At 41.3% G+C, this 140,120-nt stretch overlaps 1 protein-coding gene across 1 annotated transcript; it reads left to right on the forward strand.

Annotated features, from left to right (window-relative positions):
• Positions 1-55,316: 55,316 nt before the first annotated feature.
• Positions 55,317-101,398, forward strand: ZNF438 (zinc finger protein 438). Its single transcript, XM_088533957.1, has 4 exons — positions 55,317-55,437; positions 92,996-93,100; positions 97,393-99,238; positions 100,682-101,398. The coding sequence occupies exons 1-4, from the start codon at positions 55,317-55,319 to the stop codon at positions 101,292-101,294; spliced, it is 2,685 nt and encodes an 894-aa protein (XP_088390083.1). The 3' UTR covers positions 101,295-101,398.
• Positions 101,399-140,120: the final 38,722 nt, after the last annotated feature.

Below are 140,120 nucleotides of genomic sequence, written 5' to 3' on the forward strand. Positions count from 1 at the left end.
GTATTCCCTAGATGGAGAAATTACAAGAGCTGTTTAAAAATCACTCCGTGTCAGGGCAATGTTTGAAGATGGCAACAGAGAGCTTATGAAAGGAAGACATGGTGCAAAGGGGCAATGTGGGTCATGGTGAGAGTTACAACAACAGGACTGCAGAGCTCACATGCTTACAGTGAAGATCTTGATGTCTGGATCTGCTTAGTCCTCTGCATTTACCATTGGCTTTTCTGTCTGCAATCACACATTCCAGCTAAATCCTGGACTTTCCAGTTCCCTGAAAACATTCCGCTCCGTGCTTAAACTGCGAGATAAAAACGATCTTCTTCACATACAAAGTATGGCATTATACTAATGGAGTGCCTTAGAAAGGAAAGAATTAAGCATGGTGGCTGGCAGTGCTGGTATTGATGTTGTCAATGCCCAGAAATACCACTCTGGTACTAGGAAGAGATCTATGTCTCAACCCAAATGACTCTGAGGATGTATATTATCTGGGATACCTTCTGTTACAGTGAATGAGGTTCACTGAAGAGACTGCCAGTCTCCTGCTGCAAGCTCCATGTCCATCTTCATTCACTGCAGCAGTCGAGGTCAGTGCTCAGCAAATGAGAACCTCTTCTTGCCTGTTCCCAATCCAACATTTTTATAGTTCAAGGTATTTCTATGCTCTCATTTATTACACTATAATTTTCTTGACATTCAAACAAACGTGTTCATGAGAGAGAAACAGAATGAGGAATATGTCTTTTCTGACAACACTGACATGCAGTTTCCATCACAAAAAAAGGGAAAACACTTGATGTATATAAGCCATTGATATTGTAAATAGTCTACTTTATGTACTGTATACAAAAATCTTGGATGAAGATAGCTCAGTAATAAAATTCCTACTAAATTCAAAGATGCAGAATCATACTCCAAAGAGCAGAATATGAATATCATGCAGGTTTTTGTGAATAAGTGAAAAGAACAACATTGTTCAGGATAATACTCTAACATGCATTGGAAAAATAACAACCTTCAGAGAATCACTTCAATAATTTGAGGATTAGCATTTGGACCAGCTGCTGATGTTCAGAGAATCCCTCTTTAGTATGAGGGGACTCTGCACTGGTGGAAAAAGCATGATGATCCTGCAGGGACAAGACAAACAGATGTTCAGCCACAGCGATGACTGTACCCACTTCAGAGAGATTTGCTCCAAGTGACTCTCAAAACTCCCAGTGAATTGTGCTTTTCAAATCCTACCAGACTCTTCAGCAGCTTTAATTTCAACAGCAGTTTCTTAAAGGATTTTGTAAAATATTTCAAGATGCAGCAAACTTCAGGGAACAGATATTTTCAGTGAGTTATACAGCAGCAACACTCTGGAAAATCTCCTAGAAATATGGTTACACTGAAGAGTATCACTGTAACTGTCAAGGACATATGGCCCTCATACTCAGTAGAGAATTAACTGAAGCCCAAGGAGAAGTTACATGCTGTTCCATAAAGCCTGATTATCCTGAACACAAACCAGACATTTGTTGCATTAAGAGATACCTGTAACTGCATCTAAAGTACGTAGCTTTGGCTCAAATAATCCTTGAAAACAGATGGAGCTGAGTTCAGCTGTGGGGCACAGGGAGGTGTTACGATAGAATCAAGAAAAAACAGTTTAGATGGCCCCAGTTCAGGCAATTCTATAAAATAAGGTGTTTGGGACTGGGAAAATGATGCAGAAGTGGGAGCTAGGTACCTACCTTGCCAGCTTAAACATACAGAGAATGTGCGGGAGGGTTAGGTCCTCAGAAAATCATGGATCTTGCTAAAGGAACAATTCAGAACAGAGCAAGAGGAAATGGCCACTGCTCTCCAGAGGTCATGCCTAAATAGAGTGCTTCCTACACATCAGGAGTCTCTGCCCAAGCACAGCCCGGAGGCTGGAGTATTCTCCTGAGATTCGGCGTCCAGCTGGGCAGAGCTTGAGTTTCAGATGGTTGGGTTGCCCTGTGACACCTGGTTTTACCTGATGTTTTAGTGGCTGGAAGCCCTGCCAGAAAGGATAAATCAATTTTCAGATGCTGTCTTTGTCTGAAGGGGATCATCTGATTTGGACCCTACCTTGTTGCCTAATGCAGGATGGCAGGTGACGGAGAGTGAGGAGCTGTGGGTTGCTGAGCACGGTGATAACAATGCTCCATTGTGGATCTACATATATGGATCTACTCTACAGGGATCAGAGCATCACTTTGGTGAAGGAAGATTTTGAAAATATTGCCAGGTGAAGCCTGTTAGAAGTTAGTGGAGTTAGTTGTCTACTTGTCTTGGTTTGAACAATGTGGGAATCTAGCCTTCTGGCAGTGAGAGATTGTTGCCTGCAGGATGTGTTTTGGAACCAATGCAATTTTCCTGCATGTTTGAAAGACACACTATTAATATGTATTGACTGCTCACTTAGCAATGATTGTATCTACTTCATTGCTAGAGACAGTAATGCTGCCATTTAGAAATTTTATTAAAAATTTGCAGCTGAGAGGGGATCTTGACTTAAAGATTAGATGCCTGGTAAGAGAGCTTAGATCAGAGATAGCCGCTTGAATGGTCCTTGAATGCAATGAAGGAACTTGGATGCTCACAAATCATTAAAATTAACATTTCAAAATCCCATCCACCACTCTGCTTTAATGATTCATCCAATAATTAAAACAGCTAAATTAAAAGTGAAACCCTATTTGGAATCCTGTATTGGCTTGGCTGTTCCACAGAGCTCCATCTAAACTGCAGGATCAAGGGCATTTCTTATTTCCCGTGCCTAGCTACAGCCTGTTGCCATCCTGATCCCCAGTCCCAGGGGTGAGACCTGCATATACACAAGTCCTCTTGGCCTTGGTTTCCAAGGAAAGAAGTGACAAAAGAGCACGGTGGCTCTGAGCACTCTGGGCGGTAGATCATGAGTGCATCAAGGAGTGCATCTGCCTTCTCTAGGTGTAGCTGACCAACCTGCAACCAATGAGGCCTGCAGGTGAGGGCCCAGACTAACTAATGAGTAAAAGATCAAGCTCTCCTAATGCCTCTTTTCTTATCTTCTCCAGAGATCTATGGTCTGATATGGTCTGGGCTGCTCTGGTCTGAGTTGTCCTGACTCTGATAAATAGAAGTAAAGCAGAAAAAAAAAACCCTAAAATCCTGGAAGACTATTATTTGGGAATCATGATATCTTCTCTTATTTGTTTCATTCCTTCTTTGCCAAACTTAACTCCAGGATCTCTCTGCCACAGATGCAGGAAGGTGCTGCCAGCTGCCCGCTTAGCCCTTCCCACAAAGAGTGGCCAGTCCCACCTGAGCCTTCCACCGTCCAAAAACCATCCCCGGCCCATCTAATGCAGCCTTCCTCTACAAGAAGGAAAGAGCCTCACAGTATGCTCTGAACTTTTAACTAACATCTCACATGCCTATTAATCTCTTGACAAATCAAATAAATTAATGGTGAAATGAAATCTTGTGCCATAAGTGGATGAGTCTTGAAAGGCTTAACTCAGCAGAAGTGCATTGAGATGTCACTCAGGAAAGCATTGCCAGGATAATAGGAGACTTTCTAACAGGATTTCTCTCCCTCTTCAGAGTTTCCTCCAGCACTGGTGTAAGCATTTTATTGTTTTTGCTGACTCACACCTTTAATTAGGAAAGAGCAATGTTTTCTGTTCTCTGAATAATATACTTAAATAAAATGTTACAAGTACTCAAATGTATTAAAATATTAAACAAAATATTCCATAATTTAATGTCATATATATTTCTTGGCAGCAGTGAATTCCAAGAGCCTGAAGCTGTAATTGAACAATAAATTTAAACTGTGATTTCAGCCCATGTATTATAGATGTGTTTGGGGTCTTTACCAAGCTCCTTGCTGATACCATGTCATCAAAATTCCTCTTCTTCAGACAAACTCTCACTGTGCATTTTTCATAGACAGGTCTTGATATTGCAGCAGTAATGCCTGTGAAGTCATATGTGACTGTAATTTTAACATCTTAAAATGCAGACATTGGATAGAGCTATGATGCCCTTTCCTTCAAAGCAGAAAAAATATCCACTATATTTATTTTCTGACCTGAGAAATTTTTGGTGGGTTATTTTCTGACTTTTTGCAAATCCCTTAATAGTTTATTCATGTACAGAGCTGGGCCTATAGACGCCTTGCCAGGACTTGATATTTATGGTGTTTATCTTTTTAATCCTTCAGATGTCTTTATCCACTACTTATTGATCCAGATTTACTCAATAAAGATGCTCTATAAGGATTATTTAGAATACCCTCCAGTGGCTATTAGCAAGTAAAAGTGAGGTTTTTCCTCTACTCTGCTCTATGCAAAGGCCAAAATTCTGGCTATTCCAAACTGCCTCCATTCCGTTTATGAAAAGTATCTCTAGCTCTGGAAAAAGCGTTTGTAATTTTGCAAACACATTTGCTTATATTTGGATTGAAAGACTTGCCTTGGTGGAGGCAAGTCTATATGTCAACAGAACAAATTCAGAACCTGCTTCTACCTGAGTTCTGGTTAATGCTCCTCCCTGAGCCTCTGCAGGGCCAGAGAAACTGCTCTGCAAAGTATCATGTGTGCCCATGCCCTCCATGGCACATTAAAACTGGCAAAAACAAAGTGCCAAGCAAAGGAGGTTGCTCTGTCCACTTTAGGGAAAAAAATAACTGCTGATATTTCCTACTGAGATATTTGGGAGAACTCTTATCCGAAACCTGTTCCTTGAGGCTGACTATCTGCTAGGTTACTGAACCTTTTCCAACCCCTCTCTTCCCTGGCAATAAGTGTTGAGAAATCTGCAGCAAGACAGTACTTGTGATACCCAACACACTCAGGTCTCTCGCGAGCCCTCACTGGCTGCTCCCTAGCCTGTGAGGGAACAAGATTATCCTATTTTGGTCCTCGCAGTCGATGGCTGTTCCCCCACTAGCACATGCAGCTCCAGCGTCTGTACTGCTCCTTCCTTCAGCTGCCTTGGACACAGTGATCCACAGGGGGCTTTTATGAAACCACTTGACAACAGGAGATGCCAAGAGATCATGGAAGGCTCTGCTGCTGCCAAGACGCCTGTTTGCCCAGGAACACAGGGCCACATGTTCTCTCTTGTTGCCTTGCCTGTACATCATGAACACGAGGGCCTGGGAAAAGGACTGGCTTGTGCTGTCAGTCTGCTTGTTGCTCCATACATTTATGAGTATTTCAGAGACTCCATCCTGGTCATATCAATCAGAATTAGGTGAGTCTTGTGCTAGAATGTCATGACTGACCAAGCACCTCCATTTAAGTCTAGCATTCAGTCTGTATGAAGATGTTTTGAGGAGCTGGATCTCAAGAGCATGACCTCATTATTGGTGCAATAGGATTTCATCCCTTCAGTCCCTGGGTTATTCACTTCCTTTTGGTATGGCATTCTACTATTCCTCTGTATTCATGATATTCCCTCATATTAGGTCACTAGCTAATTTATTAGCACAGTTCTTATGGTTTTGACAAGGTCATTATCAAAATATTAAGGCCTTGGAGTCTTGCCTGGCAACCTCCCTCCAGCCACATACTTCTTGCAGGATTACTCATTGCCTCCTTTTCCTTCCACATGCCTATCTCTAAGCCAGCTTCTTACTCACCTTTTACTTTCCCTATTGACCCCAGCTTTTCCAGTTCCATATGATCTATAGTTAAATATCCTACTAAAGACTAGAAAGTTTGACTGGAACATTTTCTTTGTTAGGTAAATTTGGTGTCTTGTCAAAGGCAATCTGGCAGACACTACCTTAAAAACACTCCTGTTGTGCTTTATCACATTTTCCCTTCACATTCACATCTTTAATTATAATATTCTTCAGAATCTGTTTTAAACCCTGAATACCACTGAGACAGACTAATGAGTCTAGACTCGATCTGAGCACTTTGTTTTCCTGCTGAAGCACCCGTCTTGCCATTTTTTGTGCCAGTTTTTTTTTCATAATGCGGGAATGAGATCATCCAGTTTCTCCAAACCAAGTATATTGAACTCGAGTTTTGTTTCCACCATGATCTCCAGCTCTTGCTCCCATCAACTCTCTTCTTGCTGTTATAGCTGAAATTATCACTCTTGTGGGAAACTGAGGCAAAGCCTGAATCAGTTTAGCACTGAGCCAAAGTATGGTTGCCCAAAGCTCCATCTGCAGTCCATAGTGCCTCACTTTTATTTTCCCTGTTGTTTGCTTCTGTCTTTAGTCTAATACTCTGTGAGATCAATCTTAGTTTGTCTTTGGTAGTACCTAGGTTATCTCTATTCCTCTTTATTTGCATATCTGTCCTCTTTCCATTCTTCGTGCAGTCTTGTTATCTTTCTTAAGGATCTTCCTCCCATCTAGTCTCTCCTCTTGGATTTTACCCTGATCCCGATACAGATTTCCGATCTATATAGTCGTTTAACATTTTTACCCTGAAGGTTCCTGTATATGCAAACCTCCACCTTTCGGTGTAGGGAAGCAGACTGCTGGAGGATGTGGGATGCAGCTGCAGGAGATGGTGGTGAGTGTTTCCACTGTGGCTGTTGAGCACTCGGGTTTCTCAGGCAGGACTCCCACTGCAGCCCTGAAGATCATGGGCAGTTGCTGGAGAATTAGGCAGTTGCTGCCACTGGGAACACATTCTGCCATTTGCCCCTGGTCGAAACACGTGATGGGTTTCCAGGGACACTGTTCCAGGTGCTGAGCTTTGCAGATACCCCCTGCAGTGCATTTGAAAACAGAAGCAGACTGTGGTGTCAATTTATTAAACATAGGTTCACACAAAAAGCCCCTCCACATTGAATCACACCAACAGCCTAGGGACCTGAAAGTGCTGGATTTTACAGATGTCTAACTGTGGTGTGGACACGAGGCACAACACAGTAATGCAACAAGCTTTTATGCCATCCTGGGCGCAGAGATTATTGCAGATGATCCTCTTGGGTTTCCTACCAGAGAAGACAACAGGAGTTCTTGCCAAACCGGTATCCCCCAGCTGCAGACTACAGCTCAGTGGTGGCCAAGGTGCTCCTTGTGTAGCTCAGAATGAGGAAGAAAATAGTACGTGTGTCCATTTTAGAGCTTGGTGCCCTTCTTGTTGCATGTGAAGTAGTCCTGAGCCTGTCTTCCTGCAGCTTTGAATGCCCCAAGGCCGGTGGTGAGGACAGACATTGAAGGGATTGTAAATACATTCTCATGACCTCCTTTTCTTGATCATGTCTCTTCTTTTGGGACTGGGAGTAGAGGCTGTAAATAAATGTTTTTTTTACTACTAAACAACTCTTCTGTGGAAGGGTGTAGTGGGGAGACTTAAGGAAAGGACTAGGGGGGAAAGTTTCCGCAGTAAAGCAGCATGAACTGTCCTCGTAGAGTGAAGGATCGGAGCCTTTGCTGGATTTTTCCTCCAGCATTTGAGTCATTCGTGCTGCAGCTGAGGGCTGGGATTCACGGTAAGTGACGGCTGGTGGAGTGGAGGCGGAGAGGGGAGGCAGGCGCTGCGCGGCGGAGGCCGCAGATGCGGCGGCTGCGGCGTGCTCAGACGCTGCGCCCAGCACCTGTCACTGCCCTCAATGGGGCCCTTGTTAGCCTGGCAATGAGAAATAGTTTCCCATTGAAGCAGTGACACTTGAGCACGCGGGAGCTTTTGCAGAATCGCTGCTTGCGTCGCTTGGCATAAATACCCAGTTTTACTGCGTCTTACACATGTTGCCGGGTCATTCTGGTGCCACAGATGGGGTTGCTGTGCCATATCCCCTGTTGATCCAGGGTGGTGCGAGGCCAGGACCGCTCGGGCCCCAGACAGGAGAAGGGGGATTGGGCACTGCTGGAAAACTGACTTTCATGAAAGGAAACCTGCCATACCCAGCAGCTTGCAGTGAGTCACTGTGTTGGCCAAATGGGGGTAGCATCTGCTCTGTAGACACCACACTTGTGTCTCAAGGTCAGGTACTTGGGAGACACAAAAAATGCTTTTAATCTGTAACTGATTGCATGGTATTTATGGAGACTTCATTAAAGCATAGCAAGCTCATGTGCCAGTTGATATGTCCTGGGGCTGAAGCTGGTGAGGCCACCTGACCTACAGCGGGCAAGAGCCTGGCCCTGGAGCCTCTAAAACAGGGTCTATGGCTCGGAGCTGTGCGGTGGTTTGTGCTTCTTTCCATGTACCTAATTTTTTGTAAAAAGGTATCTTTCTATCAATCAATCAACCCTGTTTTGGCATAAGGAGTAAATGAAGTACAACATGACATTCTTAACAAGAAAAGTCTTACATTAAGCCCTTAGATGTTTACAAATCTTTTGTGATCTTTGGATGCATATTTACTGATAGGGTAATTCCCAGATTATTGTTGAGAATCTTTTGATGGAAAGTGGAAACCTTTTATTAGTTTGTTTGTGTTTCTATTTCAGCTTCGTATGTGTTGTTGGTATGTTTTGATCACAAGATCATTTTTGTAGTTTTTTAAGTGAAAAAATATCTGAAAGAAAAAATTAATGATAAAATGATAAAATGTACTTTATATAAGGCACACAAAATCCACATCAGTACATTTAGTGGATGAAGTAGCAACAGGAAATTCCAGAATAGCTTCCTTGGGATAAAGGCGTGAATATAATCCAGTTGCATAAAACTGTTTTGCTGTTTATTACGTTGTTATTTCTTTGTCTAGTGCAATATCGGGTCCCATTTTATAACTAACACGAACTGAGGGCTGTGAAGATGACAGAGTTGAAATTCTCTAAAGTAGAAACCAAATAGGATTCTTTAGTTATTCTGAGCCATTGGACTAGAACATCACAGTACAGAATATTCCATTTTATCACAATTTATCCACCTTTTAAGCAAATTTATTGTTCTGTTTATTAAAAAAAAATAGTCCTCTGCTTGTCATACTTGATCATACACTGTATTCTTTAATGCCAAGTGCATTGCTGTGAGTGCCTGTAATTTGCCATCATCCCTGAAGATGTTCTTGAAAATGAGATGTTTCATCTCAGTGGTCATATCCTGCTGACATTTTAAAATAAATAAATTATCAGTTCTGTAGCATTGTTGTCAGGGTTTAAGAGGAATTTACATAGAATGCTGTGCTTCTGAGGGAATTGTCAAATCTTAATCTTCCAGCAAGCTACAAAACTATTATTAACATATCTCTAGGTAATGTTGTTTAGTGTTAATACTCAGTAGAATATACTTTTCATTAAAATATGAAAGAGGTCCAAATATGTTTTACCCTCAGGCATAATATTAGATATGCTGTTTCCTGGAATGACTGCAATATAAAAATTAATCTAGGCTTACTTTAAATGACTTTTGTGTCACTATATAATCTCTGTATTCTTTTCTGTGAGACAAGATGAGTGGAGGCTGGAGAAAAATCTGGCAAGTGAAGTCAATGAAAATGTATATGAAAGGCAAAAGTTTCAAATCGCTGAGTTCTTACTAACAATGTGCAATGCAGCTCCTTTGCTTTCCCAAACACATTTGATGGCATCTAGCGTTGCTCTCCAACACATTATTGTTGGTGACTGCTTATCTCAGCCTCATCACATGAAGGAGCTACACCAATACTTGTATGAAAGTAAAGCTGGCCCTCGGGTAGGGCAGCAGGCTCTGGATTTGGTGGTGTTTAACCAAGCAGGGCAGTGCTGGGGCCCTGCACCTCCCTCTGCCAGGTGGCTAAGCGGAAACAGTGGAGGGATTCTTGAGCCAGCCAGGTATTCTTGAGAAAATGGAAAACTCCCCTGCCAGAATTTGCAAGAAGGAGTCACACTGGGCCAGACAAAAAAAAAAAAAAAAAAAAAAAAACAGTAAATATGAAACGATTCTACGGACCTTTGGCAGCATTTGTAGCCCTGGAAATAAAACAAGCAAACAAACGAAAAGGAACAGCCTGCCTTCAAGAGAATCGGTGAATCTACTGAACAGGTTAACTTACTCCCATGTGGGTAGGGGAGGCAGAAATTCCTGTATCAGACACTTTAATGTCAGTATAAAGAGGTCCGCACAGGGGCTTCTGCTCAAATGCCTGTACCTGTGAAAAGACTTTCTAACCAACAGATATATCAGTGCAAAATTGCTATGTCTGAATTCAGCAAGTTGAAAATAATAAATGGGAGGAAATGGGTGATAATCAGCCTGTCAAAAGTTTAACTGTTGGGATTAGTGAAGATATAGAGGTAGAAAAAGGGCTGTTTAAATTGTGTTTTAATGATGTGACCAGGGAGATGGCAGAATTAAAAAGCAGACAAGGTTTAGATGAGATTGCAAGGAGGTTGGAATAATGCAAGATAGCTAATGGGCAGCTCAACCACAGAGATGAGCTATTGCTGATAAAACCAGGGTGAAGCAGTGTTGACAAGAAGTGCTCCTGGCTAGGTTCTTGGTGCACTATAATCAGCCAGAAGATAAAACCCAGGGGTGGGGAAAAACTGTGAAATCTTTATGGAATGAGGAAATTTGCAGGGAACTGTGGTTTTGAATGTCTTGAAACTATTTACATGTTCAGCCTAAAGCATCCAAGTGGTTTCACCTTGGTTCTTTCTTTTTAGGCAGAAGGAAGGAAGCTACCATGGGGGATGTGGTGATTTCATTCTCCTTTCTCCTCTATCTCACCTTGGCCATGGTCTCTCCATCTGAAAGGACCTGAATTTCACAGAACTGCCCAAAGAGATGGCCATAAAGTACTGCAGGGAGCAAGAGTTTCCCTGTTAAAAGATAAACGAGGTCTCAGGAAGTGTTTGACCAGAGGGCTTGTCAGTTCTTCTTACATTGTTTCAGTGACAATTAAAGTATTTTGCACCAAGCAGAACCATTCCAGCAGCAGAGTACCCCTGGGCAGGGCTATAGCCCACAAGGTAGGAGACCTTGTTCATGTTCCTCCTCTAGATAAGGTCAGGAGCGAACCCAATGCAGGGCTTCCTCCTCCTCTGTGCCCGGGAGATGGCAGGGGAGGCTGCTGTCACCCCACCAGGTTATTCTGTACAAGATATACAAACAACCATGTCTCCTGGTGGAGGACACAGCACAGCCTATCATGTTCTCTTGAAACTTCACTTATGCATGGTGGGAGATGGTGCAAATGGCATTACTCTTCTTTTGTAAGCTGCATGTGAAGTTTATAGGACTAAATAATAGATATAGCCCTGGGGCAGCTCCAGAAAGAGAACCAGAATGGCCATGATACTACGTGACAATTCTGAGGAAAGTCTAACCAGAAGTGACAGGAAATGGCCTGGAGTGGGTAGCTGAGGCTCAAGATTCCTGATAGCTCCGGGTTCTCTGTATGATTTGCACTGTCCAGAGCCAAGTGAGGTGCAGAGAGATTCCTGAATTTCTGACACGTGAGTGCTGCTGGGCATCTCTCTGGGGACTGGGGACTCATATCCCGGGCAGAGTACCTGACTGCTCAGCACCTGCCACGGGCACTGCCTGACTGCAGCATAACCTGGGGCGCTGAGGAATCGGTTTGTGCTATGTGGGATAAAAGTGGGAGAGGGAAAGGAGTCCACTTCAGTGGAGGGGTGGAAACTATGTCTGAGCACTAACTTAGTGGAAGGGGCAGTTCCCTGAACAGACTGGATTTCATCATAGTCTTCAGGAAAGAGTCAGATGTTGATCAAAATCTTTGCAAAACTAACCTAGAAGACAAACTAGCTATCTGACAGAAGAAAATATCAGATCTCCTTTCTCCTTATTTTTCCCCTACTGCGCTCAGTGAATGCTTTCAACTTTTCTTTTTAAATCTCACAGCCTACAGCAAGCAGTAATAGCTCATTCATTATTTAAGTTACTGTTTCTGTAACTGGGTTAATAATAGTCCTCATAGCTAAGTACAGTACACTCTAGACGATATAGTTAAAGTTCCCACAGAGCTTTTGTTTTTCTCAGTTTGCAGTAATGTTCTCTTTATAGCTAGTTTATGAAAATGACTGTGCCACAATAGCCTGTGCATAACACCCAGTGAATTAGTGTAATAAGATTTAACACCATGGAGAACATTTGTAGTAAAAGAGTTATCTGTAAATGATCTTCTAAAAAAATATTGAAAGGTCTCATTATGAGATATGTCACTTTCCCTGCCAGAGTGAATTCCAAGTGTTGACCAGATCATTGTAGGCAGTTCGTGATTAAAAAGCTGAGATATTTTTCTCCTACACTAAGTAGAAGCTAAGGCACTAATAAAAGTGGAAGAAACACTCAATGCAGAGCTCATATTTAAAAGAGAATCGAAGGATAATTCTGTGATTCAGGTACTTCAGTGCATTTTCAGAAGACTGAAAAGCATATTAGAGTAATAAAATGCAAGAATCCTTATAATTCGATAAGGATATATCAGCATGGCATACATAAAAGTAAATTATGCTTCTCTAAATGTCTAGAATTCCTTGAGTACATTAAGGTGAGATGATGGATATAATTTATTTAGAACGTTGAAGAGCTTTTGATAGAATTCTGCCCTTGAGACTCCAAAAGAAGTCTGCTAACAAGAAGGTGAGGTAAAATCTTGTCCTGGTTTAACAACCAGGCATTGGGAATAAGTGCCTGAATCTTGAGATTAAAAAAAAAAAAAAAGAAGAGTGAAGTGCCCTAAGGATGTCTATAAGAACTATCTTATATCTATCCATGGGTGGGTGCCCATGTTGTACACATATGCAAAACAGTGATTTTCTTAAGTTGCTGTGAGGATCTTGACACAACAAAGAGGTGACATAGAGCTTTTCAGAAAAGGAACATACATACTGTCTCTTTTTAGACATTTTTAGAGTTATTTGCTATGTCTTAAAACTGTGGTCATAGTTTCTATGGATTCACTTAGAAGTATTGCATTTACCGATAACTCTAAGAATTAGATGAACAATGAAATGTCAAATTATGTTGCTGAGAAAAGCTTGATCAGAAAACGAAAGGCTGGAAAGGATTGTTTGAAACACCAGACAACTCTAATACCTCAAGTGGTTGTCCTAACATGATGGCAGATGAACTTGAAATAAAAGGTAATGCATTTGAAAGAAATAATTTAAACTACTGTGACACAGTGATGGCTTCTGAATTAACTGTAATCTCTGGGGGAAAGAACTAAGCATTATTGTGAACAGCTCAGTGAAGATAGTAAGCAGCAGTAGCAAAAAATGTGCCTGAGTTTCTGAAGTGGGGGATGTGTTAAGAAGAGAATAAGAATTTATCTGCCTTCGCACATAGATTTGGCTGCACGTGTAGCCACATGTGCACATATAGTCATGGCTCTTCAGCTTCCTTATTGCATGTGCCTTTGGATAATGCATGAAAAGTGTGAGCTTGTCAAAAGAATATCTGAATTATTCACCTTTCCCAAGGGAGTAAATGGTCTGAGGATGTTGAAGTTGCATCTATCTAGGAGACTGTCAGTCTCTCTGGCAAAGAGCCACAAGTCAGGAGCCTGGAAAGACCTGGGTTAGCATAAGGGATACCTGAGCGCTCAGACTTAGCATTAGTATTGGACCTGCTTCTCCTTTTCAGATTATTTCCTATCACTTCAGCCAAAATTCTCCCCTTTGTCATTTTCCAGCCAGAATAATGGCCTATCTTCCCTCTCATATTTACTAATTAATATCATATTTGTGGTCTCGGTTAATAAACCCCTATGGGAATGCAAAACTGTCAGGCAGAGCTAGTGAAGAAACCCAGCAAGAGATGGCCAAAGGTGAAGGCAGAGGAGAGCGGTGCCAGCGCAGAGCGCAGAGCAGAGAGGAGGCAGCCAGTGCAGCCGAACGTGGGGCTGCGGCCAGGCTGGCCAAGCTCTCAGTCAGCCTCTCTTCAGCCAGGAAGTTGTTCTCTGTCTGCAGGTCTGTGGTCCCTGACACGTTGCTTTACAGTTAGCTTGCTCTTAAGATCAATAGAGGAAGCTCATAACTCAGTGGTTTTGTTGCAGTTTCTCTGGCTTTGACACAGCAAGATAACCTCCACAAAATGTGAACTGAAGCATGGTTATCTTTGCAACCAGAAGGACTAAATACTTCATTAGCTTTTTAAATGAAAGCTTAGGTTCTGGAGAAAGCCGTCAAATCTGCAGGAAGGACCTAATTCCTCCCACATTTTCATGAGCACAGAGGATCAGCATCTTTGCCAGTCAGACAGTGTTCATCCTGTCCTAGAAAACAAGGAAAAGGGGACAATCACATTTAAAAGGTAATGCATTTAATGCAAAGAAAGCGAATCATTATGAAGCAAGCAATAACAAACCTATGAAATTCACTGGTGAAAGTTATCACAGGGACAAAGACTTCTGCAAGATTAGAAAAGAACTAGCCATTTACACAAATAATGTTTGCAGCTGCCCTTGGTAACAGTGTCTGCAAATGATGGTAAGAAAAAAATGCTTCCCCTTGAGGACATGGTCCTGGTTCTGGTCTGGCCTAACAGGTTGGGTTCTGTTCAAGACAGGAAAGCAGCAGGAGCTATGCTTTGCTATAAGACTTTCCTCATTTTATTACGAAAGTCATCCCCCTGACTTTTGTTGTGGTCTGTACTGGAGGTGATAATACTGTTTGAGAAATAAAGTTCTCATTAAGAGAGGGAAATAAAATTCTAGCTTTCATACCTGTGGAAGAAAGCTTGAAAATATAACTCCAGAATTCTCATGAAAAGAAGAGAGAAAAATCTATCAAAATCTACACGTGTTTGATTTTGATAGGTCATGGTTTGTAAAAAGTTGGTGTTGGACATGCTGAGAATAGCTCCTGAAGCTGACAGGAGTTGCAAGGAGTGTTTTCATGACATGAGGAGATACAAAGAGCCAAAAGGGCCAAAGAGAGACTTATAAGGAGGGAAGAGCTAGGAAAGACAGAGTAGCTCTATAACTCCCTGTTCTCAAACTCTTTAAGGAAGGCAGAAGAAAGACTCAAGAAAAAAAGCTCAGATATCCTGCTAGAAAACAAGGGAGACTCACCAGAGAGGATATCACTTTGTGCCAGAGAATAATAGCCAGGTCCCTAAAGGACATCTGAGGAACAGTGACAGAACAGAGAAATCAATATTAGCTCAATTTTCAGGCCAAATACATGTCTCCCCCCACTTCTCATATGCCAAAACTGGACCTCGGAGGATTGCTGCCTGACAGGAGCAAAGATCAACAGCTCCAAGAAGGAGAGCTCGGCCCTGCAGAAGAACAGGTGAAGGCTTTAGCACCCTGGATTAAATCATTTTTTGAACTCATGTTCACTTGAAGGTTATGGAGTTTCCTTGGGGCAGCTGAAATAACTGATGAGCAAGAAGAAAATAGTGGCCAAGTTACCATGATGAGAATATCCTTTTCTAAAGTCTATGATCTCTGTTTCAGAACTGCCACAGAGAAACCAGCAATATTTGGTTCTTCATTACTTATTAATATAAACACTAAGGGACTGCTGAAGAGTGTGTGAGGTTAGAGGGACATTATGTCCCTACATCAGCATCAAGAATATCGACAAGACCTTTTGGAAATCTGAAGCATCATAACTGGATGTGTCCTTTCCCAGCCCAAGAGAGAGCTGAGGGGAAACTGTATGCTTTTCCCTTCAAGTTCCTCAGAAAAAAAAAGAAAAAAAAAAAAAGGAATTGAAATAGAAGCCCATTCTGAGGTGTAACACAGATAAAACCCTGTAATTGAAACTGAGTCAATGGGAAATGTCCTGCTGGCTTTCATAATGAAAACCATGCACCTGTCTCTATAATGCCATATCCCATCAGAAGATACTGTGTTGGAGTCTGATAATGAGCCAGCACCACACAGCCACGTTGCTGCTGGATGCACTGCACAAGGTGTCAGCATTCTGCCAGCGTTATTCCCTGAATAGGCATGGCTGATGTTTTCAGGAGCTGTAAGACAACTAGGAGACTCGCCAAAGGGAAGCAAACCCAATGCTGCCAGTAGCAGGATGGGATAATGCCAAATTAGTACAGAAGTTCCTGTGTGTGCCAAATAGCTTTCTAATTGCATTGCGATCAGCAAGACAAAATTGTGTCTCTTTAAAAACATATGTCTGTATTCACAGCAGGGCTAGAATGCAGAAGGGATTCCCTTCTTGCAGAGACAAGAAAGGGTTGCTTGTTTTTAGCTATATCTGGCTTTCCAGGACCCTGATCCATTGGACTGATCCCCTCCACTCCAAGGAGAGGAAAAAGAGAACTAGGGGTCAAGCAGATCAGAGTATGGCACACAGTCAGTGTATGAGCATACGCTGAAACATATGTAACTCTGGTAGACACCTTCTGCCTTTAGACAAAACAAAAACATTTAGGATTCTGTTCTGCTGCTTTTAGAATGAATAGCATCTTACTCCAAAAATGGCACTAGACCTTTGGGCCCATAATTTCTTTCTGTACTTGTGATTGCTGTGCCATTTTCTCCCCAAATGAATTTAGAGCACATTTCTAAGAGCTGGGTTGCAGCAGCTCACACTTGAATGAACTAGTCCAGATTTCAGGGATGCATCTGATATTCATTAAAAAGAGGATGCTGAAGTTTTTGGAACAGATAGTGGACTCCTAGGAGTACATCATGAAGGAATTTACGAGGAATGAAAAGTGAATCATGTTGCTGTACAAATAATTGTTCAAATATGCTGTAAGTAAAATTTCATCTGACTCCTTTGCACTTTCAGACCTTTCTTCAACTTGTCTAACTGGAAATGTAGCTGCCATTCAACAGAGCAATGATGGGATTGAAGTGTACCTGGGCATAAGCATCTACCTCTCTCCAGGCCATTACCATTGAGCCATTTGCATTTTGTATCTAGCAGAAAAATTAACAAGAGGAGAAAATGTGAATGTGTTGAATACATTGCTGATCTGATGTACGACCGTACTGCTTTGGGGAGTTTAAAGCACAGGGAGCTATGCTGCAGATCGACATACAGGAGCTATTCTACACTTACTTCCTTTCCAACTCCTCGGATGTCACACCAAGACAGAGCAGCTTTCTCCATTTTCAGTGCCCTATAAACTCACAAGTCCAAATAGAGCTGAGATCTCTTTGAGGATACAGAGTTGGGTAGCTTCTCCTGTCCATGTGCCCCTGTGTGTTTCTGGACAGTGCTAACCAGTGGGGTTACAGCACATGGGCTCATCCCTGAGATTATCACACAGCTTCTCTCTGTGACTGTCCTTTGAGCCAGCGCTAATTGACTGTGCTGGAACTTCAGCCCTGTCCCAGCTATCCCCACATCCCTGCTTGAAATGCTCTGGCTCCCCTTGTCATGTAAAATCCTTATTCTTTGCTCTCCCCAAATCTCATCGAAGCAGGGTTGTGTTCACCCCAAGTTACAGAGACACAGTCCTTAGGGGCAGAAATGTCAAACATGCAGGTGTGCATCACACATCAGTGGGTTGGTTAAGAAAAGGCAAGTGAGGATTTAGAATTAATAGTAAAGAGTGCCTTGTGCATGACCTTTGCAGAGACTTTTTGTAGGACTGCTTAGAGGCTGGTGTCATTTACCATACCCAAAGCAACAGCTCCCTGATTCCCAGCCTGCCCTTTGTTCTGCAGGAGGTCTATGCTGCACCTTGCAGCAGATCCATATGTACAAAATAGCTGACAATTAATTTTATTCTATTTGCCTTCTATGGGTTTTGTTGGACTCAGCCCTAACAGTCTGTGTGCACCTGCAGTACAAAGTTCTGGGTTCTCCATAACTAGCAAGGAGCAGACCAGCAGGCTACCCCTCTCCAGACCCAACACACAGTGCCCTGATAACCTGTTTTCTTTGAAATTTCAGGCATTTCAATATCTCTGATAATTTATCATAAAAGCCCTCTGGCTTCTGTTTGAGAGAAAAAAAAAAGAAGAAAAGAAAACACACTCAATTTACTTCAACAGGAGGTAGTCCCTTATGTGATACATCCAGCTGGCCACAGCGGGGACCAGCCTTGTGGTCTTTGCAAGCAGAGTATGTTCACATGCCAAAGTTAGCAGAAACAAAATAGATGACACATCCACAGTATGAAGGTTTGTATTCTCAACAAACCCAAGCAGAAATAAGACAGGATGGGGAGCCAGGTCCAAATCAAGCATTTAGTTCAAACATTTACATGCCTGAGATCAAACTCTTGGATTATGGATTATATCCATAAAATGTGTAGGAAGGCAGGAGGTGCCTGCGAATCATCCCTTAGACCTGTCTGGGGACATTTTGTGACATCTGTTGTACAAGCTCGGGGTTATAAAACCTGCATGTGAAACAGTGGGTTTAGACCAAACTGCTGATAAGTGAAATTTTCACTCTGCTTGATACAATGTACTGCCAAATCTTTAGCAGTATCTGCATCTGAGACTGTTTTTTTCTCCCATCTCACACACCTCGAGCTGACTGTTGATCCTCTGGGAGCTACTTATTGAAGAGAGACTTGCCTGAGAGAACAGGGATTTTGTCTGTTCCTTGACCCTCAATGAAGTTTTCAGCTTGGGGTGATTTCACTTTTTCTGTTCAAAAAATTTGGCATCAGTTGTGCCTTCTTCATATGAGGTTTCTGAAGGTTTACAGCGTTATTTGGTGTGTGTGTGCTCATTCATTTTGGGGTAGTTTTGTTCAGATGAGTGTTTACTGCTGTGATTTAGGGATGCCTTTGGCTCATTCATGTTCTTGGGATTTGCCTCTCTCCATGCAGAAGGAAGAAGAGCCCTGTAGTGAAGACATGGTCCCAGGGAGATTGATACAGAGCCTCAAGGACTTCCCTGTCTTCCCGTGAATATTTCTGATTATGAATATCCAGACGCTTCCTCCCACCCCACTGCAGACGGAGAGGAACAGCCCTGAGAGCACTGCCCTGCACAGCACCCAGAGGAGCAGGCTGCTCTGGGCTGCACCTCTGGCACTTCAGCTCCAAAATTCAGTGGGAGACAATTCTGGGCTTCTACACACTTAGCAAAATAACGTGCAGCAAAAGAAAAGATGGTCAAACCAAGGCAATTTCAAGGGTCAGTCCTATTTTTAAATTGTCTTGCAGTGAGTTTATATCTTTCAGAGCAGTTATGCACCTTTGGGTAATTCTATGTGATATAAAAATCCACAGGGGACAAAGTATTAAACCGTTATCGTTGGGGGACTGGAGTAAGGCTGCTTGTGACAACCACTAAAGATATCTCTGTGCTGTACAGATCGAAACAGCTCCCTAACCACACAAACTCACTGAGAACAAGGTGAGCTGAGGCAAGGAGGTGCAGAGCTCCTGAACGTGGTTTTATTCCTCAGAAATAAAAAGACTCTTGATTAAAGAAACCTATTTTATATGTTTTTGAAAGGTTGAGCTCCTCTTTCTTTTCTGTGATTGCTGATTTCTCCTCTTCACCACAAACACTTCAAGCATTTCTTTGGATTAGTTATCAAGAAAGTCTGTTCATCAGATTGTCCCAGAAATATATGGAGTTGCAATATTCCTTGGCTTGATAGGTCTCCAAGACATCATCCCACAGATAACTTGCAACATGTGTCTGTGTGTGCATGTATATATACAGATCTGTAGTGTATAAAATGTCTATAAAGGCAAAACTGTGTAAATTAGAGCTGTTGAGCATCAACGTAAAGTTGGGCAACAGATGTTATTTTTCATTGCATTTTCTCCCACCCCTCCTCACCAGAAGGGGACTAAGTACCAATTGCTCATCTGAGAAAGTTTCATCCCTGTTGAATCAATTCTTTCCTCTGTTCTGGAACTGCACATGAGAGCTCAGGCCTGAGTTTACTGCATCTGTGTAAACTAGGCAGGTGTGCAGGGCAGCCCAAAGACCAGGCCAGCAGGACAGGCTGGTGGTCTGCAGCAGAAGCCTAGAAAGTTGCCCGAGACTGAACTGCCTCCAACAGGGAGCTGCAGGCAAGACCCAAGCAGAAGTGACATCTCTGTGCCCCCACTCTGCCAGTGTTGGGAAGAGGTGTCAGGCGCGCAGCTCCTGTCTCTGGGCCCCAGCACTGAGACATCAGACCGAATAGTCCCCTCAAGAGGTGAAGGTCTGAAATACCCCTCTGCTCCTCCAGGCCTGGGCACTCACGAGCACAGAGAGCAGTTTGCAGCAGAGATCTTTGTCTTCCAGTTAAAAAAAGGGCAGCCAATCCTCAGCGAAGCCAGCGAATTCTTGCACACACATCTCGGCTCTAGCTGTTTTTCCAAGACTTACAATTGTTCCTTGCGCACAGCCCTGCAGCTGCCTCTGCTGCCTTCCCTCCCGCTTCCCGCCTCGCCGAAGGTTTCTCTCACCTTCGCAGCAGGGCCAGGCACATCCAGCATTTGCATAGTGGCCACCCAGAGACAACCCTGGCTCAGGCACGGCCTGACCGCTCCATGCGCTGCACTGAGAGCCCTGCTTGGCTGAGCTGCACAGAGCCAGCTCGGGTGGCCTGGGATGCGGCTTATCTGCCAGCAGAGAAGCCACCCATGGCTAATGGAAAGTGAATGTAGCAATGGGATGTGTTGTAAAAGTCCTCCTGACTTCGTGGGAGCAGCCCGGCAGCAATCACAACGCACTTCCACTAGGGAAGTAATCTGGGACACTAAATTAATCTCAGCAGCCTCAGCTTCAGGCGCTCCTGGAGCTATTTTGTGCAGTTCTCTATGGATTTGTTCCTTATTAAAATCATAAGCATGGAGCCAAACTTGTCTCCAACAGCTGAATTATGTTTTGTTTGGGGGTATTGAATAAAAAAAAAGAAAAAAAAGACGGGCTTTTGTCTGACTCCCACCTGGAAGCAGAAGTTGGCCCAGGTCTTCTGAAAGGCTTGTGACTTGCTACAGATTTCAGCCAAACTTGGCCCGGGCTCCAAACTTGTGTTCACTGGGCTTTGTGTCTCCTTATAAAAGACTGACCCAGCTGTAGCTCAGGGCCTGAGCAAATCAGGCGTCATGCGTGGGCTGGACCACCCATGGTAATGGTTGAGCCAAAATAGGAAAATCATAGCCACAATCATAACAAACAGCAAAAATCTGATATTTACCCCTTAAAAAAAAAGAGATCTGTGAAATTCAGGAGGACAAGGGTAGCATGTCTGTGTCCTGCAGGGAAGACATATTTATTCACTTTACTTTTCACAGCTAAAAACGGGCCCAGCACAGGCATCTCTAGGGAAGATCAGATTCATGCCCAGACCCATCTTGGTGAATCCATCTTCAGACACGAGCAGAACTGAAGACCAGGCCCTTGTTCTCCTGCCCTGCTTGCAGCTGTGGGGCTGTGGAAGCGGCGCGGTGGCGAGGGAGCGGGGTGAGAGGAGGTTCTTCCGTGTGGTGCGGGAGGGAGCGGGTGAATGTCCCCCTGTGAGGGTGCCTGTCGCTGCTCTGTGCTGCAGCGCTGGCTGGCCTTTCCTTGAGAGCTGCCTCTCATCTGCTCCCTGCCTGCACACACCAGCCTCTCAGCCCAGGGAACCCCCAGCCCAGCAGATTGGCAAAAATTGCTGCTTTCTCCCCAAACCACTTGCTTGCCAGCAGGAGCTTGTCCAAGCCAGGGCTGCTTGGAGCACCCACCAGTGAGAGCTCCAGAGCCCCCTCTTCACAACTGCCCATGGGAGCACCCAGCGCATGGACGCTGCATGGTCCTCAGCGCATGGACACACCATGGTGCCCAGCGCGTGGACGCCTTGTGGTCCCTGACACGTGGACACCGTGTGGTCTCAGCCCTCTGCCCAGCAGCACCAGCCACCGATGACAGCCCCAGCTCTGCTAAGAGCCCCCTCCATACCTGCACTGTCAGGAATGCAGCTGCTTAGTGATCTGAAAGAAACAACAAATTTGTGACACCTGTTTTGTCTTTTTATTGGCACCAGGAGTTCTGTGTCAGGAGTAAGGGAAGGCTATATTTTTTAAGAGACTGTGGGGGCATACTCATATATCATCACTGCCAGCCACAGGTGACAGCCCCAAGAAGGGTCCTCTCTTGTTGCACCACAGTCCTGCGGCCACAGAGGAGGCAAAATGTGCCCTGTGGGAAATCCCACCGGCTTTCACTGGGGCACCAGCAGCAAGGCAAAGATCACACTCTGTCAGGTGTGCTTTTGCTTCTGGCTTTATTGCTTGTAGAATTAAATAAAGGTTTCTGATTACTTTTCCTAAAGTAACCTTTTCCCTTGCTACTCTCCTAGTTGCTTTCAGATGGGGCCGTGTGTATTACTGCATGTGGAGCTGCTTGCTCACCGGATTAGCAGCCCGGAATATCCAGAGCTGGCCTGTTCTACAGGCACGAAGGTCTGCAACCTTCTGTGCGCCAAGAGACTCTCCTTCCCCTTCAAAACTTCCCACACGCGCTTTCCCATGGCTTCCCCACTGTATTCCCATTCCAGTGAGTCACTTCCCTGTCTACCTCCAGCCCAGGTGCTGACAGCCCCACCGGGTTGTTAAGCACATTACCCAAGTGATTTGCTGAATCGAGACTGTGTTAAAGTATTTCCTTTTTGTTGTCTTTTTCAAAGATTTCCTGTCTCTTTTTCTTTTCCTGTCTCTCTTTTTTTTTTTTTTTAATGATTCATCACATCTCCAAATTAGCTTGGTCTGCGGACTCTGATGCTGTCTTCCAGTGCTGGCCAAGCCAGGGAGAGGTGCTTGCAAATAGATTTTTTTTTTTTCCAGCTCTGCAGTGGAAAAGATGTTAGTTCCCTCCAGGGGATATAGATATGGTCCAGTATCTATATAATACGGTCCAGGATGGCTGTATGGAAATCACTGTGGGGCAGAAACTCAAAAGCCTGTGTTTGGAAACAGAGTGTTGTGAAGTAAGGTCCAAACTTGAACACTTCTGGTGCTTCAGCTAGTGCATTAGTCTATTGGGAGGCTGAAGAGAGCATGGAATTTTAGGCTTTTAACAATAGGAAAACAAACTTTCAGCATGAACTAACAACTTCTGTTGCAGCACTTGCATCGTACAGAGGAAACCTAACAGGATTTGGTAATGGCAACACCTACGGTCAGTAAGTGTGTTAAGAACAAAAGCTTGTGAGGTGACATGTCACTCCTATGAGAGAGGTACCAGTACAGAAATCTCTGAAAAATGCTGTGGATGTTGTATATGGAGCCCTTCTGCACAGTTCAGAACCCCTTTAGTCTCCCTGTATGTATGAATATATGTGCGTATATGCACATATTTACATATGTACATACATATATAAATAAATACCTAATATTATGCCTTTTAACATATATATATATAAGAATTTCCCTATATATGCTGTGAATTTCAACATAGTCGATCTATTCTTTACTCATGTTTGCATTTGTAAAGGTAATACATGGATTCTTTGACATGCTGTTTTGGTTCTGGTCCTTCCTTTGTATATAGGAACTCTAAAATTACAAATGTATAACCTGAAAGCAAATAAATATTAATACTTGCAACATAAACCCTGCTGCTCCTGCTGCATCCTGCTTTACAGGATACAAGGACCATGAAAAGCAGTTAAAGCAATGAGAGCTTAATTATTCTTTACTAATTATTGGCTGATATAAATTAAATGGCAAGGGTGTCTGTAATAAAAATGACATCATGTATGATATAATTAAATACACAGAACTATGTTTAAATAGCTGAAGTACCTAGCTAAACCAAATCAACAAAAAATTCAAAGACAATATTGACACTTTGCCCCTTACATCACACTGTTGTGAATAAAAGTTTGTCACAGAAATCGTATTAGGTTTAATTGCAAGTATCTGTCACCTTTAGATTTATTTTGGATTTTTATGATTATTTATTTTAATTTCCATCCTGGTAAAAGTCCATGAGAATGTTTGCCTGGGGAGTTGGCATATTTGGCAGGGGGTCTGAAACACAAATTAGTTGATCAATGTGTAAAATCACCTTTTAATATTTCTGGATTTTTTTAAGAGCTGTCTAAATCTCATGTGACTGCTACATGTTTTGTCTTCAGCATTTTTATCTCGATGTGATCATGACAAATTATCTTAAACTAGTGATGCCATCACAACTTCAAAATGACCGGGTGGTGTGAGCGCCGCTCTGCTGCAGGACACACATTTGCATCGGCTCCGAGGATGAATCGGATCATCAGCCGGGACTTTCCATTCCTACAGGTGCAACGAATTTCAGCATTGTTCTTGCTGATACCTTTTCTGCTGGGCTGTGGCACAAAACAGATGTTCTGGCATTAAAAGAGGAACTTATATAGCCTAAATGCTGACAGAGACCAAATGGGAGCAGCGTGAGCGGTAACTAATGAAAACACTTCCAAAGCTGTACAGCTATGCTGTATTATTTAATAACATGGAACTTACTTAGCTTTTCCTTGCTGCTGATAAATTCCCTTTTTATCATAATCGTTGGACCACGGCGGCAGTGCCTGATGCGGGGACCGTGGACTTGCTTGCCGCCACCTCTGCTCCTGTTACCACTTGTCCCAGTTCCCCATCCAGCGACGTCCACGGAGCCCTGTCACTGCTTCTCTTTTTTTCTTTTCTTTTTTTTTTCCTGCTCACCTGCAGTAGTCTTCGTTCACATTGTTTTATGGTACTTTAGACATCAAGTTTTAACAGCTAAACATAAAAGCCACTGAAAGCATAAACAGGAAACTTGTGTTTAGGTGGGAGTGCCTAGGAATTTTATACTGCTGACCACAGAGGCCATGGGAGAAAGGAAATAGGAAAAACACTGTAAATACCTGGGTGACTAATGACTTGGTCTGCTCATCTGGCTTTTCAGAACATGAAAAGTTCAGTGTCTTACAGGCAAAATACGGCAAGGAAGGCAAGAGGATTTCTGCCTGTGCCCCTCTGCAGCCGGTCCCCTGCTGCAGCATGACGTTCCCAGCTCGTTTTACAAAAAGAGCAGCTCGTTTCTATACAGCCAGGGCGTGAAATGGCCAAATAAACCTACCATAAATTGTCACCCCGCCCGCGAGACTAACCGCATTGATGGCCGAATGAGACGGCGAGAAGCGAGAGGGTGAACACCCGCTCTCTGCATTCACAGCGCCTAAGAGGATTTAGGGGAAAGTCGCCCGGTTTGCCCTGCCTCGTGTGTGCAGAGGCGGCAGCTGGGCTCGGGGCCGCGCGCGCTTTGTCCCGCATCCCCGCTGCCTCCCTCAGGGATTCCCATTGTGGCGGAGGGGCCCTCGGCGGGGCCGCGGGCGCCTGTGCTCCCTTTTATTGCCGGGCGCGCGACTTGGAAGGATTTTGTCCCTGGTGGAAGGCATAGGCTTTGCTCACAGGCACCTCCTGCACCACGGAGGCAGGTGGGATTCCCAGGGTGGCCTCTGCGCTAGGGAGATGGCAGCGTGGGGCACTGGGGGTCCCTGTGTCTCACGTTGCAACGCCAGCGCTGCCTGTCACAGCCACAACATCTGCTCACGTTATTAGAGCATGGGCTCCAGTTTCGCTCCAGAGCCCCAGCAGCCTTCTCACATTAAAGCTCTATTTTGGCAGGAGGGTAAGAGCAAATGACAACTCTCTGAGTTTGCACTAGGCTCCATCTTTGATGTCTGTGTCTCCCATAGCTTTTCCTTGGGTTTCAATACAAAACCAAGAATCTACAAGTTGTGCTGATGTGCCCAGACTGCTTCAGAGGAAGACCAGGATAGGATGGGGGTCCTGCTTCAGCCACTGAGGCCTGTGGATCCCGAATGTGTTACTAAGTGGGGATGGAAGTTACACATGGAGAGACAAGCACACCTCTGAATCCAGGGTAGGGTTTCATCCCTTATGAACTCGTAGTCTGATTGCTGAAGCAATGAGAGGAACTATAGCAATTTTTGACAGAGAACCTGGGAGGAAATCTTTATTAACACCCAGGCATGTTCATTTCTAGACTACATAAATACCAAAGTTGCCATTAATATAGATATGCATATGCATATACATATCTATGTTTTGCATATATATATATATATTAGAGATAGAAATAATTATAATTTGACTCAGTCTTCATAATAATTTAGTTACCTTTTCCTATGCATTTAAAAAATGCAAAGGAAAGGTTACTGTGAACATAGAACAAGATGCCAAACTGCTGCAATTGTATTTCTTTCTTCTTCCACTAACACTATAGTGATAAAAGACGCTGGGTCACCTGAAGTATCCTCTTCTCTGAGCAACAGATACAATCCAAGAAACAGCAATAGAAGTTGGCCAACATTATGTTACCGTGCTGATCTGAGAGGACCCGTGTCTGCTAAGCAAGCACTGCGGTACCTGAGGCAAGCAGGGAGACTCACGGATGTCCAAGGAAATTGCTAAACACCTGGCACATAGAGGCAAAACTGCCTTGCGAAGTGTCTGCCCCAAATTGAAAGCCACAGAGGAAGGTAATTGTTGCAGGGTCGCAGTTTTGAAGCCTTTGCTCTACTTGTGAAATGCAGAGCCCTGAGCGAGGGCCAAGCATTCCTTTTGTATTGGCTGCAGAGAAACACCGTGCTCAGACGTTGACAAAGCAACCAAGGAACTGCATAAGTGAGCTGACAGGAGACACGCATCGGGCACCTAATTCTGGGTGGGAAGGATATCCCTCCTTCCACTCAGCCCATGACTATGCCAGCTCAATGCATTAGCTCACATAGCTGTAATGAAGTGGTGTCCAGGAGTGTTCAATGCACAAAACGCTCTCTAGGATTTTGCTTCTAAATCCCTTCCTGTGCGTAACACTGAGAAGGGGCTCCAGCCCTTGGGTAAACACCCAAGCTGCTGAGCTACAAATTGAGGGATTCCTTTTGCAACCCTTCCACTTTGTGTGAAGGGATTAAATATTCATTGGCGCGGGGACTAGACGCAGGCCTCCCGGATGAGCACCCCCACCCCAGGCTGCAGAGCCCTTTTCACTCGGAGCCACTGAATATTTAAATAGCTCATACAAAGCAGAGCCCTTGCAGCGGGGAAGCCGGAGAGAGATCCAGACAGGCAGAGCTGCTGCTTAAGCTACAACACTGAGGGACCTGATCCCAGGCCCCCGCTCCAAAGCAGGCAGAGGAAGGATTTAAACACTCATCTCAGCAGGGCTGCTAGTGTTTTAGTTATTCACAAGGGAGGATGTGACACTTCCTTTCTGTTCTCTCCGCCACTCAGTCTTTTACACTGCTTAGATGTGGTTTAGGCACCGCAGAGTCCAGCAGGAAGGCAGAATGAGGAATGCTTCATTTGTGCCCTGAAAACTGTACAAAATGAATGGATGAAAATTTGATGAGAAGTTTTTCAGCCATTCAAGCACCTCTCTTAATAATTCAGATGTTTGATTTTTTTTTCTTCAGCATGCAGTATGGATTAGCACACTTTTGAGACGATACAGAAACTTTGGTTTTCAGAAAACAAAAGAACTCTGAAGATTATAAAACAAAAACAGCCTGTAAGTGTATTCCACTATTATGTGAGCTTCTATTCTCCTGATTCTCTTAACTGGTGGCTGGCACAGGCTTTGCACTGAAAATTCAGCATATAGGGAATTTTTGCAGCCAACCTCTAATAAACAAAGTTCATGACGGAAATGCTGACAGGCAGTGATCAAAGCAGTACCCTCAGGTGTTGCTGTGATATACTACTTGCTTACTAAAACACAGCAGTTCAAAAAGCCGGGCTGTACTTAATTGGAATATACAGTATTTCCACCTTGTAAAGCTCAGCACTAAAGAGGGGTTTTCTTAGATCTTTCCCTCTGCCACTGCTCTGCTATTTGCTCAGAAAAAAAGACATTTAGGACACCAAGTTTTGGTGTTTCACCTGGAACAAAGATCCTAGGACTATCCACAGTATGTACTTCAGCTTTATAGCGAGCCTGCTCTATGGACATTCATCCTCTTTTCACACTCTGACCATCCTCTCCTCCTCACAGCTGCATGGAGCAGCTCTTCCCCGGCTGAACACAGCGTCTGGACTCCAGCAACGTCACTTGCCTATACAAAGAAGTGACACTAATGATAGACGTATAGATAGATGTAATGGTAGATGTAGTTTGGCAGCTTTAAAGCAATATGACATCCAGCCAGTGAATTTTTGCATTTACCAATGCAGGCTCTACCAATCACCATTTATGATCTACTCATGTAGAGCTTCAAGCATTGTTTGTGTCAATACTTAAAGTCCACAGCTCGTTCTCTGAAACTGAGATGTGCCTAGAATTCTAGTCTGGGTTTTGCCTGGCCATTAAGGATATAAGTCATGTATCAAGCAACAGACATACCATGAGAGGACACACTACTGTGCCTCTTCATTTTTAAGTCACTGCTACAAAGCAGTGACCAGGAAATGAGACCTTTTGAAAAGTAGCTTGCTAGAATTTTTCCAAATGTTTTCTAAAATGTTTTCTAAATTCACATTCTCAGAGTCAGCTAAGTTGTTTTGACAAAAAATAAAATAAAATAAATAAATAAAAATTAAAAACTCAGCCTTAGGCATACGCCTGGAGTATAAAATATCAGGTTAAAGTTTGGCAAAGTCTGAAAATGTGGTTTTATAACAGAAAATACTGGGCAAATTTCATATTACGCAGCACTACTAGCCCTGCCTATAAAAAATATTTCCTTATGTGTACCAAAGAGCTTTAAACAAGTACTGCAGATGTAGTCAGTATTTCCTAGTGTGAAACAGAGCAGTAATTTTGACTCTTTGAAAATTACCAAGTGCAACTAGACAACATTAATGGAATAATCCCTTGATGAATTTACTTTTTAAATAGAAGTTTGCTTTGAATTATGCTGAAGGAAAATGAATCTTTAAATCAACTCATTTCCATTTAATTACATGGATATTAGTTAAAAACAGCTGAACCGATTTTTTGTTTTTAATTGTGAAAATTCTCTTCCAGGCTGAACTTTTCTATGCCAAGTTTCAGTGCTGAGCACATTTTTACGGTCTAGTTATAAACCTTAGAAAAACAACATTTATAGGAAATGTTGACACAACCTTAACTAAAGTGGTGCTAGCTGACACCTCTATATTTTCAATTTGGGGATTTCTACTGGGAAAATATAAATGCTAATGCAGTAAAGGAAGCCAACTATAATAAAACCCTCATAGTCTTCCTGTTCACCCCATGAAGACCTACTTCAAAAAGCACCAACTCAGACTAGGGATGAGTTGAAGTTAACTGCATTCCTCTGAGGGTATTAAAAATTACCTGCAGGTAGTTCAGTCTTACAGTTACTTGCAAGACTCCAGTTCAGTCAAAGTCTTGTGAATATTCATTAGAAAAACCTGAAAAGAAAAAGCGAATGTGCATATGATTAAAAAGGGTGCCAGTCATTTATATCCCTCCCAGTACAACATGGAAAGAGGAAAATAGTTTTTATAGATGCTAGTGAAATAAATGTAAGTACACACAGGGGACAAATACGACGACAGAAAGTAAAAATGAAGTTAACTTTGTCACCTGAATCTCACCTAAAATAAATTTATAAAGGAAGGGCTGTGGCCTCTCGGCTTAGCCTTCCTTCAGCATTACAGTGTTAATATGGATTCATGAGCTAAGAGCAGAATGACTCTGTCTGGACAGTTTCTGAGTCTTAAAGAGAGAGATCAGAATGTCTTTGGTAACTAATCCAGTCTCAGAAATGAAAGTCAATCACATTGGTGTTATAGAAAATAGGCTGCTCTGGGGGCTGCATTGAATTCTGTCCAGGTCTTATAGTTTGATAATTAAACAACAACAGCACTGTGATGCTGAGCATATGTGCTTAGAGAATACCACTCTATAGGTGGACTAAATGTTGGGGGGAGGATGCTGAAAAAGATGGTAGAATAAACTCAGAATTTGAAGATGAAATTCAGAAAAATAGACTATATTGTTTAAGCGCAAATTGTGCTACATCAGCCTGATTGCCTTCTATGATGACACTGACACTGCAGTTGAGGGGAGCCCAACAGATGTCATTTTCCTTGGTTTTAGCAAGACTTTCAGCCTGGTCTCCCATTGCATCTTTGTAGGCAAACTGAGGAGATATGGACTGGATGTGTGGCAAGCAGGCTGCATCACCAAGATCAGAGGACAGATGTTCAAAGTCTATCAGGCAACCAGCTGAGTAGTCTTCTAGATTAGGAGTGGGGCCAATGTTGTTTAACACCCTCCTTAGTTGTTTGGATGTCGATCTGGAATGCATACTCAGCAAATTTGCCAGTGGGTAATATGCTGTAGGGAAAAGCTTCAATTCAGCATGACCTTGAGAAGCTGAGTAAATGTCTATGAGAAATCTCAAGAAGATCAACAAAGGGATAAATATCACAGTACAGCAGTGCAGTCTGGAGCCCAAGTGGTTGAGCAGCAGTTCAGCAGCAAAGGAGCTGGCCCAGAGCAGGTTGAACATGAGTCAGCAACAGGCCCTGGGGCAATGATGGCCAGCTGCACACTAAGCTCTATTGGCAAGACCGAAGTCAGCAGGTCAGGAGAAGTGACTATTCCCTTCTACTTGGCACCTGTGAGGCCTCATGAAATACGGTGCCCAGTCTGGTCCCCCTGATACGAGAGAGATGTTGATAAATTGGAGATGCTCCAGCAGAAGCCTGCCAAGATGGTCAGGGGCCAGAGCACGCTCTGAGGAGAAGGGGCTGAGAGAGCTGGCTCTGTGGAGCCTGGAGAAAAGCGTAAGGGGAAATCCTATTGCTGTCTTCAACTGCCTAATGAGTGATTGCAGAGAAGAAAAAGCTGACTCCTCTTGAAGGTGCACAGCAGAAGAATAAGATGCAAGACAAGCATCTAAAAGGGAAATTCCAACTGGAAAAAAAAATGTAGTGAGAACAGTTAAACCCTGGAACAGGCTGCCCAGAGACATTGAGATAACTGTTCTCCAAGATATTCAAAACTTGGCTGAATGTATTGGCCCTGGTTTTGAGAGTAGGTTGGAAAAGATTTCTCCAGAAGTCCTTTTTAACCTGAATGATTCTATCTTTCTAACTATTTGCCGTTTAAAAATCACTCAGACTTGCCAGTTCAAGAACTGGGTGGGGGAATCAAGATAGGTTTCCAGTTGTCACATCTGTCATTTATTTGCACTGTGAAATGGGACTACAGGCTGGTCCTCTAAGCAGCATTTTGGTGACTTTCAGGCGCCATTCAAACTCCTCCTTTGGATAGAGCAGCTGTTGGTGAGGACGGATACTTGCCTGCCTCTGGCAGCCAAGCTCTTTTGCTTTTAAAGGAAGGCACGCTGAAGGCACTACTGACATTAGCAAGTACTGGCCTCACTTTTTCTTTCGTTAATATTGTACGTAACCTTCACCTCTTTGGAAGTGAACACTGAAAAGCTATATGCAAAGCCAAAATTACAGTAAATAAATGCAAAACATTTTGACCAAGTCTCATATCTCTAATGACCTCTCCTTACAAAGCTGTAACCTGCTCTATTTCATGCAGTTAATAAAATGTAGTGTTTTAATTCAGTGAGACACTTCCTGCTTTTATCGTTACTTTTGTATTGTCTAATTGTCTGTTTCGAAGGCAATTTGGATTACACCCCGATTAGAGTCAGCTGTACCTGACCTTCTGTAGCTCATACGTGACCTTTACTAAGGTATCTCTACATGCACAAAGAGCTTTGGATGATTGTTTTTTTTAAAAATTTGCTAACTTTTTAGCCTTGCTGGCAGCAATTTATATTGTTTCTGCCCCCGACTCCTTCTTATTCTGTTTCCTCAAAAGGTTTCACAAGATATCACAGTAACCTTGGCAAAAATGTGCAGTCTACCTTAAGGTTAATGCTAAACTTCTGTAGTACATTATTTTGAGGTTTAAAAGAAAGATAGTAAGTTTCAGTATGTACCTGTCAGTACTAAATGATTGTTCATTTCCTGTGAATTGGGAATAAAGTAATAACATACATCTGGTGAGCTAAGACACGTTGCTTATTTCTTTTTCTTCTCTGAGCTGTATCCTTTACCAGCTGTGAGACATCACCATGCAGAACCTCCAAATACCTTTAAGGAAAATTAAAACAAAGGAGCACGGGGTGGAAGGGACCCCCCGGGTCTCCAAGCCCAGTCCCCTGCTGGCTCCCATGCTGCGTCACACAGTGCCTTTCACCAGCTGCTCGCACTCCATCTCACGGCCCTGTCCGTGCCCCTGGGCTTACACTGGAAGCCAACTCTTCCCAACGTTGATTGCTCAACTGGCTAGAAAACTTCCTTAGGTTTCCAGGTAAAATGTATTCATGGAGTGTTTATGCCCATTTGTTCTTATGCCAACACTGTACTTCATCTTCAAAAGATCTTTTTCTTTCATGATGCTTAACCTCTTGGTGTATTTGTGAAGAGCCATGACATACCATATCGGCTTTTGTACTGCTACAATGAACAAGTCAAACCTTTCAGGGCTTCTTGTGCAAAATAGGCTTTCCATGCACCACTAGCTACCTCTTCCTGCATTGTCCCCAGGTCATGTTTGACCCCGAAGGCTGTTGCCTGTATTTCAGACCAGGTCTCACCAACTGATTGTGTTAGTTGCATTTTCTCACGTGAATCAGCCAGGAAGATGTGCTAAAAGGATATACATCATCAAATGTACTGACTACATTGAGAAAAATCCAATCACAGATGTCCTTCCCTTCTCTAATATAGTATTTTTAAGTGTTAGAAGCTTGTGAGTTTTGCAAAACAGTGGGGTTCTGATGCTGGGTTCAGAAGCACTCACTATAGCCTGGCACAACAGCTCAGCGAAGGAGGCTGAATTACGGAAACGACAGCCCTGGAAACTCAGTTACCAGAATGAGAATTGTCCAAGGGAGAAGTGAAGCAGGATTTTTCTATTGGACTGCAAGAGATAATGAAGGAAGAGATTAGATTGACCAGCAAGCTCAAATCGTTATATTCTCTCAGCTTGAAAAACACTTGAAACATAATGACACATATTTACAAGAAGACAGATTTCAGTTTGTAGTGTTTTCATAGCATCTTGCATTTGCAAACACAAAGTATGGCAAGTGGAATTTGTTTTACACTATAAATACTGTTTACTTCCTGCATATCCCTAAGTCAGAACAACGGAAAAATATAACCAAACTGATCAAGGAGAGAAAAGATCCACATGCACTGAGGCTGTTCAATCCCTGTGCAATTTAATGTAGAAGTTTAAATTTTATGTTCTCATTGTTCATTTCTGAGGTGTGACTTGAATAAAATGCTTTGGGGATAAAAAAACAAAAGGTCTTATTGACTGAATGCCAGTAGGCAACCTTTAAAGGAACAAAATTTAAATATTTATATTTCTTATTATGATACCAGAATGAGAAATTTCTTCAGAGTTTCACAGGGGGTTCCAAAAATCAAGACTCTCTTTTCATGATTCTTGCCAGCTATTGGGCTATGCCCAGTAGAGTAATTTTCTTTAGTGCCATGCACAGCATAAATATCATAGCTTTATCTGATAGTAATGAATCTCGCAGACAAATCGTTCTTTTCCAGCCCTTTCATATTATATTCATAAAGTGCAGCTTGAATCATTAAACTAACATTAGGCTTACAACAGCATTCAGAAGAGAGCTGAATGGGGATCTCCCTGTTGGATTAAATGTAATGCTCCCACTGCAGAAAATGGCTGGCTCAGACACATGCAGGGGGCTGGCTCAACGGCACTACTCGTTCCCAGACAGGAAAAAAAAAAAAAAAAAAAGTGTTTTGTTCAATTTTTCTTTATTTAAGAAACACATTCACAGTCATTGTTCAAATGCACTTGTATTAGGCAAACTCTTTCTACCTTTTCTGCCCTTGTAGTTCTGTAGACATGAGTGCTGTCTTTCTGCATGTAAATCTATGTGTATTTTGAAGATATTTTTCCTCCGTGACCTGCTTATTGGGCTGGCTAAGGCTCAGATTACGGTGGTTTTCAATGGACATTAAGCACATGCTGGTACTTTCTCAGGCAGGAATGACCTCTTGAAGTCAGAGCTGTAAAGTGCAGCTACTGTGTTTACTCAGTTGAGAGACAAATCCTACTCCACTGGTCTCATATTCTCAGGCTGGTCGTAAACTTTTTTGTTTTGCTTATACTATGTTCTGCTCCAACTTCTCATCCTCCTGTGGCATTGCCTGTACAAGACTCTCTTGAAAAATGACTGATTCAGGACTAGGTCTGTGTCAGACACACACCCAGATCCACATGTCGGTTTAACCATAATGTCCCATAAATGAGAAATCAGCCACACCGAAATACTGCTACGCTGGGTAGTTTTTTTTATTCTCATATCTACAAATGAGGCTATTTCAGGAATTGAGAGTAATTTGCTATGAGCAACAAAGTTTATATAGCCAACATAAACAAACCTATGCATGCTTCATGCCAGGGAAGGAGGGAGGAGGGTGATATTTCTTTTGCTACCAACATAGGCTCTTTTGCTTGAACAATATTTTTGGCAGATGCTACCATATTTAACTTCCCACAATGTCACTGTTTATTTAAGACCAATATAAAACACCCCTAGCCTTACTCTTAGATTTTTCAGTCCCTCAGTTGACTTTCAGGTATCCTTTTAAGCACATTTTTTGTGGTGCTGTTGGAATCACCAGCTTTGTTCCTTTAAAGTAAATACTTCCTGGCAATGACAACACCATCTTATGAGGGCAAGGAAATGTGCTATATTTCACTACCTTCTGTGCACCCTATTCTCATCACCAAAAGTCTACCTGGCTAAGTATCTTGTCACCAACAAAGATCAGTTGTGATTACTTAGAGAAAAGTGCCGAGTAAGTGTAGCTTATACTTTGCCTAATGTGTACTTTAGCTCCTGGCAATAATTTTGTCTGAAGCCGGATTGCTTCGTTTTATTAGATGGACCTATGAAAAATGTACTTCTGAATTTTGCTCTGCACATTTTTTTGCGGTATAGAAAATGTATTTGTAACTATAAATCATCTGCAGCTTTCCGTTTGATTTTAAATCAGATAGTCGTAGCAGTAAAAATAAGCTCTAAATCCTTATAGATGGTTTACTAAATAATTTCAGATAATGGTGTATGGCCAACCAACACGGCCTCAGCTTTCTATCAAATATAGTTATTTTTCACCCCTGACTTGAAGCCTCCTCCCCTGTGTGAGAGTGATGACACTGTTTCTATTGGGACCCGCTGCGTGCAAGTTGCTGGGCTCCAGTTCTGCATATGCTGGAGCAGGACTGTGCTCCAACCAAAGCCACTTCCTAATCACATCTCGTTGCTCGGCCAGCGGTCCGGCTGCGAAGGAGCTGCCAGCACGCGCCTCTAGTGAGTCACTGCATCCGCAGCCTGGGGACGGCTCCGGTGGGAGCATCCCGAGGGTCCGGGCGACAGCTGGAGCAGGCAGCCCGGCCCCGGCCTCCGGGCCTAGCCTTTCTTGTCCTTCAGGCCGGTCCCTGCCTTTCTTGTCTGCTGAGGTGTTTGTGCTGGGGGTGGCCTTGCTGCGACCTACCTGCACCCTGCCTAATGTTTCTCCCAGATGTTCTGTTTGTTTGAACAGAATTTCCCTTTTTTTTCCTTTCTTTCTTTTTTAGGTAAAGCCCAGAAGCACTAGCACTGGAAGCTCAGAGCTTCCGGTCAGGATTTTATTCTGTTTTTCAGGTAAAAATATTATCTCTGACTTTACTACTTTCACCACCATCACTGTTTTTTATTTCCCTGTCTTTTCCTATGAAATACTGTGGGAGCCAAACACAGCCCAAAGAGCCATCCTCAGAAGCAGTGTCTCCCAAAGGAGGTGCAGAACATGCACAAACATGTGCTCTGTATTCCTAAGGACACCTGCCAGAATCCTGCTCATGCATCAAGCATTGGAAAATATTTGGCATATGCCATGCCTCCCAAAACTTCTCCAATTGTAGATAGTGGAAAGTGTTCCCCTTTTTACATATTTATTTCATTTATTTTTCATTCTTTCTGCCTAAATAAATGTTTCTGCCTTTCCTGCTGCAGTGTGCAATAATCACAGCCACTTCTGGTTTCTCAGATCCCACAGAGCACTTATCCATTCCTATTTTAGCTCTTGCCTCAAGATGAGTGGTGTGAACTGCTGTCATGCTGTTCTCTCTCTGTTCTGCCCTGTGCTTCTGGGAGCTTCCTTATCCCCCAGAAAACATCCTCTAGGTCTTTCTCAGTGTCCCAAGTCCTCGGTCTTTCCAACAAGTGCGTCTTCTTAATGGCACTAGGAAAATTTGTAACTAGTAAAAGGCTCTGTTTTCACTGGTATACTCACAAATTGTGCTGAGCTGGGAGCACAACTAGAGTGCTAATAAATAAAGCATTGGCTTGCTCGGGGAATGGACAGAATGAGACATGCTGCATTCAAGATACATAAGCTTGCCGCAAGATCCTGAATGCAGAGGAAGTAACAGAAGAAGGTAGAAAGGGACATGAATATGACCTCTCTCATGGTGGGCATTGCTAGATATGAAACAAGGGTGTTCTGAGGCTCTTTGTGCACAGCTAGCAGAATCGGCCAAAGGACTAGATTTTTTAAGGATGGGGGGAAGGGGTTCTTAATCTAAGTACTGACTGATAACAGAATGCAGGCTGTCCAGCAACTTCTTGGAATTACTGGAAATGTTTTTTTATAAAAGAAGAGGAAGGAATCCAAAAGAGGAAAGTTCTAGATTTTAGGCTAAGCCGTGAAAGAGAATTGCTTGAGAGTGTGAAGGTGAAAGACATGATGCGTAAGAGGAATCTTGGAATCATGAACTATATGATCCTTGCAAGGACATTAAGGGGGAAAGAAGTAATGGACTAAAGCGCAGAGATTTCAACAAACTTAGATAACTAGCAGCTAAGTAGACATGAGCAATTATGAGTGGACATCTGGCAATTTCACAAAGAAAAGTTTTCAAGGACAGAGGTATTTATTGTTTCACTTCAAGTGTAAAAAGAGACTGAACTGTTTACACCATGGTCATTGATAACGGATGCCAAAAGAAAGAAAAAGAAAAACAAGTCAGATCACTTAGAAAAAGTAGCTCTTCATGCAGGAAACAGAATCTGTGCAGAATTCTGGGTTTTCTTCCCTTTCCCTTATTCAAAATTAGACACAAAAGTCAGGAGACATAAGGGTGAAAATTTAATTAGTAATGAGAGAAAATCCAAAAAAGTAAGGGGAAAAGGAGGAAAGCTGTAAAGCTTAAAAGGCTAGGCATGACTTTTTTTTTTTTTTTTTTCACCAGGCTTCACTCAGAAGATCAGATGCAATCCCTTGTTTATCTCAATTAACACTAATGCTCACAAGGTGTTATTTCAGCTTATACTTCCAAATAGGTTAAGGAATAGTTAGAAAGGCCAGGTGTTCTCACATCACCTTGGCCTGATAAACTTCACTTGTTATATAAACTGTTTCAGGAGGGCACAAAACTTTGGTTGGACAACTGCATCCAGATGCAAATTCATTGGTAGTCCTTTGTTGCAATGCAGGTATCTTCTGGAGGGATTCCACAGGAACCTGTTCTGTTTCTCTTTCTGCTTGATGATTTTACTGAGGAGCTGAATAAAGAAACATATTTATTAAGCCTGCAGATGATGTGAAAATGGAGGGACTGCAGATGAATTGTGTGACAGGTTTAGAATCAAAAATGATCTTGCCAAATGGAGAAATGGTCTGGGAAAAAAAAAATATAGGGACAAGTGCAAAGAATTATGCCTAAGCAGGGTGGATCACCTGAACAAACACAGGCTGAAGAGGTTGCTGGCTGTTTCTTACTTTACCTGTTGCCTCTTCAGAAAGGAGTCTGCAGTTGTAGCAGAGCAGGAGTCAGTGAAGTTGCACTCCAGCAAAAAAGGAAACACAACACAGGACTGTGTAAGCAGGAGGGTAGGCTGGAAGGCACACAAGGATTTCCATCTGCTCTGTTCAGCACTGCAAGGGTCTCAGCTGGAGTTTTGCATTCAGTTATAGTCAACGTTCTGTAAAAAAGCATGTGAATTAATTGTGATGATCTGAAGGAGAGCAACAGGAATGATTATAGGGGTGAGGGGAACTCTTTCCTCCTTTTCCTGGGAGGAAAGACTGAAAGAAACAGCTTTGCCCGGCCCCAAGGGAAGATAAACGATAGAGGGAAAAGGAATGTAACTCTTTTCAAATACACAGAAGACCATGTAAAAATGAAATACTCTTTTCTTCAAAACCACTTGTTTAAATCATAGCAAATTTTCCCTTTTTCAGCAATAGGGAAAACTTCCCAGTAGCAGAAATAGTGGGGTAGCCAGGTTAGGTTCTTTGGGATGGGGAAATCATTTCCATCACTGGAGGTTTTTAGGAATGAGGGAGGCAAAGAGCTACTGAAATTCATCTAGAAATAGTTGCTCTGTTAGTGGGTAATCTTAACCACCTTTCTAGTCTATAATTCAATTTTATGGAATTGTGCCTCATTTATTATTCACTTATATATTTTGTTCATATGTTTCCTTTTGGGGCAGCTCATTATTAAGAGCCCTAAATTTTATCCATTATCTCTTCATGCCTGTGGCCTTTTTTTTTTTTTTTTTTTTGAGATGAAAATCATTATGCCACTGCGTTGGCAAGTAACCTTTGTCCTCCTTATAACTTTTGACTATCCCATTTGCTTCCCAGTTTATGTTCCAGGCATTTCCCATTACATTTTCCACTTGTCCTACTAAAAATTCCTCTGAATTAGTCATATTATTATTATATTTATACTTACACAACTCTTACACAAAAATGTGACCTTTTTTTAGCTCTTACACCTTGTATCAATATTATCTTCCTTATGTCATCTGTCCATAACACAGCGCTAAATACTGTTTTGGGGGACACAAATTCTTAGCATCTGTCTGAGTATGTAACTCCTTTAGCACGGTCAAATCTGTTCCAACTGGAATAAAGGAAGATGGGAAGGACCAAGCAATTCATTGCTTGTGTCCATTATAAGGGAAAGAGTGTAGTACCTAGATAGATGATACAAAGTTGATATTTGAGGGGGAAAAAAAAAAAGCATTGGTAGACTGGATTAATGGTGTGAATATTCAAAATTATGAGATGACAGGTGTTTCCCCTTTAAAAGTAAGAAAGAAAATGATTAGAAGAAAGAAGGGTGGGGGTAGGAGCACATGGCTTGGACATAAATGCTACAGTGGTGGATTTCATTCATATTTAACATTTTCACTGGTGTAAGTTGCAAGGTAAGAAAGAGGCTCAGAGGAAGGTGGCAGTTGCAGCCAGTTCCTCCTCTTTTCCACAACCCCGCTCTTCCTAGCAATTCATTCTTAGAGAGTTTGACTTATGCTCAATTTCCCTCACAGCAGCATTCATATGTACTTGATTACTTACACAGGAGACAATTTAACCATGAAAACCTCATGTGTGAGGGATTAGCTGAGGGCAAAGCAGGGCTCTTAAACTCTTAATGTAAGTATAGTCATGACAGCATAGTTTGATTAAATTGGAACATTTCACTTAGCAAAGTATAGGCTTAATTCTAATAATTTTAAAGGTACCAGAAAAGGACAGGATACCTCATTTCGCTCCATGCAAACTGCCCAAGTCTGTCTCCCTGAGGGAATCAACAAACAAACTATGCAGGGAAAAAAAAAAAAAAAGCTTTGCTGTACATCATTCATCTTTTAGTTCTTAAAAGTGCTATGGGCACATACACACGATCTCTACAAACCCTCCCACACAGAAATGAGCTTAGAGATACATAGTTTTATTTGAGAGGCAGAACAGCCTTCTTCAGCATCAAGATAAAATAAAAAGAGTGTTACAAATTGTCTCTCCATTACTCCCTGCAGATATAAAAAGCTGTTTGCTATTTGTAGGGTCAAGCAAATGTTCCTGGAGATACTAGGGCCATCCTTTCACACTGTAACAGTTTCTACACTGACCGGGGTTTCATACTTAATTTTGGTGTTTATCATCATCACGGAATTCCAGCTGACAGATGATTTGATTTTTCTGTTGCATAAACCAATTTTACACCAGTGTAGTTCCAGTAAATGGGGCTGCTTGTGCCAGAAGAAGAGCACCAAGCTCTTAATTTCCTTTAGTTTTCTTTCCTAAAGTTCCTGGGCCATATTCTTACTTTCTTTTTCTCTGTCGTCTTCAGTGCAATTCTGTTGACTTACTGCCTTTGTAAGTTTGCCCTTCATCTTTATAAGTTAACATTAAAATGAGCCATTTGATATTTCTGTTGTTCTGTTTTACCTAAATCTTTCCTCTGCCTTGAACATTTCAAGCTCTCTTCCTGTCCTCATGGGCCCCCCTGTGATTTGCTAAAGTAATTTGCGTGAAATTATGGGGCCGACTTTCCAGATAGCTGTTCAGAAATAACCGTCTTGAAATCAATGGCTCTTTTATGAAACCTGGTTTATAGATTTTATGTGATGTGATAGATTACTGTTGTACTGCAGTGAGAGTTTATACCGAGAGTGACTCAGATGGATACTACGAACTGCTCTATCAGCCCGTTAGAAATTCGTCCTCTCATGCCCCACTTCTGCTTCGTGGAGGGGGGAAAAAGCAGAATAGTTTTCTGAGCAGTTCAGGCTTCCGTAACATCGCTAACAGCCTGCAGGTGTGTGAGGAGACTGGTAAAGTGTGCAACTGTCACCATTTTACAATTGCTCACAATTTAAGTTAGTCAGCAGCAAAAACAGGAAGAGGAAAGGTCACAAAAGGACAGCATCCACTGCCAGCATCAGGTTTCACAGGAGGAACCCAAAGAGAGAAAATGAAAAACATTTGGATTTAATTAAGGCACTAATCTGGAAAATGAAGAACAGTTGAAAGCTGCAGAGTTGGGGCATTGCACAAACTTTTCTTGGTCACAAAGAAACATTGCAGTAGCTCCTACTCCTACTCTTTCCTACTGAGAATAAGGAAGAAAGGAAGAGTTTGGTGGAAACTGTGGCTCCCAGATCCATCGTAAAGCATTATGTTTTTATAGTGTATAGCATCAATAAAGGTAGAGGAGGGAGTATAATAGGAAAGCAGAGTGAAAGGACATGATTTGCTTTGCTGCTCAATGGATAGTGTTTTCACATCTCTAAAAATGCGTATTTCTCCTAGAAGTAACCTTTCAGTTGTCATATTAAGTTTTCTGCTGAAAAGTTGTCCTTGTATTTATATATAGTATACAAATAGCATGTAATTCTTGCTATCGAAGATATATGAATATGTGGATATGCACATATTTTTGCTCACATTTATCTCAGGGGAAAAAAGGAAAGAAAAAAAAAAGAAAAGAAAAAGTCTGGTGAGGACTTAACTCAATGCACAAAATGATATGAAAGAAGACGAGATACCAGAGTCCATTCTATGGTTTCAAGGCCTATCTACAGCACAGACCTAGCCAGGTGCAGGTGCAGGTATCTGACTTGGTTACAGACCTCTGTGTTTTGCAACTAGGGAATACAACAGATCTGAAGAACAAAATTAGGGGACTTTGCTAAACTCAGTGGCCTGTCCATGCTTCCAACATGGAATGCACATTAGGAAAGCTATGGACCTCAGCAAGCCCGACAAGCAGATGCTGAAAATACTAGACTTCAAAGGCAATCCTTTCAGCTGGCATGGATTGGCATAGCTACAGATTTGAGTAATATGGTGCTGCTCAATATGACTGGGTTATAAATCCGCCCATTGGAAGTTCTATGCCATGTATTCGGTTACTGAATAAACAGGGCTCCTGTTGGATGAGGAACAAAATGGGACTTTGCATATCCAGACACATCATTTTTTTTTCCCTTTATGACCAAAACAAAGAGTGAGAAGCAGATTTTGTCACACACGTGCAGAGACAAGGGTTGATTTTCTACAAGACTCTTCAAGCATCACGTAGGAAATGAACAGAGGCTTCAGGACAGGTAAAAAGGGACCTAGCAATTACAATTTTAGCTGACATCTAATTCTTGGAATCATATGTAATGGACACAACTAATTTTCAGCATAATCAAATGAAGAGTTGGTCCCTCACGATGGCCCAAAATGATTATCCTTTTTTTCTTTCCCATTTCAGCTCCCATTTTCAAATTCTCAGGTGTACTGCTTTGATGAACCCCATGATCTCAATAGGTCTTCACCTGTCGGGAGCTGGGTCTATTAAGAATAGATGATGCTGACTTTTGTCAGCTAAGAGCATGCCCCAGTCTATGTATGTTAATGGTCAAGCATTGATGTCCTGGGTCTACCGTGCATTGCTTCATCTGTAGCTATTTAGGGCAAAGTAGTTGCAAATCACACACTGAAAGCTGCTCAATTGACCTGATAGTAGCCTACATCTATTTTGCATGAGGAATACAAAACATAAAGAAGAGTATGGAATCAAGGCAATCTATTGCTCCCTCCCTCGATGGACAGCAAAAAAAAATGAAGCTTTGATGTTTATTAAGGAAAAGAATTAGGCAATAACTTGACTTTATTAAATGAGGAAAAAAAAAGAAATATAGCTTAATATTTGACAGCAACTATGTAGTTGTCAGTAAGCAGATCTAGAAGTTCATGATTCACACATGAAAGTTCTTTTAAAATTACATGTTGTGGTAACTCTTTCTAAAAATGTCTGTGGCATGCAGTAAACAGTATGGTTGTTGCTTTGAAAAAGTCTGTGCCTGACAGCGGCATGAAAACAAAATCCCACATCAAAGAGTACAGTACAAGTTAGCTCTGACCCACAGGCAAAGGGAATTTATGTGATTTTTTTCTCTAAGTAATGTTTTTCCATTTTGTTCTTTTGAATTGTGAATGCTTTTTTGTTCTTTTCCATCAGCTGGTGAAATGTGTTTCCCTTCAGCCTTAAGAAAGATTTGGGCAGGTGCACCTAACTTCCCTTAAAGAGAAGCTCTTATAGTTAACTGGAAGTTGGTAGAGCTTATTCAGGTCTCGTGAAAGGCAGATTTTCCCTGCTGGGACACTTTCAGGTGAAGCATCCACACCTCTACAAACTCAGTGGCAAAGCCTGATTCTGAGGAAGACCAAATCAAATGAGCTTCCAGGGACAGCACTGCAAATACCTTTGCTATTTTTACATTTCACTAGAGGCAAGTGATCTGTTGATAAACTTCAGTAATCTAAGTCCCAACTGATGCCATTAAAGTAAACTCAGTTGGACTAGGATCAGGTTTCATCCTAAAGAACTCTTTCACTTGTTTAAGTGGAGGAAGTGAAGCTAAAGGTTCTTATTCATAGCTGAAGATTATTAAACAAAAGAAGTTTGTTAAAGTGTTAAGCCTACCCTACTATCCTACCTGGGAGCAGCCTGCAGAGCTGTACATCATCCTTATCTTTCCTTCCAAAAGCCTCCGAAGACTGGGGAAGACTTTGCCTTTTCTCCTCTTACCCTACTCACCCAGAATATCACCAAGAGTTTATTGTACCTTTGTGGCTTTTAAGGGCTAGCAGCAGTTCGATGCTTTCCAATTGCATGCGTCCATTCCTTTTTTCCCCTGCGCTGTTGCCTGAGGCAGCCTGGCAGCGAGTGCCAAGCGGGGATCATCAAGGCCCCACCACGCGTGTGCTGCGGAGCTCCTGGGCTCTGCCGTGTCTCCTCTGCAGAGAAGGCCTGGACACTAACACCTGGAAGACACTTCCAGGGCAAATGAAGAATCAAAAGTGCTCCCGGAGAACGCGGACGGAAGTATCTGCTCTCTGAAGAGATGCCAGCTCCTCCTGTGTATACACCTGGCTGAACAGCACCTTTCAAAGCAACATCTCAATCTCCCCCATGGCAACAAGCCCAGAAGTTGCTCTGCCAGCTCCAACCTGGTTAACTACTGGCAGGGAGTAAGTGAGGGGAGTGAGCTTTGCGACAAGCAGAAGTCACCTGTTTATTGTAAACTGTGCTCAACGTCCATACCCCTGATCTGGTGCTGCAGCTCCCAGGTGAATTCAAGCACAGATATTTCTAGTGTCTCTAGAAGTGTCCTCTGCTGTCCTGGCTGCCTGCTGTAAGTCATAGTCATCTGAATTCTGCCTAGCCACTCAGCCCAGCAGCCCTGTTAGCTATTTCTGTTCCAGAAAAACAGCTTTCTAGTTTTCCTCTTCCTGCCCCTTCTTCATTAAGCATGCTCCCATGGCCTCAAAAGCCCGACGGATCTGCACGGCCAAATCCGTCTGCCTGCACACCGGCCAAAGCAGGTACCTGCTGACAGGGATGGCCCTGGCTCTCAGCATCATCCTCAGGGCTGCCTGGCAGCAGGGCAGAAGTGGCACTGGTGAAATTAATAGATGCCAGCAGAAGAATCGCAGGAGTTGCTAGTTTTACCTCCAGTCTCCCAATTCCTGTAGGTTCTGGTGGACATCCCAGATTTCGCCATTGCAAAGCCACGGAGCAGGAGCAGAGCGGCAGAACTTTGCTCTGCGGAACCGCTTTGGAGAGCGCTGGAGAATTCATTCGGATAGACTCAGAGCTGGGGAGACTGTAAGATTAACAAGAAAAGCACTGCAGTGGAAAAATAAAAGTGCTTTGAGTGCCTTCCAGTTTAATATAATTAATTCTCTCTTTGAATGAGTGAATAAGCTAATCCAATGTAACATCCCCTAGCAGATGTGCCCAGGAATTTCCCACTGATGTCCCCCATGGCTCATTCAAACTTTGCATCTTTTCTAAGCTTAGTTAAAACAGGCTTCTAGTCTATAACTTAATTCATCAGCCTGTTCTGTTTAAGACCAGCCCTACAATGACTGTGTTTCCCTCTCATTTCTGCAGAAAGAAAAGCTTTTATGTTAAAATCAAAATAACCCATATTATTGTTTTGCATTACACTATTCTGGCAGTTTGAATTTTAACACTGTAGTCACAGAGACACAATCTCTCTGCATGGAGTTATTTATATGTAATATAGAACATATTTTGTTATATATTAGTAGACAAATATATTTTAAAAAGCTAACTACCAACACAACAACATCTCCTGAAAAAAAACATTCTAATTTCAGTGATGCTTCTACCTTTGCAGCTTCACTTGGCTCAATACTATACAGATGAATCAGGTTTAAAATCATTAGCAACATTTACTAAACTTCTGCCTTAACCTCTTGCTCCTACGTTTAAAGTTCTTTTATTTCAACGCAATTATGAATACATGCCCAATCTGAAGTACAGCATTCACAGAATTATTAAACACATTCACATAACTTGGAAACTTTGTTTCCTTCTCAAAATCCCCTATTTAACCTCTCCAGAACTTTAATAGAAACATAAAATCAGTCCTCTCCTACTTTCCTCCTTTATTTTAAAATCCACAGATACATTATACAGTTAGGTGCTGTGATGCTGTGACCAATCAATCACAGCTGTAAAGTAAGAATATTTATGTTATTTTTAAAGGCTTGAAAATGTTGTACTGAGTATGTTTCAATTAGTGATGCCTTAAATAACCTTCTTGTGTGACATTTGGAAAAAAAATCTCCAAGAAAGCATAAGTTACACTTTCTTTGTTCATTTGAGGTACCTCCTTTCAGGTGTGTAACTTATAACCCCTGCATTTCATCTCTAGGTATGGTGTTTTGATTCTCAGTTTCATTAAATTGAAGATAATATAACTGTGTGCTCATGAATTAGCAGACACCTTTCTGACGTGGAGGGGAATAAGCAACAGGGTATATATTGCAATCGCCATCAGAGAGTTCTTTACCACATTATCCTTTTTGGACTGCAGCATGAAGCACATGCAACTTTGAAGAGAAGTATCCCAATAACTTAAATATGAAAAAAAGGGCATATAAAAAGATGTTCTGACCAAAGTTTCATTAAATTCAGTATCTCGTCTCCTAGCAGATGCATAGGGAAGAGTATTGTGGGGCAAGTAGATTTTAGTGCTTTCTTAGAATAACCTCCAGCTTGCAGTACTTTGTGGCTCTGGGACTACCTCAGCCATAGGTTCTCTTGCATATTATAGCTCTCAGTGGATTTTTTTTTCCCCACAAATTTGCCCATGTATTCTTTGAAACCAGGTCAATATACATAATCAACATAAAAAGTACAGTGAGCTAAGTGAACTGACAGTCTTAACTTAACACTGTTGGTTAAAACTTCTTTACATGCTAATAATTGTAGTGCTTAACTGATGTGGCTTTTTTATTCTTTTTTCTTTGCACATTAGCTGAATGTTGCTTGTGCACAGCTCAGTGTTGGCTTAGATATTGCTAACACTGAAGTAATACCTCTGCTTTTTAATCTGCTCTGTACTCCATAGTCTGTTTCAAATTACAATAGAGAAATTCTCTTACAGAGAAATTTAGCTACAGGTAATGTTTGGTTTTATCTTCTTGCCCTTTTGTTTTGGTTAACCTCTATCTCTATTTTTGCTTTATGTGCTGGAAATTCTTGCTAGACAGTCCAAGCTAAACAAGAGCAGCCTCTTCCCTTATTTCCTACCTTATTTAAAGACAGCCCAACAGACTCTGCTGCTCTGGAATCCAGCGCGGTGCTGAGTGCAGGGGGATGATTTCAAATCCAATAAACTGTCCCCAAAGACACAATCCAAGTAGCCTTCAATCCGAATTGATCCTTTTAGCACCTCTGGGGCACCTATTGCCTAATGTCCAGGCTGTCTCTTCATGCTTTGCTGCCCTTAGGACCAGAGATAGCACAAGGTTCCTAAGGCCATATGTCTCCTTTCCTCTCTCTTAAATCTGCTAAGTAATTCAGCGAATGTATTAAATCTCCCTTCATTTGTGTTCATGTTACTAGGTGGACTATAATTGATAGGAATTCCCCAGGACATCCTACATCCTTCTTGTGACACATTTTGCCCTTAACTCAGGAGACAAATTACCAAAACGGTTTCATTTCTTCCAATTCAGCATGCAGATGTCTTGGCACAGGATTTCACTGAGGAATCACAGTTCATGATTACTAGGCTTTTCCTTCCTTTCATAGCTAGACTACTCACGGCCAAGAGCTGGGCTGTCACAGGCCTTACGTGCTTCCTCTCTCAGCCTGGCTGCCTAAGGGAACGACGCATTTGCAATATTGCTTTTCGTCTTCCCCCCCCTGCCCCGTCAGAGCCCTCCTAATCACATAGGAATCCACTGAGAAACTTCATCTACATCTGAAAGGGAGGTGGAATCTCAAAGAAAATGATGCTCTTAGTGAAATAAGCAGGTCGGCACGGAAGAGAGAGTTAAAATAGTGCTTCCACAGAGGATTATTGGACATAAATTAGTATGTACATAGCAGTTGCTGGCACACCAGTCAGCAAGCTCACATGGCTTTGCCAAGCACAGTATCACGCTGGCCAGGGCACTGCTGTTTCTTGCAAAACTGCAAGTGTCTGAAGGGTCCTGCAGGGGACAGAGGTGGACACAGCAGGAGGGAATCGAGGTTCACTTGTTCTACCACTGTCACCAGAACAACTCCTCTTCCCTTACTCTCTCCTTTTAAGAACATGCTGCTTATGGTTTTAAAAATCAAACCAGTTTTTTAGTTTGTATAATATTTTCTATTTGAGGATTTCAATGCACTAAATGAGTATTAACCTATTTTGACAATTCTTCCCTTTTCTGAAATTAAGCGTTATCCTCACCTTATTAATAAGGAAAAAAAATGTAAATGAGCTTTGCTTTTTTAAAAAACTAGTTAAGCTTTTTCTTGATGGAATTTAGTCGCTGATACCTGTTTAAGATACCTATGTGGAAATAATACATACAAAAGAAATAGTAAATGTGTTGGCTATGCAAAATATTCAGATAAAAACTATGAAAAATATTAGGCTTTTATGATGATTAAAAATAAAAGAGTTTGTTTCATGCATACATATGATATTAATTCTGAAAAGAGCAAGTATAAAGAATAATAAATTTTGAATGCTTTTAAACATATCACTTTTTTTTCTGGTTTCTGAAGACAAACTTCAGTGTAATTGTATTTCTGGGCTGCTGCCAGGCTGTCACTATTCCCTAGAGCTGAATCTGCGGACATCAGAGGTCCTCCCCCGAAGCTGAGTCCATAGACATTAGAGATTCAGAATCCTTAAATATCTTAAGCAGGGAGAGACAGGGGACTAGATCCTAATTGCATTTTATGCCCATTTGAAGTCCTTTAAGCTTAATAAAGAGGCCTTGATGCAAATGAAAATCAAGTCTTCAGTCTCTTCAAATGTATTCACAAGAAAAAGGTTACAATTCTGTTAAACTTGCTTTTATTATCAAAGCCTGGGAAAAATAAAGCCTTTTCATAACCACTGAGGCACTGCATGTTTTATCTGAAGTCTGCTGTATAAAAATGGCAATTGATTTTTCCACATTAAGAGCAAAATTGCAGGACATCTGTGCCTCACTAGTTCTTACACACGTACCTGCTTGCAACAGAGACACTCACTATTCAAATCAAGATGGGGTTTCTTGGTTTTAACTGTAGGGTTTGCAGGGCTCAGCTCCTTTGGACTTGTTTTGAATCACGAGTCAGAAATCATTTTCCCATGAGATTTGGGGCTAGTTCTTTGCCAAGGCCATGGGTCACTTTATTGCATCCAGAACTTTACTCTAAACTTAGCTGGTGATGTGTCGATGCGATGAGGTTTCAGCACATGAACAAAGCTGGTTCCCATGATTTTTTAATTCAATCTGAGAACAGGACAGAACAAAACCTGAAAATCTTTTTCAGATTTTATTCCACATTATATTTTTTTTCACAAATGAAAACATTTATGAGGACAACGATTTCATGTTTCTATTTGTGGGTCATACATGTATTCATGGAACTGAAAAATAAGACTGCTATAGAAGCAATACTGTGAAAAAAAATATAGTAATAAATGTGGAGTGAATGACTGTGATGAAACTTGTTGGTAATCTGCCTGGCCACTGTGGGCTGAGAGGTCACGCTCCATGTGCGCAGCTCTTTAATTTGTTAAGGTATCTGGAGGAATCACTGCACTGTCAGCTATCCACCAAGTACCTAAGAATTTTACTTCTTTGCTTGGTCCCTGACATTTTTCAGGTGGTACCTCTATATCAGATGGACAGTGTGATGCTGCACGGGTTTGAGAACCAGTCGGAGGCTCAGTTCTCTAGCGCAGTGACCTGTGTTCACTGGGAACTCTATAAACACTGATGTCAACCAAAGAAATTTAGCTGTATATATAACTCTCTTGTGTAGTGAGATACACTCAGACAAGGGATGGAGAAATTATAGATTGCCAGTAAAGCCAAAAAAAAAAAAAGAAAAAAAACAGCAACCACAAAACATATATACAGCAGACAAGCAAAAATTATGTCCGAAGAAGAATGCCAATAGTTTAGTGACACTCAGTTTTCCCATACCAGGATCTTTCCTATCTGCTTTGCCTCTGATTGGAATCTCTGTCTTACTTAACAGCCTGGGCAGAACAGGCTTGAATGATTTATTTAAAAAGAAACAAAGAAACTAAATACAATTGAAGAATTGCTTTAAGAAATATTGAAGAACTATTTTAGATTTCTTGAGGTTAAACTGAAGAAAATACTTCTCAATCCAGTCTCCTAAACATGTCACATTCATACATTTTGCAGAGATCTTTGGATGATGTGATTTAAGTCCAGAAGCTACACAAGTGATGCTTTTTTCATTAGAATCATTGGTCTGTCCTGCAATTCAAGGGCAATTTTCTCACCCTGAATACTTAAATGCTCCTAGATTGTGGGGCATTCCCCTTATGTCCTGTGCGAACTGTATCCTAGAGCAAGTCACTCACAAGAAGTGACATTGCCCCAAAAGCAGTCTCTGTTCTAATGAAACATAGAGAAACTTATTCTAATGTAAAAGCTGAACCTACTACACAAACTCACACACTCACACATACAAAGAATTTCGGGATGATGCACAGTCTGAGAAGCTGGGAGTTGGTCCTGGTCTGGTCCATGTTAACAGGCGAGGTCCATGTTAACATCCAACATCCTCACGCTGTTGGATGACAGCTTCATGCAGTAACTCTAAATTCTATTCAGAGCCTGAAATACAGAACTATCTATTGCTATACAATGTTCTGAGTGTAATGCATGTGGTGGTACAGTATTATTTACAGGATTGCAATTACAAAGGGCATTCTTTTCTTTCTTTGGCGGGAAAGGCCATATTTGCACTTTTCCAGCCTTCCTCTCTCTTTTCAGACTTCATTGACAGTGCTGCAGGAAGTTTTTTAACAAATACCCTTTATCCTGTAGGATTCAAAACAGCTGCGTTGGCTGACTGACTTACAACTCTTCACATTTTTCAGATGTTTCCTTAACTGCTTTTTAGGAACAGCTCTTTTCATAAAGCTTTGGTTATTTCTAAGTTATCCTACCATAATAAAGATTGCTTTCCAGAAGAAGATTAAAAATTCTCTTCACTATTTCTGAATCATTCTTTTTTGTCTTTTCCATTTAATCTTCTATTCCCAGTTTCCCTTTTTTGCCTCTTCGCAATGTTTGCAAAAGCTCTGATTTGCCCTGTACCTTTAAGCCACTATCATTGCATTTTTTTCTGTCCTCTATTTTTTATATTTTTATTTATTTTCTATAGTTATATTTGATTTTTATCTTCCCATTTCTTATCTTCCTCCCCTGAAAAAATCTCCTTCTCTTTACTTCTCGTTGCTCTTTGTAGAGCCTTTTTAGTCCACAGCAGTAAGGAAAAAAAGTAGCGATGCAGAGAGAAGTGAGTTTACCTCTTCCTGCTTGCAAGTCTGCAGGTTTCCTCTCAGTCATGCAGGTTTCTTTGGCTTTCTGTTAAGAAAAACAACAAAAAAGGAGACAAGAACTATGTATTCTTGGCTTGTCATAGTATTTTATTCCCTTGAAGGACTGAGATCAACTTGTTGGGCATAGAATGAAAATTTTAAAACGAGTAGCTGGTTGTTTTTCTGTTTTTGTTTCTTTCTTTTAAATAAAATTTATTTGGCATAACCAGTCAAACCATTCATGCTACTGAAATCAATCACTGTCTTTGAGAACTCATTCCTCCTAAGCTGGTACAAAATCAGTTGAGAGAGCAATTTCTCTTACTTTATGATTTCTAAGAAGCTTTTGAAAGTGTCACCTCAAAAGAGGGATAAAAAAACTTAAAATATGTTCTTATTCTCTTCTGTGGAGCAATACTAATGGATGTAAATTTTGATCTTCCACATATCAAAACACAAAAGCTACACTGAGAAGGTGTTAGGACATTGAGAAATCATTCCCTGAAAAGGTAGGAGGTGCCAAGCAATGTTATTTTGGCTTTTGTGCACACACACATTATGATACAGTTAGCTAGAGACCTTCTCAACAGGACAGAAGATTTTCACTAAGTGAGTCATTGCCAAATATTTATTTCTCTTTATTGATCAGTATATTATCCACATCTTATTTACTGCTGCCATTCACACACTTCCGTGAAGAGTAACTTTTTTTTTTTTTCATGGCCTTTTGATGGAACTCATCGTTATGGTACCCGAAGACAGAATGATTATGTAGCTTATCCTCCCAGCTTTGTGAGTAAAATGATAGTGGCAATCCAGGTCTACAAACAGAAATATCATTGGGTTAAAAGTCGCCATTATTTGGGAACAGACAAACTGAAATGCTTTAGTTTTCAAAATATCTGGTAGTTCAAGGACCATCTTACACACACCTCAGGGGAAAATACGAAAAGGTGCATGTTTTTGCAAGGAAGACCCCAGATTTCAAGCACTCAGAAGAAAAGAAAGATGGTATAATTTACCTTATATAAAGATACTGCTTTAAGTGATCTGCCCTAGTTTGCAATAGAATTCAGAAAAGGCAAGGCTAGAATATATTCCCCAGAGACAAATCTTTAATTACTAGTCTGTCCTCTCTCTATTTTCCCTTATTTGGCAAAATCCATGTGATCCCACAGGCGAGCTCCCTCACTGCAGAGCTCTGTAGGTTGCCTTTGCACGCTAGATAAAGCAAAGGTTTTTGTGGAAAATGCCTTCTGACTATGGAGAAAAAATAAACCTTCTCATTCTTCAGAGGTGAATCTTTTTATCTGCCTTGTTACTTTAATTTTCTTTCCATATTTGTTTATTTGCTTGTCCTTCTTAGTTGATCTGGATCTTGGCTTCTTAATCATAATCTTAATAATAATTTCTCCTTTTTCTCTCCAATGTCAGTTATGACAGGTTAATGATGACAAAAAGGTATATACTTAAGCCTCATTATATTTTTCAGCTTCAAAGAGATGAAAAAGCTCATATTTATTAATGTATCTTCAAAATATTTAAGTCAGAATTACCATTGCTGTTTCAAAGCTAGGCAAATTGGGTAGAGACATTAAAGCCAAATTGTCTCATATATTTAACAGGTACAAATAGCTGAAGTGAAGCCTGATCTGTGGTAAGTAGAAGTCTGATAGAGACTTTTAAAAGCTTATGTTTGGTGTTGACCAAACCTAACCTAAGCCACTCTCTACCTGGTCAAAACCAAACTACTGCTATGTGATAACCCTCACTTCATGTGTAGTGGATTTTCTTTAAGTGAAATAAAAAAATTCTCCATGTACATTAAAGTGCAAGAAAGAGTAACAGAACAACTGCTAATGTTCTAAAACTTCATGGATAATGGAAGGAAGGGGTGGGCGACTGTTGTCCGTTCAAGTTAATCTCTCCATAAAGGCTTTGGTCCTAAGCAAGAATGAAGTAGTTTATTACTTTATTATAAAGTACAGGCATTTCTACTCATGTTGATATAATGGCAAAAGCATTACTGTTCAAACACTTCCATTGATTTAATTCTGAAAATATACTACTACATGGCCAAATGTGAAAAATAAATGTGGGCTTCAATATTATGAGGTTTTTTTATTTCAGTTTATTGACCTGAACTACTAATACTCTTCTATGCAGTGCAAGATAATAGTATACATCACTTTCTTATATGATCACGAAATTCTTAGTTATGTAACTACCTGTTCAGTTCACTCTCCATAATATTCCCTTGCTATTTTTACAACTTACAAATGATGGAAGATGTTCTCTATATAATATTTATTCTAAACCATTACCAAAGTGATCATTAATCCGCTTGGCAACTGCAATCGGTATAAAAAGGGAAAGTAATGTCTGCAACATGAACCAAGGCGTTCATTTTTCCTTGTGCTATTAATTGTTCATAGTTAGGCTACTAACTCCTACCTACTTTCAAGTCCAAGTATAAATTTCTTCTATTCCTTTGCTTTTACAACAGATCCATTCACAAAAAATAGATGTAAAATGATGTGGAGGTCCCTGATATTCTTTTCTTTAAAGTCCCCCCCAATGGTATTTCAAAATATAATCTTCGATGCTGAGGTGCTATTTCTTTCCAATTATTACCTTTTACCAGACTTGCAATGAATTATCTTCCTCAATATTTCCTTTAAACCCTGATATTCCAGATTAAAAGTAATTACCACTGTTACAAAGTTTCTATAATTTATTGCAAAATTAGTTTAAGGAAAATTAATATACGATTAGAAATAACCAGTCTTTCCTTTGAATAATGGAAACAGTCTGCAGGGAAAATTCATATTGTCTCACTACATAATCAGGTCTCTTTTCTCCTTAGCCAGAAATAGGTAAGTGCATCCCACTTTAAAATAAAAACTAATAGCTGTTAAAGGTACAAACACATTTGCACATCAAGATGAATATTTCGTGGCTCTGCACATGGCGTGCAACACAGCAGCGACCATTGTATGCTAATTATGTCTCGCTTGTGGTCCGGAGAGGCAATACACATCCTGAAAACAGGAATGGTTTTGCTTAAGTAACAGCTAGACTTGTACAACTTCAAAAGGAAGGAAAATTATTTATAACCACTTAGATGATTCACCTTCAAACTCACTGTAGATTTTGCAATCACAAAACACTTTGGTTTTACTGCGTATAAAAGGTGAAGAATAAGTATGTTTATTTTAAAACTTCAGTTTCAGCTGAAATTGCAAATGATTTTTCAATAAAGTATTTTGAAGCATAGGAACAGCTATTTCAGATATATAGTTTCCAAGCAGAACATGTTGCTAATTAAAGGACAGTATGATAAATATACCTTGATTCTGAAATGACTTTGAGTAAAAAAGTCTGCATATCACCTCACATTTCATTGCCAAATGAAGTTACTGTATTCATAAAATGAAAATGATCAAAATAATTCTAATTCCCATGCATTTTCATGAAATGAGTTCACAAAGAACCTATTCTTCTTTCTTTTTATACTGTACTGAAATAACAGTTTCCAAGAGCAAAGATTCAGGATCTGTATTTCCTTATCTGTCACCTTGCAAGGAACTAGAGAAAAAAAAAGACTTTAAAAAAAATCCATATAATTAAATACATAACTTTTAAGATACAGTGGAATCCTACAAGATTCAAACTTCCACCATAGTATCTAGAAAACTGTGGTTATTTGGAAGGGATTCTTTACTGCTTATATCTTCTGCTACTCTGATGCCCTTCCCTGTCATTCCTGATGCTTTTACAGACTTAAGCACCACCACCACGTCACCGTGACGCTAAATAGTTGATACAAAAGACTAAGCAAAATGAATTGCTTTGCCTAACCCATTTCCCCCCTCGCCCTGCCAGAGCTGTGACAACGCTACTTCACAGGCTCTTTGGCCAGAGTTCCCGGTTAGCCCCTCACTGCCGCAACAGCAGGACAGGAGACGGGTGCTGTGTGTGGCCTTGGAGGGGCCCGAGCATCCTAGAAGAGGAGGTTGTGAGGATGAAGACAGCCCTGTACTACATGGTGGTAGTGGAAAACAAGGTGGTCCCAATGCCAGTGGACCTTTGAAATTAAGCTGTCCTTTTAGTCCAGTGCAGTTCCCTCTTGAACATTTTCCAGAACATTCCTGGGAGTTCTGGAATAACCCCAAATCCCACCCAGCCTGATCCCACCATGGGGTAACAGTTGTTCCAGCACAGCCCGGGGCCCAGCTCCCATGGCAGTGGTTGAGTGGGGACAGTCTCAGGACAAGCACATGTCACTGCTTGCCCAGCTGCGGCTTGGCCTTGGCTGCCTGGGAGCCAACAGCAAGGGTGGCCTTGGGGGCAGAGGCTGTTGAGGGTGGCAGCTGTTGGGGATGGCGGCTGTTGGGGATGGCGGCTGTTGCAGGTGGCAGTTGTTGGGGGTGGTGGTTTTGGAGGTCAGCAGTTGTTGGGAATGGTAACTGTTGGAGATGGAGGCTGTTATGAATGGTGGCTGTCAGGGACGATGGCTGCTGGGGGTGGTAGTTGTTGAAGATGGTGGCTCTGGGGATCAGCAGTTGTTGGGAGTGGCGACTGTTGGGGATGGCTTCTGGGATGGTGGTTGTTGGGGTTGGTAGTTGTTGGGAATAGTGACTAACTATTTGGGATAGTGGCTGTTGGGGAAGACAGCTATTGAGGATGGTAGCTGTTAAGAATGGCAATTGTTGGGGATGACTGTTGTGGATGGCAGCCATTGTGGTCAGCATCTGTTGGGGTTGGCGGCTTTGGCGGAGAGCAGCTGTCGGCTAGGGCTGCTGTTTGGGATGGTGGCTACTGGGGATCATAGCTGCTGGGGATGGCAGCTATTGGGGGACGGCCATTGCTGGGAATGTTGGCTGTTGGGGATGGCAGTGGTTGGGGACAGCGGCTGCCAGGGAAGGGTGGTGTTGAGGAGGTTGGTGGGCTGGACGCAGCAGGTGAGCGCTGGTGGCGGACACCGAGCCGAGGAACTTGGCGAACAACCCGCGCGGCCCGCACGGGCCGAGAGCGGCGGGGGCCCCGCGCGGCCTCGCGCAACGGCCGCCCCGCCGCCTTCCCGCCGCGCGCTCTGCGCCTGCGCCGCGGCCGCTCCCGCCCAGGCGGGCTTCTCGCGCGCGGTGACGTCACAGCGCGCCGGCGCCGTGACGCAGCGCGCGCCGGGTGCGCCGTGAGTCCCCTTCCCCCCGCGGCGGCGGCGGCTCCGCGGCGCGGGTGGGTGCGGGGCGGGGGCCGCCCGGCCGCGGCGGGGAGCGGAGGGGGCGCCGGAGGCGGCAGCGGCTCCTGCTGCGGGCGGCCTGCGCTGCCGGCTCGGGCAGCCCCGCGGGGCGGGCTTGGGCTCGCCGGGCCGGACCGGGCCGCGCGGTAGCACCGCGGGGGAGGCGGGCGGGGGGAGCCGGCGCTGCCGCCTCCAGGCTGCCCCTTCCTGGCGCGTAAACGGGGCGACGCGGGCGCGCGTCTCGCGTGGCCGCGCGGTGTGACCCCCCGTGACCGGGGGTAGCAGAGCGGAGCCTTCCCGGCGCCCCGCGTGTTGGGGGCTCCGGCGGGTCCCGTCGCTCGCGGCTTCCGCGCGTCGTTTCACGCCGATGTGGCCGCACGGCCCCGTGCGGGGTGAGGCCGCGGCCCCTCCGCTCCCCCTCGGGCCCCGCTGGCCGCCATGCGGCCCTGGTCGCCGTCGCGCGGGCAGCGGGGCCGGGCGCGGCTGCCCCGGGGCCCCCGCGCAGCCCCGGCGCTTTCCGCGCTGCGGGGTCAGCAGCTGCCCCCGTTCTGGGGCACCGGGACGAGCCCGGGGGGCTGCCCTGCTCCCAGGCCCGGCAGCCGCAGGACACCGCGGAACGGGGCTGCCGCGGTCACTTCCTTAGCGCCGGCGTGAGGAAGGTGTCAGTGCTCCAACGTGGGCCGTGTCGGGCAACACGGAGAGCAGAGCGTTTGAAAGCAGTGACTGGAGTGACATCCTCCGCGTGGGGCGTCTCAAAGAGGGAGGTTGGAGGCGCTGGCCCCTTTACATATTCGTTTTGGTGCAGGAGTCAGGCTTCCCCGAAGGGCTTGCCCAGTTCTGTGCCCGGGTTATATTTTGTGTGTTATACCTAACCTTGCCATCCTCTTGTTCTTCACCTCATTTTACATTTTGCTCAGTTCCGCGCTTCATCTCGCCTGTTTCACGATGAAGCCTTTTGGTGTGGGTGTAGTGTGTGGAGAGCTCTCAGTCAACAGCCCAGCCCTTAAATGCTGCCTTAGTTTAGGTTTTATTTTTTCTTGAGTCTGTTTTTATTGATTTATTTGAAATTAGTACGGTAAGAAGAGCGGCCTTTTGTATAGTTATCATTTTTATAATTATTCTATAGTCATTCCATAACAAACAACCAAAAAAAGAGAAGGATGAAAAAAGGTAAATGCACAGCTCCCTTGTATCACATAGAAAGATGCGAAGTTGTGATGCAGGTTTAAAATATATTTTGTAATAATCCGTTATAATGTTCTAGCTGTTAGAATAGTATAATTAAAAGGTTTTTCTTGGCACTCTTTAAACTTTTTCACTTTTTTTTTTCCTAAGATATCTAATTAAAAGGTAATTGAACTATTCAAATAATTTACAAAGGAAATGTTGCTTTCCTATGCATCTTTTTATATCTTATTTTTGAGAGCACTGGAGCTGGTAATGACAGTGGAAGGAAATAGTGATACTTTTTCGCATTCCCGTATGAAACTTTAGATATATGTAGTGATTTTCATTTATGTTTTCAATATACAGGTCCAGTGGTTATGCTGAATTACACCATCAGAATGTTGTTCTTCTGTGACCGGGGCTGTTTTGAGGATTTTAATGTACTGAGGTAATACGTCATTTATGGAAGTAGTTTAATGCTTTAAATGTTTATATAATAATGTCATGGTTTTATATTTTATTGCCTCTAATTGAGATGCATTTTGTCAGGCTATGGGGTTGATAAAGAGATGGTGAACATACTCTGTTCCTCTCAAAGGTATTTTTAACTAAAATGTAACCACAGTTACAATCCTAGAAATGTACAAAACTTCAAAAATAAGTAGTCAAATCAGGAATGTGTTAACTCCATCAGTTATTTTAGCAATATTGATTCAAATATCTATGACTAATTTCTTATGTGCTGTTAGTGTATAGTAAGCTTCAGAGCAAACATCATTAGCATTATCATTTGAGTATTTATTACTCTCTAAAATTTATGCATCTTTGTTTCTGACTTAATATTTATTTTTTCCTTTTCTAAATATATTTCCTAAGATATTGTGACTTTTTTTTTGTTTTTCTTAAAACAGGAATTAAGAAGTGTTTAATTGGCCATAGCAGCAAAAGGATGTATGAGGTAGGTACAGTGAAAGAATACAGTTTTTATCCTTACAGAATATTCTTATTTTTATTTCTCTATCTCTCTGAACACCAAGAAATAACATATGGTGGGCTAATATTTGACACCTGCGTCTGTCTTTCCAAAATTTCGTGACAAATCGCTCTTTCCGGGGATAGATGTAGGTTGCTTATTTTGGGGTAAATGGCACATGTTTACCACTGGGTAGTGGGGTACAAGCAGAGAGCTGTAGGCACCTGATGCTTTTCAGTTCTGCAGTCTCTGAATGGCAGATTTTGAACGCGGCCTTTCTTTCCCTAAGGTTTCTGTCAATTCTATTTTGTAAAAGGGGGCGGAGAAAATAACACCAAGTGTTTGAGTCTTGTTTTCAGTATCTTGTTTAAATAGGACCAAAGAAGAAAAAGACTCATTCTTCATATATTTTATCTATTTTGCTTAAGTAGGCAATTTTAGTTTTCTATTTTGTTTCTTGCATTGGTGTCACTGAGTGTGTACCCTAATGCGAGAGTTCTGCAATGAAATAATTTGTGTTCAGAATTTTCATAAAAGGTCTTAATAGTTATTCAGCAGAAGTAAAAGATAATTTTTGATGCTTATCCTCATCTGAAGTCAAGATTTTGTCCTTATTTGCTTGTTTAATGCTTCAGTTTTATTGCTATGATTGACTGATAGAGAACCATGAAATGTTTTATGTTTAAAAAAAAAAAATGTTTGTCCAAGACTAACAGAGGCAAATAGCAGAACAGTTATGCTTGGATAATATTTATTAACTTTCTCATGAAGTGTATTTGCGTGTTGTTGTTACTAAAGTTGCAAACTGTGTGTGGTGTAAATGTTAAATATGTATGTTCTTCAATGCTTGTTTAAATTTTGAAAATAAAAAGTTGTAATCACTCTTGCTTCCCTGCTTTATCTTGTTGTTGTAACAAACAGGCCCTTACTATCAATTTAAAAGGTTGCGTGTGGAATTATGTAGTCTTTGTGTCAGCCTTCTGTATTACTATCAATCTTGGCAGACTTCTTGAAAAGGCTCGGAGTAGCTGGATATAAACCATCCCATGCTTCGTGTGAGTTTGCCGGTTGTGTCTTTGACTTATTGTGTTAACAGTATTTGTAGTATTGGTTTGACCTTAAGTTCAAACATAAGCATGAAATCTCTTTTAATAGCATAAACGTTGTAGGAAAATATTATCACAGTTTGTGGGCTGGTACATTTTAATGTACTAACTGTTATGAAAAGCGTAATTAGAACTCTGTAAACTTAATTGTGGTACAGTTGTTCTGTACTGCTATTAAGGGTATAAAACTGTGTAAGCTAAGGAGAGGCTGTCTTTGGTTGGTCACTTGCCTAGGAAAGAATTTTTTTGTCACCTAGGCTTTACAATATTCTTTTTGTCTTTAGTTCTTTCTGCCACCATTTCGAGGGGCGTGGGGAACTGAAAGCCTTGCCCAAAGGGAGGCTGGTCGGTGTTCTGCACCTGACACAGCACTGAGCAGTAGGGTGCCAACAACCACAGCACACATGGGAAGGGAAGACTGCAGTGTGTAGCTCAGTGCATCTCTCAGAGACATGGTGCTCTGTGGCCACTTCATTTGTGGTGATGCTTGTTTAAAAAATAAAGTCTCTGGTTTGCTCTTTCTTTTTTTCAGAATAGTTGTTTTTTCATATTATGTTTTCTCATCATACAAATAAAACTATGCTGTACTGAAGAATTAATATATAGTTTTTAAAAGAAGTGACTTTCAGTGCATATAATTTCTGTGCAAGCCTTCTGTATTTTCATTCTCTAGCTAAAGAACTTGATTGTTCTTCAGAAAAGACTAGAACAAGATTTTTGGTTTAAGAAAAAAAAATCTCTTGCTTAATGCCAAGAGGGAGTCATGCTGAGATAATGTTCAAAGCTGGAGTATCCCTGTCCTGCTGAAATGCCTCTGGTGCAAGTCTATGGGAAGAATGGGAGTATTCTTGTGTCCTATTTGGGTATTTGCCAAGAACTGCAGGTGCAAATGAGATGGAAAAGCACATCAAAAAGTGTTTTGCTCCAAGTAGATGGAAGAGTTAGTGGGGTGAAAATGAAACTGTGCGGCTGACATATGGCTGGAATCAATTTGGACTCTAACAGGGCTTCTAAATTTGGCCTTCTAAAATTGGAGTACTTTTGCTTTTTGGTTGATGTTTGAGTAAGGAAATGTTTCTGTGACTGACCTGCCAGGCAATGTCAGGTTGTAAAGTCGGATGTATCAGTAACTGAAGGTTGCAATGTTTGAAGGAGCCGTTCAGGGGTTGTACAACCACCCCGACCCCAAGAAAAAAAGCAGAAACCAGTGAGGACAAACATGCAAGTGTGACCTTGCATGTGATTCATTATTCATCCACTCTAAGGGACCATTGGAAGGGGCTCTCTGTTCTTTTGCAAGGACCTTTCCCCAGGAAGAACTTTCCTCTTGAAATGGCTACTTTGGTAGGGTTAAGTACAGCTTGCTTCAGTGTGATTTGTTTTGTACCCATGCATCTTTCACATTTTGTATGTATGTGTTCTACTGGATGAGCCGTGAGTGCAAAGATGTTTTTTACTGCTTTGTATGACTTTGAGCATGCTTCTGTCTTCTGATATACATGATTTTAAAAAATAAAGGATACAAAACTGAATTTAGGGTTTTTTTGTTTGTTTTAGCCCTTCCTTGTCTGGTTGGTTTTCTCAAGTGAGGTTACAGCCTGCCAGTATTTTGCAAATGTGTGTGATTTCAGGTGTGTTGGAGCTTGCCATTTCAGTGAAGTAGCACTATGTGTAGCAAGACACAAACTTCTGACATGTCTTTGTCTCTCTCAGCTCAATCAAAACAGATGCTGAAGAAATAAAGTGGATCCTATGTATTTAGGAAATATGGAAGTAAAATTTAAATTATTCTTCCCAACATCATTTTTTAAGGGACAGCATGTGAACTCCAAAGTACTGTTAGAGAATCAAAAAAGATGCATCTAAAATGTGTATAAACATACTCTGTGTATGATGATTCAAGCACTTATACTACTACTAGAAAAAAAGAATCCCAGAGTAATATTTTGGCTCATCAGTGGATTTTATCACTGTCATCAGCAAATTTTGAGGTTTTACTAAAGAAGGAAAACAAATTGTTACAGGATTTAGACAGAAACCACTGTTCCACAGTTGAGTACTGAAACTGAGACCACCCAAATGCCCTCAGCTGTTTTGTGTTATTTTCAAAAACAGTTTGTTCTCTTTAGCAAAGTGTTTATGAATGGAGAGTTGTAATACAACAGTTCTATTAGTTGTATTACTTTGGAAAGTATTACATTCTTTCCAAAATCACAATATTAAGTAAATGTTACATTACTCTTTCTGATTGTCAAAGGAGACAGACTTTTGATTTTTCTTCTAGCTTTCAGGTTAAAAATAGCCATGGGCAGTTATGACTGAGTATCTTTAGAGGAATCTCTCTCTTGGAAGCTTTAGCTAGTTTGAGCTAGATATTTATCCCTTTAGGGTTAATAGGACGCTTATAATATTTTAGGGTATCTTAGTAATTAATTCAGGGATGTTATATGTTTACTGTGGTTCTTATAAAGTAAATGGAATATATGTTCTTGTATGTGTGTGTGTTTTATTTTCTATTAGAATATAATTTTTTATCAGGACAGGTTGACCGTATTGCATTGCGTACCTGTTCCTGTGCAGAAGGATACCTTGTCACTCTGACCTCACAGTGAAAAGTCCACTTATCTGCAGTTTAGGGTAGTCACGGCTTGGTCCAAACTGGTCAGAGTCTTCAAATGTTCACGATGGCATCTAATCAAAGTAGAGGACTGCGTTAGGAATCTTGGTTTTGAGAGCTCTGCTAATTTCTGAGTTTATACTTGGAATCAGAGTAAATGAAAAGTATGGAGGATAGCATGGGAAATAAAATGCTGTAGTTAAATTCATTGTCTTACTGCTATATAGTATGTCATCAGAGAGTACGTGGTGCTCAGTAGCTCATGTGTGAAGTAGAGTGAGAGGAGACTTGGAGGGAAAGGCTAAAGAAGTGATTTGTGGAGGTGGAAAAGAGCTAAAGATAAATTGAAAAAGTTAAATTGTTTACCTTCTGAAAAGTAAAAAAAAAAATATGATGAAATGCATGTATACACAGATATACAGAATGATTGAATGTTGTAGAAAAAGAAATTCAACAGTTTTTGTTCTGTTAGTTCAGCATGGGGATGATAATTCCAGTTCAGTCATGCTGTGACTCTGTGATCCTGTGAATAGGAGGATATTCTGTGGAATTAGAACAGCACATTTTAAAAAAATATATCTTTAAATATGTGATAAGATGGTTCTGTAATGTATTTTTTTTTATTTAAGGAAATTTAAAAACAGATTGTTTTGTCCCTCACTTCTCTACTAGAGCTTATCTTAAAAACCGTGATAATTTTTACTAAAAGTGGGAGTAGAGGATTTTTTTTTTTTTCCTATTTTGTGATAGGGCAACTCGGGGAAAGGTTATAGCATTTGCTAGTTCCTCTTTTTCCTTAGTTGTTTGGTAGGGTATGCCAAGGTAAAATATATCCTGGGTCCTACTGCATGGGAGGGTCTGCTCATTTTCTTGTAAGTGGGAATTCAAAGGAAAAGCTTTAGCAATACCTTTGGCATTTGCATTAACCGGGGCAGGAAGCATGTTCAGCAGGTGGTTTTATGACTTGCCACTAGTCAGGCAGATTTTTATTTTATTTTATTTTATTTTATTTTTATTTTTATTTTTTTTGTTCCATGGATTCACACATTCAGTAGGTGTTCCCAAACAAGTTTAATCCAGGATAGTATGCAGGTTTACCCTGTGCCTAGAGTGATGGAGCGCGTGGGGAGGGTGAGGTGAGCTAGCACTGCCCCAAGGTCCAGCGAGTCTGTTAGAAGTCAGAAAAGGGAGCGAGGGGTGTCTTAATTAAATGAGTGTGCTTGTTGCCCTGCCAGTCCTTTCGCTTGGCATGGCTCCAGTCCTAGAAACTACATTTGCTTTCAGTCGCTGTCAGGCTCAAATACAAATCCCTATGATGAACAAAAGCATCAAAGCAGTCTGCAGCAGGAGGAGATACCCTGGCTATACTTAGACCTACAGTGTCAATTTTTGCTTATTTCTGCTGAACTGTCCTTTTAACTCTATTTAGTATAAGCTGCAGTTTTTACTTTTGGTATGTTTAGCAACAGACTGACTTAAATTTGTTGTACTTGGCTCTAGAGCAGCAAAGAGCAGATGTTAGAGGGGTGCTATGACAGGAATAAAAAGATTCAGAAAGCTTAGGGGAATTTGGAGGGCAAGAGGGAATCTTCCTCGTGTGTTTTTCCCTGCTGGAATCCATGCTATAATGCTTAGAATTACCATCCAGTTTGAACCCGATGCCACAAGGATTAGTGTGTTGACATGAGCTTTCTCTCCCGCAGCTCAAATGACAGAATTTATTTATAAAATAAAATATGCCTATGCAATTTTAATTGGCACCTTAATTATGGAAAGCTAGCTGGAAAGGTGGTTGCTTTCAACCTGTGCAACACTTTCCTGGCTTACAATAGTCATAATTTATATCAAAACATATTTTCTATATGATTCTTAAAAGTGTTTTTTTCCTATCAAAAGAGGAAAAACTTCAGGGATTGAGATTTTTTTTTCCTCTAGAAATGATGCTCTTTGAGTGCCAAACCTCTGGAGTATCTCTAGTTTGTGTGTTTGGACACTTTCACGGAGCTGTGAGTGATTTCTAGTCGAATACAAGCAGAATACCTGTCTGTTGAGAAGCAGTTCTGTATCCTTGCGCTGTGGAAATGCAGATGTGGAAAAAAAATTACTTAGATAATACTGCTAGGCTTTGTAATTTGATTTCATTCCTTGTGGAAGATTGAGGACATTAGCGAAATGATAAATACAATTTGCCCAATGATCACTTGGAAGTTATATTTGGGATTACTCATCAAGTAAACAGGGTAGCATATTTTTGCTGTAGTCAGTACTGTAAATCATTTTTGTCTTCCATGGGAAATGGGAAGAAGGAATTTTCAGCATCTACTTTAATTGTTGTGGTCCAAGTAAATCAGAGGCAAATTCTTTAATTTTAATAGGTAATTAATCTGCCTTTGAAACCATTATTCTGATCACTTTGGATACAGTTCTTTGTGACTGAGAGACTGTTGTTATTTGTGCAATAAGTAAATTCCAAACAGGTGAGGAAATGCTGGGCTATTAAATATAAATATGTATATTTTACAATAAAACTGAAATTCTTGCACTTTTTAAGACATATTTTTTTGTCTTAATTTTTTTAGTACAAGTGATTTAGGTATAAGTGATAACATTTTGTGTGGGGCTTTGTCAATAATGTTAATTATTTAGAGAAATTGTTATATCCTTTATATATTAATACAATATCAAAATAATCAGTTACATTTGGTACAAATTAAATGGCTAATTTTTGCTCTAACTTGGTTGTATTCTAGGATACAAAACTTTTTGGAATCTCAGACCTTTTTGTGAGAGCTTGTGAATGGCTGACAATTTTGGGGTAAAAATACCTTAAATTTACAGGAAGATTCTCTAATAAAGTTTTAGGTGTCCAGGCACAGTTCGGAAACCTGTGGTCCTTGCAAATATTGGGAAGGATTTAGAGAAATGTTAAAGCTTGAAGCCTGATACTGATTTTATTGTCTATAGAGCCTAGTCTGTTGACTACAGAATTGGTTTCTTCATAGATTTCTTACTGTTTCGGTTCAGAAAATGGCAAAAAAAGAACTAAAAATATTGATATGCAGAAGTTGAGGAGTAATGGCTTTAACTGAAGCATGGAAAAATCTAAACTAAGAAACCAGAGCTGCTGCTGCTATCTCAGATTTTCTTAAGCATCCTCTGCCTTTAACAACAACAACAAAAAAAAAAAAAAAAAAAAAGAGAAGGGTAAGAAAAGGATCCTTTTCTGTGTGTTGTATTGTACACATGTACTTTTGGAACCACCCTGCCTTATCAGGGATTAAGTATCGCAGGTTTTTTTAAGCTCAAATTTCAGTGATGAGAGTAGTAGTCATCCTGGGCAGTAAAAGTTTTCTTGTCTACCTGGAGTTCCATTTTTGAAAGTTTGTATTTAATTAAAACGGTTCCTAGGTCTTTGAGGAGCTGGTGTGTGTGATGTCTGGTTCACTTTCCAAAATGGCACTTGAAGGCTTTGCAACTGCATTCAGCCACAGGCAGATTACTCAAATTTCCTCATGTCTCCAGGGAATAGAAATCTCTTTGGTATCAAATAGCTTGAACCCATTCTGTTGAGCATTGGGGTTTATTTCAGAATTTGGGAGATTTGATTTTTATGGAATAGATAACTAGGAGAGTTAGCATTTTTGCTCGGATAAGGTACTATTTATTTTGGAAGGAGGTTTTCCCTGACTAAATAAGAACAAGATGTTTGACCACTTTCTAGGGAGGAGACTGTTTGGTCAGCTTAAAGAAAAAAAAAAAGATCTAAGGAGACTTCTGACCGTTCTTATGTGGTGTTAGGTATGTTCGTTTGTTTGTTTTTTCTGGGCTTTAATTATGCAGCATATACATGATAACAAGAAAGTCCATGGATTCTGTTCTTGGAAATATAGCATAGTTTTATCACATCAGTGTGATTTTATGGGCTAGTAATCCGTAGTGCTTTTTCCATTCTTGCTTTTTGCAGTTGGTTTGTACAGCCTTGCAGTTTGGCAGCAGGCAGCAGAGAGCTCAGTTTTTCATGGCTTTTTTGTTGGCATGAAAGGGTTACTGTTCACATTTCCTGTGTAATTCCTTCTGATCTTGCTGGGCTGTAATTACTTTCTTGATGTTAAACATTCCCAGGCTCCTATAACCTTCTAGCCTGCTTGCACTGGCCAAGTCTGTCCCAGGTGATCGTGTGGGCGAACCTCCTGTTTTTCAAGGATAAAAATCTCTCCTTCCTGTATAAGATAGGCTATGTACTCATTCCTTTGCTGTGCAATCCCAAGTGAAATCCTTTCAAAAGATAATAAGGTAGCACATCAGTCTTTTAAAGTCAGAGTTAACAGCCAAATAGTTGACAAGTCAGCTGTGCGGGTTTAGAATTTGCTGAATCCTGCTTGAGTGACTTATATTTCACATAAAAGATTATGTTTTCTTAATACATTTGGAAAATAGATTATGATATAAAAAAGACAGATTTTGACTGTAGTGTTTCACTTTTGACCATATAATTGGCAAATCATTGAAAACTTTATAGGATGTAAAACTACTCAGTTGAACATTCATGTAGGGCTTTTTTGAAATCTTTGCAGTAGTTGCATAACCTACAGAAAAGGAGAAGATATTACTCAGTTCTGCCTCTTTCATGTAGTTCATTTAACTTATATTTTTTCAGACTTTTAGTTTGTGATATATAAACAGATGAGGTATTATTTTTCTTTTAGTAGAAGTAACTGCATTCTGCTGAAAATGTATTTGGAGGTGTGGGAAGTGTTCTGCTGCTCTGCAGAGGCACGGAGACTTTCCGCTTGCTGCCTCTGAGCCGCTCATCAGCTAATCTGGAGGAACCAGCTGTAAGAAAGCGAGTGAAGTTCCCTTTCCCTGACCTCTGTGCAGTTTTCTCACAGTTCCAAGAAAGATGCAAGATGGTCGGTTTTTTTTCCTAGGATATGAGCAGTTCAGTGTGGTGCTATGTTGGCATTGATTGTCAGAGGCAGTAGCTGGAGGTTCTGGGCACCTTTGATTCAATAAATGTTCCAAGTTTTGCTGCTTCATGCATGAGCAATGTCAGAGGATTATTATTCTATCAAAGGTGAAACTTTTTTTTCCCAACATTAGCTTTATTTAATGGGTTGCTGTGCAGTTTTGTTTAGATACAGTTTTGTGCTTGTAACTCAGATGCTAGAATATACTTACCACTTGTTGCATGGTTGGCGATTTGAGGCCCACAAGGTCTAATTTTCTGCAGTCTTATGGATGTGTAACTGCATTTGAGCTCAGTAGGGTTTTACGTGGAAGAAAACATTAGGGAGGTAAAAAATTATAACAGCTCCATCCCTCCTCTTAGTTTAATTCCTACACATACCAAAGTATCTGCTTTACTATATAAATAGAAAGCTGACCAGTTGGTATTCATGTTGTTGACTGTGCTGCTATGCTGGTGAAGGGTCAGAAGAATATATTTTAATGAAAATATGTCATCTTAAAGAATAATTCTGGTTAAAAATTATTTTGATGGCCTAGTTATAGTGGAATATGGTCAGTATGCTGCCAAGTCCTGGCTAACATTGCATCACGTAATTACGGGGAGCATGGCTGTCAAATATGCAAGTTTTTATTGTTAAACCCTGAGGGTCTCAGCAGTAGATTATTCAAACATACAGCAAATGGATTCTGGGATGAGGCATTTGTGCAGTTTTCATGTGAATAAGAATATGAAGCACCAAATGAGTGTAAGTGAAGAGACAGAGGAGGATATTGCCGAAGTGGTAAAATTAAATCATGCCTGTATCATTTAGGATTATCTTTATATGCTCTTCAGTTATCAGAGTTTTTAGGAAATGCCATAGAAAGGAGACTTAGTGGTTACATTAGGTGTTAAGCACATTGTCAAGGTTTCCAGTCTTCCTGAGCAGCAAAGCAGCAAGGGTTAGAGGTTTTTGTTGAAGCTTTTATCACAACAGCTTATTTTTGACATTGTTATGAAAACGCTGCTTATCTCAAAGTTGGATGAAAGCGAGTGCAGCTGTACTGTGTGCCTGTTTGCCCTCTAATAGTAAGTATAGATTTTTTTTTCCTGTTTAATTTCACTCCTACTCAGATGAAGACAGTGAGGAATTACACATTGTATTGTAATTAAAGGTAACCTGTTTTGAATTTACTTTTAATTTATGACCATCTAATGTTCAGAATGTAGCAGACTTGACTTGCTATTATGAATCTCACCTTTGCAAAGAGAAAATCCCTAAGAGGTGATGAATTTTCTTCTGATGAAAAGTATGTAGTATAACAGTTTAAATTATCTCCTACTTTTTGTTTTGAGAGTATGTTAAAGGGTAAAGGCTGATGCTCTTCATCTGATGTGCTTCCCTCTATATATGTGTGTGTGTGTGTCTTGATCTTTTGAGTGTTTAATTTAAAATAACCCCTTTGATTTAGACACCTCTAATGTGCTGAAGGCAAAGTGATCCTGGCAGCCTCATTGCAGAGAATTGGGCCTAATCAGTCTATTTAATGCAGAGAAGCAAGCTTTGGTTGAGAACAATTAACAAGCTACTGTAAAAATTAGGGAATAATTTGAATTAGGTGTTTTTGTAAGCTTGCAGACAATGGAGTGAACAGTATTTTTATATTCAGAGTTTTACAAGTCCTCTCCTTGAGGAGACATTTAAATTGCTGTTATGACAAAATGCATAAATATGCCTGGGATTTGATAGTAATTAATTCATTTCACTTATCTAAGGCAAGATTAAGTGCCTTGGTTTGAAATACGCTATAAAAAGTAACATGTAAACAAATCTAACATGCATCAGGTGTAATGGCACATTTCATAGAACCGCAGAAATTTTGTTTTTAGATGAAGTGGTTTCTCACTTTCAAAGTTCATAAACTGAAGTCTAGTCAGATCAGAGAGTGCTGCCTGACGAGATATTTAAGGGCAATTTCTATGTCTGCAGCTGTTTTGGGAGACTAAGTATGTTATTATTTAGAGATCAGTTACTGTTAAAATGTTGCTAATTGCTGTAATAGAATAGTTACTCGCTCCTGGAGCTGCAGAATGGAAGTTAGCTTTTCTCTTTTCCTCGGATTTGCCCTGGTTCTGAGGACGCACTTACCAGCTCGGGGGGGAATCGCGGAGCAAACGCAGCTTGTGACTGCGTAAAATCCCAGCACGATCATCTTTCAGCAGTTCTCCTCTACATCTCCAGTTTGGTGGGCTAGTTCCACCACACTGACTTCAAAATAGATTTGTGTGGTACCTGGCAGCCTTTTTTCCAGTATACCTTTCATTTTTGTTCCTTTATATTTACATACGTGCGTGTGTGTGTGTGTGTATAAATGTGTGTGTATATAACAGTGGTATTTTTGTATGATTTGGGTATGATATTCATGCTTAGATTAAGTATAAGCATAACCTCTATAAAGCATAGCAGTGTTTTGTAAAAAGACTGTAACTGTATCTGCTTTCCATATCTATTTAGTAGTATTTACTGACTTCATGTATGTATTTTTGCTGTCACTTATTCTTTATGCATATTTTAGGTACTAGAGTTCTAAACTGATGCTTTAAGAGATATAAACTGTGAAGCAGAGTTTCTAAAGAGGAAGGGTGAGGAGGGGAGGATACCATGGTAGCACTGTAAAAGGTTGAGAAATCAAAAATACCAAAGTTAATTTGAGTCATCGTTTATTTTGAGAGGTTTATGTTCTACCACTCGGGCTTATTTTTTTAGAAAAAAAGCTGTTAAGCTGAAAAAGGATAAACCAGTAGTCATGTGCTCCTTGGAGTACCCGCTCTAGAATCAGAATAGCGAGCCCCAGGCCCCAGCTCGGAGCAGGACTGTGGTCATAGCTGGGTAAGGTGGCTCCAGGCCTTGATCTGGAGAATCCTGAGCATCTCCTGGCATGGTCATTCCATGCCTCTGGGCAGACTGCTCCAGTGTTTGACCATGTTCACTAGGATTCTTTTTTCTTTTTCCTTTCTTAAGATATCTAAATTTTCCCAATTTGTCTGTTGCCTTTTGTCCTTGTGTTCTATGTCTCAAAGGACCGTCTGACCCTGTGTTCTTTACACCCTCCTACTTTAGGTAGTCTGTGGTCTACTGAAAGTCTTGATTCTGAGTTGTACCCATTGATGATAAAATAATTTGTTGTTTATCTGTAAATAATTGAAATTGGTGCATGTGCTCATACTTGTTACTAAATTTCAGATGGCTTTGCTTTGTTCTGGAACAGGGAAGAGTGGTTTGGATAGTGGTGTGATGATTTTACCTTTTTTTCCCCCTAGTCTACGTAACAGTGTTTTTCTTTTTTTTTTTTTTTCTTTTTTTTTTTTGTCTAAGTATTTCATATATTTTTGGAAGGACTTCTTTCAAAGTTCACAAACTTTGCTTTCAGCCTATATGGCCTCACTGTATTCAACTACATAAAAATGTTGAAGCTGGGCTTGAAGGCAAGGAAAAAGTACAGCTGTAAACATCCTTGCTCTCTGCAATTATTTATTCACATTTACAGTAGTGTCACTGGGAAGGTCCCAGGTAGCTCTTACTTGTGACCATTAATGGAGGGCAATGCAAGTTCAGTGGTGGAAATATCTTCTTTGCATCTCTTATTAACTTAAAACATTTTTGCCTCTGCAGATAAATACAGGAATAAAATATGCCTGGTAGGCTTAGCTAATGTTAAACTATACTGCCAGGCTTGCTAAATTTAGAAAATGTTATTTAGTACATGAAAAAAAAGATGGATTATCTATGTTGACAGGCATTTTTTTCTGTCCCCAAGGAAAATGAATCATCTGGACTTTTTTAACATTTGAAATGGAATAGCCCTAGCATTTTTTGAAGTTCTCCTGGTGTTTTACGGCTTCTTTATTGTACATGTGTTTCTGCTGTTTAAAAGGTGTTCTATTTTTGCCATTGATTATGATACCCAAAGTACTTCTGTCCATTTTCCATTATCTGTTAAGTTTATATCTGTGGCTTAAACTTGTTACTTTACTTTCGGCTTTTTAAAAATATCCTATTCAAAAGTTTGCATTTCAGAAACTTCAAGTGGATTATTTCCTTTGTATAAAATATAGTTTGTTTCTACTCTATAGATTTTTCTTTTTTAAAAAGTAGGTGTTACAGTTATTGTAGAGGAGTTTTGCAAATATTTGCAAATTATGTGTTTATGCCAGAAGATAGAAAAAATTAGGGATTTTATCTATTCATGTGTAAAAATAAATGTTATTAATGGAAATATATACTTAGATTAATCAGAGGGCTGGGGAATTGCATAGTTATTGAACTGAATTAACTTTAAGAAAAGAACATGCAGACGTATAGCACGGTCATTGACATTTATATGCTATGGTTCATAAGGCCTGCATGTAGTAAATGAATTCAGAGAGGTCGGAAGTATCTGTAGAAGAAAAGGGGGGTAAATGTCTTTGGTAGTTGTCACCATTAGGTTTTATCTCCCTTTCAGTGCTCCAAAAAAGTAGTTGGGTTGACTGAATGAATGTTTGATGCAGAAAAGAGATACAGATTGTTGGCTTGTTCCCAGTGTACATTTAAAAATACAAGGTTTACAACATACATCTTAAGTTGTTTTGCTGTTAGTGAAAGGTTAGTGTAGTTTTATTAGAGGAAAAAAAAGAATATAGTAGAAATAATATGCAGGCTTTTACTCCTTTACTGAAAGGGAAACACTGATTGTTTTTCTTTCAGAAATATTTTTTTGTCCAGAATCTAATGTACTTTATATTTTAAAACTCTTATCTAAATCTTAACTGGATATCATGTTCTTTGCCTCAGCTAGTATCCTGTTGTTTTTAGTGCTAAGCTTTCAAGATAAAACCAAATGATAAATTAAAAAAAAAAAAAAGTAGCTTCAAAATGAAAATGATAATGGAGCCAAATAATTTCAACGTTAATCATATTTAATCAGCATTTATTTGGAGTGTCCTTGTGAAATGTAAAATGTCACAAAAAAACATTCCAGAATTTCCCGTGGTTAAACATTGCTGCCTACATCAACAATTCTGGAAATTCAGAACACAAGTTGAATGGTATTGTGTCTGTATTAATGGGCAAAATATGATAGAGCCTTGTTATAAATTTTACTTAGCAGTTTTTTAAAACTCATTCTGTAGTTGGAAGAAAGGAAAACTAGGAGAATTCAGTCTGTTGCATGTATCAGACCTTCTGCTGATACATTAGTTGTCACTGATCAATTTTCTGAAGCTTCTTTTGTTTTTTATATGTATGTGCGTGCACACAGGCACATATGTATTCATACGTGTGTATATATTGAACAGTTTTCTATTATACAAAAGCCATGTTATTCTGGTTAATTCAACACTTTCTTTCTGATGCCTGTAACCTAATTAGTAAGTACTGTATAGGTGGTAGGAATTTTGATACTAACAATTTTGATCTAATTTTGTATGTTACAGGTGTATACAAGGTGTTTGTCTCATATCTCTACTTCAATCTTAAGAGGAGAAACATTAAAAGCAAGAAATACTTGAGCATAAGCGTCTGAACAAATGTTAATTGTTTGCTGATTAGATATTCCCTGAACAGTTCTTCTGTTAGGAAATATGATTTGTTTGGTTAAAACAAACTAAGAAGGGAAATGAAGTTAACAATGCATTTTTTTTTTTTTTTTAAAAAAAGAGACCTGGTTATGGAAAGCACTAGATAGCTGGGAAATACTTTGTTAAAGAGGTAAAGTTATTAATAAAATCAGTTGGCAGCAGAGCATGGTAGATTTCTTGACTTATATAAGGTGTTTCTTTAAAGATACAAAAGCTTAATAATGATAGAAGTCCAATAACAGATAAGGATGATAAGACTTCTAGACAGAAAAAAGTATATTCAATAATTAATGTTTTTTATGGAGAAATAGACTAGATTATACCTTTACACCTTACATTTCCTCTGTCATTAGTAATTGAAAAGTTAGATTTATGACTGGAGCAGAAGCTACTAAAGGTAAATGTTTTTAAATTTGCTGCACCTACATCTGCCCACCCCCCCAAAAAAAAAACAAACTTAGAAGTTATCTGAATTGCTCATTCTGAGTTTTAATAAATTGTGGGATAGTGGAGATATTCTAGAAGACTGGAGGATAAGGTGGGCTAAAGTGCCTAAATTTAAAAAGCATGATCCAAGCAATACATGAAGTAAAAGGCAGACTGTAATGTAGAGCCAATGAAGATTTAAAGAATTGCATAATTAATACTGAACAAAATGGTTTTATAGAAAAAAAGTCCCGTTAGATATACTTGTTTTAATTTGTGTTAACAAAAGTAATAAAAATTACAAATTGTTATAAAGTTCTGCCATAAGAAAACTTCCTAAAGGTTTTTTGTGTATTTTCTAAGTTGGAAACCTTTATATGAACTTCTTTCCTGTGAAGGTGACAGAGCCCTGGAACAGGCTGCCCAGAGGGGTTGTGGAGGCTCCTTCTCTGGAGATCTTCCAAACCCACCTGGATGCCGCCCTGTGCCACGTGCTCTGGGTGTCCCTGCTGGAGCAGGGGGGGTTGGACTAGATGATCTCTAGAGGTCCCTTCCAACCTCAACCACTCTGTGGTAAGTGTAAAAGATCAATGAAACCGGTATTAGCTAGATCTTATTAAACAAAAAATCATGTAATTGTTCTGAGTTGTCTTTGGAATTTGATACCCCAGTATTCAGTATCTCTGGCAGTGATCTCGGAAAAATTAGAATATATCTGCAATTTCTAAAAGCAGCATTTTAAGTAACAGACATGAACAGGAACTCATCTCTGATAACGCTTGACAAATCTGTTTTAATGCAGCCAAGTGCAAGATCATACATGTTGGAACAAAGAATTGGGGGTGTTTTTAGATAAGGGGATACTGTTTACTGGAAGTCAAGTTAATCTTAAAAGGAATGAGAGTCATGTCAAAAATCTGTTGAACCTGAGCATTTGCTGGAGTTAGTGCTGAGTAAGATTTACCCCATACTCTTGTATGAACAGGAACAGAGGATAATTTGTTAGCATTGCTGTAGCGTGCAGGATCCTTCATTCTGGGTTGAGGCCACCATGCTCTGTTGCTCTAAAAGCACAGAATTAGAAAGGTCCATGACCCAAGAATATCAAAGGTTGGGCTGAGTTAGAAATGGAAAAGAAAGACCAGGCAGAAATGGTCAGCAGGATTAGCGTGCTGTTATGATCATGCCTTGTATCAATTTGCGGCTGAGGCTGCTCTTGATCACATCTCACAGTGACTGGCTGCGGTGGCAGGGCTTTGTCTCTGGCTGGTACAATCTTGTGTTACCAAATGCTGTAATAGTTGCTTGATCCAGGCAATCAGTGCTGATGAGATCAGTTTATGTTGCAGAAGATAGTCTCTGGATGTCGAAAGGAGGCTGTTTCTACTGTATCAAGAGGAAACGGCCACAAACTGAAGCACTAAAAGCTCCACAGGAACTTAAGGAAAAAATTCTTGACAGGGTGACAGAGCCCTGGAACAGGCTGCCCAGAGAGGCTGTGGAGTCTCCTCTGGAGATGTTCAAAACCCGCTTGGACGCAGTCCTGTGCCACGTGCTCTAGGTGACCCTGTGTGTGCGGGGGGTTGAACTAGATGATCTCTAGAGGTCCCTTCCAACCTTAACGAATCTGTGATTCTGTGATCTAGCAAGCATCTGCCGAGAAGTCTCCTTTTGTTCCCTCCCTTACCCAGTCCTTGTGGAGCATATGAGGAGGACCTTTATGAACCATAAGAGACAACATGACAGATTTAGCTGTCAGTTTCTATATATATTAGGATAATGGAGCTCAGAATAAGCCATGAAGTCTGTATATTCTTCCTGCAATACATTTAAGAACAGGACAAAGATTACACTGGTCACCATGGCACTTGTCTTGCATCACAAAACAGAACAGTGTAAGGAAAAGCACTTGTCTCTCTTTGCCAAGAATAATTTTATCTTTAATACCAGATTAGGAGACAGTTTCTCAAGAAGACTATTTTTTTTTTTCAAATCATATGGTGAGAAATAAAAGACCACTTCCTTTAAGACTGAAGTCGTCCTGTTTGCAGTTCCACCTACTGAGGAGGCTTGTTGATGAAGCCCTTAATCTAGGATCCATGTCCAGTGTTATCTTAAAATTGTAGATTAACCATATGTTTACCCTTCTAACTCACAGATTTCTTCACGAAGTTGAACATAGGTGAAATTTTATGATGTGTAGCCCTAGCTTGGCCAGTAGACTCCAGGATTGGATGTTCCGCAAGTCTCTTGGGTCTTTGTTATCATAATAGAAGGAGAAAGGCCTAGTCATTCCTGTCAAACTTTCCAAACGCATTTCTGACTGTCTAAGGGCAGCCCATGAAATAATCAAGGTAGATATTCTTACAGCATACTTCAAGCAGCGCTAACTAAAAACAGACAAAAGTGCTTTCATACTTTCCTTAGGAAGAGGACATCTAGAGCTGTAGACATAGGTTTATGAAACATTCTACCAAGGCTTACAGGTCTTTTCTTCATAGCTGCTTTCCAGCAAGTCAGCCCCCACAGCTTGTACTGCTGTCTGGAGTTACTCCTTGCAAAGGCCTTTGAATTTCAGAGATTCCTGATAGCCCATTCATTCCTTCAGGCTGTCTAGGTCTTTCTGAAACTACCCTCCAGCATTTCAACCATTTCTCCCAATTCCCTCTCCCCTGCAGACTTGTTGGAAGTGCACCAGATTATTGCATTATCCAATGCAATAATCCAATGGAGATGTTAAACAGCCTAGTCACTTTAACACCTTGGTTGTACTAAATTGTTTTTCTGGTAAAGTGCTATTTCAGTTTGGATTTTCTAGGTTTGAGATTTAACTGAATGAATTAGGAATACAAATACCCTTGGGAATAGAAGGCAAAACTGGAGGCCCATAGAGAAAGAAGAATGTTCCCAGGGTTAGCGTAGTCTGAGCACAACAGCTGCTTCCTGGACAGTGGCCAGGAATAATTTTGACATGTTTATTTCTCATTTTTTTCACCATGGAAATGTTTTGAGGGCACTTCATTAAGTATGTCCGATAGTCTTTGAAACTCAGTGTCCTTAACATATTTCAAACTACAAACTGGATGGTGGATACAGAAATGAAAATTACATGGGCAAGGATAATTTGCACAATAAAAACAGCACGAGGGACTAAAGGCCCTGAACCAGCACAAGTTAGAATTTGATATATTCTTTCATGTGTTTGTCTGTGTGAAGTTTTTGTAATAAGATCTTATGTTTCATCAGTGACTGTGCTGTCAGACAGCAGTAACTCGTGGAAAAAGAAAGAGTGCTCTAAGGAAATCATAGAATGTGCGAAATACACTTCATCTTTCATGTTGTCTTGCACGCTCTATGGCAAATGGCTTGCTGCTTTGAGCAAAACCCACTGTCTTATGTTGCTCCTGGATCAAGCCACGTCACCAAAGTTAGAGAAACCTGTGGGATATTCTTCTCTCTCTTCGTTTTAAGGTTGGTGCTAACGTGCGGTGTGGGTGCAGCAGCAGCGGCGCTGCCTCCTGAGCTGCCGCGGTGCACCCCGAGCTGAACTGCCCTCAGGTCTGCACAATAATCTTGACTAAATGACACACTGGGAATTCTCTCCATCTACAGTGCTAAAGTTTATCTAGTGTTCTTATTGCTGAAGGTACTTTTACAAGGTACTTTAACAACTTGAATTTAACATGTTGGAAATACTTACGGCCGTGGCTAACTAATTTTTGGGTTAATTGGACACAGTCTTAGGTTTACCACTTTGCACTACACTATATGTTTGTATGGGTTTTTTGGGGGGGCTTTTGTTTTGGCTTTGTTGCTTATGTCTGCCAATAAGACACATTTTAAAATATAGTCACTTTTTAAAATACACTACATTTTTGGTATAGAGAGACAATGTGTTTTTGAGTGGCTTTCTGACTAAGGCTGACTTTTTAAAAACCCCGTAAAGAAAATTTTTATAGAAACACTATAAATGATATGTTCATTTTACTTGCACAGTACAGCAGCAGAATTTAGTACTGTGCTCAATTTTGAAGCTGTGAAATGGGAAACAATACCATTATTTGGGGCAGAATTCTTGCAAGGCAATTGCTGGCCTTGCAAAGTCCAGAGTGTGTTTTTTTTTCGCTTGCTAAATTTTCATCAGCAGTTGGTTATCTGTTTTCTAAGGAGGATGCTAAAAACATATCCAGACTTCACTAAACAAGGCAAACTGCGTACAAAATCCCTTACAAAGGGCACAAGAAGTTTTATCTTTTGCTCCATCCCCTGAGGGATTTGGGTTAGTGTGCGAATAACCAAAAGTGCCGTTGTCAGAACAGAAGTCATTCGTGCTTTCCTGTTGCTCGTTTGGTAGTTACATAATTTAGCATGAGCTGTGGTTCTGTGGCCATTTCCAACCGAAGTCACACTCACTCTGCTTTCAGCATTTCAGTCCTAGTTCGTTATTTCCACGGTCTAAACTGATAATTAACAGAATCCTAAAACTTCATTTCCACCAGCAAATTGTCTTTATGAGTAATTGCTTATTCTTGAAATGGCAAAGTGGAGGAATATGACAAAACCAAACAGTATGCAAGCAATATGTTTTTCTTTAGTAATCTTTATTGTTGTTTATACATTTGTCTTGTGTCACATGGCATCATATGTTAACCTCATTTTACTCTTTGAATTACTCTGTTTAATGTAAGAGCAGGTAAATAAAAAAGGATATGGAGGAATGTAGTATAAATATTCTCCTTCTCTGTCACTCCTAAGGGCAGTTCTATTTAATCCTTCAGCATAGCATGACATATAGGATTTTTTCAGAGTTTTTTTAGACTAATTGTTTTAGCTAATTTTGAAGTGTGGTGAAAGTATTGAAACAATAACTGCAGGAACAATCTGTCCTGCGTACGTAACTCTGATATTACTGTGATTTTTCAGGTTGTTTCTTTGATTTTAAGTGATAAATATCACCTGACTCTTCTGAAAGGCACTTGCTGAGGTTGGAAGTTTCCAAGACTCGGCTGGGCAAAGACCTGAGCAACTTAGTGTGAGCTCCACGTGGACCCTCCTTCAAGCAGGAGGGTTGGACTGGACGATCTGCAGAGGTCTTGGCTGACTGAATGAGTCTGTGGATATGTGTATACAGTTAGGGATATGTATCTAATGCTACAGAACTTCTGTATAATTGTAATGAAATTGCTGGCTTGTACTTGTGATGTGGTTTATTTGAAAAGAAAGCTAATGTGTTGTAACAGATGTAGAGTAAAAGATAAATTCTGTATTCTATGCAGTCATTAGTTATGAGCAGCAACCAAGTAAAAAAGTCTCGCAATTAGGTGCTGCAAGCTGCTTTCCTGGCTGAAAACCGTAGTGTTACACTGCTGTTCCACGGTGATTGGCATTACATTATCTAGGGCTAGCAGAGCAGGAAGACAGATTCTGTTTTGTGAAACTGCAGTATTGTAGATCTTCACAAAACTTCTTATGGGGTTGGATCCAAACAGTAGATTTATCTTAATTTGTGTCTAGAGTAAGAGAAGGTGGAAAAAACTGGAGTAAGTGGAATTGTGCAGGTTGGAATCTTAATGTAAATTCTAGAGTAGTTTTTGCCAGCTAAATCTGCTAGCGTGCCGTACAGATTTGTAGCATGAACAGGACTTAATATGGCTTTGAATGCCACTTTATTGCCAAGGAGGGTATTTACTAAGGAAAACACGAAAGTGAAAATCTGTGGAAATATGGAAAAAAAACTGTTAGGTTTTGACATTTTATTAAATGTTGAATATTAGACATAACAACACTCTTGCTGCCCTTTGCTCTTTGCGTTTAGCTTTTTTTGAATAGAAGCAATATTCTTGAGCAGAAATTACCTTGTGATATTTAAAGTAGAAGAAGCTATTCAGCTAAGTTTATGCTCTTATGCATGCAGTGCAGTGACCTGTAACTTGATAAAATAAAAAATTTATATTGCTCCTTTTCTAACCTTCTTCTCCCATACACCTTTATGAGAAACTTGGGTCTTAGCATTTCCACACAGGCTCTCAAGCCTTCTAACTTGGAGGTAGTAACAATTGTAAAACAAGAATTACTGAGGGTGTATACAGATCTGTCTGCAGTAGGAGCAAATTGTTGGAGCTTTGATTTCTTGCAGTGCATGTGCTAGTATGTACTCACACAACTGAACAAAATTAAAGTTGGGTTCCAAAAATTTATCTCCTCAAGAGAGGGAAACATCTTTAATTAGCTTTTTCTGTTAAGCAGAACGATGCTCTGTGTTGTTCCCTAAATAGGCTTTTATTATCAACAAAAGGTTATTGGAAGTAGCAGAGAACCTGTCTCGCAGGCATAGTTCCATGCTGACAGATGGACATAAAGCAGCTCTGCCAGAGAGCCATTATATAGATCCCATAGCAAGGTATGAAGTGAAGGGTTTTTATCCAGAATTGCTGCTGGGGCATTCAGTGCATATAAGACCTTAAGGAGGGGTATCCTGACTGGTCCAGCTCATTGGATGACCAAAAATTGAAAATGAAGCTGGTTTGGCATGCAGTTTGTTGTAGATTCTGGGACGTCTGTGCTGGGGGAAGCAACCACTTGCGAATGAGGCTTCTGTTTCTTTCTGGCCGCCTGCTGAAATTGCCAAATGGGCCCAGCCAAAAAGTGTTTGCTGTAGAGGCACGTTTCTTCCCAAGTAATTACCTATCTATGGAAACACGACAACGTCCACTTCTAAGAAAGCTGTGCTTCGCAAATGTGTTTGTATCTCTTGCTTATGTAATGGAAGGATGAGGATCTGCTGATATAAGATAAAATCTTAATATGAAAATGTGATTTAAGATGAGAAGATTTTAATGAAAACTGTTTTTTTTTTTTTTTTTTTCCTTTTTTGCAATTGAAGACTTGGATAGTGAAATGCAGAATTTTTGAAGGTTTTCAGAAATGCAAGGCAGCTATTGCTTGGTGTTTTTTTTTTTTTTTAAACCAGTTGGCATAATGCCTTGGGGCTTGATTTATAAAGTAGCCAAGCGCTGCAGGGTTTTGGCAGATATACTTGCTTGAACAAATGCTTTTGTTTGTCACACCAATCAGTCTTTAGGTATGTCTCTTCTACCTTCCCCAGGAATTTTGTTGTACTGCATGGCTTCAGCAATTTAATCCTTTGCTTTGAGTGCACTTCAGCCTTAAAATACTTAAAGATTTTAATATTTCTTCTGGGAGTTACAATGATTGGATGGGTAAATACCATTCATTCACACTTGGGAGGGGGGAAACGTAGTTTCTGAGGAAGAATTTCTCAATTTCAGACAATAACAGTTGCATGGCACCTTCATTAATGAGATGGCACAGTTTGTAAAAAGACAGTTGTGAAAAATGAAGCAGTTGAAATTGCTTTTAAGATATAAATGGACATCTCAGGGGCTTCTATTAGGAGAATATATTTTCTAAATTGCGCTATGTCTTTAATGTTTCTTTTAAGCTGAACATTTTGATTCTGAAATGAAATTATATAATATTATTTAATAGTTCTTTACCTGCCTAGCTTTAAATCACAATTTGTAATTAAGCTTAATATGAAATTACAAGATTTGATTTAATGCTTTCTTCCAGTACCTAGGCTAATGTTCTCTGCATTTGAAGGTACAGTCTTTGAGCTGAGCTTTGAGAAGCTTTGTTCTTCTAACAAAAGGCACCAAAAATAAATTCAGTTAGGGTCATTGTGGTTTAGTTTAATACTATTATGATAATAAGTACTATAATTACTTTCAGGTAGCTTTTCCTTCCCAGAGGATGAGATTTTTAGTTTTATGCCTGCTTAAAGCATGAGAATGACAGTAAAATTAATGTCATAACCTTTGCAGCCTATTTAGCCTTTTTTTTAATAGTATCCTGAAGGATTTTGTGTAACATCTAAAATAAATGTCTTAGTGTGGGCAAGCATCAAATTAGGTTAATTGGGTTCACCTGATGTTCAAATTCAGCATATGTATGAGGGCAACAATTTCATATAGAAGACTGTGGATATATTTCTGTGAAAATTGCTTTTAAATTGTTGCCTGTATATGCTCTAGTTCCTTTTTCTGTGTGCTAAATAGTGATTTATAATACAGTTTTAAGATTATTTTCAGTTTATTTTGATATTTTGGGTTTTGTTGACTTTCGTGTGGTTATGTAAGGAGTGGTAAAGTCAAGAGAAGATGTATTGGTAGCACTGAGATAAATTATATTTTTAGTTCTGTCCAAGACAACTTTAACTTATAATCCTGATAATAGCTTTCTTTTCATTTCTGAGCAATCAACGGTAGATTTCTAGGGAACTGTTGTGACTCCTGGGGTAATTAATCTTGAATGCTTTGTTTATTGTTCTGTACTAGTTTTACAAGCAGAGTAAAACAGATCTAAAGATTACATAGAATTTCTAGATCCTGGCTTTGTATTGTGGATCTTGTCGTTAGGATAGGCTCACTCCGTTAGGATGGAGTCAGATTGAGCCAGGTGATAGGGCCCATCAGCATCACACTTGTTATTTGGAAAGAACCCCTACTGGGTTCTTATGCAAGTGCTGTGAAATCCATTTGTAATTAAGGAAAATACCATGTCAAGCCAGGTGCTATTTTTTTTTTAAATAAATTCTAGTGAGGCAGGTATAGAGAGCTGTATAGATTCTGTAACCTTCAACTTCTGCACTCCTGTACTATCCACTGCCAGAATCCCAGAACTTAGTGATAAAGTATCAGTGAACTTGCATCAAACGTTTGTCGATATTGAGCATCTATTAAATGTGTTACAACCTGGCTGAAAGATCTCAGCAGCTGTCAGTAGTGCCTGAACATGAATCCTTAGATCCAGGATAGTTGGGGTGGGACTGCTTCCAAGACTAGCACTAGTCAGTGATCAGAAAACCTCACTGCCAACAAAATTGGAAATTGTGTAAACACAGACATGGCAGTTGTACAGTTATGTACTTTTTTCTAAAACATGTTTATATACAATAAAAATGTACTGAAATACAGATTCTTTCATTTTTCATTGACATGTTCATTGAGTTTTTTTCATTGATGGTAGCTGATGGTGAACTAAACAGTCAAATGAGAGTATTTCCTAGATCAAGAGAGATATCTTTCTGCTATTAGAGTTGGATGCAAAACAGAGATGTCAGCAGATAATGTTTCATTTTGTAGAGCCTCTCTGTTTAACATCAGAATTTGTGACTGCTTGAAAGAAGATGTAGGTCTTGTATTTTCATGTATTATTGTAGGAATTATTGATCTATATTTTAAAATCTGACTAATTGTTATAATCCGAAGGGGAATTAGTAGCCGTAAGTGAGGTAATCTCTTAAGTATTTAAATGTGCTGTACAACTCAGAGTATGGACATTTGGAAATAAACATTTGGAGAAGCTGCATTTGTACGCCCACTTCTTAAATTGCTGTTCACAAGAATTATGCGTGTGAAAACTGCTTCAGTATGTTTTTGTGTACTGGCAGCATTAAAGTGGAGGGAAAACTTAGGACTGTCGTTCTGTAAGAAGACTTCGAGAGATACGGGGGAAAAAAATACGTATTACAGCCTGGGTGGCAAGTTGAAAGTCCGTGCTGGTTCCTGGAAGTGTTTTTCTCCTCCTAGTTAACGCCGGTTTGGTCTGTTCCGCTCTCGTAGTTGCTGAGGATGCCGGTGGATGTTACATGATGTGAAACGGGGGTTTAAATGAGACCAAGTCCCCTCGTGGGCAGTGCGCGACTCCTGGGGCCTTGGCTGCGTAAGCACCACGGACAGAGGCTGTGCGCGCCGCGGCTGCCGCGCTCGGAGCCACCGGCCCCGCTGGAGCGCGAGGAGCGGGGCTGGCAAAGGCATCCTCGGGTTGCTGCGCAAGTGGCCTCGTTGCTGCAGCCGCATCTTCTGCAGCCACCTTATCTGTTGTGTTGAACTTCCTGCAGGGGTCTTGGTTTTGCCTCTTTTATATGTTCCTGCTACTCATAGAACCATCATGTGCCTGGGAGCTTACTGGTGCTTTTTCAGAATCATCGGTTGCAAAATAGACAAGAAGAGTATTTGAGGCTTACTCTTAGGCTATATAATTGTGACAGATTTTGTCCTAATTATTTTTAAAATATTTTTTTCATACTAATATGCTTAGTAGGAGGCTCTTGAGCTCAACTCTGGAATGTTCTTTGTTTATGATTCTACTGAGTGATACATTAACCAGAAAAATACACTTTACCACCTCACAGTTGGCTCTGCTTATGGGAGATACTTATAGATACACAGTGGTAGGACAACTAGTTCCAAGTAGGTGGAAGTTTCATTTGTGTCAGTGGTCTTGTCTGTGGCCTTCCCAAGTCTCCAACCACATCAAGACAAGGGTTTAATATCCTGAACAACACACAAATCTTTCTTTAATATGTAAAACCAAGCTCAGGGCAGCCATTTCAAAATCAGTATGTCTTATGACACATCTGAATAAATAATAAGACAGTGATCCTCATTTTATATTATCCTTACATTACATTGTCTTACATAATCGACTGTCAAGTCACGCTTGACCAAGCAACACACCCTAACTGTACTGGAAAGAAGTATGCCACCCTCGAAGTCACTGGATGACAACTTGATGTAATGCTACTTTGTGTCAAACACTGTGCATCAAATACCGTGTAAAACTCTCCAGAAGAGTTGGCCGTGTGATGTCTGTTTTGCAAATGTGAGCTAAGCTTCTGCAGCTGAGGTTCTAAGGAAGGTTCTGCTTGTTAGTCAACTACATTGGATCCTTGCAGGCAAATGTTGGAAGGAAAAGGATTGCATTAGCCCTGCGTTCCATGGTTCTTCGGAACGCAATATCACATATGCATTATGACATATTCTTTTTTTGCTTTAAAAGGAGTTGTGAATTACAAGAAAGCTGATCATTGTACCCACTACTGAAGTATGAATAGTGCGTATGAGCATATTTGTAACTTGGAGAAACACTTGATAGAAAACTCCAGTGTTGTTTGTATGAGGTCTGGACATCCTGGGATCTATAGAAGGAACAGAATTTTGGAAAATTACTGCTGCAATAGGATAGCTATCCTTTTTTTTACAGATTCTAGTCCTCATTAAAAAGAGAAATAGTAGTACTATGTGTACATCTGGTTTCGATATATAACATATGAATATATGTGTATATATAATAATATGGCGTATACGTTAGTATGCTGTCTCAGTACATATGTGAACTAAAATTGAAGACAGACTAAGAAACGCCTAGTGTAATGTTGAAGATACCATTTGATAAAGCAACTGTTTAATTGGCTAAATTATCACTTGCAAAGGTTGACCTTTCGTGCTAAGTATGAGGTAGGTTTGCTGGGACACGTGGAAGTTTTTGGTTTAGCATTGAGCAACGCTTGTGCTGTAGGTGTTGAAAATTAGTTCGAGTTGTTGACATTTTCTTCAATCCCTGAATTGGGTTAAAGTACCAATATGTTAAGAAAAAGTATGAAAAGATATAAAAATGTTTGTTTGCTTTAGAAAATATTTTACTTGACTTGATCGATTGTTTACTTGCTCGTCCAGTTCTTATAAAATAGTTCGAGATGTCTCAAAATGTAAAACATGATACAAAATTTTATTTAATTTATACTTTTAACAACTTTTGCCAGTATAACAATAAAAATAATTAAATAGCATATAAAAATATTTGGTTTGTGCATATGAAAATACATACCTTCCTTGTGATTCTTTTCTTTATATTCAAAAACTTCAATATGACTTTTTTTAAAAAAGTTCTCTCTAAAATGTGGCTTTTTTGTTTCAAAGTCTGGTCATACTTTGATATACTCCATTACTAACTTTTTTAGTTTCTGAAAAAGTTTCGGAGCTTCTAAGTATCTGTATTTCTTCCTTCCAGGAACGCTGTCGTATTTATTAGAGGGCATAATGCAGAATCCTTTAACTTTTTCTGCAGGTACAGTATACTTTCTGTGCTTCTGAGGGAAGTTAGAAGTTGTTTGACTTGAATTGTCATTGTTAATTAATAACTTTATTACTTATGTATTTTATTCTACCCTAATTTGTTTTTTTAAAAAACAACTATTATACTCTAGCAGTTATTATTTAAAACAATTGCAGTGGCCAAGATTGTTTTATTTAGTGCTTTACTAATAACTGTTTCTACCTGTGGTTGAAGCTGTAAATAGATAGCTCAGCCTCTTAGTTGCTTCAACAGATTTAAATATCCAGGGTTTATTGCAATCTATTTTATCCCAGTATATTTCAAAATCATTGTCATATTTGATGACCATGTAATTGGGGGTCAAACAATATAACAATTTTAAAGTTATAGTAGAAGAATAGTACAGATCAGTATATGTTTCTAAATTTATAAATAAAATGAATATTGAGAAATTTAATTTATAATCTTATATTTAAGTACTGTTTTTCCAGCAGTTCTATCATTATTGACATTTTTCTACCTAACTGTTATTATTCTTTTGTCTTTTCAGTGTTTTTTGTTGATTTGTCTGTAGTTAGCATCTGATTTTTTTGTTTTGCTATTAGTAAGGGTGTTTTGGCTGTAAGAGTATATACCCAAGCCTCTACATGTTTTTTCTGACTTACATTTGCTTTCCATGTTGATCTGTGTCACAACACTAGTATTTAAATGTGATTTTTAACTTGAATGTCAGCTTGAATGGTAATTCTTAAATGTGGGGGAATGTCGATGTGTGTGACATTAGCAGTGACAGACTTTTCAGAGCAATTGCAGGCTGCCAGTTAAGTGTCCATTTTCAGTGCTTATAGTAATGGGGGAAAAAAAGCAAATATTAACTGTAAGCCTCGAGCTTTTACTCTCATGAAAGTTTATATTTTACTTGTTTTGACAGATGTAGCATTTTTATGACACTGTAGTAATTCTGAGGAAGCCCTTCCAGGGTGATGTGCAAATTATCTTAGTTGATGAGTTCTGTGCCTTCGGGCACCCTTCTTCCAAGGGGTAGACGGGCTGGACAGTAGTGTGAAGCCATTCACGTTGCAGTGGGCACCTTGTCAGTGTATTTGTGACTCAAGTAGTTAATTCTAGTGCTCAAAAGCTTTGATTTAACTTTTTCTTTAAATAATAGAGATTTGAGGATTTGAGGTAGTCAATTTTAATGTTATCTTTGCTAAAGCCATTTCTGAAAATTAGAAGGAAAAATGTCAACTGTGAAGCTGTTTGCAGGACTTAAAAGTAATGAGTCATTTGCTTTGGGAATTTCTTTTAGTGAGAAATCCTTCCAGTGAATATCCTGTTATCAGCTTTCACCCCAAGTGAATTATAACAGCCATCTTCTAAACTTTGGAAGTGGGGAGTCATGTTGAAAGCTGTAACCAGCTCCTGAGTAAGGGCTCGACCCCTGTGGAACCACGGTGCTCCACAAAGGTGCTTGACTCAGTGTGTTTTGGTTTTGCATTCTTCTACCATTGCTTTATCGTTGTATCAAGTATCAGTTTTGTTTTTGAATGTGTCATTGTGCTTAGAAAGTGCTGAAACTGTGTTAACAACTTTTGGTAATTTATGTGCCACTGTAAGTTGGCACATTTATTACAAAGAAGGGGTTCAAAGACATGGAAAGCTGGTACTGGCAGTAGGGCCTGTCAGTCAGTTACACACAGAATAGTGTTTCTGTCAGCCTTGCTCTGCCTTGAAAGTGTCTGTTATTTTTCAGGAGAATGTGGAAGGAATGATTAGTGCAAGTTCTTTGATTGACAGCATAAATCCTCTCCTGCCATTCGTCATGTAATAGCAGGAGTCTTGTAATTGAATATATACTTGTTCAGGATGTGTGCATCTTTCTCAAATTAAAATATTTCATAGGAAAACTGATTCTGTCATTTATGCAATCACCCACTGAGACCCTCTGTTTAAAAAGTTGCCTTTTTCTGAATAATGAGACATATTTAATTTCTGAGATTTTAATTATTTCCTAGGAATTATGAAATCAGCACTGGAGCATTGAATCTGTAATTCACATTCATGCTGATATTTGCTGTTGAGCAAGTTTAAATTTTTTTTGTGCTGTTCCATAATTGCACAAAGTATCATTGTAGGCTATTGGCTTTGGATGAGTAGCATTATCAGATTAATAAAAACCCTTTTGTTAAATGACTCAGGCATGAAGTAATTGTGTAGGGGAGGCTGTCCACGTTCACCTAGAAGTTCCTTCAATGCTGTTCTCTGTTTTTATGATATAGGTTGGAAGAGCTTATTCATACAAGCTGGAATTGTAGTTTTGCTTCTTGGGTGTCTTTGTTTTAATAAAAAAGATCACTATATAGTTGAAAAAAGTCTTGTATATGGCTTGGCAGATTGTGTACCGGTGTTGGCGTGGTTCTACGGCCAGAAGATCTCAGCCTTCAATTAACCATGTAAATGGTTCTTAACATCAGCGCTCACTTTGCTGGAACCCCTGCTGCCTTTATATCATGAACATAAATGCAGGTGCAAATAGCGTGTAGGCACTTTGCTAGGAAGCAATTGGAAGCATTTCACCCTGGGACATGGCACTCTCAGACTGTGTACATCTGTTCAAATAATGTGTCCAAGGCAGTGACATGAGTGCAGGGATACAAACATCTGCCCCCGGGACCGTGTGCCATCCAGCAGGAGCTTACAGCTTTATTTGTGCAGATGGGCTGTGTGCCAGGCTGGGCCATGGTGAGCACAAGGAAGTTTGATCACACATTGCAGAGTGTTTCTTGGGATAGGAAAATGTAGTAATAGGCGGATTGGTAAGTTAAACTTGATAACTGTGCTTAACTTCAGCCTATCAAAAAAGAATATCTATTTAAATATATAGATCGTTTTAGTAATACAAACATTATTCCTGGGATTATTCCTCATATTAACTAGATAAGCACAAAATCAATAAGAAGTTTATTAATTATTTTTTCACAAAATTTCTGCTGTGCTTTCAGAAAGATCCTAAATAGTTAAATTTGAGTAATTACTTTTTAAGAGAAAGACTTGACTATTTAGCTTCAAAATATCATCTCTTTTCAAGTTTATACAAAACACCGAATGGACTGAAAAATTTGAAAAATAGAATATTTTGAAATAGTAGCTTAGCTTAGAAAAACTTGTACTAAATTGTTTAAAGGTTTTGCTTGATGCTATAAAAGAATTGAGGACTTTTGGGATTTTTCAAGAGGCCCTGCCTGCTATTGCAGTATTATTAGACATAGGCTTTAGGCTTTCTGCTGTTCAGAAATTGCTGCAGGATAGTTTGCTGGAGCTGCATATCTAAACTGAGCTGAAAAAATCCAAGCCTGGTGGTTTGGGCTTTGGTGGGACTTGCCTGGTTCCCAGGGACGGCGCCCGCTGCCTTTTTTCATGTGTCCCCCCTGCCGGGGCTGCCTGTGTCCCCAGAGGCCGGGCCCTCCCGGCTGGGCTGCCGCTGCTTTCAGCAGAGCAGCACTCCAGGTGAACGGGAATTTCATTTGAAACTGACTGATGTCTCTGCATGGGACATCTCTAAAGATATCATCTTTGGCCTGCATTCCTGCTGACTCCATTTCTGGTGTAATTCCATCTTGCATTGGCACCCGTTACAGGTGTTTGCTGGTATATTATCACTCTCCATAGGTGTATGCAGTCGATTCCCTTACAGCACCCCCACTGCCTCCTCTTGAGCCTCCGTGCTGCCTTTAAGCAGTATGGGAGCAAGTTTGGGCATCTTAGCAGTGTCAACAAATGTTGCAAATAATTGGAATTATGCACTAGGGGGAAAAAAACATTCAGATGCTTTTGTTTATTTTTTTTCTTCTGCATCCTAATGCCAAAGTGGCGTGTGTTCAGCAGAAAGATGTAATTTTGTAATGTTCAAAAAATTCAAGTCATCTTAATACCACAGTCATGAAGATATTTCAGTCTTTCTGTGCTTTCCAGGGGCTGTGTCTGTCTTCAAAAACATACACAGATCTGTCTGAAGTACTGAGTAGATCCTCTAATCTTCATTTTTGTTGCACTCCTTCTTGTGGCATTGACTATAGGTGGCAATGCCCATTTCAGCCAGAGGAGTGGTCTTTCTCCAGAGAAGTTTTCATCATGAAAAAGGAAAAGGGGAACCATTAAAGAAATACAAAAGCCATGGATAGAGACTCTGCATGTGAAAGTTAAATCACCCAGATGTCTTTCAAAAGAAATAAGCTATTCACGGAACCCCTTAGAAAATACTCTCCAAGAATATCTAAATTTTAGCAGTGTGTTCTGTGGTCTGCTCCTTTCTTTGGAGATGATGAGCCCTGTGTATCGTTCGTACAACTCACAGTAGGCCAGGCCAGGCCTCCTCCTCTGCTCATGCTCAATGAGGGAGCCCATGGCTGCGCTTGTAGCTCAGACGTCACCGTGCAGGTGCTCCTAATGCCTCACGTTATACAGAGTCCATAAGTCAGTGGTCTGAAGATTCTTTTTCTCCTGTACACAGGCCCTTCAAGCAGAAGGGCTCTGATTTTCACATTAGAAGGGGAAACCTTATAAAATGGCCAACAGTTTTACTCTTCTTCCCATAATACTCTCTATTTTTACATCTCTCTTTGCAAAAACCAGGTTTGGGGAGTAAGAGGCATAACTTCCTTTCTGTAGTCAAGGGGGGAGGGTTTCTGTCGCAGGGAGTGGAACTGAATTCCCAGTCAGAAAAGGATTGATTCTCTTTGCTTATTTGAAAGGGGAACAAGATTCTAGTCAGAAAGTATTTCATGATTTATTCATAAAGTGGTCCTACTTGACCTTTTTGTGCAGCATAGAATTCTACCTTCATTTTTGTAACATACTTGTCCATTATTGTTTCCTGCACTTCAGGAAAAAATAAGTCTATTAATTGCCACCAATATTAGATGTATAAAGAATTTATCCACATTGATGTCATCTTCATAGTCATTTCTAAAAGGACTTCACATTTGCATCAAGTCTACAAGGAAGGAATTACTGTTTAGGCCTGTATCTTTCCTGAAGGTCATTCTAAGACATTTCAGCTGGCACTTCTCCCAGAAAATAATTTTTTAAGACCAGTTTCAGCTTTTTCTTTCAAATTTTCTGTTGGTACCCACCTTCCAAAGTATGTGATTCATATGCACAATGCCACTGCAAGATGATGAATTCAGAGACCACTGCTTGCATCATCTCCCTTTAGCTATTTTCTGAACAATTAGTTCCCCCATGTGGTTGTGTCACTAAAGCTGTGCTTCACAAATCCCTGGGGACGGAATGCTGCCTTGGGAAGAATGATGAGGCAAAAAAAAAAAAAAAGGTGGGGGGAAGAGAGATAAAACCCAGTAACTGCAGAGCTACCAGAATGGTTTCTTTTCTGCTCAGCTGCGGCCCGTGGGCGTCCCATTGCTTCTGAATGAAGTGGACTTTAAGTCTGTGGTGTTGTCACTGAAACTTGTATTGGCACATGGAAGATGAAACCCATTCTTTTTGATGATGTGTCTAATAGTTCATCCCTCATACAGATATTCACTTTTCAAATGGCAGAGGACGCAGGCGTGTGGTAGTGACTGCGCTCGTTGCAGAGGCTCCGCACTATCCCCTACCCGCAGACTTATCTGTATCAAACTTTTTTCCACAAGTTCTCTATTGTCAGAGTAATGACAAAAATCTGTGTGTGTATTCTTTGTAAAGATGGAATATGTAAAGATACTAATAACTACAGATGCTGCATCTAGCTCTCTTCATAGCAGTTTTTGTTTCTTGTTTTGGAAGTATATAATCTGCCTAAAACCATTTAATTATGTTAACCTTGTTACAAAGTGAGAGCTTATTGCTCGAGAGGCTCTACCTTCAGCACATGGAAGACTTTGAAAATTCACAGACACTGTGAGAGGTGCTAAAAGAAAATGGGAATTTGCTAATAAATATATTCCATGTTCATTCTTGCAAAGTAGTGTTTAAAAATCTCTTGTGTAGACATTTGGACTACTAAGAAATAATTCAGGACTTTCCACCCTTTATACAGGAGTGGAGGGAAGGCTTTTTTTCCTTTTTACAGGGTTGCATTAAGCCTTACTTTGCCCACATGCTTTATTTTATGTAAGATGTTGCTTTAGAATATTGATTTACTCAGATGTGACTATTAGCATTCTTGATATAAAATTCCTAAAGTTTACCTCAAAGCTGCTGGCCATTTATTATCCCCCACAGAATAGCATTCATGCATATTTGGAAAGTTACTTGTGTTGGGAAAATACAGAGAGGTAAAAGTTCAAGGATGTTACAAAGCCTTTAAGTATTTTAAATCTACAGTAAGGCTGTTTGTTTTTTTCCTTGGATGAGAAATCCAGAATGTTCTCTTAGATGGTTTCTGTTTTTCCTAGTAATATAGCATCTAGATATAATGACTTATTGATGTGTTATCTTCCTTTTTCACAGATATATGTGAGTATTATTTAACAGAGCAGTTTTCTTTGAGAACAGAGATATTGAGAGGTTGCCTTTGCACAAAAAATTCTTCATTGCAGAAAGAAGCTCTAAGTAATGAAGCAACTTTTCCTGCTTCGTTGTGTGCTTTCAAACAGCAGAGGAAAGCATTTCTGAAAATTAATAGAATTATCTAACAGAATAGATAGTTAATATTTTTTCTCTTTTTTTAATGGAAGTTACGTTGGATAGTATATTTTTTGAAATTCAGATCTCTGTATACTTTTGCGTGTGTCATTATACGGTTGGTAGTACAAAAAGGATCTATGTCAGGAAAAAAGGGATTGGATGAGACAGGAACATTCTCATTGGAATATGAACTCTACGTACCCAAGAACTTGAATTACTGTAGGCGTTGTCCATGCAAAGTGACTAGCACTGCCCAAAACCCTTAGTTTATTCCCACACTGAAAAATGTATTGCACTGCTCTTAGAATTTCTTGCAATTCTCTCTAATCCTAATCCCCTAAAATAATAAATTTGCACAGACTTTAAAACATAGAAGGCCTTTCTACATGGCAAAACGTTAAGTGCACAATGAGCAAATTATATTGATTCTCAAATCAGAATTAATATTGTATAACTCTGAAGAGCTCCAGTTTCCTTTTAGAATTTTAACAGTGTAATCTTGTTCCTCCCACGATACACAGAACACATTGTTTTCTTAGCACATTTGTACCTTATCCTGGTGTTTCTGCAAATGAGATACTGTGGTTTTCTTATCGTGTATTGGAACACTTAGTTACGTTGTTTATTTTTGTAGTCTATTCTAAATTGCACAATGGGAAACCTATGTAGAAATGATTTTACTACTCATAAAAAACTAAACCGCTAAAAGAGTAAGAAGTGCCAAGGTGTAAGGTTCCTCCTGTGCTTAAATATTCCTGCTTTTCAGACTCATGTAATAGCAATGTTCCTTACCCATTTTCATGGTTTTCTTTTAATAGCCATAACCCACCTTGAATATTTTTCCTGGACCCTTTGTAAATCTCACCTCTAGCTTTCGTCTCTTTTTTCCTGCTCTCTACGTATCCTCGTTTCACACTACGTGAATCTAGCAGGTAAGAGCTGAGGAGAGACCATTTCCTTGCTTCAGCTCAGGTGCTTGACTTACTAGGATAGTTTTAGGAAAATCCAGCTGGTCCTGAGGCAGAAGCAGGTTCAGTAGAAAATAATCATTGGAAAAATGAGCTACTTAAAGTACACATGAACACATTAAACACATTGAAGACATACCAAGATCTTACAACTTTCCCAGATGTTTAGAGAAACAAGACGTTGCTGTGTCAGATATCAAGGTCCCTCTTATGTGCAGCCATGTTACTAGGTTATTCCTGTTTTGTATGAAGGCATACATAGGAAGAGCTGACACGGTCTATTAAAATTTGCTTTAGAAAGTTATCTGAGGCAGTTGCATAGAGTGGGACCTTCCACTCAGAAGGTTAATATTGACAAGGTTATAAACAGCTGAAAATAGATTCTTAGAATGTATGATTTGGGACAATCCTAATTTTTGAATGTTACTACCAATCTCACTTTAGAGATGTGCAGCAAAACTAGTTTTGAGCAGAGAAAGACAAATTCTGTTTGGTTTAATGTCTTCAGTTCTGTTGATTTAAGTGGGATTAGGGCAAGTGCAAATCAGCCTAGAATTTAGCTTCTGTATTTGAAACGTTTTTTTAAAGCTACTGAAACTTCATTCTTCTGTGAGTTTTTTGTTTTGTTGCTGTTGACTGTCTGCCATGATAGTGAAGCTGAAGCATCCCATCTGTTTATGGCATTAACCAGCTTTATTCTTTTTTTTTAAACTATCGCCCCGTATTTGGCATATAATATATTAGATTTTTTTTTTTTTTGAGCAGAGAAAAATGGCAAAGAACAAGAAGCATTAGCCTTTTTAATGCATTAGCTGGAAAGTAATGTTTTATATTGTCTTTTTGTTAGTTTTTTTGTTTGTTTTTTTCTCCTGGTTGCTATTTATAACTGACTGAAGCACTTTTGCAGGTGGTGGTTTTTTGCATGCTAATCCTGCAGAGAAACAGTGTGTGCAACACAGTATGCTGGGTCAGCAAAAGCAAGAAACTTGTGCTGGAAAGACAATATCCACAGGTATTTAGTGTGTATGGGGGGTTGGCAGAAGGTAACCATTAACTCACATTGACTGAATTCAGCAAATGACTCAACAGTATAAACATGGAAAAGTGAGATGGCTTTACACAGTTTATTAAAAGTTTAACAATGGTCCACACTGTTTTCTGGTGTCATGATTTTCCTTCATGTTGGAAATAGGTTGTATTAGTGGGGAAAGTGGTGTCTTTTCACACACTTTCTGCAGTATCCAAGTTCAACAGTAATGCATGGGCTACATAAAGGGAGAGATTCAGAAAGAGACAGAACAGGGTAGACTGGGCTAGAGTGGATCTCATGCAGCAAAGGGAACTGTGGGTTAAGAGAAGTCCTGGGAAAGACACTGTGTCCTCCAGAGGACTCTTTCCAACATGGCCATCTCGTGGCTTCACAGGAACTTTGATTTTTATTGGTGTATCATTGGCCAGTCCTGTGCAATTTTAAGGTAACTTAGAGTTGTGGAAAGCTTGCATACTGAAATATCAGACTGCTGACACTTCCCTATAGCAGTGTGGTAATGGATAATCTTTTAATAGACACTTTTGAAGTAAATGGGTTAAGCAGTGGGTTAAGCAGTATTTGCTTTAACCTTGTGCTTAAATAGAAGTGTCTACTTATTGCCCCAATTGCATGCATGTTTAAAATAATAAAATCGTCAGTTAAAAGTGAGCTTTATACAGAGATTAATGAGTTCTCTCCTTTTCTTTATTATTGATGAGAGTTTGGGAGAAGCTCTTAAGAATTGTTGCTTTCCAGTAAGGTAGACTATGGCCTCTAGAAGGAATGTGGCCTAAACCCCAGGGCCGTCCTCAGGAATGGCCACTGCAGTGCCTTGATGAAAACCACCCTCGTACTTTCAAGATTTTCACGTGGTTGCACATGTCCCTTTGAATCGGGGACAGGAACAATTTGAAAGGTGGAGCAGAATACAAGTGAAACGTGCTGGAAAAATGTATATTAAGTTTCCGTTAGTCCTTCTGGTGCAGTGCCAGAGCCCATTCAAGTTCTCCAGTGTCAAGGTGAGAAAAACATGAATTATTCTAATGTCCGAAGGAAATTCTTAGCCAAGTGTAAATAGAAGAAATATTCTTGGTCACAGATGATCGTTGAATATTCTGTGTAGGGGCCAGTAGGACCTCAAAACTGAGTCTATTGGCTGTTTTTCCTGATCCAGAAAGGTAAATAATCTACTATCGCATTCTCCAATTAGCTTTCTCATTCCACAATCAAAATCTTAGTGGGTCTGCAAGATCCTCAGGCAGCTCGTCTGCATCTAGCCCATCTCTATATTTAGACCCTGGCTAAGCTGCTTACTGCCAGCAGCTGCGCTGGATGAGAGCGAAACGGAGCCGAGTGGCCTTTGCATACCAGAGGCACGGCGGGGAATATTCCTTCACTAAACTGTCTAATGTAAACTTGGCAAAAAAACCCTCAAAACTCAAGCCTGAGACCAAACATGGCTTGCCTGGAAGAAGTGTTTATGGTAAAATTACAAACGTGAAAAATAGAGCATTTGTATAAAAATCCCTTCTCAAACGGCTATATCAATGCTTAGCATTATAATAGCTGCCTAAGAAGAACGTTCATTTAAAACGACTTGGTTTCAAGGAGCATTTTGTGTTCTGTGCTCTTGAGGATCTTAGCTACTAAAATGATAATTTCTTGTGGAATACTCAGGAATTATGTAGAGAGATTTTCTTTAAATAAAAGTGACTTTAGTGCCTAAATTTGCAGTGGCAGTTTCCTGAATTTGAGAAACGTATGTGCATTTTTAAAGCTAGCGCAAGGCGGTATTTGTACAGATGTTTCCTCCTAACCTTGAACTGTTCCTTGGTGGTGCTTCAACTGTCGTTTTGGGATTTCTGTGGAAGAGATGGAAGTTGAGGAGGTGACGGAATCTGTGAATGCATTTGGGTGGAGAGTGGGTGCCTGAAACTTGGAGTATAAAGAAACACAGATAGCAGACTTCTGAAATACTGTTTTTCCAAGTGAGTTCGTGCACTTCCTTGAATGAGATTTCGAGACAAAAAAAAAGAGATGCAAGTCAAACATGAAGAGGGAGTTCATGCTGAATATTGTGACAGACTGACTAAATGCTGGTTTGGAAGAAGTCTTTAACATCCGTATATGGCAAAGATAATCTGTAAAGTATCTCTAAAACCAAAATATACCTATGCAGTCTACTGTGTTTAAGCTGTACAGTTTGACCTGTGGTTTGCTTTGAAGTTCAGGGTCTGGTTTGGTTAATGACTGTGTTAATCTATTTCACTATGGTATACTTTTTCTCAGCAACTCTTGAAGTTTTACCTTTAAAGTAGTAATAAGCAGATACTGCACAGGAAACAGAAAATGTGGGTATTATCAGAAGTCTTAGCAGTTGAAAAAAATATTTTTTGTAATGTTTCAAGATTAGCAAAATAGTCATTATTAGCGAAAAATACGGTATAGTCCTAGCTTTCCTAGAACAAAAATGGCTGTAGTGAGAAGAAAAAATAGAATTTTAAAGCTGCTACACTTCTTCTTTTTCCAGTTTTGTCCAAACATTCTACGCTTGGTTTTGTCCCTATTTATAAGAGTATTTGTGTTTGTATAGGATTTCCAAAGGCACCATAGTCTGATCCTCATAGGATAACTGGAGATTTGGGCAACTCTAGAGGATTGAGCAGACCCCAAGTATATTTGGTACCCAGTAATTTCATTTAACTGGGGGGAATCGAGAAGATGCATCATCGAGGTTGATGCTCCAGGTAGCAACAAGAGAATCAGAAGTTTATGCTGGATTATGCTCCTCAAGCCACATCCAGCAGGTCATTGAGATGCATCACACCTATCAGGTCTCAGTGCAGAGGTTGTGCTGCTCAGGTGTGGCCCAGAAGCAGTGGCTTTGCTGCACGTGTGAGTATGACCCGCACGCACGGGCCTGTCAGGGACCTGTCATCACAAAAGGGTCTGTGGCTTACAGGGCACTTGGCAAAGTGCACAGTGTCCGTGAGGAACATCCAGTAGCAGGATAAAGCTGTTTGAGTTTGCAGTGTTGGTGGTAACTCACAGTTTTAGCTCTGTTAAAAAGAAGAAAGATGCATTTGTAAAACAGGGCTCTTAAATGATAAGGAACAGAAATCTCTATTCAATTACTTCTTCTCAATATTTGGGGGTTCCAGTATTTATTTTTAGATATTCCATTCAAATATAATTCTTTAAAGTGATTTTTTTTTAATAAATATGGTGTGACCTCTTCAAATTGTCTGCCTGGCTGAAATCTATGTGATTATGAATTTGCAGTGATAGAGGCAGATATTTTGGGGGGGAAAAAAGGTAATTTTGAGAACTTGAACTGTGAAGCTTCATCTAATGCTTACATAACATATAATCAGGCTGTTGTGCCATATATGAAATTCAACCATGTATCAGTTTTTTTATGTATGCGAAAGGGCAGCATATATCTCTGCCACATGTTGGAGGTTATATTTAATATGTTTTATCATTTTTTCTTTAATTATCATCACATTTTCCTTCGTTATTAAAAATATTTTTAATATTTACCAACACAAGTAGAGACAGCAAAAAATGTGCTGTATCTTACGTAAATTGTCTTTCAAGAAAAGAGTGACTCTAAAACTATTGTTGTAATAATTTATGCAATCAGAACACTTGACACTGAAATACAGCAATGTGTATGATTATTTTTTCTTTTTAATAGTGGTTCTTCTCTCAAGTTCTCTCTGATTTTATTACAAGTTTGCATACTTTATAGCAATAATTTTTTAAAGACTCCATCAGGTAAGCTTTAGTCTGTATCTAATAAAAAGTGCAAATCGTGTTATAGAAATGTTCTGCAAAATACATTGACTCTGATAGAAAAATATGGTCAGAGCAGATGCTTAGAAAACTTCTGCAGCATGAAAAGTTTAAATCATGCTGGTTCTTCCTACTGAATATTGACAGTGCGCTGGGACAGATTTCTCAAGGCAGAAGTGATTGAAGGTGTATATGTTCTGAAATGTTGTGGAGTGTATAACCTAGATAGATAGAAATACCCATTTAAAATTAGCTTAAGAAACTGTTATTTGCATATGTATATTTAAGCATATTGCTTCAGGGTTCAGGGTTTTTTTTTGTTCTGTCTGTGTGAGGCTTGCAATTTTAAGGCTAATTTAGTGGTGTTTTAATACCCATATTTTTATGGCAGGTTTGTGTGTGATAGTCTTCTTGTTATTACATGTCTGTATTACATTACATTGTATTACATGTCTGTGTGTATTTTATTGTTACAGATGAACACAAATCCCCTTCTGATATCATACAAAGTTGTCAGAAGAAAAGCCAATTTAGGACAATCGCTCCAAAAATGGTATCGAAAGTTTTAACACCTGGAGTGGTTTCTTGTCTCCAGTCACCTTTGCCTGAACAAAATACACCTGTTTCGGCTGCAGGTTCCAAACCACTGGTAGTGCCTACACAAAACTATGCAGTGATGCAGGTTGCTGCTCACGAGGGAACTTTTTCTGTTCTGGCTTTGCCTTATGTTACCCCGGCAGTAACGCAGCAAATGCAGCAGTCCAAGAGGAGCCCTTCTGAAAATCCCAAGCTGCCTATCCCTAGGTACCAGTCTGTGAGAAATAAATTGCTGAGTGAGAAGAAAACAACTCAAATCTCTGCTCTGGCTGCGCCTGACAAGATTGGTACCAAAGCCCACGTCTCATCACAGGCCTCCCCCGTGACTGCGGTAGCTGAAGACTATCCTGAAGCTCATAGCAGTTCAGATTCGTCTGAGCAAGGGATGTCAACGGACCTTGGTTCAGCTGGAATTGCAGTTGCTGCACTACTGAATGAAAGTCATGGTGTGGATTTGGGGGCTCCTTTACTAAACAAAGCACACGTTACTAACGGTAATGTTTCTGGACCATCTGGAAGTAAGGAATCTTCAACCAAGCCAGCAAGTACAGGTAATCTCATAAAGGACTCTGTGAAGTTAGCGTTTGAAAACACAAAAAATCCACTCATCTTGTCCAAGAAACTAAAAGAAAAAAACATGAATTCTGCAAATTCTGTCAGGATATTGTCACCAGCAGTTTCTGGCAGTGCAGTACAGCTAACTCCATCTGCACCAAAAGGAAAGCTTCCAATTCTGCCTTACTCAAGAGTGAAAAATACAATATTTTCTAAATCTAAGCAAAATGCTGATGCTATAGATGTATCTGGTCCTTCGCTAAGATCTGATTGTGAAAAGACACCATCTTTGGTGAAAACCCTTCATGCTCCTACTAAGACATCTGATAAACGATTAGCTGTATCTTTTACACAAGTTTCCCGGCAAACCATTCGAGAAAATAGCTTATGTCCATCCAATAAAGTGGATGTTGACAATCTTAAAAAAATGAATGTTCTGTCCTCTAAAAGAAGAGGCAGAAAAAGAAGAACTCCCGATGACTTGTTGGCTTTTCAGTCCAAGCGAAGGAAATGCAAGTTCAGAGAAGGAAGAGAAAGGATGAAAGTTGATCTTCAACAACCTCAAGACAAAAAAACAGAAGCAGTGAAAAAATACCGTAATATTAGACCGAAGCCTGTGGTGGTAGTTCAGGCTTTTGCACCGCTGACTCCTGCAGCAATAGTGGGGACAAAATTTCCTGATCACTTAGAGCCAGGTCCTATTTTAAATAGCTCACTTCCCAATAAATATTTAAATTACAAACATAATGATGCCCCCTCTGCCAAATCAAGTGACTTAAATAGAAATGTATATTCAACCAAACCTAAGCTATGGCATAAATGTCATGTCTGTAACCATAGCTTCAAATTTAAACACCATCTTCAGGACCATATGAACACACATACCAACAAAAGGCCCTACAATTGTTGGTTTTGCCGGAAAGCGTATATTCATTCTGGAAGCCTGAGCAAACACATAAAAGTTCATCACAAGGAAGGCAGAGGCAAAAAGCTGGTGTGTTGCGAGTTCTGTGCTAAAGTTTTTGGCCATGCAAAAGTATATTTTGGCCATCTAAAGGAGGTTCACAGAGTTGTTATCAGCACAGAGCCCTCTACTAGCGAGCAACAGCTGCAGGATGCTTTAAAGAACAGAGATACGAATACGAAAGAGCCAGAAGAAGCAACAGAGAGGTGAGTGTTTCCACTGGTTAGATCTTCATAAAACTAGGATTTCAGCAGAAATACAGAGAATAAGAAACACATTGTCAGTAGAAATTAATAAATGTCACCATTGTGAAAACTATTCATTTATTTTGTTTTCTCAGCTGTTTTTTTCCCAAGTGGCATTCCTAATGATTCCCATATTTTTTTAGAACAGGTGGGCAATCCACTAGAACATCCAATGTGTTTCAGCTGACATACGGTCACTGGCACTTTGTTGATTTCTAGTGGCTAATATTTTCTCTATTAACCTGAACTGTGATTTTTACAGTGTTTTTCTCTAGAAGACAAGTGAACCAAATGCCATAAGTGAAAAGCAATTTGTATTTCAGTGTTAGCTTGTAGTTTGTTTTCTCTATTAAATATCATTATCCCATTTCCTTCTCTGAAGTGCTGTGAGCCAATCTACATTGATTGCTGCTTCTTTTTGCCATCACTTAGCCAAGTAAAAAAAGCTAATAGCTACCACAGTGATAGATAGGACTTTCATCTCTTCAGTAGGATTTTAAGGCAAATTTTCTTCACCCAGTAGAAATGCTGTGATAGTAGAAAGGGATTTTTTTTTTTTACTTAGCTGTGCATCTGTTTTCATTGAAAAGTGCTTTATTAAGCTTGATAAAACTCAAAATCTCAATTTTATACAGTTTGCTCGCATAATTCCATTTACTGGAGCACACTCAGAAATATTAAAGATATTTAAGTTAAAAACATCCTGATGCTTTTATTTTAGGCTTACCATTTTGTCTTTCTAATCTCTAGTAAACACTAATATGTGACCTTTTTCTAGACGTTATGAGAAGGTACTCTGTAAAGTCCCTTGGATTGCCTTAGCTTAACCGAGCGATGTGTTAGCTTTATATAAATATGTCCTTTATAATGCAGACTTGGTGTGAACCAAGGAAGACAGGCTGTGCAGTTGTTAATTGTACATATTTTTTTTTCTTATTTTTACTATGTTAGTGACGTTTAGAAAAAGTAGAAACTTTGAAGATTCATTGTTGCTGTCTTGGAGTGGGAGGTGGGACCGATTTCCATTTCAGAAGCCTTTGGATCAATGGGTGGAAATGGATAAATGAGTAGTGACTGGTACGAGTCACTGTTGCTTTTCTAGCACAGAGGCAGAACCATTTGAATTGACCTCAAAGAACTTAAAATGTTTTAAAGCTTTTAATAAAAGGTTAATGTTACTAAAAGCTTTTACAAAGAGTATTTTTGGAGGGAATTAAAAAAAAAATTGTTGAAATATTGGCACAGTTGGTTTCATTGTTTCCTAACGAAACTTAATATTATTTTATTTCACTTAATTTATCTACTCCTAGAAATTAGATATTGACTGGACAGCGTTTGTTTTTTTAATTAAAAATGATGAAAAGCCATCTCGTCTCAAAAGTATTCTTTCTTTTTTTTAAACAGAGGAGATAAGTGCAATTTTGAAGACCTTTTCCATAATTCCGGAGAAGTCAAATTACAGATAAAATGTGGTCGATGCCAATTTATTGCACAGTCTTTTGCTGAAATGAAGTTTCATTTATTGTACTGTCACGGAGAAGAGATCCAAGGAAGAGTAAAGGAAGGGATTTTGCAAGGAAATAGAGGAACTAAAGGGGAATTGGTCAAACATGCAGCTCACTTCTGGAAACAGCACAATGAGAGAAGATGTTTAGCAAAATCCAGTGCTCAAGAGGAGGAGTTTTATAGTTTTCCAAAATTGAAAAGGCAAATATATGCTCACCATCAGAATAAAGCTGATGTGTTATCTAAAAGTGAAATAACTGAGCCAGAACACAGTGAAGCAGCCAAGGAGATGCAAAATTTAGATTGTAGTACACCAAGCAAAAAAATTGAAATTTGGTCTAAGGCTGGATATAACTGCATTTTGTGTAAGCAGTTGTTTGGAAGAAAAGATGATCTTTGTAGTCATTGGCAGAATCATCATAACTGTGAAGACCCTTCTGTTTTATGGACAATTTTTAATTTGTTCTCAAAACAAGGAATAATTGACCTTTCTAATAGCAGTGAATATTAAAGCTGAATTTTGCAATGCTATGAAAAATATGAACTACATTCCCAAATTATTGCGTGCTTTTGCTGTGTTGCGAAACTCACTCAAGAAAAGTATCACTTGAGAGGGTTTTTTTGTTTGTTTTCTTTTGATTATCATTTTCAATGTTTGCTCACCTTTATTTTGTTAAATAGAAAATGTATGGCCTTTCCAGATGAGTACATACAAACCTGTTATAAAACATGCTTAATTTTTATGCATTAGGAAGTTAGCAGCAAATAAGCAATGTGAATGGTTAAGATCAAGGAAAGAGATACTCGAGATACATTATATTGTCCATACAAAAATGAATCAGGTTACATGAACTAATCTTGATCTCCTTTGAAATTCTGTAGTGACTGTGTATTTGCAAGCAGTTCTCTAGGTGATTTGAATGTGTGTACAACCCTATGCTCAGAGTTTTATAGTTTCAGAGCTTTTAAACCTTGTTTTCTTGGTTTCATTGTCAGCCCTCCTTGCTGCCTACAGGTTTGTTGTTGGCCAGCCTTTCAGGTGTTATGTTCTGCCCTGATAATAGCAGAGATCTTTAGATTTTTTTAAAAGCTGAAAGGAATTCACATGTGTCTTCCTTTTTTGCCTCTAGCCTGCTTTGGCATCAAGACATAAATTAGTTGTGCCTGTGAGGATGGAACTCCCAAAGCTTGACTGTTTTATGAAAAAGAAAAGATATTTTTAAAAATGGAAATCTGGATTTTCTTCTAGGAAATTTGACATTTTGCAATAGATTGCATGCCTCCAGAGGTCCCTTCCAACCTTAAGCATTCTATGATTCTATGATTCTATGATTCCCAGTGAGCTGCAAGCATATTGGCACTACTGCTGCCAGTGCCTTTAGCATTCTGCTTGTGTATCTCATGTACCTGTGCAGTTCGCCCAGGCTCTGGCTTTAAAAAGGGAAATCGTCCCTCTACCTCTAAATATTTGGTATAGGTGATGTTTTTTTTTCTCTTTTTGCCAACTTTACTGCAGGAATCACATGCAGCACCTCAGTTTTACAACAGACATCCATCATCTTAAGCATAGGAGCAAATAATAACAGCTGTTTTACTAGGGTACAAGCCCATGGTAGCCTGTGATGCAGGAACCCGCCAGCACGGAGCAGACCTGATAAATGACCATTCCAGCCCATCTCCAGGGGGTAAAGTCAGACCTGACTGCAAGGACAAAACTGGTTTGTGTACCCCAGGGTTTTGTTTGTTGAAAACTGAAGCACGGTTTCATGCTGAGACACTACAAAACAGCAGAAGAGAACTACTGATGAATACTAAGGAATTCCTATCAAGTTATCAAGAATTCTTTGAAATCTTGAGTTTTTATTAGAAAAGAATATATATGGCAAGGTAGAAGCTTGCACTGCTGTATCACAGTTTCTAGTGTTGATAGTCTTGCCATTTGTAAATGTTTTTCAGATTGTGGCAATGAGATAAAGTTCTGGAACTCAGTTTTAATTAAAAGTTCAATGAAGCCATTGAAACCAGTCTAAAATTTGTATTTAAGCTATTCTTACTTAAAGCCTAATGTATGTCTGAATTATTTTGGGAGCAATAAATGGAGACAGTGTAGGAAGTCACTGTGTCATTTGGGAGAAATGAGAGCATGTTAGATGACAAACTGAAAAACACACCAGTTGTTTCTACATCATGACTTTGCTTATTTCTTTTTGTGGTCAAACTGTATGTAGGGATTGCAGTGATGAAAGAGTCATTCTCAGAATGTCCAGAGTGGACATGTGGTACTTTACAAAAAGGAAAAAAAAAAAAAAAAAGATGAAAACATGAAAGGAGGCATCAAAAATTGGGTCAAAAGAATGGGGTTCCAGAAACTGTTGCAGTATTTTGTGTGTGTTTTTAAATAGTAAATGCACCTCTAAGCAAGTAGTCTCATTCAAATGACATTTCTTGTTTTAATGGTGCTTTGCCTGGTGTTGTGCTGGAGCCAAGTAAAATAAAAGACACAAGGAAATTTCTCATCAAACTGTGCAGGTGTTTGATAAGGTGGAAGATCCCTGTGGATTTTCACAGCTTCCTCCTTAGTATCTGTTGCTCTAAAAAAAACAACTGTGGTTGTTTTATTGCTGTAGTGTATTATTTTCACATGTTGAACTACTTTAAACATACTGTTTATTCTTGTTCTTTTCTATGGCACATCCATCCTTAATAACAGTAATTTACTCATATTCCCTTTTCCTCATCAGGTAAATGGAGTAGAATATGTGGAACATTCAGAAAGGAAGAGCTAATCTTACAGTCAATGTTTCGTATCAAACTGAGGCTGTATTTAACTTAGTGGAGTGTATTTACATTTAGAAACCTTTCTTCTCCCCTGCCAGTCTAATCTTTTAACTTTCAAAATCAGCTAACTTGATGTTTTCCCCAAAAAAAAAAAAAATTTGCGAATAGTCCCTTCTTCACATAGCTAAAATATTTTGAAAGATAGTTCATTCCTGGCCTGAAGCACACATTTTAACATCAGGCAAAAACTTGGATGTGATCAAACCTTTTTTTGTTTGCAACACACTTTAAGTCACTTTTTCTGCAAAATTATCAGTCTCTCCATGTGCTTCCTTATGTTCAAGAATGGCCCACATGATGCCAGAGTATCCTTCAAAAATCTTATCAAACAGTATTTGCTCAGAATACTGATGAATCAAGAGCCAGTGGTGTAAATGAGTTGCTTGGGGGTGTTTATCAAGTAAGATATTATAACACGTAAGAAAAGGGAGTTGCAAAGATGAGGGGGTGAGGATTGGAATGAAGGGTTGTTGCTTATTTAACTGGAAATGTTCACATGCAGTTATTTTTCTGCACCGTGTTTTTGAGCTTGGCATCCTTGTCCTAATGCAGGCCAAACAGACCCCCAAAAGGGGTCTCAGCCTTCAGCACTTTGAAACCCGGCAGCGTGTTTTAAAGCATAGTGCCAAGCGACTTCTCAGTACTCTCATAAATATTTAAAATTAGATATCTTTTTTTTATCAAGGCTGAAAGCAGTCTTACATTTCAGGTTATTACGATTGCAGCAGATTATTCAAGGTTGGAATTTTTTTAAAATACCTTGGCCTTAGATACAGATGTATCCTTTGTTTAATGTGTGTTTGCTTTGAGTTTGTGTTCATTTTGATAACATTTTGAGGAATGAAGTAAGCAACATTTCATAGTGCATGTTTGCTGTTCAGCAAATGGTTGTCATGAATACAGTTTGCTGTTTACCTTAAAATTGGACAAGTTAACATCTGGGTTTGCACATAAATAATATGTTTAAATTGTTGAAATGAATGTTATTGTTTTTGTAGCTCTAGGTTTCTTCCCTTCTGATTTTTCATTAAACCTCTGTTTTAGCTTCACTGTTCAACTTTAAAGCTGTTCCTCATGTGGAAAGTTGTTTCTTCATCATCACACCATAAATAATCAAAGCTGGACGAGTTCCATTGCTCCTCTGGCTTGCAGAATATTGCACTTCTCCAGCTGCAGAGCTACAGTTTCCTATCGTTAACTTGACATAGTTGCTGGCAGTAAATGCTCTACTTCATTTATTTATTAGAATGTAGATCTCTGGTGTTCAGCTCCATCAGAGTTTCTGTCAAAGCGCATTAGATACTTATTTTATCTACTATTCACTGAGCTTTTCAGAATAAGTGTTATAAGCAGGATGAACAGGTATTTAGGTGAGCAGATTTTTACCCCAACTTTGTGCAGATGACACTGTGTTTTGAGTCTCACCAGATTATCTCAGCTCAGCCACATGGCATATTATATTTCTACAACATAGGCATCTGGTTTGGAAGGAAATAGATACCCGGAATTCATATAATGTCAGTTACTGTTACCAAACCCATACAGTGTAGGTTTGTGCTTAATGTGCATAAAGACTAAAATACCATTAACTGTAGCAGGTTTACTTGACAAATTCCTTATAGCAGTATAGCATATTATATACAAATTCCTCTGAAATCTGTCTGAAATGTCTGTGTGCTGAATGTGACACAAAAAAAATAGATTAGTCTCCTGAAGAAAACTCCTTAAAAGGAGTAGCAAAGGGTATTCTCATTTTAATGAATGTTTTTGTAACTGATTCAACTCATTTTAGGATTTCCTCCGCATTTTTTGACAGCGCTTTGCTTGGTCAGCACTAATAAAGCCCTGAGCCTGCAAGCAGGTTCCATGAACACTTTCATTTGCTTCCTTGTCCCCACAGCCAGACACGTGGAAGCAGAACCGTCCTGGTGACACTGTGGACGTGGCTGACGTGGGGCAACATGCAAGGTTTGGGCTTCAGCTTATGACTTTGTGGCTGGCATCCTAAAGTAGAAATTGCAAATTTGGGGGTGAAAATTAGCTGTATTTTAGACTTGAGTTAATTCTGAGCTCTTTATTGACAAACCTTTAAGAAATGTTGAAAGGTGCTAATAATATAGCTTACTAGTTGTGCTGCGTTTGATAGTTTTATTGAAATAGTGGTGTTACAAAATATGATGGTTCTAATGCTTTCAAGTGTGAAGGAAACTTTCTCTATTTCATTTTTTCATACTTCATATTGGTGTTTACAGGCAAACAGTAAGAGACCGGGTAGAGTATAATTTCTGCTGTTGACCAATCAAGAAACATTCTGAGGTTATTTTACAGAAATTTCCAGTTTAATCTAGACTAACTGATGAAATCAGTCAAAAATTTCTGTTTGTACTGATGTTTTACAGCTAGGTTACTATCTGGAGCAAAACTCTGCTTGAAGGGAATATGTCCTTCACGCGTGGTGTTCTCTGCATGATTACGCTGTTCAGATGCACCTTGAACATAGTAGAGCTTCAGCTCTGGTAGCTACAAGCAGTTCTTTCTTCAAGTTACCTTCACTTTAGTTTTGCTGGATGTTTCTGCTGTTGTGCCGCTGCAGATCATGATCCAAGGACATTAAATACCCACTTTCTGAGGGACTTGCAGCATGCAGTATTTCACTGGATGAAAGGAGAAGAGAGAGGCAAAGCAAGAAGGAATGATGGAGGTTGGCATCCCCTCAAACGTGAGGTCGGGTTTCTGGTATGACTGGCCTTTGGTGTCTTGCATGCATGGAAGTGTCTTAGAGCCTTACTCTGAATTTATTCCTTTCCGCCACTTCTAGGTACATGATTCCAGAGTCTGCCCTTGCCTGGGGCATGTGATGAGCATCCTGGGTTTCCTTCTCATAGCCCGTGGAGGGGCTTAGCTCTTCCAGGGGTGTCACCGTTCAGCTTCTGGATGTGGTGTGCTTTTAATGTCTCCGTTAAACACTGATAGTCAGGCCTGCTGCATCCTGGCTGCTGAGACCAGCTGCTTCTGTGCCTGAAATATGGTCTTTCAGTTTCCTGGAGAAACCATTGTTTAGTTTTGTACCATGAAAGTGAGATCAAATGGAATCTGTACTTAGCAAAATAGGCAAATGGCTTCCTCTGTTACCTGCAGTACAAACCCTGAGAAATCGTAAGAAAATGAACTGTAGAGGAAAGGAAAACAGCATAAGAAAAGAAGCAGTTAAAGGCAATTTGGAGTCTTTATGTGTGGTCGGAGGAGGCCAGGAGGTGCCATCACTTAGCTCCTCCCTGGAAATGTCGCACACGGATGTGATTCTTAGGGCCACAGCGCAGCGACAGCAGCCGGCTTCAGTTGTGTCCCCCTGCCTCTTCTGCACCCTCCGTGAGCTCTCCTGGCCCCACGGGCTCCTGGCAGGTCCCAGTGCCCACGTCCCGCCGTGTCCTCCTGCAGCGCCGCTCTGTGCTGCGTCAGCCCCTGCTTCCGCACAGACGCGGCTTCGGTGCGGTGGCCGATACTTCAGCCACGTCGTGACCTTTGTGAAGAAAGCACAAAGCTTGGAGCAAAAATAACCCCCACCAAGTGTAGCGGTCTCGTGGCGATGCGTCACTGGGCGCAAAGGCAAATCCCCTTCGCTGCTGCAGCCGTGGCCGAGGAACCCAGCAGCCCTGGGCCGGCTCTGCGCCCTTCCTGGGCCCTCGGACGGAGGGAAGGCACTGCTTGTGCTGCCGCTGATTTGGGATAACAGTAAAGCATTTCGTTTCTGTATGCTGAGCACTTTGGTGCTGCTTTAGGTTTGGTCTGACTCCTGAATGTATACCCACTCAAGGAGATCAATATTCCTTCCTATTGCTGGAAGCAATAAGTGACAGGCTGAGGGATGAAAGCAATAAATATCCCTGTGCCCATACCTTTGAAGCAATGCTGTTGCTTTCCAGTGGAAGTTTAATTTCTTAATGTTTTTAGTTAAAGCTTTTGATAATTTTTACTGAAGTAAATATGCTATACATATACTTTGCTATTCAAAGAAATCCTTTTACAGTTCTGAGTGCTTGGACTTTGAATCCTACCCAGCCATTTTCAACTATCTGCCAGTTTTTTTGCTAAGTGCAAACCTGACGCTGTTGCCAATAAATCCACCTTCATGCCATTTAAAGTCATCTGCTGTATTTTCTGTCAGGCTAATCAAAGTTTGTGAGAAGACATTTTTTTTAAAGGGAACAGGCTCTAGAATTTGGGCCATTTCAATTAATTGAGTTAATTAAAATTAATGGCACCTTGGCAGTGAGTTACAAAATCGAGAAGTGGTACAGGTTGTTTGAAAGCTCCCTTATTTTTATTCTGTTTTGTGACTAGTTGGAAAAGAAGTTTGCCAGGGAGGAAAGGTTTTTCATATTGTTTTATGTGTTGCTCTTCTGACCCACATTTTAGACTCTTAATGAATGCAGCGAACCAGAGCCTGTGCTTTGGAAGGTGATTCCTTTCTGCTAAATTCAAAGCAGCACTTTATTTTAATCTGTTGGGCCAGCTAGTCAGATAAATGCACGGTGAACCCGCACCCTGGCCAGCAGCTCCCCTGTCTGCGTGGGTTATTGCTCTCATGTCTCTCAAGAGCAGAATTTGCAGTGTCCTTAACCATGCTTGCCTCTTCCCGAACACACGCACAAAAGTATAAAAGGACCAAGTATAAGGAACATTTTTTAACTTTTTAGTAGTAGTTGAAATAACAAACATGCCATACTGAACTCGACATATTCCTTTTTTTTTCCCCTTTATTAAATGTGGTAACACCAATTACTGTAGTGCCAGTGCGTTTCTGGCTGATCTGAATCCTGGAGCACACAGGGGCCATCTGGATTCTTCCAGGAAATCGGGTTAATTGTTGAATTGTTTGAATTTATTATAAAACGTGTGTTACTCTTGCTGGCTAACACCACGTGTAGGGTTTAAACAATATTTATAAGAGTGATTTATTGGTACAGCAAAAAAGTCTGCTACTAAACTTTTCCCCTGGGATTTGCTTACATCAGGAGGCAGTGCAGGTGGCAGTCCGGTTCAGCACTGAATTGATTTTTCTCTTTTCTTTCTGATAAATGAAGTGCTTATGTAAGGTGAGGGACTGAAAAATACTGGAAGCCCAAAGCCATTAGAGGGTCTATCTGAAAGCTGTACACGGGTAGAAGGCTGCAGGGTAAATTTGATACGTTTTCTGTATCCATTCACCTGAACCACGGAGTGTGTTCCCAGGTTCGTTGTTGGGATATGAAGAATTGCCCACTTTTGAAGAAGAAATAGTAGGTGCATCTAATTGCATTTAGAAGCATTTAGCATGACCTGCAGCAAGAAAGGGTATTTTAACCCAAACTCTTTCAGCCTAAACTGTCTCTGTATTGCCACTGCAGGGAGATTTTCCTTTATTCTCTGAACTTCTTATCGTTACATTTTGTGTGTAATAGGGTCTGGTTGTTAATTCTCAATTTGTTTATTTGGAACCTTCATTGTAAGTGGGTCCATTCATTGTGATTAGTATTAATATATATTGTGTTTCTCCTAAGTAATTCATTGTGTCATTTAATGACAAATGCTCAATATGTTTTGCTGTAAAATCTTGAATGCAAAATACCCATATTTTTAATGATTTTAGAGCTTGATTAAATTAGTTCTTTTAAAAAAGGATCCAGGTTCAGTAGTAATGTTTCCTGCAGTGCGCATCTCTAGAGAAAACTGAGATCTGACTTTTATGGTCAGAACCAATTAGACTCATCTTTTCTTCCCCCTCTTCTCTCTGCAGTGTTTAGATGAATCGTGCTTTTTAGCCACAGTTCCAGCCGACCGTCGGGTCTCTTGGGCTCTGTGTCTCCTGGGCTCAGCGTTCCCACTGGCAGCTATGGAAAATAATTCCTCTTTTGGAGCTGTGTCCAAGGAAAGTAAGATAATCAATCTGCAAGTTAGATCTAAGGGGGAAAAAGTGCAGTTGTGCTTACTCAGTATGGAATAGGGTTTTATTTTAGTAAGAAATGTGTGCTATAAGGTATGGGAAATTATTAGGCTTCCTTCTCACTTTAAATTTAGAGTTTTGTTTGTAGTCAGAATCCTTTAGGAGTGCCTAAAATGTGGCTGTAGTTTTTAAAAATCCCAGTCTGAATAAAATTAAAAATGAAAAAGATGACTGAACTGTGAACAGCATAATGTAACCTCTAGGAAAACAGCAACAACTGCACCAGCATAGGTGCAGGCTATTTGGGCGTAAATAGCTTCTCTCAGATAAAATTCAGGATAGTTTAGATTTGTTCTACTCTAATGAAACTGCAGTACAATAAGGAACTCCTTTAGAATCAGAAAATTGAAGAATTTGTAAGAGAAATTTTCACTAGCAGGACTTGTGGGGGAGAGGAAATGTGGAATTTGTTGCTTGGAATTCTTCCTCAGGTCTGGGGCCTGTGTTTGTTTTCGATATTCTTTTCCCTGATATAATACGATAGTAGTGCTTTGATGTGGAAAATAGATGCTAGAATTTAATCACTGCGAAGTTGGTGAAGCAATTGAATCTAGAGTTTGCAGTGAGAGAAGTCTCTGATTAAAAAATATATATATAAAATAGCCATTATAATGAAGTCTTAAATATCTTGCCATTTATCTCCACGTTTTCTGGCACTCCCTGTCTGGTGTAATACACATCGATACCAGTGCAGCGCAGCGGTTCCCCATTACAAAACAGGGAGGTTGTCAGTATTTTAACAGACCTATAAGTGCCTGCAAACCCCACGTGGCCTGGGGCGGCAGCTCTGTGAGGTCTGTACAGTGCCCTCGTATAGAACCACTTCCGAGAAGTAAAGATTTTTGGGTTTTCTGATTTGGGATGCCTTTTTGCAGAGCCATCTTGGTAACTGCGCACATGAGTGTAAATATGTATGTCTGTGTCTGTCCATATGCACCTCTTGATCCCAGTACTCTGATCCTGCAGAGGCTTAATTACTAGGCGCTTTGGGTATTCCCGGGGCAATTCCTGGGATTTTCCTTGTAAATTTTTGCAGGACTGAAGCCTGTGGCTGGAAGCCTGTGACCCACTGCTGACTTGGAGCCCCTTCTGCCGTGGGCAAGTAGCAACCAGCTCTGCCAGCAGAGCATGTGACAACAGGGGAGACTAATTTGAATTACAGACCAGCACATCTGTTCTCTTCTAATTAATGGGAGAAGTGTGTGTGTAACAGGAAAAATCCTCTTTCTTGCAAGACTGCAGTGATCCGAGCAACAGGTCTAGAAATCCTAGTACAAGAACTTTATTTGGACTTCAGTGAATATTCTCACCAGTAGTTTATTATTCTGGAAGCTTTAGTAATTACAGGATGAGGAGTGCAGCACTGTCAAGGAGCCTACACGGAGATGGAGAAAAACAGGGGGTCGTTTCATTGATGTAGCTATTGGAAATAAGTTAATTTTTGCAGGCAATTAAGATACAAATTAGAACCAATTGGTCTGAACTGGCTCATCAAATGGAGGTTTGCAGGTGGCCTAAACCAGGACAGGATGCAAAAAGTACCTTCAGAAGTGGGAATTTGGTAATAATGAGGGCAAATGAAGGTAACTGAAGAGGTATATAAAAATATTTGTAATCTCAAGTAGCAATCACTGATTTAACAAGGTATAGCCCAGAATTTATTTCCTCCTCAGATTTTCAAACTACATTGCTTCCCTCAGGTTTTTCTTCTGAATATAGGGGTTTTCTACCTCTAGTGTTGGTTATTGGTTGATATTTTATAGAGGACCTGGGAAAAGTAATTAAGGATAAGCAGGTTTTGGAAGTACTTTTAAGGGATTCCATCAAGAAAAAGAGTGAATTTGGAGAAATAGCCTTGAAAATGCAATGGCTGCTAGATGGTTGCAGGTCCTGTGGCAAGTGGTGATTTAGGCAGTGATTCCTAGGCATTTGCTTAACCCCCTCCTGTCTGGATACAACTGGTCTTGCCAGCAGACTCCTTTCAGTTACTATGAAACTGCAAAAAAATAAAAAAAAAACAAGCATAAGAAACAAGGAGGCACAAAACAGCAGTGCCCATGAGTGGTGGTGCCGGTTGGGAGGAGGCCTGGGGCGCAGGCCGGGCTCCTGCGGGGCCGTTTCCCTCCTTGACGCTGGTTTCCCCGTTCTGGTGTGAGGAGCCGAGCGGGGCCCTCGCGGCTCCGGGGCCGCAGCAGCTCAAGCGCCTCCGCGTGGGCCTGTTGTGTGAGAACCTCGAGCAGCCGCGTCGAGGCCCAGAGCGGCGTGAGGAAACCGCCGGGTTTGTGGTGTTTGATGCCTGTTCTTACTGCTTCGCCGCAGTGGTAGCTCGTGATCGCCCTGTGAGCTGAGTCCTCCTCTTCCTGTGTCAGAGCCAAGAGGAACGTCTCCCGCTAAAGCTCAGTTCTCTGCACGTGTATCTAGCTGTGTTGGTGTTAGTGCAACACATTCGATCCGCAGTTGTTTACATCTTCAGACGGATCATTTCTGTGCTCCCACCACACTTACAAAACCTACTGACTTCATCAGATCCACCAATCTCATTAGGAGCCTCCTACTCTTTTTTTAATGTTGAAATGCTGAAACCTCAGGTGTTCTGGCATCCTTCTTTGTCTTGATGGCTGCAGTCTCTGCACAGCCCCATCATCCTCTTCCTCTTGGCCAATTGAAACCCACTTTGAAACTCCTTCATTAAATAACTTCCTTACATATGACAGCATTTCACTGGCAGTCCAGATAGCTTGTGTTCAACGTGTCGCACCTGTGGCAAAGGTCAGTTACCACATCAGTTTGGGGAGCGTATGCTGACGTCCCTGTCTTTAGTTAAAGTGCTAGGTTACCTGCAATCCTTACCCCATCCTCACTGCCCTTCTTCATCACTGGCTCTTGGCCTTGTGCGCCCGTGCCAGCGTTGGCACAGCCTGGGCCCTGCGCTTTAACCTTCCTTGCAAGGTCTCACCAGGGTTGCTTTCTGGTAGTTTTCCCATCCCTACAGTTTTACACCTGCAAGAGTGAATCTGCTTTCCCCCATTTTATTTTCAGTTGCTCGTTCAGCGCTAGCTCCTAATGCTCATTCTGACACGCCAGGCTAGGAGAATTTCCTTACAGGCTTTTACCCCTGGTTTGAGATACCACTTTTTAGAAAGCATTTCTGTGTTTACTGAGGCGAATTTCATGCCTGGCCCATATTTATGCACTCATTTTTTTCAGTTGATTTCATTAGCCTGTTTCACTAATTTCTTAAAGCTTAATGTCAGAAATTGAAAATTTGAATTAAATAGTGATTTCATTGATATATTTTTTCCCCCGTTCTGCCTGGGAGCCAACATCCTGCAGCAGCAGGAGGACCCACCAAGTGCTTCCAAGCAGCTGCCAGGGCCTTGGTGGGATCAACGACCGTCGCTGCTGAGAGCCTTGCGGGGCCGGGGGGTTTCTGGGGGACACGGGGGGGTTGCAGGTGGTTCCCCGGGATCAGGGATCTCCGTTTGCTGTAGCTGCCTCATTCCACGCGGCGGCTCCTCCTGCCTTCCCGGGAGCCGGGCAGCTCCTGCCCAGCGGTGGCCGCGTTCTCACACCCGCGGCATCAGCAGGAGCAAGTTCGGGCTGCCCCTGCCACAGCAACAGGTAAGGGCTGATGTACCGTTTTTTAAAACAGTTTCTGTAAAATGCCTGTGGAACGCTACAAGGAAAAAAAAAGCCCTGTATTCAGGTCACTCTTATCTGAACATACAAATTCCTACAAGCAGTTTTCCTTTACAGCGAAACTTTTTGCAGTAATACAAAAGATAACAAGTGTTGTGCTGCTACAACCTGCGTCTGCCCTTCGGGATTTCATTAGATGCCTGCTGGAATCTTGCTGCTTATTTTCCTGGCAGTCAGTTGTTATAATCCATTCAACTAACAATAAATAAACCACTTGAAGTTATGTTGTTGCAACATCTAAAGACTGTAATAAGCCAGAAATGTCTTCAGGAATGATGGCCACGGCGGTGCCTCTTTTCCTTAGAATATTTTCAGTTATGAGGTGCCTGCTAACACAGTCTGTTCACTCTGACTCCTGCAGCAAGCTCTCCTTTGGTGTGTTTTCTCCTCCTTAAAAAGCCTATACCTGGGGGCAGTGCACCCACGTTGCATGGTTGTCCACGTGAGGTGCCCGGGGCGAGCGCGGGTTTGCCCTCCGCCGTGGCTGTGCAGTGGGCCGGGAACTGGGGCTGCCCGGTTATCTGGTCGGAATTACAGCTCCGTGGTGGAGAGAATTGTCTTTCCGGGATGCTCCCAGTGCAGTGGAACCCGTGGTTCCTGCCGTCTGCCATGTCTCCACAGGGATGGATCCCAAGTTTTGCATCCCCAGACCAGGATGGAGAAGGTCTGGCCCTTCAGAGCGCCCGTGCCACATCCTTCTAGGGCAGGTCTCTGCGGACGTCTGTACCATGCTCACCCTTCACCTTGCATTTCCCGTCTGCTACGCTTCCTGCGTATATTTAAAAACTTCTGGCACAAATCCCATTCCTTCTGCTTTCAGTGGGAAAGTCAAAAAGCGAGGAACGGTTTTGTCAGGCTCTGATACGCTGGAGCCTGCACGGGGATTGCAGGGCCAGAGCACGTTGTGTTGCATTTCTCACCAGGAAGTCTAACATTGCTAAGGCGAGCTGAACCGCATGCATCAAGTCTAGAAGTCCCCTCCTCAGGCTCAGGGCTACAAGCACCTGCGTTATTTGTACAAATAGAGCAAGTATCTCAAGAGTGGTTGTTGCAGAGGGGCGGATGAGGGTTGTATAAAGGGATTTCGGAAAGAACCCAGCAATGGATAACTCAATTTTATGAATCACGAAAGGGAGCAAATGAAACCTGAACCGTTTGGTAACTTGCCTCATAACCTGCTCGCCAGATAAATGCGTTATCCATTTGTGAAGGGGTTGCTCTAGCTGTGCTTTACGGGCCATACCTGAACGTATTTATTTCTCTTGGGTTTTTCCCTCCTTTCCAGTTGGCAGCTGCAGAACTTCCTTCTGATCATATTTCTGTCCCATTTCGGGCGCATCAGCTGCTTTAACCTGTTGTCTCAGGCAGCTGCTAGGTCCTCGCTGATGGGTCATTGATTTCTGACTGACCTGGCAAATGGTATTTGGAAGCCATCGCCGCGGTGCTGCATGGGCAGCCCAGCCGTGCTCCCCACAGCTGCTCTCCAGGCCGCCAGCTGGGACGTCCCCATGGAAAACCTATCCCCGTGGAAATCCTATCCCATTGGCACACTAGGCCCTGGGCACAGCCGGCCGGCCCGGTGTGCAGGACAAGGGGTCCTGCCGGGTGCGCCGTGTCGGGGAGGCGCAGCCCGGCCGTGCGGGATCGCTCCTCGGTCAGGAAACACCGGCCTCCCCTGGCCCTGAGCTGCTCCAGCCGCCCAGCTCTCTTTACCCAGGAATTACATTTCCAGTGCTCTCGCCTGCATAGAAAAGCCTGAAAACCTGAACCAGATGTGCGGCTTCACCTGAGTTTACAGACAGGCTGGAAGCAATAACTCTGGGAGGTATAAACTGCTCCTTTCATCGTAATAAGATGTTAACGGGGGAAAAAAGCCACTGCTCTGGGCGGTCCTCCATTAACACCATCCCTGCGATGGAGAAGATGGCATCGGCTGGAACTGCCTCAGCAAACACCTCCCGCACCCTCGGTGGAGGTGCGGGGCCTCGGGCGCCCTGGAGTGGGCCCGGTTGCAGTAAGATCACAGCTGGGATGGGGCAGGGGCTTCCGACCTTGTCACCTCCAGCAGAAACGAAGACACAAGGCTGGGGTCCCGGAGCGGGTGCCCATCTCCGGGTCGCTGACTCCCACCTGTGGCTCTGGTGGGGACTCCCTGCAGGCAGGCAGGGAGCGGCCGACATCCCAGGATAGGTATCCCAGTGGCATCCCGGAGTTCCCTGCTGCTGCCTGGGACCTCCGTGGTGCAGAGGTCCTCGGTCCCCCTGCGGTGGCAGCTGCTGCACCGCTCTTCTCAAGGGTCCAGCTGCTGCCCACCAAACCAGCTGCTTGCTGTTGCTTTGGGTTGTTTATAACATTCTCCTGTGCTCTCTTGCACACTGATTCCCCCATGGACAGTGTTACGTAACTGCAGCTTACTCTTGCTTCACGCATTTCAGCTCGGTTTGCCTGATAATTCCCGAGGTTTGTGGAGCCGACTCCTCTCCGTGCGAGGCCGGGCGACAAGAGCGCCGCTCGCTGCTCTCGCATTGCCCGTGGCAGCCCGGCCGCGCTGCCCTCCCGCCTGCTCTCCGTGACAAGGGACCGCCTGGGCAAAAAGAAACCGGCCCTTCTTCGAGTAGAGATCACATCGTAGCTTTTGAAGCCAGTCTTCAGCTTGTGACCACGAAAGCATAGGATTAAAGGAACAAAACCAACCAGTACCCTCCTCTGCAGGACTCTGTTGCTGCTTCTTTTTATCTAGTGGAAGGTGCCCAGAAAAGGTGCACAGTTTGGGCACCGCAAGGGTAACAAGGAACATGGGAATCTATTTTCTACTGGGCAGCCCTGCCTGCTCCTATTGCAGTGGGTTTTCAGCTGAGTGTGACTGTGAAGGATAATTACCGTCATGTGTTACCTAAGATTACGGGGTTGCTTTCCAGCTAATGACACTAGGAGAACCAAGCAGTTGTTAATATTTAATCAGACTCTTGGCTTAACAATTGGATAAATGAGGTGTGTAATTACACAATTATAGAAGACATTTCGATAGGAACTGTGCTGTTATTAATAGTGAAGGTGAAGGCTGGTGAACATACACTGCTCAGTCCCATCGAGCGTGTCATTAAAAAAGATCATCAGTGCGAGAGCCTAACGGTATGTCCTGTGAGATGGTAAACAAAGGTTTCAGCTGCTTTGAGATAAGAATTCCTGCTCAGCCAAGAGATTTCAGTGTTAGAAAAATACTCGACCAGATGTTTTGTTGATGTGGCAAGCTGTAATCAGCAGCAACTAGGGAACATTTAAAGATGTACTCAGTGTATACCACTCTTTTATAGTCATGCTTTATGTAGCATTTCTCAGCAGTTACAGTCAGGCAATTATTTCCCCTAGGTTATTTATTTTAAATTTTATAGGAATCAGAGAGGTGCTTTTTTAATTCAGGAACCTGCTTACCTGTTCAGTGGAACTTTTCTTTAAAATAAATGTTTGTCATATAGGACACGCAAAATGTTCTGTTTGATTTCAAAACACTAACCACAATGAAAACAGAACTGCTGTCTATAATAATTTAATTATTCTATTGTTTTAATCCCCTGTTCTATCTCAGGTCCTTAAGAAAACATCTTGAGTTTTCAAGTGATTCTGACCTGGAAAGATGACAATAGTCACACTTCCTTGGGAGGCCATGCACTAACTGCGACTCTCCTGAGTCAGTTAGGAGGGCACTGGGAAGTTAACATCAAAAGCAGAGAACTATTGACCAGCATGATTGCTGTTTAGTGAAATGAATCTGAATAATGTGCCTGCTCAAATCTTAAATGCTTTGCATCGTGCAATGAGGCAGCGTTCGGGTGTTAATGTGGTTTCCCAAATTAATGGTTATAAAATCCAGCACATGGGTTAGCAGAATGCTATGGACAAGAGCGTTTCCATCCCTTCCTCCTCCCATCTAGCAGTCCTGAAACGTCTGAAGTGATCCACATTTGGGTGCGTAGCCACTCTTGAATTTCTTAGTGTCTGATTGTGGATAGATGCCACTGCTTTTGCCACGTGCATTGAGATCTGCAGAAGAAATATTCTGTGCAAGTGCAAGCTAACAATTTTTTTTTTTCTCCTAGAGATATTTATATTAAGAAATCATTCAACATGACCAATGGCCGAGCTGCTTGCTGCTCAGCTGGGCGCTCCTTTTGTGCCAGCGGCCGAGCTCGCGGCCGCCGCGTCGCCCTCCTGACGGGCGCTCGCACGTGGGGTTGTCCTCAGCAGCTCGGACTTGCTGCTGAGCTCCTGCTGTGAAAAAAGCAGGGCCTTTTAATTACAGCGATGTAAAGCCAGCAGAGATAATTAGGAAAATAAGCTCTCAGTCCCAAAAGCTTTAAATTTACCTATGTAACATGTTAGGATAGGATTGCAAAGGAGAGATAAAGAAATTCAATACCATTTTTTAGGCCACATTATTTTCTGATCCAGTTTAGTGCAACCCCCTTTCTTTATCCTTTTTCTTCTTTGTCTCACCCTGAGTCTGCTGGTCCTGGCTTATCCACCTGAATCCCACCAAAGCAATTTTCCTCTCCTCTGGTTTTGTCTTAAAGCTTCTTAAGACGGTAAGGTAACATATTGCCACCAAGAACATCCTCGATAGCATGAGACTTGCAGCTCGCTCTCCTTCCCAAGACATGATTCCTGCTTTGCTTTCCTCACATGGGTCATGTTCAGATTCCTATAGGAAATAAAATCTAGAAAAGAGAGCAGCTAGGAACTGTAACATTTGAGCCCCACAAAACAGCTAGAGAATGCATTGAATCTGGTTAAAATGTCTCTTTCCTTTTCTGCTTAGATCCCACCCCTGCATCAGCTCCATCTAGGAATTGTCCAGGCTGTAAATTCCCCAGGGAAGGAGCACCTATGGCACCTGGCTGTGAAAGACCCCTGTGTAAACAACTCAGGAGTAATGAAATAAGCAGCATGGGAGGCTTTTCACTCGCTCCCTGCAGATCCACGTCAGCCTTCACTTTCGGTGGTTAATGCCCTGATGCCAAAGTCTCTCCTGGCCTTTTCAGCACAAGGTTTCAGTGAGGGACAGGACACAGATAACGGCTGTGGGTGGGAGTTGGGGTTGAAGGAGAGCTGCCTCCATGGGGTCCTGCCCGCTGGGAGCACGGACGTGGTGCTGCACTGTCCCCGGTAATGAAATCCAGCCTTCTTTTGAGAGATTGTTCCATTATCTCTAAAGATTTTTATTTTATCTTACTCTGTTAATCAAGACACAATCCGTGCCCATTGCTAGTCTGCTAGTCCAGCAGTTAGGATAAAGGCTGTTGCTGTTGTTTTTTGGTGGGAAGTCCAAGATTGTTAATAAATGTTTGTATGGCACCTTCATGAGAGAAAGTGCTGCCTATGTGTTTATGTATTTTTTCAATGTCAAAATGGTGTTTTTATTTACATCTTTCAAAGCCCTAACGACTTAGTCTGTGAATTCCTGATCTAGTTTGTCTGCAAAATTAAAACAGAAAGATGTTGAATTCTGGCATCTAAATAAAATTCCTTTCTTCTCCCATGTGCAGGATATTCCCTTGTTGTACCTCCCTGTGGAGGTCAGAAGTCCGGAAGAGTGCAGAGTCAGTGACCGGAGAGTATTTATGGAATAAATGCATGAAGCATATACTCCATTAAAATACTGGAGCACGTGTCGTGTTCCCGGGATGCTGCTCTGCGCAGGCTGGGCGCAGCCGTTGCTCGCGGCGGCTGTTGGCTCTGCCCTCGCGGAGGCTCCGCGGCGCCGTCGCTGCCCGCGGACACGGGCCCTTCCCGGGCAGCGCTCTGGGCTCGGCCGAGCCCTCTCGCAGCAGCAGCAGCCATTGCTGCAGGTGGGGACTGCAAAGGAGGGCAGAAAAAGAGTGAGCACGGGCACATCTCACCTTTTAACCCAGTTCTGGTTATTAAAAGCAAATCTGTTAATATGGGGAATAGTCAAAAAGATTTGCTCTGTTGGCATAAAAAAAAAAATCACGTTCCAAGTTCTGCTCGATGGCCACCTTAAGTCAAATGCAGTCGGTTAAGTGTTGGAACCAAAGTGGCTGAGGATGCGCAGGGACAGTGGGAATGAGCCCTGAGCTCGTGTTTTGGCAGGGAGGTGGCTGCAAGCCTGGATGTCCTGCACTATAAACAGACAAGTGAAAGAAACCAGTGTGGGGCTCTGCAGGCAGCTGAGACACCCACTTATCTCTGATCTGTACATTTTAATTTCTATCTGCAAAAGAATGAATGGATGTTGTGCAATGCTTCTCTAATACTCCAGCTGTGGAAAACAACCACATCTGGCACATAAAATAACAATGAAATTAACTGAAGGCTGTACTGTTCTTAAAAGCAGCTACAAATACATGCTCAAATAACTTGCTGGAAAAGAAAGATCCAATCTGTCAGATGACAATACATGAGCTTGGAAGGAGGGAAAAAAATAAGCCAAAAGAAATACTGCACTTCAGAGAATTGAAATGAAGAAGAGGTTCCCTTCCACAAAACTGCTGTGAGCTTGCAAGACATAAATTATACAAACAGCATTTAAAAACAGGAATGCAAAATTCAAAGAGCAGAATTAAAAGCTCTGTTCATGTTCCAGCCATGCAACAAGTGTGCAGCAGATGTTGGAGGCCTAGGGTTAAGAAACACCGGGATCTGCGTGTTCAGTTTACAGTGTGTTCTGTTGGCACGTATCTGAAAATAAGTTTGTAACAAACACACTGTTACGCATGTAAAATACAAAGCCCATGAGCAGAGAAAATACTGCAGTGACACTTTAAATTGTGTGTTCTGCAACAAAGCTGCTGTCTCCTAGTATTTTGGAGTGAGGAGCCAACGGTGCCAGAGCTCTCGTGGCCAGCGAACTGTCACCCTCAATCTCTGTTCCAGTTCCCTTCCTTGTCCTGCTGCAGTTTTCCAGTGCACTACAAGTTAACAAGCTACATCTTAAAATGGAGCAGTTCATCTTAACTGCAGCTGGCATTTGGATTCTAAAGATGAATCCAGCCTTCACGGTGTGCTATACCCTATTTGGGTGAAAAGGCCTGAACTATTATGTGTTCCTCTAAACCCAGTGAGACGAAGGCAAAGAGAAGTAATAAATGTAAAAATAGCACACTGGAACACGTTCGCTGAGGGAAGCTGTCAGAAGATTATCGGGTTGTTTCTTTGTTTTTATGTTTAAGATGATTTCTAAAGCTACAGCCTGATAATGTTCTTAAAATATGTCACATTTTGCACGTTAAGTGCTAGAAAAATAACACGCCTCCCACACTTTCAACAGTGGGAGAAGTATGGTGTAATGACTATATAAAGCCCTTGCTGCAACTGAGTGGGTTGTTCTTAATTTAAATATTTTTATCTACCAAATAATAATAAACCGTCAGTCAATACCACACACAGTTCCCACATGAATGCAAGATTGAATGCAGATTAAAAGCCCTCCTGACAGCCTAAAAAAGAGTGTATATTTCAAGGAGGTCTGCAAGCTTAACGTTAAGGATCGGATTCTCATTTAAACAAAGTCTCCTTTACATCATTCCAGCATCTTAAACGGGCTTTACTGTGGGAACACATTACCTGCCTGCTTAATCCAAGAGGGTTTAGATTAAATGGGAACTGTCATTCTGGGGATGGAGGGAACGGGCTAAATGGGTGGGACATGCTAGGTATGAGAGAGGCAAAATCAAAGTACCAAATGCTGCTGAACTACATTTTATTCCTTGGAGTAGTAGTGACTCTGAGCTGAATCCTGCAGCAGGAAATGCTGACAGTCTCCTGCTGCATGGGGAACCCTTCTACTACTGAAAAGGTGGGAGAACAGCTCATTCACACACTTGTGTATTTGTTAGTTTGAAAGCTGTGAAGTTTTTGGAGTCTGTCATTGCAAGAGCAAAGTAGGGCGAGGTAGATGTAAAATACACTGTTTCATTTCTGTGGCACAGTGACAAATGAATTCACAATCTTCTCTTTAGCCCTTGGAAAATGTATTCTATAGAATGAAAATAGAAGCACTGAATTATTAAGAATCATCCCCTTTACATATGAAAATGGTATACTGTCATGTTAAATACACTTTATTAAGAGGTCAATTAGAGACCTCTTTTGAGTTAATGGAATTAGTTCCTTTTTAATTTTACATTTTAAATGCAATCTTTCAAGGCGTACTCGAGGTCAAAGGAATAGATAATAGAGCAATCTGGTTAAGGGGAATTACGTCTGCAGTGGCCGGAGGCTTTGCTTGCTTTCTGCAGGTGCGGGAGTGAGGGGCGCTTGCTGTTTTTGCAGTATATTCTCCTTATTTGAGGAGACTTCAAGAAAAATAAATATGGTTCCCAACTGTGACTCTAATTTCACTAAACTTTTTACATCCCTATCTTAATTCTTTTCTGAGTCCATGGAAATTGAGAATATACAGAAGTCCTCAGGGCGATATGGCAGTGACCAAGGCAGAGGTGCTGCGCTAGTCGGTGAGCGGTTGTTCAGCCACAGCTTTGGTTGCAAAGCAATCTGCATTTCCAGTTGGGCCAACCGGGTGGCTGAGTCGGTCTCTTCTGTCTGTGGCTGCTGGGGCTCAGAGCGAGGATCTCACTGTGACCATCAGGAGGCAGCTCAGGGTCTGGGTTTGCCACCAGGTCCCTGCTGTCCCTCCCGCGAGTCCCACGGCTGCCACCGGGGCCTGCATGTGGCTCTCTCTGTGGTTGTCCTTGCCAAATTCCCCGAAGGAGAACGCTGGGGAGCAGCCCAAGGAGGCGCTGGCCATAGACTGCTGCCCAGACCTGGGGGCTGGGCTGTCCTTCACTGGCTTTTCCCTAAGCTGGGCATGATACCTTTCCCTTCCTGGCACTCTCCGTCTCATGACAGTAATCCGCTGGTTTTCCTTTACAATCAACAGGGGAAACACTCAGGAAGTTGTGGAAAACAGAAAGGAGAACTAGGTCACTAGAAATTCTGAAACCTCAGCAAAGCTCTTGTTTAAGGTGATTAATTCAGTGACCTCTGACCACAAGGCAGACCTTCAATTTGCCAGCAGAGGATAAAAGAGTCAAGATCTGAATGAGTAAAGAAGGGATAAAGGGTGAGTTAATCCAGTAACTGTGAAAGAACATTTGGAAATAAAAATACTGAACATGTATTCTTCCTCTACTTACTCTTTCTATTGCAAGCAGTTTATTTCTGGAGATGCTAGAATATCGAGTACATTTATATGCTTTTTGATCCAGGCATTTTGAACCAGATCTAGTGAGGAGAGAAGATGCTCTTAATGTTAAATAGTACAGCATGCATTTTTTTTTAAGGGGAAGAAATAAAATACTTGCAAAATATTGAAAAGTTAAGGGAAACTGAGATAGTCCAGTAGCCTGTAGCATTTTCATCTTTATTTGCTTATGTATCTCATTTTATATATATATGCATGCTATATATTTATATATACTATATTTTTATATATTATGGAAAATATATAAAATACATACTATACATATATACACACACACTTGGGTGGAAAGAGACAATCTTGTCAGTGACGTTGAATGCTTCCTGCCTGAAATTACTTGCAAACCTCCTGTACAGAACACAATCTTTCATCTATAGTTATAAGCCTTTAAGCTGCTTATACTATTTTTACTCCAAATTCACCTTTCATTTGGTTAGTCTCTAACATTTCAGACACATTTATGCTTGGAAGTTCTATGCTAATTTTCAGCAGACATTGTCAAAATTTGAGAGTTTTGACACAAATTGTCTCAGCGACACATTGTATATGCTTTTGCTGCTGAACACTAAGCAGATACCTCCTTAATATATCTGCTCTCCTTAGTACAGTACATTTGATCATACTGCTTTCCCCTAAGAAAAAAAAAAAAAAGATTTGGGAAATCAATTTTGAAAATCCATTTTGAAAATGCTCCTATCCTACAGTGCTAATGATCTGAAGACTTTTCCGTACCCTGGCTACCTGATTACGCCTGTAACACTTCAAAATGAGAGCATAAGAGTGTGGAGTAACATTAGACTTCTGTTTTGCTCCTGCTTTTGCCCATTACTCAGTGAAACTGCAATCACTAAAGGGTTGCACGTTATTTTAACAATTTTCCACTTTGATGTGTGGTGTAGGTCCCATTTCACACAGCGGAACATGGAGCTATTGCTAACTATTGATTTTACTGTAAGGAATAAATGAAGCAAAGATAAAACACAGACTAAACACCTTGTCTTCACAATACCATAAATGTTTCAAGATGTAACCAATAATGCATTAGACTTTAGTCCTTTCCTCAAATAGAAAAACATTTTTTAAATATGTGTATTAACTCTTATTTTTTAAATGCTGTATTTTCTTCCCAGAAAGAAATCCTGAGAAAACCCACAACTCTGTCTTCATTTTAGTTTCCTGTGATTAAATCATTATCTTCTGTCTTCTGCTTTACTCCCCCCAGAGATGTAAGAAGACATTAGTAGCAGTGATCAAGTCGCTGAGAGTCCCAGAAACAAAACCGGGATATTATTTATGTTTCAACTCTCTGGTAAAAGATTTGAAAACTAAGTAATTATTTTAAGGAAAAGGAGATATCTGCCATTACTAAGACAAGCATATTTGCACTGCTATTCTGCTTTTTATCCCCATGGCTTACCACTGAGAAGTTAAAAGCAGCTGAAGAACTAGCAGAGAGGTAGTGGTAGTAAAGGTCTAGGAAAACTTTTGATTTTTAATAGATATAGTGTGATCAAACTGTAACTGCCTATGATTAATATTTCTCATTATTATTTATTGAGCATGTTAAAGTGTATAATGATTTACAGGGAAATATAGTGATACAATCCCCTAGATGGGAACATTATGTACCCAAATAAATCGCAACAAAACTGATGAACACAAAGATGGTCATCTTGCCAAGGACGAGGAGTACAGTTCTTTGAAGAATAAAAGTTTCTTACCTTGAGCTAAATAATCCCTGCTGATTTAATCTGTGCCCTGCTAGATATAGGCCATTGACGAGGTTTTACCATTACTGCATTATAGATGCTGTTCATGACTGCTGTGTTCATGACCAAACCTTGATCAACCTGCAAGGTGAGCCCGTGCTCTCCTGATATTGGGAGTTTAACCAAGCTCTGCCTCAGCTGATGGCTCACGGAAGGCCAGTCCTGCTCATGCTGCTCACATGGACCTGCAGCAGGACCCGCTTCAGGCTGCTCGTCAGTGACCTCTGTTCTGCGTCCTGCTGGCGAGAGGGCTCCTCATGCCACAGCCCACAGCTACGACCTCAGGAGAAGTACTTAGACTGGACAAGACTTGAACTGCTCAAGATGCCAAAGTTTTCCTAGTCCCTCAGCTTAAAAATGAAAGGCGCGTGCTGCTGGGCTCCTTGCATGGTGCTGCTGCTCCCTGGCATGTCATGACTCAAGCCTGGCATGGATGTGGGCTTGTGCAGGGGCAGAGGCCTGAAGAAAGGCTTTCAGTGATAAGGTATATAGCCCAAGCCAACGGAATTAAGCCAGGATTCAGAGTAGGAGGAACCGTGCGTGTCCTGCCTCTATAAATCGTGTTGGTGGCAACTTGTGCACATGGCCCTGGTGAGGCCACATCTGGAGTCCTGTGTCCAGTTCTGGGCTCCCCAGTCCAAGAGGGATGTGGAGCTACTGGAGAGAGTCCAGCGCAGGGCTATGAGGATGATCAGGGGCCTGGAACATCTGCCCTGTGAGGAGAGGCTGAGGGAGCTGGGCCTGTTCAGTCTGGAAAAGAGACGGCTGAGAGGAGACCTATCGGTGTATATAAATACCTCAAAGGAGGCAGTGCAGAGGATGGGGGCAAGCTCTTTTCAGTGGTGGCCACCGACAGAACTAGAGGTAATGGCCACAAACTGAAACATCAAAAGTTCCACAGGAACTTAAGGAAAAAAAAATTAACAGGGAGGCTGACAGAGCACTGGAACAGGCTGCCCAGAGAGGTGGTGGAATCTCCTTCTCTGGAGACCTTCAAAACCCACTTGGACACAGTCCTGCGCCATGTACTCTAGGTGACCCTGCGTGTTGGACTAGATGATCTCTAGAGGTCCCTTGCAACCTTAAGCATTCTGTGATTCTATGGACAATGACTGTCTGTGGCCTGGTGTGAAAAGACGGAGAAGAAAGTACAGCCAGTGGAGGAGCAGAGCCATTCTCCTCTGCTTTACCACCAGCGTTCGGTCTTTCACCAAAGGCCAGGTTCTGGTGTGACCCACCCACACACCAGGCCACACACCACACAACCAGCTTGGTGCCCAGGCCAGCTGGGCCTCACCAAGGACGAAGACAGCCACCAGCAGGAAAGGCTGCCAGGGGAAGGAGGATATCTTACGCCCCCTTGTGCTTGATAGAAAGTCATTGTTAATGGAAAGCCCTCTCTGAAATCATGTGAGGGCTGAAATGGTTCCTTATCCTTCCACTTCTGATCCTACGTGTAAAGAAATGGTGTGTGGTGGGCTGGTTCCCATTATGCTGGTGGTCTGCAAATAAACGAGATTTCCTTTTACTGCTCTGCCCACCACAGATTTTACCTAGTACTCCATTTCTACTCTCCTTCCTGGAGAAGTGTGGGGGGATAAATCTGCAGCATATTTTGAGTGCTAGCTATAACTCAGTTGGGAGTGTGATGATACCTTTGTAATTAGAGGCAGCATAGTTAATGACTCCTCACCAAACTGGTGTGATATATGTGTCACTTGTTATCCACACTTAGTAGTCACAATGGTCAAAAAAAAAAGGGACCTGCAAAGATTTGCATAAAGGACCCAGAGAAACCGGTAGCTGGACCAGAGAAACATTTCCCAGCCCCATTCTTAATCATTAGACTGAGTCCCACTCTCTAACATGCCTTTTACATGCTTCGCAAATGTGTGTTTTCTCCATTTGTCCTCTAAAACTTGTACAGGGCAAAAATCAAATGAGTGTGATTCCATGATTGAGGTGGACCTGATTCCTCTCCGTCAGCAGTATTTACAAACGTGCCTTCCCTTTCAAGGCACACACCTAGGAACAGTGAAGTCAAAGTGTGGTCATGGCTAGAAAAATGTATTTGACATTTCCCTGCCATAAGCTCTTTTATTTTAGTTATATTATAGCCTCGTTTGTTTTTTCAAACTCTCTTTATGTTAATATAAAAAGGAATTCAAGCTGAAATAGTTACCATCTGCCTGAAAGAGGACAGGAAAATGTGGTTACAAAAGCATGTCTAAAGCGTGGAGCAAAATACAGGCCAGCTAACAGTAACATTTCTGTCATTAACATTAAAGATTAAAGGCTACAATATACAGGAAAATATATTGCGTGGCTTATCACATTTTTAATGAAGGGTTCAGTGTTGCAGCAGGCAAGCGCTGAGAGAAAAAATGTGCCTCTTGGATTTTATTTGCTCTCTGGGGAAACTACCCGATCATGATCGTAGCGCATAGAATCAACCAAATGAACACCAGGCAGTAAGTCAGCAGTCTCCGAAAGGTTAACAGAGCTTCTTCCTAATGTTACAGCAATGATTAAAAAAATTAGCTCACATTAACCTTTCACCTTGCACTGGATGGTTCAAATCTAGTGCGAGTTGGTAGTGATTGAAAGTTGTTACTCTAAGTTTAATGTTTTTGTGGGGGCTTATGCAATGTGCGCGGGTGGTCTCTCTGCTGCTTCCCAGGGGATGTGTGTCTGCCGGCTTAAAACCCCAAAAGAAATTGCCACAACTGGTGCTAATTGCAAACCTCCCTGGCCCAGGGAGTGTGTGGGCACAGGCACTGCGCAACCTGCTGCAGATCGTGGCTGAAGTGAAAGTCCCGCCACTTATACGCTTTGGTTTCTCAGCAAGGTTTAGAAGATAATTTTCTAGGACAAGCAGATTTGCCCATCTTTGGTCCTAAAACCTTTCAGTCAACACAGATTCATTTAAAGGGTGAAGGAGCCCTGCTCTAACCTTAGCTCCTTTGCCTCTCCCTGCCTCAGAAATGCAAAGTCCAACACACTTCTAAGGTTCTCTGTGACTAATGGCTGTGGTCGCTGTAAGGCAATATTAGCACTTCCAAACCCCAGGCTGGCCTGGTTCTCTGTGTGCCTTCAAACCTTGTACCAGTTGTAAACATCGTATCAGTGACACACGCAGAAATACATGCTCTCTGCAAACCCTGCTCATTTTCACTGGAAAATCCTTTACTCGGTCTAAGTGACTAGTCCTTTTGTATTTTGCAGCCGGAAAAAAATCTCAGGCGTTGGCCACGTGCTATTTCTTGCTTCTTTGGTGAGAATGGAAATAATCAGCCCTCAGAGTTTTTCTCTTTCTTGAGTAAATAGTTCTTGTTAAATCAAGCTAAGTAACGTGATTTGCAGTATGGATTTTTTCCCATCTAAGTTATTAGAATAAGTTCAGTCAGCACATTCAACCCTAGTCTCTAGTGGTACATAAATTTAATGCAACACTCAACTCTCCTTTAGGATTTTTGGTGTACAGTTGAGTTTTTCTTGGCAAGGAGAGAAGTGGCAGGTGGAGTGATCAGAGACTTTTTTCCCTCAAAGTGTGATTAGAGTTTTTTTAGGTTCCTTTGTTCTGTAGAAGCTTTGGTCTAATTCACTTACAAGGTACCTAGGATTGAGAATGCCATTTCTTTATTGATTTATATGTTCAGTTTAAAGCCATACACTGATCTCAGAGGGTTTTCTCTATTTTTCGTCTCTTTGCTAAGAACTTTAACCAAAGGGTTTTATGCATAATATGTGCAGCTTTTCCTAGGACTTCTTTGTTTTTGCATTAGACTATCAGAGGTCCTGTTTCCTCTTTCTTTCCTCCAATAACTTCTTATCTCAGCAAGAGGAAAGGGGACACCCAGCCTAGCGGGAGGTAATGAAAACCTGCTAGCATTCTGCTCAGGACAACATGGATTGACTTTAGCCCAGGTTGAGATGGGTTTGTTAAAGCTAAAATCCCTCAATACACAGGAGGAACTCTCCAAGGGAAAGAGAAATAGGAGAAGGAGAAATAGGATTTGCAATGAGCTGTCTTCTCCAGCTCCATACTAAATAGAATACACCTGGCAGAGAAAATCTACGAATGCACACAGCTTTCTTGGCAGGTGCAGAGAAGGCCTTTGACATGATTTAATGGTATTTTAAAAGGCAAGCACTAGAAACAAATGGGACTGTGCTGGGATGAATTAGATGGATTAAGATTCAATGCGATAACCTAACAACCTCAGGAATAACTAATGACCTACCCTAACAGAAATGTCTGCTGGGGAGGGAACAAGGCAAAGCAGCTCACTTTTTAATGATTTTTTTGGCGCTGAAGCCTCTCATTTGGGACATTCAGCTAGAACAACTTATAAAAAGTATTGGCCGAAGTCCTCAATTTGTGCAAATTGTCTTAGTTCCTTGGACATCAGATGCATGGCTCATTGGAGAATCTGTCTCATTCTGGTAATAAGTTAGAAATCAATGCATGCCTAACTGTGGATAATCTATTGATGGTTCAGATACACTTATTCAGGGAAATGCTTTCATAATACCATAAACATAGCCTAGTTTTTAACAGCCCCAAGCTTGGGAGACTGCCCCAGAAGCTTTATCTGTGAAGGAACGATAGCGATGGTTCAATTATCTGAAAGGTCACTGAGGTTTATGGGCATTTACCTGACATCTGATAAGAATCATCTGCATAGGAAGAATGATGCTTTGCCCCTATGACATTTGAAATAAGAGATGAGTAACAGTGTGACCAAGATCCGTCCTTCTTAAAACAAGTACTTCATTTCAATTGCTTATCAGTCTGATGGCTATTCACTGCATTGGTTCAGGAAGGAACATTATCCTGATTTTGTATGAATAAACTAAAAAAAAAAAAAAGAGGATATCAATTAAGATTTTTTTTAAGAGCATTTCAATTACTTTGCTTAAAGTCCCTCTTTCTTAACAGCGCCAGGCTGATTTAGTGTCCTGAAGTACATAGATATTGTGCAGAAACGGACAGAATGCACTGTTCACATGAGTGAAAAATCCCTCTCTGTAGTCATTTACAGGATGAGAACATTGGGATAAATGTCTATAAATCTCCGCCTGGCCACTTGTTTTACCAAGATGGTCAGAACTACTGAGAATTCATCTGAAAGGCTATTAACTGGGTGGCAAGTTCACCACAGTTACGAAGGGCAGTGGGTCGTCACGGAGTTTCACCTATGGGAACAACTTGGAGATCTCCTGTATATTCAGATATCATGAGGCAATAATGCTGGCATGCAAGCATGGGTTAAATCTCTCCTGCGGTGTTTGCATGAGATAGAGCAGTCCTTAGGCTGCTCTAAGTAACGTCAGACAGCAACACTGGCAAAGGGCCAAGCATCTATCCCCAAAAGCAGGTAGGATGGAGTGAGCTCAGTTCCTCTCCTTTCCTGTGTAGGGAAAACACTGTGTGCCAGTGTTGGACCATATAGCCTTGCATAGCGAGCTCTTCTCCTATAGCTACAAATGCTACTGAGCCCTGAAGAGCTGCACAACCGTTCAGTCCTGGCAGTGGAAGAGCCTGGGTCCGTGCAGGCGTGCACAGTGTGTGTGCCAGGAGCATGACTGGCACATGCCATGTAACACAGCCAGAAGTTCAGAGCCTCACCTTTACAAAGGGCGCACAAGAAGTTCTCCCTCTATCAATCTCAATTCATGATTTCAGATGTGGCACCTCCGAGGCAATGCCTGGGGTGTGGAAGATGTCTCTGCTGCAGCGTGGGCCCTGGGTGACACTATATCAGCTGTTATCAGCCCCTCTAATTACTAACAGGTATGCTCGAAAGCATCCAACTTGTAATCAGACTGAAATGTAGCTATAATGATATCTGATCTAGGAATTTATTCCAAAGCTTTCCTTTTCCATGATGGTTTTCATTTCCTGTAATTTAGAGCTGGAAGCATTTATGGAATATCACATGGTTTTAGTTTACACGGGAAATCAGCTGCAGTTGCGGGAAGATACTGACTTAGGGTTTTCAGGTTTTGTTTTGCTGTTTTTGTTCTTTTTTTTAAGAAAGGAGGATTGCTTCACAGGAAAACATTGCCTACTTTGCCTCTGTTGTCTGCAGCCTGTATTCTGTTAAGTGATCTATGATTATATAGGAACAAGCAGTTTATTTCTGCTACATGATAATCACTTAAGGTGAATGAAGCAGTAAATGCCTTCCCTTTTTTACAGTGAAGAGAGAAACCAAGTGCAGAGACTGAGGCGGAGGAGGCCTGCGGGGAAGGGATGCCAGGCAGCTGCAGCAAGAAAATCTCCTGAAACAGGAAGTATCAAATCGAGTGCGTATGAAAAGCCTGTGACCAAACCGGATTAAAATGGGAAAAGGCAGTTACATTTTGTGCATCATAATCTGTGCTACTTTAATCTGTCAGTGCATGACTCCTGGTGGGGGGCACGTGTGTCAGGAATAAAGCCTTGCAATGCCGAGCCACCCGGAGCATACTGCAAAAGCTGCTCTCCTGGAGGGAAGAGCACCCGGCAGGAGGCTGGGGTTTGCAGCTGTGCAGTTGCATTGCTCTCAAGGGGTAGGGTGCAAATGCTGAAGTTTCAGTCTGGGGGGAAAAGTGGTTTGGCTCTGCGCTCCCGCTAGTAATTACTCCTTGGGAAGCGCCTGAAGAGCCGCTTGGGTGCACTCAGGCTGCTGGTGGGAGGGCCAGGATCCCTCTGGAGCAGCGCTGTGGAAACCAGGCGAGAGGTATCAAAGGGACAGAAAAGCAGCAGAAAGGAGAGGTATAAAAATTCCTCTCTTCCCAAATGCAGCCGTGCCTGCTCCACGGGGCTCTGGTGCCAGTGAAGGGGGAGATATCAGGCTGAAAGGAGAACGATGGACTGCTTAAGGAAATAACATCTAATGAGCCATGCTGGAAACGCTGTCAGAAGTGAAGAGCTGGATTTGCAGGACTGCAAGAGCAGAGGAGTGCTGGCTGCTTTTTTTTTTTTTGCATGCAAAGGTACATTATGATTTTAAATGGATCCAGAACAGCTGAGGCATTTCTGGACTAAAAGCCAACATCACCATGACCATCTTAATCATCCCCTTGTAAAATGAGTGGCCATATGCATGAAATCAAGCCATACATTTTATGGAATATCTGTTGTACGCTGGACAAATACTTGGACTGAAGTTTATTTTCTCAGGACTTCAACTCCTGAAATATAAACCATGTAACCTTACTGTACATAAAACCAGAATTTAGAGCAGGGAGGGGGGAATGCCCTCAACTTTACATAGTATGGCTTTGCCTCTTGTATATCGTGGCACTTGACAAAGTCTGGTGCTCTAATGGACACTGTAAACAAAGATTTCTTTACAATTCTACACGAACAGCCCTTGTTATGCTGGGGAAGAAGGTTTAAACAAAGGTGGCAGGGCTTATAATATTTGTTAGTGAGATATCAAAATATTTATGTGCACAGTATTTCTTCACCTTACTTTTCAAATGACTGAGGTTAATCAAAAGGAGCCTGTTCCTTGTCTTAAACAAAATCTTCTCCCAAGATGCCTGTTCCGTAATCCAAAGCAATATCATATTTCCTTACTGGTTGTTTCTCAGCTAATTGATTCAATACTAGAGGCAGTGTTACTCTGTTTTAAGATTTCTCAGGGCTTGAGAGTTCACCTTTGACCAACCCTCTCTCGGGCTCTAAGCCTGCAAGGTTTTGTGCATGTGTTTAGCCATCTGCAGCAGAGTGATTCTTTCAGCCTCAGCACAACTGTTCACGTGCACCATTGCACACACACACGAGGCTTTGCAGGACCGTGGCCCGACTGCACTTCATGTTGAATCACGTCCTGTAATAGATCATGTTGTCACTAGTTTATATGTCATGAGTTCCTTAAGCTACCTGAGTAAACTGTTAGAAACACGACAATTCATAAAGGCCAGAGAGCACTCCTGTGCTCATCATCTTGTCTTTTTTTTTTTTTTTCTTTTTTTTCCCTGCTTGCCTGCTTGTCCAACTTTCATCTTGTTTCAGCCTGAATCTTTAGTGTTTCTGGAGACTTTAGTCCTTCAGTCTCATTTTGATCACCATTCTCTTCTCTTAGTGAGGCCCATACAGAAACATGAGTTAAAATGCCATAACTCATCCACTCACATCCCAGTTAGTTACTGCATTTCTACCATCTGGATGTCACTGAGACAACCCAAGCTGTTTGAGCTAGAACTACGTGTGGGGAGTATTTGGAATTCAGCGCTTGATATGTGGCCACAGAATGCAAAGGAGGAATATCTGGGTGAGACTGTTTTCTGTCTGATTTTTAGTCAAGTCTGTGGATTCCCCACTTCCGTGGCTTTCTGGACATCTTCTGGAGTACAGAAAAAATCCTTGCTTCCAGTTTGCTGTAGGAGCCCACCTCTTTGCCATCAATCCAGCTGGCGGTATTCCAGCCCTCTTCTGGCCCCAAACTTTTCCCTATCTGAGTTTGGGCTCGTGTACAAGCAGGACCAGGGCTGGCAGAAGCAGGAGTCCATCACTCTGTGAAGGAAGGTCAGCCCTGTGAATGGGGCTTTGGGGAACACGGCAACCAAAAGGAGCCTGAGACATCCCATGAAAGGTCCTGGAAAGGAAACCTGCACTGAAGATAACATTATCCTGCCTGTGTGCAAGAAAAGAGTGGGTTCTGACAGCAGCATTGGGATGAGCAGCCATTGATTAAGGAAAACAGCTGCTTACTTTGGAAAGGGGAAGAGGAATGGTTTTGTTATGGGGTGATAGCCTGGGGAACACTTGTGGACACAGAGGGGTGTAACTGGTAGGGCGAGTACATCACTGACAGCTCCTCTCCTCCCAAAGAGGCAATTTGTCCAGGAGTCAGAAAAAAATCCTGTTAAAACAAGGATTCGCTTTTGGACAAGGAGCAGAAAATTATTTGGGGAGCAGCGGCAAGAGAGAGGGCATGACCCAAAAGTTACCGTGCAACTTGTTTGGTGCTTTGGGGAGGTGTGGGGCCTCCAAAGCAGCACTTACTGGCCTGTGGCTCTGGTGGCAGTGATGGATGGGCCTCACGGTGCCCTGGGTGCTCCCACACCAGCTCAGGCACAAACCACAGTGATGCGGAATAAGATGTGGAACTGGGGCAGAGATCAATGTATTTGTGGTTGATCACAGTTTCAGTTTTGCTTTGAGTGAGAGAGATTTTTCTGGATGTTGCAATTGAAGAGAGACTTACAGGGATTCTAACACAACTACTTAAAATGGGTCACACCAGCAAAATAGCCTCCCCTCCCCTTCATTCCCTCCCTTCCCCTCCTCATGTGAAGCAACCTCAAAGCTGGAGCCAGGAGTCAAGGAAGGAATTTGGTGCTCTTAATTCTTTCTCCAAGTCCTGTCCACGTGCCTTATCTTTAAGTAGTCTCTGTGCAAACAGTGTATGTTGGAACACAATGAATTTGTGCAGATGTATTTACCATCCTGAACTAGATTTTTAAACAAATTGACATTTTAATATGCATTTATTCCAGTCGCATTAAAAAAACCTGCTGGTATTATGCCAGAATGTGATATATAATGATGATGTTTAGCGGCAACTGTGTCATTTGGTGCTGTTGTTGACAGTAAAATAAATTAACATAATAAACATAATTTGTTCCAAAACAGTTAAGTAAAAACAGATGGTTAAAATATTTTGGCAGGACCCATTAGCCCAGGTTTACATGTGTGTTTAGACATTAGTTCTGTTTGCAACATATGTTACATATTTACTTGATCCCATTTAATATGTAAATACACACTCCTTTATATAGTTGCATAAACAGATCCTTTAAAGAGTGAGCGCCTGGGAGGGTGGAGGTGACAGGACGTTTTTCTTGACGTTTTGTGTCAGGACTACTTGTAGGCTACGCAAAGAGGAGAGGGAAGTAGCCATAGTGCTGTAAGAAACAAATACGAAGGAAGGTGGAGCAGAACAACATATTTGTGTACTGACACAATGATTCTATTATTGGCTTCTAATACCTACTTGTGTAACTCCATGATTTGTAGCTCACTTTCCTAACCACATTAGAATGTACTTGCCCCACTGGGCCCTGCATCCTCTGTGTTAGGTAATTCTCGCTGCACCGGACTAAGCCCTTCGAGGATTAACAGTCAGATCTAGTCCCATACCTTCATGCTTCCTGTACGTAAGAGCTAAAAGTAAAAAATGAGAGGGAGAAAGCAAACGTGTCTTTTAAGGAAACCTAACGTTGGAATGGAACAAGCTTGGATTTGGTTGTACTTTTTAACTAAGCTGCGGCTGAGCTGATACAGGCATGTGAATACTACGAAATTCTTGCTGATGTTTAAAGGTTAAGTGTTAGTCATTTTTGAGGTAGGGCAGACGGAAGTAAGTTTTGTGATGGAAAAGAAATCAGGGACACCATACCTGGGCATATTTTTAATACAAGATGTATATTTTATGTCATGTATATATATATGGGTACATGAAGTCAACACATTCAGAAGATATACCTTTTAAACAACAGCTCCAGAACACACGTGGGTGAAAATATAACATCTCCAAGGCACCATGAGTCACTCTCAGAGCACATTTACTTCCGGAAATTTTAGCCCAAAAGGCCAAGACAGTCTTCAGTGTCCTTTCAGAGACAGACTTGGCCATGAGCATAGCAGATTGAACAAACATGGTGAGTTTTGTTAACGTATTGACTAGAGAAATCCAGTTACAACTGAAAGGGCAGTATAAAAGTCAATGCCACTGCCATGAACTCTTTTCTTTACATCAACAGCCAAGAGTGCACACAGCAGATTTTACTGCAAATGCAACGTTCAATACTAGGTGGCCTCAAGTTGTCCTTAAACCCAACTTTATAACCCCTTTCTCAGTCATCTCACCTATGCTGATTCAGCACCATAGTGTCTGCTGGGCCATGGGGAGCTGTGCCACGGAAAGGCCTGGGAGACGCTTATTCCCTGACATGCCGCTCATGCCAGATCTTGTGGACACAACTCACACCATGTACCTCAGGAGCCACCGTTCTGCAGGAAGGGCTCTGAATACCCAGAAAGTAGCACCTTCTCTCCAGGCAATAATGCACTTCTTCATTACAGGAAGATGTGAAACAAGGGAGCATTTTCATAAGTTTCAAATGGACTTTAAAATGTCACTGTCCATTTTTTTTTTTGCATGGCTCTGCATCATACCTAACATAAAATATTATTTGTAAAACTTCTTTTTAATTGCTGTTTAATGGCTCCTAATATATTTCCAATGGGCATCTGCAAGTTCATCTTGACATTTATTAGAAGCCATTAGCTAACAATTTAACGGTGATTTTATGACAAATGTCTGACATCATTAAAAATGTGATGGTTGATAAATTATGTGATGTGCTTTTGAGTGTCAGGGAATTAGACTGTTTCTAAATTAGACTAGTTTTGATGTTGTAAATTAAATTTTATCTGAAATTGATTTATGTTTGTGGTCTCTCAAAGTGAAGAGTATCAGAAGTTGAAGAGTTAGTGGGGTTGTAGGTCCTGATGAGGGCAAAACTAATCAGTCAAATCAGTGTGAACCCTGGTGACTTGGTTTGTATGAAGAAAGATGATATTTGGAATAACTTTTTTTTTCCTAGAGTAATAGCTTTGATCTCTCCTATTTCTGTGTTTTCCAGTGAGCACTTTCTCCTGCATTAGTCTGATTCATTGTTAATCATCATTGTTATCATCTCATAAAGTATCACTCATCTTGGGTCATCCTCTTGTGCCAGGTGCTGCACAAATCAGGCACCAAACATTGATCCTGCCCCAGGGAACTCACAGTACAGGGCAGGTAGAGCAGCCCAAGGCAACAACAGGAAGGTATTAGCACCATAAGTACCAAATACTGATCTTTAGAAAGCTTTTTATGTACACCACAGCAGAGGAGATTTTTAAAGAAGGCTCCTAAAGAAAGCACAAGAGGACAAATGGCAGAGGAGAGCTGTGCAGAGTGAAAATGGATGCTGCAGGCTGCCAAAGGAACTAAAGCTACAGGGTTCAGGCAGGTCATAAATGCAGTCACCAAAGGAAATCTCTTTCAAGTTGAATGGAAAGCCCATGGTCACATTAACATGTGCACAAAGCAGCAGAGCAATATCATGAGTGTATATCAGATTTCAAAGTGACTGCAAGACCTGCAGATGTGGGCAAAGATGCCTTCACGCAGAAGACCTCTGGCTTTAAGGAAAACAGTTTACCAAGAACATTGTGTATGCCTAGAGAAAAACAGGACTTCTCAGTGACATGATAAAAGTCAATGGAAGAGGTGTTGGGAAAGCCAGGTAGGATATTTTGGGGATTTGTGGTGTTTGGGGTGAAAGATTCGAAGCAGGCTTGGGCTGTCATGTAACCATGCAGCTCTGGGCTCTCCTAACTTCCTTCTTCTCCAAAAAAAATCCATCGAGATTGGGGCCAACAAATGTGAACTGCTCTGTCTGGCCCATCAAGGGCTGAACACTCTGTGTCAGATGGCCTGGAGGTGCTATATGGATATCCTGATTGCTAAATCCTCATAAAGCGGGTGGTGGAACACTGAGGTGTTCCCTAGAAAAAAAGAGCCTTGAAACAGGGGGGTTACATTTCCCAAACTGTGCTTGGCATTAATGCCCTGAACTGCTATTCCTTTGGGGACCAAGCTTCAGAGAGAATTTCATTTCTGATATCCTTCAAGGTATGATGATACCAAGACCGGCACAGGTAAATGTGTGAAAGACATCAAAAATGCAAAAGAGGCATCAGTGTATGGTTTGGCACAGGTCTTTGTGGCCCACGGAGGATGACCGTATTGCAGCCCACAGCTTAGCTTCATGGATGCTAATACCTGTGAGCAGGGCTGACTTTTTATGATATCACCACTCAGCTGAGTATAAGCTGTAGCCTGAAGCCAGTTCAACAGAAGAAAAGATTTTGAGTCCTCAGGGCCTGAACTTTAAGATGAAGACATCTAAATGTGCCGCAGTCCCTGTCTGCACTGACTGGATTGCCACTAGCTATAGGGATATGGGCTTAATCTACGAGCTGAATCCTGCCTTTATTTTCCCCTCAGACTTTAAATGATGTGAGCAAAGAGGCAGGGCAGCAACCGGAGGGAGGCAGCAGCCGGGGCTGGTGGCCGGGGCGCTGGCTGCGGGGGGCAGCCAGGGCAAGGACTGCCTTGCGGCAGGGTTCAGGTGAGGCGATGGGAGCTCGGAGCTGGCGGGAAGAAGCTGGCTGGCGACCAAGCGTTTGCGCTCTGAACCGCAGAGGTCCTGTCAGAAGCACTATCATTCACGGGGCCTGCCAGCCTTCCGCAGCGAACTGCAGCCGCCGTGGCACTGCGGGTCGGTCTGACGGTGCGGTGGCGAGGGAGGCACAGCCTCCACGGGGTGCTTTTGTGTAGTTCGGCGTGTGTGGACTAAGACAGCGGGCACAAAACTTTGCAAGGGAGGCAGGCAGGAGGGCGGGATCACGTACGTGGCTCGTAAATCACCGTCAGCGTAGGCCGCACGCTTCCTGCACCTCCGCGGGCTCTCGTGCTGCCACGGAAGCCTCTCCGCAGCTGGGCCAGCCGCAGGGCCCATCAGGGCCTCCTCACGAGATGAGGCTGATCTTTGTCCTCCAAAATCCGGCCTCTGAGCCTAGCTCGGCCACCCTGCATTGCAGCATGCAGTGCAGCAGCCTCTAATGCCTCTCACACGGTCCTGGAGTTAAACACAGGATCCTGTGCCCATTTTGCATGTTCCCTGCTCTCATACTCAGCCACGAGGCTTTCTATAAACCACAGTTTTGTTAAATAAATTGTCTTTCCCTATAGTGAACGGCTCATTCCAGAACACACAGAAAACAGCGAGCAGATCCAGGGCTGAGCCCGTATTTCCTGAGCACGAGCCCTCAGCGCAGCTCGCCCTGGCTGCGGCTCTGCGGCCATTTCGCAGGCGGCGCCCGCGTGGAGCACCTCGCCGTCCCCCGCGGCCTCCTGGCGCCTCTTCCTCTCCTTGTATGGAGTCCTCCACACAACTGGGATTGTTTGGGTTGTGCTTCTCTGGCCTTTTTCTCCCTCTCGCTCCCCCCGTGACTCTCCTGGGAGAGAGAGGTGCTGGCCAAAGCTGCACGCACCCTTCCAGGAGAGGAAATACCATTATACTGGCATCATGACCGAGAGGAATCCTAGCGCTGTGTTTGAAGCAAAGCACGAGTCTTTGGTACAGCTGGGCTCTGCTCTCAGTTGTGCTGCAGGTTTTCTCTTGTTTGCTCTCTTTAGTGTCTGTATGCATCAGTCTCTCCCTGTAAAAACGGGCTGTAATATTTTTCCTGCACCTTAAAAGTATCAGGGTTGTGAGAGACTTTGATACTCAAGAGGAGATGTAATTGAAAACGTTCCGTAGGATGGATTAATTATGCCCCAGCCTTCTGGTAACAGCAGCCAAATGCCCTGTTCTGTGGTTTTATATGGAAGAAATATGTGTTTGGCCCACGCGGTGCTGTCAGCCTCCGCTCGCTGGTGCTGGGGTACGGGGCTGGAGCCAGCGTGAGGATCACACACCAGGGACAGTGGGAATGACGAGTGTCCTGCCAGCCCTGGGGACCACGCTGCTGCTGTGATCTATGGAAGGATGGTGGGCCTGATTCTGCAACCCACAGAGCGTGTCTGGAGGCTGAGCAAGCCGGGCGCTGCCGAGCTTGTGGATCTGCCTCCCACACCAGTCAGGCAGGGCTCATGGCTCAACCACCCCCTGCTTCACAGCATGAGACAGAGGGGCTGGTCTGTGACCATGTATAACCCCTGTAGTGTTTCATTCCTCTTTCCATGGATGTGCATGACCAACGACAAAAGGGGAACGATCCCTCTATCTGTACATGCAATGCTTTAGTTAAGAGATAACAGCATGCTTCTTGTATCTTTGACTCCATGCCTGCATTTTCCCTAATAATTCATCATCTCTGAGGCTCCTGTCAGCAGTCCTAAATTCTGAGCAACCAGAGACACCACTTAAAAACATCAGTTTGCAAATATCCCCTTGCTTTTCCTCAGAAGCGAAGTATGACACCCGTATCCCACACAAGACTGTCCTGTAACATTTCTCTCCTCCTGTCACCTCCCAGCCCCATGCTCAGCTCCGCTTTTCCCTGATTTTGGCGCTAGCAGCTTTCCCTCTGTGTTGATCTCTCCCTTTCTTGCTCATACTACTGTGTATTTTTCAAGCTTTGCCCCTTGACTCTTTTGTCGCTCTTTCTCAGTGCAAGAGGCACCTTGTCAGTGGCTGGGCTCACCTTCTTCTCACACCACACCATGTCAAAGACCTGCCTCGTGGCTGGCTGTGCCCTGTGCTACGTGGCTGCGCATGTGTTTTCCCCTCCAGGGCTGTCCTCTTCCTCTGCCAGCACCAACCTCTTCACAGCCTTCATCGCACCCCTGGGTGCACAGCCTTTTCTATATCACCTTTTGAAGGAGCACTTCCGTACTTAGCCTGCGGGTGTGTGGCCAACCACACACATGCCTCATCCTGTGTCGTTTCTGCCGGAGGATTTGGGGTGCTGAGCTGTGGTGCTGATACATCCAGCTCTTACTCCTCTCATTCTCGCTGGCTCCATCTCCCTGCTCCCTCCTCCTCTCTGCCTCTCTCAGCATTTCTTGTGTGCTGCCTTACGATTAGGGGGCCAGTTCTGCTGTTGGTCATCTCAGGTGCACCGGCCTCAGTGGGATCCTTTACAGGCTACAGTAGTGCTCTTAATGTATGTAATGGATGACCAGGAGCTCACATCTGTATGCATGTATGCATGTATGTAACATATTAGCAACTCGATAATATTTCAACTCCGTCTGTTCAGACAAACTG

Source organism: Tinamus guttatus, unplaced genomic scaffold, assembly GCF_059628265.1.
Source record: "Tinamus guttatus ecotype Peru unplaced genomic scaffold, ASM5962826v1 Tinamus_guttatus_pri_ptg000530l, whole genome shotgun sequence".
In the NCBI taxonomy this organism is placed as follows: domain Eukaryota; kingdom Metazoa; phylum Chordata; class Aves; order Tinamiformes; family Tinamidae; genus Tinamus; species Tinamus guttatus.

Excerpts from the sequence above, each read along its gene's own strand:
- ZNF438 (XM_088533957.1), top strand. The coding sequence starts at position 55,317 with ATGGCAGCTATTGGGGGACGGCCATTGCTGGGAATGTTGGCTGTTGGG. Across the intron at positions 55,438-92,995 it reads TGGTGGGCTGGACGCAGCAG|GTGGTGGTTTTTTGCATGCT; the intron begins GTGAGCGCTGGT and ends GCACTTTTGCAG. Across the intron at positions 99,239-100,681 it reads CCAGAAGAAGCAACAGAGAG|AGGAGATAAGTGCAATTTTG; the intron begins GTGAGTGTTTCC and ends TTTTTTAAACAG.